The sequence below is a fragment of the Coturnix japonica genome, chromosome 1 (genome assembly GCF_001577835.2).
Source record: "Coturnix japonica isolate 7356 chromosome 1, Coturnix japonica 2.1, whole genome shotgun sequence".
In the NCBI taxonomy this organism is placed as follows: Eukaryota; Metazoa; Chordata; class Aves; order Galliformes; family Phasianidae; genus Coturnix; species Coturnix japonica.
In genome coordinates this window covers 34,105,572-34,232,334 of record NC_029516.1, presented here as the reverse complement: position 1 = coordinate 34,232,334, position 126,763 = coordinate 34,105,572, and the positions used below count along the sequence as shown (strand labels likewise).

At 40.1% G+C, this 126,763-nt stretch overlaps 1 protein-coding gene across 15 annotated transcripts; it reads left to right on the top strand.

Annotated features, from left to right (window-relative positions):
* The first annotated feature begins 10,093 nt into the window (after positions 1-10,093).
* On the top strand, positions 10,094-99,448 carry KCNC2 (potassium voltage-gated channel subfamily C member 2). Of its 15 annotated transcripts, none has more exons than XR_004306615.1 (6): positions 10,094-10,781; positions 88,913-89,843; positions 90,168-90,302; positions 92,249-92,416; positions 96,305-97,249; positions 98,308-98,342. XR_004306615.1 is itself a non-coding variant. In XM_032443592.1 (6 exons), exons 1-5 carry the CDS (start codon positions 10,146-10,148, stop codon positions 97,214-97,216), a joined length of 1,932 nt encoding a protein of 643 aa, XP_032299483.1. In that variant the 5' UTR covers positions 10,094-10,145; the 3' UTR covers positions 97,217-97,249; positions 98,308-99,448. The 15 variants fall into 15 exon arrangements, 14 of the variants coding, with proteins under 14 accessions (XP_032299483.1, XP_032299485.1, XP_032299492.1 ...); XM_032443592.1 differs by having other exon boundaries at positions 97,155-97,249; positions 98,308-99,448; XM_032443594.1 differs by having other exon boundaries at positions 97,155-97,249; positions 97,665-99,448.
* The last annotated feature ends 27,315 nt before the right edge of the window (positions 99,449-126,763 follow it).

The window sequence follows — 126,763 nt, the reverse complement described above, 5'->3', positions numbered from 1 at the left end:
TGTAGCCTGACCTCTCTTGGAATTGCAGTTTCTGCTCTAAACCCTCAAATGAATAATTTTTTTTCCAGTTCTTTTGAGGCTGCAGATGTCTGCACTGGTTTACAAAGCAAGGCAAAATTGTGTCAATACTTATTCTAAGAAGAACTCTGATGCAGCTCATTACAATCTTTTTATTCCTCCATTTCTGCTGAAATTTCTCTTGCTGGTAAGGTTTTGTCAGTTGGAATCCATTGTCATGGAACTGGTGATTCTGAGATGGACATGTTCAGCAGAAGCTGTGTAGGTCATACATGCTGCAAAGTAAGCGCTTTTAAAATGTTGTTCTTAGCACAAAAATTAGATGGATGATGTACACGAATGGTATTTCTATCATTTTAGTAGCAATGCACTTTCTTCTTCATCTGAAGACAGAACCTTAATCGGTTAATCTACAACAAACTCTAAAGGTCAAAAATTGCCTAAAAATTGTGTATACTTTGGTAAGTCTGAAAATCCTGCTAGGTATATCACTTCTATTAACGTCAAGGTCAGTTACACTTCAGTGGCTGCCTCTAAACATCAGCCACGATGTCTCTGGTGAATTTTTACTGGAGTTCACAAAAGTTGCCTTTGAAAAAAGTCATTTTCTATCTGCCTGCTGTTATTTGTTCTATCAGATTAAGGAGGTGGCAAAGAATTGACACAACCTTCAATTCAAATCTGGCACACCATGCTCACAGTTACTGGCAAAACCAGAAGGACAGAAACTATATTCAAATCAAGATCTGTGGCATCTGATTCTTTTTTTTTTTTTTCCTATTAGAAGCAAACATCTATTGATGCCACAGTGGGAGGAAGGGATGCCATTCAGAGGGACCTCAACAGACTTGAAACATGGACCCCCCTAATGAGGTTCAACACGGCAAAGTGCAAGGTTTTGCACTTGGGCCGGAAGAACCCCAGGCACCTGTACAGGCTGGGAGGAGCAGTCCTTGAGTACAGCTCAGCAGAGAAGGACATGGGGGTCCTGATGGATGAGAAACTTAACATGAGCCAGCAGTGTGCTCTGGCAGCTTGGAAAGCAAATAGTATCCTAGGCTCCGTTCCTGGAGGTCTTCAAGGCCAGGTTGGATGGGGCCCTGGGCAGCCTGGTCTAGTAAATGTGGAGGTTGGTGGCCCTGCCTGGCAGGGCAGCTTCATGATCCTTGAGGTCCCTTCTAACCCAGGTCATTCTGTGATTCCGTGTGATTCTGTGAATGCTGGAGAACTTAGTTTGTACTGTTTCTCTTTGGAAATCAAATAGTACAGAAGGGCAGGGCAACAATGCCATTCTGTAAACCCCAACAGGTTGTCTTTTTCTCTGAGTATATAAGTTTGTTTATTTGTTTGAATGTGCTTGAAATCTGCTTCTGTTAATGAAATATTCAGAAATGAGAATAACCAACTGTTGTGACCTATATTCCGGTATTCAGAAAAGCTGTCAAAAGATGTTCTTCTCAGTAACAGTGGTCTCAGTGCTCTATTTAATTACATTCTGATTAGTTCTTATTTATTGTGAATCATGTGATGAACCCGAAGCCTTTTCTTCTGTCAATGCTTTGTAACTTTAATGCTGTCTGGATATATCTGCTACGGCTTAATGCCTTGAAATGTGTTTTAACAAAACTCTTTTCTGTACTTCATGCCTCAGTATCTCAGAGTTGTTTATTTTCTGAATTAGAATGTGTTTTTAGATGTGGTGTTCTCAGTCACAGAAGATGTCTGGCTTCTTCCCTTAAAATTAATAAAAACTAGTAGTCTTAATGACAGCCTAATTTAAATTTATGCTAAGAAGTCTTAGCAGCCTGATGTAATTGAGAATAGGAGAAGTCCATTATGCTGCAAGCATGTTTTGTCATAAGAAATGCATGCACTTCCAGAAGACAAGTGAAAATTAATGAAGTGGTGTAACTCCTCATTCTTAAGGTCTGAGGCCACTTCATCAAATAAATGCACCCTGTTAATACTGGCTGGAATGTGTAAGGACATTTTTTTCTTCATGGAGGAATTCAATGACATACTTTGCATCATACGCACTTCCACGTCAGACGCCGTTGTGTCAGACTGTCCCTCTGCTGCCATCTGTCACACAGCAACAACATGTATTGGGACACTGGTGGCAAGTTTCAGCCTCCATGGCCATGCCACCATCTGCCTCTGATGTCGTGGGTCAACACAATAAAATAAGAGGCACTGCTTTTCAAACAGCCCTTGTAATGCCCAGCATTACCTTGCCGCTGGCTCCTGGGAGGCTTTGGGGATTGAGATGACTTACACACATCTAAATGTTGGTCTTTGCTACACTAGATCAAGAAAACTGGCCTTATTCTTCTGGCAAGGCTACTGTTGTTCAGGTTTTTTTACTTTACCTTTTCAAAACATCAAGCAGTTGTATGGTCTGGCTGCAAGCAAGTATAGAGGAGAGAGTAGAGAGTGAACGGTGATGAACTAAAGCAAATACATGAAAAGAAAAAAAGCAAAAGACATCAAATGGTAGCACTTTTAGGGGCGGTAGGGGAGATGAAACAGTCAGAAGGCAGCAGGGATTTGCCTTGTTGGAAGTTGGGAGCTAAACTCGGTAGGAACTGATTAATTCAGATTCCAAATGTCTCTGTTACAAGGATACCTCTCAGTGTCAAGGGTACTTCTGGTGTCTGTTTTTGTTGGTGGCTTTTTAATCAATCCTGCCTCTGGGGCTACTGGTAATTCTGTGTCTGTTCTTTTGAGGTTTGGCCAAGACCCTCACAATACTTGTTCTGGTAGAAGAATGCTGTGGGGGAAGCCTGCTTTACCTTGCTTTACACTTTATGTGGGGAAACCCTTGGCGATTATAGGAGTGTGCATGTTAAAATCGGTGCAAACTAAAATAGCAGCCTCAGTGATCTATCTTAAGCACTACTCCCTTTCCTTACAACCTATGTTAAATAAGTGCACATTTAATGACTCCTATGACTAATTCTTAGATCCCGTGATTTGTCTTGGCATGAATTAGATCCTGTACTCATGCTGGTAAAATTACTCCCCTGAAGTCACTTCCTCTGACAATAGTATTCGCCTTGCAGATGTTAGTCATTAAGCACAAGCTTCATCTGCGAGGATTGCACTTGTTTTCATGCAGTAGATGTTCTTGAATTCTCCTTTTTTTTTTTTTTCTTTCAGCATTTCAAGACCAAATAAGCATCAACAGAGGTCAAACTGGTGCTGGAACTTGTCTCTGTTTGATTTATTTTTTGAAGCCAGCATTTTGGAAGTGTCTGATATGGCAACTAAGGGTAGTTTCAAGTAATCACAGGGAACTTACGTTAGGACTGTTAAAACTGCCGATTCACAGAATCACAGAATGACCTTGGAAGGGACCTCAAGGATCATGTAGTTCCAACCCCCCTGCCTGGCAGGGCTACCAAACTTCCACAATTACTAGGTCAGGTTGCCCAGGGCCCCATCCAACCTGGTCTTGAACACCTCCAAGGACGGGGCATCCACAACCTCCCTGGGCAGCCTGTTCCAGGACTGTTCCAGGATTCCTAATATCTGTCCTGATAGGAGATGATGAGAAGTGTCAAGCAAAAATTGCAATGGTAGATGTCAATTAGTAACAGGACATAATAAGGGGAGGGTGGTGACCTTCCTCTGTGCTCTTAGAAGTGCATGATGCCATTTCTGTTCTGTGAAGCTGAATGTGCTTGTGTTAAATAGGGTGCAGTGATGCTCCTCCCTGAGGAAAGCCCAGGGACCATCAGTCAGTGTATCACTAGTGTGCTTTCTAGCTTTGAAGCCTAGAGCTACAGAGGTGGGCAAGCAGTTCCCTCAGGATGTGGTCCTTTGCCTCAGAAAGTGTAACATCTGTATTGAAAAAGACGAGAGGGAGAAAGGGGTAGGAGTAGGGAATATTATGTTAATGATGCGAGCAGCTGCAGTGTAATGTAAGCACAGGCGTCTCAGCTTGCTGCTTGCTTAACAAATATCAATGATGATAATTTGTAGAAAGAAAAGATAATTTAAAAGTCAGAGTAAATCTTCTCTGCATAGATTAGCAGGAACACCAGATGAGAGTAACCCTAAAAAGGCAGGGTTTCAAAACAGGATGGTTTTTGTTTTTTAAGGAACTCTCAAAGAGAAAATCATTAGAATTCACTCATGTTTTCAGAAAGACACTTTGAATATCCTGTGTGATGTTTCTGACTGATATGGGAGTACTCTGTTTTTGATAGTAATCATTTACTCGTAAATATAATAGGAAAGATGTCAATTTTGTGTGTTTTTGGTTAGCCTCCGTTTTGGGGAACACAAAGCAGATGAGAAGCCAAGTGGCACAAAGTGGCAGTGAGGGACTGCCTCATGAACAACACCATGAGCTGCCTTGTGCAGTGGAGCAGCTCTTCCCAGCACAGCGATGGCAGACTGATTGCTGTCTCTCTGCCTGTCCTGATGACTGTCAGGCTGCACACCAAGCCACACAGAGAAGGCCATAAACCTCAGGGTCCAGTTGCTGCCTGACAGTGAGTGAGGGCCATGATTTGGCCTGCCAGTGAGTGAAGGCCATGCTGCAGCCTGAGCTGGCTTTCGGAAGTGCAATGTCCATTTTTGTAGGAAAAGCAGTGTCCAGGCCTTTCTGTCGCGGCACAAACCATTCTCCTGTTGAACATGTAAGAAGATTAAGGAAATTACCATAGCAAAAAGGTACAGCTAAAGCTAGGAAGATGTTCACCTTCCTTATGGGACATAGATCCCTGCTGTAGTCTGGCAGGTCAGATCAGTTCAGGGCTCAGCAATCATCTCTGTTCTGGGCATTTACTGCAAGAGGATCTTAGTCAAAACAAATCTGGAAAAGCTCTCAAGGCTATCAGATGTTGTTATAACACTTGCAAGATCAGCATGGACATACCATCTTCTTTGGCAATTGAGTATAACACTCAGTGTGACCAGCTTGCTCTGCACTCAAGGTGATTTATTCAAAGGTGCACAAAGACTCAAGAAAACTTGAAGCTCCACAACTTCCTTTGATCTTCCTTATACAGAGGCAGCTAACAGCCATTGAGGCTTCTTCTGCCAAGACCTCTCTGCTTGAGCACAACCTTGCATGGCTCCTTAGGCTCGCTGGCCCCTTGCCTCAGAGGAGGATGTGCTGATGGTGTAACCAGTGGTGGATGTAGGATTCCCCATCTGGCTCTCCCTTTCCAGGCAAAGTAATAGCCAAGTTTACAGGCTGAAAAAAGAAACCTGTGCCAGCACCTCTAACTTTTGTGAGCGGCTGAAGCACTAGCAGAGGAGATGCAGTGTTTATCTCTTGAGAATACTGTTCTGTTTCCATGGCAGTAGACAGCTCAGTCCAGATTTGGGCAATCTTGTCTGCAGAGTGGTATGAAAAAAAGTCAGAGAGAAAAACTTGACTGCAACTGAATGGAAGCAGTCAAAATTAATCAAGCTTGCATACAATGAGACTGGATCTGCCGTATGAGTCTGCAGATGCTGAAGAAACCTCTGCATCCTGCATAGCTAAGGCATCGGATTTAAAATCTGCCTGCCTCAGTCACTGAGACTCAGTGTGAGACTTCTGCCACTTGCATTCCAGGGATTTTCTTCTGACAGGCAAGTTGTAACTGCTCATGGTGAGGAAACAAAACCATTGCAAAACATTATTATTACTCCTTGGATCAATAGTGGAGAATGAATCATTATTAAGAAATCACTGATCAATGAAATGGCTGTTCCTCCAGGGATGATCACCACCAGTGCATGTGTCCTTAGAAGATAACTTGTTAAAGCAGATCCTTTGTCTTGTTGGAGTAGATAAAGTGTGGTCTCTTATTAAACATTAATGAAATTAACATAATTGGTTAGTCACAGAAAGGAGGAAAAGGACAGATGATGTGGGTTTCTAGTTGAGCTGTGATGGAACAAAAAGACTGGGTGGAGCAATTCAGAAGCTGTCTGAAAACAGCCGTGGTTCTTTTGTGTGTTTCCATTGATTTTGATGTCATCTGAAGGAGAGTTTGTTGACTTCCTCAGATAAATCACCATCTTATGCTGGTTCTATATCAGATTTGAATTGATTTCAGGAGAAGATTCCCTTAAAATTACCATTAAATGAAACATAAAACCACTCCTAAATTACTTTAGTAAGTGGTTCTGTTCTTTTGAAAACATGGGCTAGCTGTTCAATGACAGCTGGAATATTGATTGATGGTAAGTGGAGTGTGCTTTCCAATGAGAGCTGGGTGCGATGAAGATCTGAAGCCGCGCAACCTACAATGTGCCAGTCCCAGCTCAGTGGGCACGTCGCTTCCCAACCACCCCTCTTTTGGAAAGAGAAACCAAAAGCCTATTTTAACATACGGAAATCTATGGACTTTCCCAGTCACTCCCCACCCTACTTGTCCTGTAAATTACTAATATGGCAATGCAATTAGCACACACCTGTTTCCAACATGTGCTGTGGCTTCTCAATAGACCCCAGTCTTGAGTCCTCTACTTTTTCTTTCTTTAATATATATAATATAAGAGGAATTTTTCCAGATTCTTTTTTTTTTTCCATTAAGTGACAGCCCATTCCCCAGAATGGCATAAAGAGCTGAAGATCTGGTATGGCATAAGGTGGGTGGAGCACATCTGTGCCCGTGGACTAGCTTATATGGGGGACTTCTGCCTGCTCCTTTGGGACTGCTAGAGAGCACGAACTCTCATCTCATCTGATCTTAGGTTTCTTGATCATTTTTGTACAGGGAGACCTATTTTCACCCATTCTGTGGTATTGATCAAACCACATTTATATTTCTACTGCATTGACTAAAAATGCAGTTGTGCTCTGGAAATGAAAAATGATGACACCTTCCTGCTGGCTCTGCTTCTATCCTTGTGCAGTTTAATTACCCCATAGCTTCTAGCAGTTGTATTTTACAGCCATTTACTTAATCCAAGACTTCTTTATTTTTGTCCCCAGATTCTGAATAGTGATTCAGATTTATCACCAGTGCACTTCACTATGATGTGGCTGTCACGTTGCACGTGTTCTGGAATGGGTACATGTAAACAGTGAGAAAGATTACAAATAATAGGGTGAATGGAAAAATAAGCAAAAGAAATAAGTAGAACCTTAATAACATGCTAATGATGGCAAATATTTAAAATAATTACTTGTTTATTTAATCATCATCTCGACTGATATAAATTGATCACATTTTGGCTGTGTCGTACTTATCTTCATTGTAATTCTCAATTATAAAATTGATTCCCCTGTTCCCCAATTACAGCATCGTATATGAAATAAGAGATGCCTGCATCAAAGAAACTTGGAGGCTTCTGCCTTGTGTTTCACCCCAGAAGGCAGGTGGGCAGGTTAGCCCCCTCCAGTCAATGGAGTTCCTATGGGGGTGTGGGATCCAGAGTGTATCTTTCTCCATCAGATCTGCTTTTCTTTTCTGCCTTGTCCTTTCTCCCATTTATTCCATTTAGACAGCTGCTCATTCAATGACTTTGCACTGCAGTACTCGAGCCTGCAAGAAGAATGATAGCTTCTAGTAGCTAAAATGCTCATTTGGCTTATGTTTCTAATAGCATCTGATGTCACTGCTTTCTCAGTTAAAGCAATCCCATAGGAACCCTCTTACCCAGTGGGGAAAATTGGTTGTGTGCTGCTCACAGTCAGTCAGTTCTTCAAGGAAAGTCCTGAGCTCCAGAAATGTTCCCACTCAACTTTTACCTGTCAATGGTTGACGGTTTGTGAATAGGTTTGTTTTGTTTGTTTGCAGACATGTTTCATGCTAAGTCCAACCTGGCAGCCGCATTTCTCTTGTGGGTCTAATTTGTTTCTGCTTCTGTTGGAAATGGTGGAGCCAAAATTCCCTGTCCTGTGTGTGGGGGTGAAATTAATTCATAACTGCTACTTCTCCCACCTATGTCGAATACTGACTGCATGTTCTGTGATATCACTTAATAAAACGCCGGCTCTGGGAAGTCAGTGTCTGACATAATTTCATCCTTCAGTGAGAAATGTGCCACATGCTGGAAACACAGGGGAGAATGACACAGAGAAATGAATAGCTTTATATTTAGAAACAGACATTGCAGGATACGGACACTTCGACTTGACTGACGGAATGTTACGCTATAGAAGAGACCAATCTTGTCTAACCACTTAGAAAAATTAGGTTTGTGGCTTACTCTTCCCCACACTGTCTATAGGAAGTCTGAAGCACAAGCTAATTTCTCAATAACACAGGCCTTTCTCATGGCATCTGCATTATGGGGTATGACAGTAAGACTCTGCTTGTGAGATGCCATCCCCATTAGTTCCTGTAGCGGTGGCTGGTCCTTGTGAAGGACACCTCGTGCTGTACCCTGACATGGACACGGGCTCTGGGTGGCAGTGGCAGCCCAGGGGCCATCCCAGCTCTTGCACAGATACAGCCTGCCTGGTGCTCTGGCAGCTGCTGCCACCCCATGGCTTTCCATAAGGGAACAGCTCCAATGTGTTGCATTTCTCCAGTAACCACTCCTAGAGGGTCAGAGGGAAGATGACGGATATTCATGTTGCTCTGCTCTCTCCTACATCCCCTTTTCTAACAAATCCCCTCTGCAAAGAGAAGCAAGCTCTGTGGGAGCAGTGCTGCTCTGCTTTAGGATGGCTGAGCGCTTTCCACTGGATTTCCAACTCTGTAATTGAATATTAATTTTGGCTCCCAAGAGTTTTCACTGACTGACTTTATCTGCCTTGGCAGGAAATACTCCAGCTTTTACATTTATTTTATTTTTAAGAGCTTCAAAACGTACATCCGCAACATGCTTTTGAAACTCGGTTCTGAAAGTTGCTGCTGCTCTGGGGGGGCCGTATTTACATCACGGATGCCACACACAGACAGATCTGGGTTAGAGCAATCTGGTCACAGCACGGTGCTGCCAGCAGAGCTCTGCCCTCCTAAAGCAGCAGGGTCCAGCCACAGGCTCCGATATGGACGGGGACACTTCAGACGGCGTTATCCCGTTTGTCACCCCGCCTCGTTCCAGGAGAGCCCTGCTTGTGGAGGAAGAACTTTTTCCTGAGGAAGCACTATGAGGAATGGCCTCTCGCTTTGCCTATCTTTTCTCTGGGGCTGAAACCCTCCTTCCCTTCGACTAACTTAAGTGGAGAGCAAAAAGGAATAAAATATGCCGTAGAAAACAATTCAGCCTTCTTGGGGGCAGCGAGCTTGGCACAGGCACGGACAGGGGTCCAACGTGCAACCTATAACGCAATGAGAGCTCTCGCCTTCAGTCTGTCCCCTCTCCCCCCGGCCTCAGCACACGGAGGATGAGCTGTACCCCACACCCCCTGCCCACCTCCCGCTGCGTTCCGAAGCAAACCCGCTCACACAGCGGCTGCGGGGCCGGAGGGCTGCGGGGGGCGGCGCTGCCCCCGCCGCGGGCGGAGCTTCGGCCCCGGCCGGGCTTCGGCTTTCGCTCGGCTCTCGGCTCCCTGCGATCCGTGTTGGAGCGGCGCGGCCTCAGGTGTCAGCCCGCGGTGCGCGATGGCCGCGGGGTTCCCAGGCGGGCGGCCGGAGCCGTCTGTCCGCCCGTCGGGGTTGAGTTCGGGGGGAGGCGGCGCGGCCACCTGAACGCGGAGCAATACAACAAGTAGCTCTCGCCCAGCCGCCGACGCCCGAGACGAGGAGCCGCCGCCGGGCCGCTCGCCCAGGTACCGAGGGGCGGGGGCCGGGAGCAGCCCTAACCCGGCTTTCCCCGCAGCGGGCGCGTCTGAGCGGCAGCGACCCCCGCCCCGAGGCTGCTCCGCTGCTGCTGCCGGGGGTCGCGTCCCCTCGCACACGGCCGCCGCCCTTTCAGGTTTAGAGGTGGGGGTAGGGGGGGAAGAGACGCGGATTTCCCACCCCTCTTTGTGTGCTGGGCTGTAGGCGCCGTTCGGTACCGGCGGCTCGAGGAGGAGCGGAGCCATTGGGGGCGGCGGGAGGCAGAGCCCGGCGCGGGGACATCGCTCCGGGAAACGGGGTGGGACGGAGGCGGCCGGGATAGGCGGGGAATGGCGCGGGGATGCCGGGGGGGTTTCTCCTTCATTCCTTCTCTCTGTCCGCGCTGAAGGCAGAAGCTCGTCCCGCTCCTCCGCCCCGTGCCGCCCCAGTCATGTCCCACCCGGAGCGATGGGGAAGCTCGAGGACAACGAGAGGGTGATCCTCAACGTGGGGGGCACGCGGCACGAGACCTACCGCAGCACCCTGAAGACCCTGCCGGGCACCCGCCTGGCCCTGCTCGCCGCCGAGTCGCAGGGCGAGTCCCCGGGCAACGAGGAGCCGCCGCCGCCTCCTCTTCCCAACGCGGCCCCGCCGGCGGGCGGCTGCCCCGAACCCGGCAGCGGCTGCAGCCCGCGAGGCGGCGGCGGGGCCAGCGAGTTCTTCTTCGACCGCCACCCGGGGGTCTTCGCTTATGTGCTCAACTACTACCGCACCGGCAAGCTGCACTGCCCCGCCGACGTGTGCGGGCCGCTCTTCGAGGAGGAGCTGGCCTTCTGGGGCATCGACGAGACCGACGTGGAGCCCTGCTGCTGGATGACCTACCGGCAGCACCGCGACGCCGAGGAAGCGCTCGACATCTTCGAGGCGCCCGACCTGCTGACGGGCGAGCCGCCCCCCGACGGCGACGACGACGATATGGCAGCCAAGCGACTGGGCATCGAGGACGTGGCGGCGGCCGCCGAGGGCAAGGGTGGGCGATGGAGGCGGCTGCAGCCCCGAGTCTGGGCGCTCTTCGAGGACCCCTACTCCTCCCGGGCCGCCAGGGTAAGCGCCCACCGACGGCGCTCCCGGGAGATGCATCGTCACCCCCGGGTGATGGCGGTGGTGGTGCCCCGGGAGCCTCGGGGTGTTGGGAGTGTGTGGGTTGTGTAGGTGGAGCTGGGGTGGGCTGCGGAGCGGTGCTGTGGTGGGACGCTGTGAGGTGTGACATCAGCCCCTCTGGATTGAGCTGTGCCTGCTATCCTAGTCTCAGTGGGGACATAAGAGTGGTACTGGGGAACCACACTGTGTGTCAGTGGGCTGCATAGTGTCCTTTCTGGAGGCCTGCAGAGCTGTATGTGCACCGTGTGTTCTGGCTTTCAGGGAGGTGTTGAGCTGTGTGAGGTGGTGACCGCCCACAGCCCTTCCAGGAGGGCTCTGCTGGCAGCTCCTGCTTGGCACTCCTGCTTCTGCCCTGATGAGCATGGTGGCACCTAGTGACAGGGCACCCACCTGCCCTTTGCCTGTCAGGGTGGCCCTCATGGCTGAGGTCTGTGAGAGAACACCGGTCCTCAGTGAGTTCTCGACAGGTGGGATTTTAGATTTTGGCTCTTTCTTCTGTGCTGGAGGATGGTGTGAGTTTCAGCCCTGACTTGTAGTTACTGCTGTTGGTGGTGATGGGTTTTGCTTTCTAACCCACGGAAGAAGCAAATGGTTGTAACACCTTTGGGGGAGGTACACAGTGATGCCTTGAACTCAGCTGTGGGAACAGCACCCAGCAGCGAGTCCTCATGGTTGGAACAGGCTTAGGATTTTAAGGCAGCAGGAGGCGTTTCATGGTGCTTTCACTGGGTGTCCCTGTGAAGAACCCAGACCTCGTCCTGCATCACTGATCAGTACTGTCCCCAATGGTGCCATTGGGGTCATCACAGCCTGATGGAGAGTGGGGTGTCAGGAGGTGCAGAGCTCCAGCTGTTGCCCCAAGTGTCTCTATAGCAGGCTGTGTTCTGAATACACATTGGTAGTGTTTTTTATTGTTGCTCATTAAGGACATGTGCAGTTCACGCGTTGGCCACCCGAATTCAGCAGGGTTCAGCTGTCCGTACCTGACCTAACAGCAGTGTGTTGGTCCCACCGCAGCTGGAGAAGCTGCTCACAAATCTGCAGCTTTTACTATGCAGAGCCTTTCACTGAACTTTGTGGGGCACTGGCAGTCATCATTCATCTATTAGAGAAGATACTTACCTTCTTAAAGTTAGGAAGGGGTTTAAAGTATTATGTTCTGATTTCAGCCACAGGCAGCCAGAGTGAGGCAGTGCCAGAGCTGCAGCTCTGAGTTCTGGTTCTGTTCAGTGCTGCCGCTCTTTGCAGTGATCACCCCCACATGCAGGCTGCTCAGATTGCTGCTCAGAGCTTGGCAGCATGGGGCACCCCTGTGCTTTAGGACACCCCTCAATGTGCGGCAGTTTGGGTGGTGGTACCCCCAGCTGGGAGCTGAGGTGCCGTTGTCAGTTCAGTATTCCCCCACACCTGAGACAGACACTTTGTTTTCTGAGTATTCTGGCAAACGCGGCGTTGTTGTGTGTCAGCTGAAATGATGACTAACTCTAAAAATATTTGGGTGAGATCCTTACTGAGCGCAAGAAAACCTCTGTGAGCATCAATTGTGCCTCGCAACGCGAGCTCCTGACTCATGCACTGCTGGGATGGTGGTGAAACAGCTCGCTGCTAAACTTTCCTAGTAACGGTGGTAATCCATCGCAGTGCTGCTCGGTTGAACTTCCGCACTGTCTGTTTGGAGGAACGTGATGCTGAGATAAACTGGATGTTGGTTATTCATGGGGTGGCACTTAATATATCTGTTTGTCTTTATCCTAAACCGTGATCTCTAAAAATAGAAATTTGATAGAAATTCAAATATAAGTTGCCATGGTAACCTATTGGGGGATAGTGCACACACAGATTATTCTAGCAAGACCATCCAGCGATGTTATATAAACAGTGGAACTCATCTGTTGACAAGGAGGTGTATTGCGTTAGGGACTTAACAAAATCAACTTTAATACATGCAGTTTGATAGTTAGTGACATCTACTAGCCGTGCTTGTTGTAAATACGAAACATAATGCGTATGCATGCAATTGCTTTGAAACCCGCGACGCTTTTCTTTGTATCTCAAGTTGAGGAATTGCATCTGAATATCATTTGTTTTCATTCCTCCACTTGGGATTTCTCCATCTGTGAATTGTAAGGAAGGGTGCAGTGGAATTGCTTTTGCTCCAGGCTCTCCGGAGCTGTCACTCACAGACTGCTCTCTGACAGAACACTGCTGTGTGGATGGAGGGGTCCCAGCAATAAGGGCTGCCCCAGCGGGAGATACATTGGGCAGCCAAATCCTCCTGTGTGGTGCAGGTCTGTACTCAGTTCTTATTGCACTGTGTGTGCTGTGTTTGTGTCTGGTTAACAACGGTGGGGTATTTTGGACTCCTCTCATGGCCCTTGGCTCATGTATAAGAGACTCTGCTTTAGTAACATACAGAGAGATGTCCAAATAGTTTGTAAGGAAGTACGAGAGGCGTAATTAGCACTGAGTTTGACAGAGTGTCTGCAGATGCCCGGCGGGACCTGGAATGTCAGCTCTAGTCTCAGATACCATATTTCAAATTAATTAAGCTTTTAAGATCTTTTATTTTGGAATAATAGTTGAAATATGATGCTGTTTAAAGAAATAATTAGCGTTCGTCATTGATTTTTGTTAAGGATTGTGGATTATTCCTGCACTTAGCACACGAACCTAGAAACTGCCTGGGGACTCACAGTGTTCATGTCTGTCTGTCCCCCAGAGCAGCCTTTCTGTCCATGCACAGAGCAGGGGTGGGATGGGGATACCAGGCTGTGTGATGCTGGAAAAGAGAAACTCCTGTGTGTGGTTGTACCTGTGATGATACTGTAGGATGCTGCTTGTGGTGACACTCCTGTTGGCTTCCAGCAGTCAGAGAGGTTGGCTGTGGGAAGGGTTGTCGAAATGAAGGAGGCAAGCAGGGGAGAGAACCAGGTTAATGGGTCCCCTAGAGGCGTAGAGCCCCAGAAATGGTATAGGAGAGCATTGTTAGTGAAGTTAACTCACATCTTTCTTTGGTGGCTTGTGCACAATCTTCCAGGTAGGTGGATGCATGCTGGGTACCAGGGTAGCTTATGTGGGCTGCTAGGGGTGCAAACAGCTTTTATTTTTGGTGGAAGCAGCGCTGCTGGGACATTCTGACAGACACATCATGAGTGGAGTGGGGAGAATACAGCTGGCTCAGAGTGCACATTAATAGTAAAGCGCAAGACTTATTTGCTCTCTTGAAAATAGAACAGGCATTTTAATTACTAAGTGCAGGTCTTAGAAATTTTTGAGTTACGAAGTTTTTTCTTCTATCTGAAAGTGGTTATAGGAATGTACAAAGAAAAGAGCAGAGATTATAAAGAAATGCAAAGAGTGGGCTTTCCTCTTGCCATCTTGCTAATCAAAGTGGGAAAAGAATCTGTTCACTTACATTGATTGCTTTTAAAGCAACAGCACCTTGTTCCTGGGACTAACACTGTGACACATCATTGCTGTGGGTATTCTCACGTTCCGTGGCTTTATGAGTGCACGGGCTGACTAAATCATATAAGTACTTTTCATGAATTCATTACTTGAATGCTGGATGTTGAGAGTCTTAATTGCAAATAGTTGCTTAATAAGTTAACCGCTCAAGGTAAGGCACTTTGATCTGTGTTAAATTTAGATGGTATCTGGTGGCACTGACATAGCAGTGAGGTAAAACCAGACTGCTTTCTGCCTTCCTAACTTCTGCCTTTTTCTCTACAGCTGTTCTGCCTGCTGCTGCTACTGTTTCCATGGAAACAAGCCAGCTCTTGGCTTCCTTTTTCCATTGAAAACAGCCTTCTCTCTGTCACTTATTAATCTCAGAAAAGCATTCTGTCATGGCTCTGACATGAGCGCCACAGAGCTGATCTGCTTGAGCATCTCAGCAATGGATGCTGGTCTGTATGCACCCCTGCACGTAGCCAGATTCATCCTCTGACTTTAAAAGAATTCGATTGATGGACTTGCTCTGAATTTGCTTTGGTATAACTGGAAGTGGAAATTAGCTTACCACACACAGCCCAAGATAATAACAGTATCGAGAATTGTTCTTGGCCGAGAAATCTGGCAGACAGCATCCCGTTCCTGTGTGCAATTCAGACATAATGCCCTGCTGCTCTTTGTCACGTTTTGTTTTCAGCAGTGAAGTGCTGAAATGATACACTTTGGGGTTAGGACATGTCTTCAAACCCATTCATAACCATCCACGTGGTGGTGGAGGAGCAGCTCACAGCTCCGGGAAATACTGCGTAGGTTTCAGCGTTTCCATTTGGTCAGGTGTCATCACAGCACCGTGATTCTGTCAGGATAAGCAAGAAGTGAATTAAGAAAAATGGTATCTTCATGGTCCTTCTTATTCAGAAGGTGTCTGGTACCTTCTGAAGAATATGACATTTTGCTTGGTTTTTATTTTTTTTAAAGACACATTGAATTGTAATGAAAACAAAAATCAAAACTCAGACTAATGTTGTATCCTTGGTCAGTGTCCCTCATTATCAGGACATTAAGATTTTTAAAGGAACTTTGTCTAGAACTTACTTGGCCTTTTCTCCCTCAACAGTCATTGCTAGAAAGTGTCTGTTCTCTCCTTGTGAAGTTGCCTTTCAATTAGGGTAGAAGCAGCAGAGCACAGGCGAGGCATCTCTGTATGTCTTCTTAATGTTTTGTATAATCTCTGGTGGATGAGCTGCTTTTTTGCAGAGGCTGCTGCTCTTCCTTCACTTTGGACTTGGCTCATCATGGGGAAGCATGTTTCCTTCAACCAGCACAGGACAGAAAGGGTTTGTGCTCTTTGTATTTGGCACCTGATGGGATGTTCCCTTTTCGTTCTCCTTACTGAAGTCTTCTTCAGACCTTTCTGCTGGCAGCATGACTTACATAAGCTAACTGATCCCACGTAGGAGCTTGTGGGGGTTTCTGCAGTGTGCTTTTTACCATGAGTAAAGTAGGTAGGCCAATAAAAATACAGGGAGGATAAAATATGGAATATCAAGCTGTTGCTTATAATTCTACAAAGGATATTTCTATAGCAATACATTTTTATGTCTGCTGTTACTTCCCAAGAGCCTTTCTCCTGGTGCGAGGGCTGGAGCAAGAGGATATTTCTTGCATCAAAACCCATTTGAGCTGGTGAACTCAATATGCAGCTGCAGAAATGTGTCCTGACATACTGATGTAAACTTAGCGTTGTCGACGTGATAAAAGAGACTGTAAGTTGGAGTGCTGGTCTGGTATGTTTGCTGCCCTGTCATGACATACTCGTACATATTGTTGTAACTGGGTGATAAGCCTGTCAAAAAAACACCTAGATGTGGCTGTAGAGGGGGGAAAAAAGTGATTTCACATTCATTCTAATCCTACAAATGTGTTTAATTAATATCATTGTTAGTGCTATATAATGACTACAGCATTTTTTTTTGTTAAAGGAAAAACTCCCATCTGTTAATCAGAAGCGTTAAAAATAGAATGCCATGTAATCATACAATTTCTTCTGATTTGCTTTACAGATTTTTTTGACTGAAGTGGTGACATGAGGCTTAAAAACCAAATTATCCAATTATTATAACTGTATTTTTCCCCTCCCTTTGAGTTGCCTGAGAATTTTGAGATGCTGCTGTGTTTTTGATCTTGATACTAGTAGGTTAATTATTGCAAGGGCTTAATAATTCAGTCTTTTCTTATTACAGACATGTAAATCCTTAGTATTTCTAGGTGAATCTGGGGTATCAGGTCTTTGATATGCTCCAGAAAAGAAGGTTGTAAATAGAGGAGAACAGTCTGTTATCTTGGATTTAAAACACAGTATAGTTTATTTCTGAGATAAATATAGTTTCTTAACTTTTACATTGCAGCATACAAACCTGTATTTTAGGTGTGCCTACTCTCTAAAGAAGGCAGAACATCTCTTGGAGCTTGTTGCTGGTTTTGATATTGGGTTGAGTATCAGCTGCATAGCAGTAATCTTCTTCTTAAATGTTTAATCCTTATCCTAGGAGAAGGAATTCTTTAGGAATGACTACCACCATACTAAAATGCTTTGTTTGGTAAAAGCGGAGGGGCTGCTGTAACACTGGGGGAATTTAAAGCAATAGGAATCATATGTGGAGGTGCAGTTTTAATGGCTGAGAAAATTCTCTTTCAGTGACTCATTTTGGAGAACACGAAGTTCTGTATGATGATACAGAGGGCTACAGGATGGTGCTGTGAAACACTGTGTTCCTGTGGTTGCAAAAATAAGGGCTGTGAGCTGCAATCCTGATGAGTTTGGAGGTGCCCATCACAGTGCAGGGTTGGAGTGGTTGGCTGTCACATCTGGCATCCTGCTGCTGGTGGTGCTCATAAGTGGGAGCAAGAGTAACGTCTCCAGTTGTATTTTGGTTGGCTTGCTTAATTTCTCAGTACATAAATCACAGTATCACAGTATCACAGTCTTGTGCGAGTTGGAAGGGACCTTAGAGATCATCGAGTCCAACCCCCGGGATTCGAGCCTCATGTGTAGCAGAGCGGCACTTCTACCACTTGCGCCACAGGGGGGATTCGAACCTGGGCCTCCAGTGTTGCAACGCGGCATTCCTACCACTGCGCCACCGGGGCACACATGAATATTAACAACAGTGTGAAATGATAATACTTACAGACAATTTTATCACGTTCTGCATTTCCTGGAGAAAGGAAAAAAAAGAAAAAAAAGGCAGTCAGGAATGTTTTGTTGGAGCAGGAGCTGAGTTTGGACCATGTACAGAGTTAAGTTCTCATGTTTCAAACTTCCCTTACAATAGAAAATGAAGTCCTTTTACTAGTAATATTTCTGAGTTTCATGTTTTCATAGTTTAAGTAAAGTGTATACAGTAAGTGACATCAGGGGCTTTTGATTGGGTAGAATTCAAACAGGGTTGCATTTCAGCCCAAGTACCGAACATCAGCTCCGCTATATAACTCATTACCTGTTCATTAGCTCTTAATAATTGATGTTAAACAGATTTATTTAAAAACATTGGATATTTCCATCCCTTGGCCAGTAAATATCATTAGAGGCTCTATTCTATGCTAGGTTGAAACTCCTGCTCCCCTAGGTAGTATTGTACCTGTAAGGTTGAAGAAATAAATGGTAATGTTTGTCATCTGTTGCCAAAAAAGGCAGATGAAGCTGATGCTTCACTGACCCATAAATGGTCAACAAAATTGGTTTGATGCATTGCAGCTACAGGGTCTCCTTGGTTAGTCATTGTGTGTTTCAAACTGATGCCACGGTAGCAGGACAAACGAACTGGGGAATCTGTAAAGCAGAGATTATTTGATATGAAGGAGAAATTACGTCTTGGAGGAAAGTGAATCAATACAGATTGAAACAAGGAACGTAATTTCATTATTTTAGTTTTTCACAATATAGTCTGTGAAATGTTAAAACTGGAGAAGATGGTGTTTTGTGTTACGTGTCTATTTCTCTAATGAATTATTTTCATTAAGTTAAGGATAGAACTTGTCAGTTGTCTTTAAACTGCAGGTATATCTAACAGATTGATGCTTTTCATTGCAGTTGTCTCTTCCTTAAAGTGCAAAGGGAGCTTTCAGAGTTGCTGCTTTAATGACACGATTTATTCCATTTTGGAAACGGCTATTTCAGCAAATACAATCATGATGCAGCTTGCCACCTTAATCCAGCTTCTGGTACAAGTATCCCCCAAATGTCGTTGAAGGCTCTCAGTGCTGGTTCTTAGTTATCCGTGTCCTCTTTCTTTGTCCCCACCTTGCTACACTCAACACCTTGTGCTACCACTGTGCCAGTAACTGGCTGTGCTAAGATTTTCCAAACAAGGACTTTTCCAGTGCATTTGTAATAAAATTACACAGAATCACAGAATTGTAGGGGTTGGAAGGGACCTCTAGAGTCCAACCCCCCTGCCAAAGCAGGTTCCCTACACCACGTCACACAGGTAGGCGTCCAGGCGGGTCTTGAATATCTCCAGAGAAGGAGACTCCACCACCTCCCTGGGCAGCCTGTTCCAGTGCTTCGTGACCCTCACCGTAAAGAAGTTCTTGCGCTCATTTGTGCGGAACTTCCTGTGCTGAAGTTTCATCCTATTACCTATAGTCCTGTCCCCACGCACTACTGAAAAGAGACCAAATTAACAATTCTGCTTCAGCTTGAAGTACAATGATAGTTATACATGCCTTTCTACTTTTACTGCTATCTTCAGTAGTATCTGTGCTGGCAGCTTTTCTTTGAAAGACTGATGGTGTGCATCACATACTGAAATTTTCCAGAGTTTTCGTTTCAATGATTTTGTATTCTCAAGAATTTGAAGTATTCTGTAGTAGAAATGTACCCATTAGGCTTTGGAGAAGTACAGATTGAGTTCACATTGGGTTTGTGTTTCATCAGAGGAGCCTGTCTTGCCCTTGAGTTCTGACAGATTCATGAGTTGGGCGCAGTTTTCTTTGGAAAAGAAGTCTGCTTTAGTTAAAACGTATCAATAGCTAAATTTCTAAAATTATAGAAGTATAGAATCACCAAGGTTAGAAAAGACCTAAAAGCTCATCCAGTCCAACCGTTCACCTATTACTAATAGCTCCCACTAAATCGTGTCCCTCAACACAGCATCCAGTCTTTCCTTGAACACCCCCAGGGTCGGTGATTTTACCACCTCCCTGGGCAGTCAATTCCACTGCCTGACCACCCCTTCTGTGTATAATATCTCCTAATGTCCAGCCTGAATCTCTCCTGCCGTAGCTTGAAATGGAGCATGGAAAACTATTCAACTCCCATCTTTTGCTGCTGTTCTTTGTGTACTCCTTGAAGACACAGTTCAGGAGATGTGTATTAGTAATTAAAACCAACAAACATTGCAGCAAAGTCTTATTTTGTTTGTTTACTGGCAAAGCTTTTTAAAAATAATGAGGTAATTGTCACAGTTTGTAATCTTAATGTGAGCAAAATCCTTTCTGCAGAAACCCAGGCTTTGTGATATTGTGGGAAGGTCTTGGCAATAGTGGGGACTAAAGGCAAATGCTGTGTGTTATAAAAGCTCACGCTATAAATTTTTCATTGCAGTTCTACTGCTCAGACAAGTACCGTGTCAGTGCAACAGCAGTGTACCTTGCAAGTCCAGCTGTGAGGTGTGAATCTGACACAGGGGAGAATGTTTGTGGCCCTCATGCTTTCAGAGTTCAGATGGTGTTTTTATCCATGTATTTATGTATATCTATGTGTCTCTCTATTAATATGAATGCAAGTTGTAGAATCGAGGAATCACAGAATGGTTTGGGTTGGAAGGGACCTTAAGGGCCACCTAGTTCCAGTTTCCCTGCTGCAGGCAGAGTTGCCACCCATTGGATCAGGTTCCCCAGAGCCCCATCCAATCTGATCCTGAATGCCTCCAGGAATGGGGCACCCACAGATTTTCTGGGCAACTTCCAGTGTTTTCTTCCTGATATCTAGTCTAAACCCACTCTTTGTTAGTTTAAAACCATTTTCCCTTGTCTCTCTATGCTGTAAATTTATGTATATTCTTTATATAGGATATTTTGAGAAAATCAGGTCTCCCAGCTGTTGATAAAGGGGAAATATTAAGAAAACCTCACATTATGCAATTGTTTTCTTCAGATAATACTGATAAACACATACTTTTGCTTAAGTAATCTAGCCTGTTTTATTATTCATTTACTAGGTTTGTTTTTAAAGGTTTGTAGTTGCATTTTGTAGGAGGGAGACAGGTTCAGTTCAAGTTCACATCTCTGTTTCTCGTGAGGCAGAATGGGAGTGCTTCATAAAGAGAAACACAAAAACATGAACGTAATGTTTGTGTGGAAGATGCAGAAAGTCAGTCACTGTTGTAGGGATTGTGTTACAGCAAACTCATTTGGTCAGGTTCAGAAGGAGATGGAGTTTGACAAGGGCTCAGGGACTAAATGTGCTGGCAGTGAATTCTGGAGGTTTGGTTGATGTCTCTGCTAGGCTGTACCATCCCCAGTGGTCCACCTCAGTGGTAAACCCTGTCTGCAAATTGAAGAGACATAACTGTTCTCTTACTTTAGAAAATCACAAAATAACTTTTATTTTATTTTAAATAACAGCAGTGCTAAAATAAGGCAATTACATAAAAAGGGGCATAGTGTTTTAGTTGGTGTCAATCAAATGAAGCAAAGAGGAGGACTTAGGTACTTCTTAAAGAAGACTGAGGATTGTTGTTTTCTGTGCCCAAAGGTTTAAGCATCAACAAACAAAATCAATAATTTTGTTTGCAGAACAGTTGGAAGAGCACATTCAAATAGGGTGTATGTCCCACGCCTGAACAATCTGGAAAAAAGGAAACTGAATTGAGTAAGTAAGCACTGTTCACTTTGTGAGCTGACTGAGGCAGGGTCTGCACGGGAAGAAACTTTTCAGTCACATTTATGAAGGTTGCTTTGTAGTGTGTGAAAGCAGATCAAATTAAAGCAGGGATTGGCTCAGTTAGGCAGACTGACAGTTTCTCCCTCTGAAATTTCCTGTTAGAATTTCTGAAATAAAGATTTCCAGATTTTAGTACACCTGAAAACAATGTTATTTGCATTGGAGTAGAGAGTCTTAAAATGAGAAATATTGGCCAGTCTATACAGTTGGCTCTGCTACCAGTTTGATCTGCAGAATATTAGAAAAACTGTTCAATATTTTCATTATTTTTATGTTGTTGTGTTCCTTCAGGTTCCTTAAATGGTCTCAAATCTAATCTTGTCCTGCAGTGAGAAGTTCTTCATACTCCTAGTTCTTGCTTTTGCCTTCTGTGACTCAGGCAATGTGACAAACTGTGACAAAAATGTTGTGTAGCCTACATGCATGTCTTCAACTCCTCTTATTTATTACTCATGTTAAGTGTGCATAGCAGCACGTAAGTTGGGCTCCCAGTGAAGCTGCCTTACTGTCTGGACAGGCTGGAATTCCTTCATGCTCCTCTGGGTGTTTTCCCCCTGACCTGTGATCTTTCTCTGGGCATCTATTGCTGGCACTGGCATCAAAGTAGTGGGAAGTGGATAGCCTGAGGTTCCCTTCCCCAAGCAGCTGTAGTTTAAAGCCCTCTTCATCAGCTTCTCAAGTTTGTTCTAGCTTGATAAATCAATTGTTATGTGAGTAGTGGAAGCCAAAGACAGCAAGCAAGTTACCACAAGAATTGCTGAAGGGTTCTGAAGAGAAGTGATGTTGGTTTGATATTTTCTTCGCACCTCAGCAAAGACATTTACATTACTTTTACATGTCTTGGAAGCCATACTGAATTATTACAGGACATTTGTTAATAATTTAGCTGCTGTGCTTCTGTGTTGGAAGTGACTTTTAACTCTATTCGGCTAAGACTTGGGGATGTGTTTGAAACACATGACATTGTTGGCTAAACTCAGCCCAGAATATGGCAGCTGACAAGTGTCTGCTTTGACTATGGAGTGGCAAGCAATTTCTTCATTCAGTTAATTGCAGGACAAATGAGTGAGCTTGGCTTCTTTTTCCATCTGAAATGATTGCTGCCTGTAGCCCTGACAGCAAAGAGCTACGTTTCTTCTGAGGCTTTTGAAGTTTGAAAAGTTCTCCTCTGGAGTGCTGCTAATAGCCACATAAAATAGGGCTGCATTTCAGCATGGTTCCTCATGCAGAATAATAATTGATATTGAAACAATGTCCAGGTTTTTATGGAGAATTGAACGTACGCTTCTAAGCAATGAATCAACTGTTAAATAATTAGCAACAGAAAATATGTAGAGTTATAGCTCTATAAGTCTGCCTCTTACACAGAGGAGGATGCATGTGTACTGTGCTGATTTTATGCAAGGTTCTGAATGTGCCAGTGTGAACCAGGAGTATAGCACTGATCTTTTACATTCACTGTGTAACTTCTAAACGAAACACAAATCCTCCATTATGGGAATTCAGCATGAAAAAATAGTTGTGTGTGTTCCTAGTGGTAGTGGCTAATTGTTGGCATGGATCACTAGTTTGGCCCTGAAAATGCTATGAGCTGGAGGCCATGCTAATGAACTGAATTTGGCGCTAGAGGTTGAAAAGATCCTCCCTCCCTGTGTGTTATATAGTTACCACAGAACGAAACAAAGAGAAAGCATCCTAATGTTATACAATATTTTCAAGTGCTATCCAGCTAAATGCTGCTTTTTGTGGTTTTAACATAAAGATTGGATTTCACTGCAGTGGTTTTTTTCCATTTGAGGATATTTGTGTTTAAAATTATGACTTTAGATTTTTCTCGTTAGCCTGGCAGTCTCTGAATCAGGAAAGGATTTCCTAGAACACGCAAGGAACTGTCAGATTGGTAAGTGTGCCTGAGGGTTTGAGTGTTCCCATAAATACCTATAAGTAGGAAATCAATCTGGAAAAAATTACACTAAGTCTTTGAGGAGACAGAACCATAAAGGTAAATAACATCTAATCAGGAGCTGCTGAAGAAGAACGAGACATTTGAAATGTCAATTAATTAAAAAGGCCAGATGAGAGGGAAAAAAGAAAAAAAAGACCCGATAAAGGGAGCGGAGAGATTTATTTATATTATTTAAGACCACAAAGTCATCTAGGCTTAGAAAACTAGAGATCGGTGTTGCCTTGAAGTATAGGTTGTGTTGGTTATAGCTGCTTCCAGATTCACTTTATTCTGCAGCCTAGGGAAGGAAAAAAACATGCTAATAGTTTTGTAGGGTGAAAATATTTGCATTTATCACGGTTCTTGGGAATTCTTTAGCTGATTAGAATTAAGTGCTGGTAGGGTGGCAGCCAGGGAGAAGCCTCAGTGCCCGTTTGTACAGAGCTGTGCAATCATCTTAGGCATAATTATACATTTGGCTCTTGAACTTCTGGAAGAAATATTTAAAATCTTTCAGTTTGTCATGTGTCTGTCTGAGGCTTTATCTGAGTGACAAAATTCAGCGTACCTCTGTGTTTTGGAGTGTGGTCCTGAATGTGGATTTGCTCTTGATGCTACTCGTGTACACACTCTGTGTCAAAACTAGTGCTTATTCTGTAGTATTTGTAGCTTCTTAGATAGGAGATATTAAATACAAATAAAATAGGTAGCATATGGCATTGAGACACAAGTGCATTAAACAAAGCATCTTTGAGTCAGTAAGGATATTTTTATTTACTAATGTTATGGACATTCTAACATGGTGATTTTGCAAGAAAACCGAGTGCTGCATTGTTCCAGTTCATAGGAAAGTGAAAAATAGGTCACGCTAAAGAGACAGAAGAGGCTAATAAGATAAATTTTTAATATCTGAAATTCAGTAAGTAGTATGAAGATTTTTTTTCCCCCTTCATAGAAGATAATAGGCTAGAAATAAAATAGCCTTGAATGAAATTTTCCTATGACAGACTATATCATAACATTATGAACTGACCTACTCGAATCAAAGCTTTTTTTCTACATCTCAAATCCCTGTTTCTGTTTTGGCTGTTGGATACCAGTCCTGCAGCAGGAAGAAAAAATACTAACAAGAGTTTGGAGAATCTCAAATCTCAGGTAATTTTTCTAATTCTTTAAACATAGAATCATAGAATTTCTCAGGTTGGAAAAGACCTCAAAGATCGTCAAGTCCAAAGAGCATTTCTGAAACTTTTGAACACTTGGGAAGATATATGTCCTGTAGATCATCATGGAGTACTCTTCTGAAAACATTGCATTTAAGTGGTATAAGCTGGCAGTGGCTTTTATTCTTCTGGGAGAAAACCCCCAAATACAATGCCAAGAATGGCTAAAAATGTGCTTTGTAGAGAAAAGGTGAAGACAGCCATAAATGATGGGGCAGAACTTTTAAAAGAGGATATAAATTTCTTTCTGTGTTTTTCAGCACAGCAGTCCCTTTTCATTTAATAAGGAAAATTAGGAATGAATTAGAAGCTTAACAAACATCATTTCCAAAGCCCTTACTCCCCCCTGATCTCATCTCATGCTTTTCTTTGGCCAAAGATAAAGCTGATGTAATGTGCCTCTCTGTATCTGATACTAGTTAAACAAGTCATACATACATGGAACCTTTGCATGGCTGTAATAATCTTTCAAGGAGAGTTTCACAACATAATTTTCCTGCTAGTTATTAACACCGTAAAAGAAGTGGCATAATTGTCCTTGACTGTCATCAGTTTTCTGTCTTCAAATGTAACATTATTAATGCCATTAGCTAATGTTAGTTTGATATTAAGAAAGAGAGACAGCAATGAGCAGAAGACTGAATGACTTGCAACAACATGAAATGCTGTGTTGTTTGATCTATAGGATACATTTTCATTACTGGGTCTACGAGACTCATTCTGTATCCATTCAATTAAGATGAAGGCTTGGAAAAGAAAAGGAAGAGCAATACAAGTTGAAAATGAAGCCTGAAGGTTTGCAGTATCTCTCTTCATGAATTATAGATGATGTAAATTAAAGTGTCAGACAGTGTTGAAAAACTGCTTTGTCTGTGACTGTAATAAGACCATATAATGAAAATTGGAAATATTTTGGAGCAAACAGGAAGAAACAGACCTGCCCAACGTATGAAAATCAGTATCTGTGAATGATGATTTTGTGACACCTTGCATAAAAGATTTGCTTGGAATGCCTTACTGATAACTGTGTGGAAAGGATAACCCTTCCTAGATATGGCATAATTAGAGACAGTTACAGCTCTGCATTAAGCTTAGATTTTCTTCACCTTCTTTTATTCAGCTGTGTGTGTGTTACATCATCCTTATTTCGTAAATTTGGCTGGAACAAATTATTTTTGTTTTGGCTGTTTCCCATTATTTTCCAAATTAATCTGTCTTCCTTTCTTTGCCCTCTCTGTTCATTTTTCTTATTACTTGAGGACTTACTAAATTGAAGTAGCCTGTTGTTTCTCTGTAGAAAGATTCATCAGCAAGACTCCATTCTTTAAGTGCAGGTCTTTCTATCTGTAGAGCCGGTGGTGTATCTTGGGGCCTTAGATATCTGATCCTGCAAACAAAATTTAGTGTTGGAGTCTGAATTTTTCTTTCCCCCTAAACTAGCAGGAAATATAAAAATAAATAAATCTTGATAGACTTAGAACTCCGTGCTGTTAAATATAACAAACAATTCTCCATTTTCAAACACGGCTATACTTGCAAACTTAAATCAGCGGGAAGGATTGCCTCTATTAAAAAAAATAATACTCTTATATACTGATCCATTTTGTTTCAATTACAGAATGCTTTACAGAGTTTCTGCTTGAAAAGTTTCCATGTGTTGTGGTACGTAATGCTGCAGCTGGGTGCAATTCAGAACACCCAAAATTAGTAAGAGTCTTAAGTTCTTTGTCTTCTGTGGAGTTAGAGATACAGGCAAAAATAATTAGAAATAGGCAAGATAAATACATATAGTCAGACATCATAAATTCCCTTTTGAGTGTTATCAATGCAATTCTGCTGTGTGTGACCAAAACAGGCATCTTTGCTCACTGCATTTGAATGGAATCTCCTTGATGTCATGTAAGTTGTCCTGTTGAGAAATAGGCACAGGAAAAGTGGAAAAAGTAAATTGTTGTCTTTGTGCATCACATACAGAACTGACACTGTTATAACTGAATTGTTTGCTAGAGCTGATTTACCTAAATTAGTATAGCAAGCTTTTATGACCATGGTTCAATCAGTTTAAGAGTGTGTCATGTACTCATTTAGCTTAGTTTGGCTTCCAAGCCAGTTCTCCCACACTTTACTGAATACGCCAGAAGGTTGCTCCAATGTAAATAAGTCAGTTTCCAAAACAGTTTAACCAAGTTGGTGCAGTTTCTGTGTAGACTACTTGTAGTGTTAGGATGTTTAGACCTATATTAGATATTCTAGGGAATCTCTATTTTATACCTTGTGTTTTGCATCTGAAAGCTTGGTATATCTCAAGTTGCTTTCAGTATGTGGTACTTCTCTAGAAATTGAAGTATTTTGATTAAAATCAGATTGAAGTGACTCACCTACTCAGAGGCTTGCTTTGGAGCCACTCACTGCCTGTGCTTGTTTAGTACTTCATTGTTCTTGCTCTTTGCTTTGATCTCTTTCTGTGTACATTTTGGATTCTGCAGCTGGAGTCCTGATATCAGCTCTAGGCTTCCTTGGTTGTTAATGCAGTAGATAGGTTCCCAGTGCAACCCACAGTTGAGTCTGTAGTTTAATCTAAGTGTGGTTTTAGAGAGCTTGAATGTGTACATATTCATATTTATTTTTTAGGAAATTAGTAAAATCATCTTGATTTCATTCTTGTCTGTTTTATTAGTGGTAATGGGAACAACTGTGACAACTGCTAGCATAACACTGTTACAATTTATGACACCATGTAACCACCAAGTGATAATTTTTATCATTCTCTACCTATGTGCTGCATTCACTCTTTGTCATCAAGGTGCCAATGGAGCTATTGCATGCTCTTTGAATGGGCTTTGGCCTCATGAGACCTGCAGGAATAGACCTCTAAAGCTGTTATTTCTACATTAGTGATTTCTGTTCTCCCCCACCCCAAATTCTGCCATTCTAAGCGAGCGAGCAGAGGTTCAGCTGGCTGCACTGCACAGGAGGGCTGGCGCTTGGCTGGACTGGGACTAGTCATGGAATCATAAAACCATAGAAGATTCTGAGTTGGAAGGGACTCACTAGGATCACTGAGTCTAACTCCAGGCTCCGCACAGCACTACACAAAGTCAAACCTTATGTCAGAGCCTTGTCCAGATGCACCTTGAACTCCAGCAGCGTGGGACCATGACCAGTACCCTGGGCAGCCTGTTCCATGCCCACTGTCCTCTGATGAAGAACCTGTCTCAAACCCCAGCTGCCCTCCCCTGTCACAGCTCCATGCCATTCCCTTGGGCTCTGATGCTGACACACATAGCAAAGCTCAGCGCTGCCCCTCTGCTCCCTGTGATGAGCTGCAGCTGCCATCAGGCCTCCTCTCAGCTCCTCTGCTCTGCGCTGAACCAACCAGGGCACCCCAGCTGCCCCTCGTGTGCCTTTCTCTCTAGACTCAGAAATTCTCACTGGAAACAGTGGCCTTGTGTTTTTTTAGTGGGGATCATGTGCAGGAGTGCCAGAGGGTGAGCTCTGTGTGTCCTCTGCAGTGTAAGGCAAGGAGAACAACACTGAAGCAGAGAGCTGCCTAGGTGAAGCTGTGCAGGCCCATGCAGGTGCAGCCTTGTTTTTCTTCTCTGTCTTTTTTGACATGGTGAGATAAGTGATGCTTCAGAGCATCATTAACTTCAGAAGCTGCTTGTCAACAGACAGCAACAGTCAATCAGAACAGAGGCCAGCTGTAACCCAGGCACACTTTCATTTTAAAAGGTATGCAAATAGTCTCTGCTCACAGGGGAGGTAAAACAAAGGCTTCAGCAGGACACCTCGCAGTGGGCTGCAGTAAGCAGGCACCTGCTCAGCACTGTTCAAATGGGAAGCACTGTTTGTCTGTGCAGCACTGTGGTAGCTCTGTTTAGGTTGATCGATGGGCTTTTTAACTTTATTTTTTGTCAACCTTATGAAGCTGTGCGAATTCACTAATTGAAATTTTAGTGTTGCTCTTCTAATTTTTGATAGTAGTATAAACTATTGAGATTGAATTCTTTGTAACTTTAAATGTTGAGCAGGATGTCTTTTCGTAGCGTGTGTGTTAGAGGAAGAGATTCAGAAGTTAGACAAAAGGTAACATGGTGATGATGTAATGATCTTCTTGGTTTCATCATTGCACGTGGAGCTACCCTCTCAGCACTGCTGTGAGCATCACCAGGATTTGCATACATCTAGGCTGAATTTTGGTTCAGAATGACTGACAAATGCACTGGTGTGAATGGAGAGTTCACTACCATTTTGTGTTCAGTGCTGGTTAAGAGTCTAGAGATCAAATACAGACTTTGTCAAACACCACAAACTCTCTGCTACTATTGCCATAAATAACGTTCTGTTCTGAATGGTGCCTGGCTACTTCTATTTTGTTTTTCTAGTAGATTTTGTTTGCTCCTGGAATCTGACTTCTTTTGCTTGACTGAAATGAATGGCTTCACTCATTTCAGAAGAAACTGTCTTGTAGTGCATCTGAGAGAGATTGACTGACTAAACGTCACTGCGGATGTCATAAACATGAAAACAACTTGCTCTAAATTTCAAGGCAACAGGTCTTGACAGAGGGAATCCAACCCAGCCATGCAGTATGTGGCTGTTGGGCATCATTTGATTCATAGTTGAATTGTAGTTTACATAGAAATGTTGCAAGAAATAAAGTAGCTTTTAGTATTTAGTTCATCGAACTCTAAACTTAGTACTCTATTAGTACTGCTGCTGGATAGGGGACTAAATGGCAAATAGTGGCAAAGCATGTGGACATCAGATACCCAAAGCGAAGCTTACTGCTTCAGTCTGAGCTGTGTGCCCAGTTGTCAAGGCTACATGTGCCTTGATGAGTGAACTAAATCTCAGGCTCAAGTACACATAAATAATAATAATAAAAAAAAAATGTAGCAGATGAGATATAATATGTAAATTTGAATATCTTTCAATAAAAGCCTGTATAAGTGGAGATAGTGAGTCTTTACTTACGAACATTTATTGGCTTTTTAACAAAGTTCATTACACAGAAATATGTCTCTTCTGCTGATTTTAAAGTTTGAGCGTTAGACTTAATTGATTCATAAGAAGGCGGCATGGCTAATAGGCTGTTATTAATGTGCATAACTTACCAAGATGAGCTTTGTTCTGTGCAGTTAATAAGTGGATTGTAACAGAGATGGCCCAATTATCAGCAGAACTAGAATGGTGGATTTTTTTTTTTGTAGATGAAGTATAAATATTATCAATGTAAATGAATTTTTTTGTGTTATTAAAACAAACAGAAGAAGTGGAAAAGAGTAGTTGAAGTCAAACTCAAAACCGCCAGTAAGATGTGTGTGCAGATGTCCAGGTGCTGCTGAGCTGTTGTATGACTCCTTGTCACTGAGTATCTAGTGACAGTAGACTTGGACCCCTCTGTCTAGTCTCAGCTGCCTGGTGCCATATCAGCTTGTGAACTTGAGGAATATTTCTCCTCTTGTATAGGATATGGCAAGACCTACCAAGTGGTGGGGGAGCTCTGCTTTTCCAGTGCTGAGAGAGTTGGGCACTATGTTCCACGTGCTCTCTCTCTGTACATAATACAAGAACTTTGGCACAGCACCCAGTGTTGACTTAGTTCAGCTGAACCTAATAAGTCCCACTCCTATTTTTAAGACTTAAATGGCTTTTAAAACTCAAAGCAGGAGAAATGCCGTTATCTATTAAATGGTGATTGCTCACCAAGTTCAAAAGTTAGAAACTAGTCAGAAATTGTGAACAAAACTTCTTTCTAAGATTAGCCACCAATTACTAGTTGGAAAAAAGAATATATATACATATAAAAATAATTCTTCTGAGAGTAAAAAGGATTTGTAGAACTTGCTGGCTTCCTTATGCCTGAGGTAAATTTCCGCTGCTGTTTGAGTTCCCTGCAGCTGTATGGGACTTGTGTAATTATGGCACGAAGGATGTGTTGTGTGAAAGAATACCCACCAATCAATCCTTAATTATCTTAAAACGTTGTCCTGGTATTAACAGAAAATACTTTGCAGGCCATGTAAGCACAGCACTCCGTGCTGTTTCCCAGCCACCACTGCATAAATTGAAATACGAGTTAACTCAGTTCAGCAATCTGTTTAATGTTGTAATAAAGATGGAAACGGTCTAAGGTGAAGGCCCTTTAGACAGGAATGCCAGCAGACACATGCCCACAGCTCAGGCTGATTTTGTTATTAATAGTTCTGCTTGCAGGACTGTCAAGGTTAACTGTCTTCAGCAGATGTTTTACCAGGAGTGCTGGGTTCCTGATGCTGCTGGAGGGTTTGCAGCTGAGAGATTCAGCACTGGCTTTCTGGCACTCAGAATGTGAGAATGATTTCCTTTCAGAGCGGTATTGCTGGAGGGAGAAAAAGATGCTGAATTAATGAAAATACATATCTTAAATATTCAAGGTTAAAAAAAATTACTTTGGATGACTGAAGCAGCAACTAATTCAATCAATAAAGAGGGGAAAAAAGATCTCCCCATCTGGCAACCCCAGACCCACCCCAGTGACTGCATGACTAGATGATCTGAGTTCCCAGCTCAGTCCAGAGCTTGAGCAGGGCCTGCATTGCACAGGGGCTCACTGCTTTGAAACCAGCTTTCCAGAATGTGCGATGCAAAGGGCTTTGCAGTGCAACCTCATGGTTGTGCTGTATGTTGAGGGGACTTTCTGACAGCAAAATGTGATGAGGAAAGAGGCATGAAAATGCATGTGTGTGGAGCATCTCTCCTGTCTCTTCTGTCCCTCCCAGGAGAAACAAGTGGTTGTGAACTGGTTTGCTGGAACTGATAGACAACTCTGATGCCTCTGGCTCATCTGTGATAGAAAACAGAGCTTTAAGATTCAATTTTATGTCCATCTCTCTTACATACAAAATTTGAATGTTATACAACGATGGGAAGCAGAAGAAACTTTTCATTTTTCTTATTTTACTATCATAATTGGGACAGATAGGGAAAGAAAACCAAAATGTATTAAGAAAGATATTCTCTGAATTCTCAGTGTGCGCGTATCTGTTTGGCTTGAAATCAATAAAATGCGTCTATCAATAACAGTTTTCTTACCCAGATTTTCAGCAACTTCAAAACATACTGTCTACTAATAATGGGAGTAGAGTTTGGCAAATGACAGCCCCAGCTAGGCAGTAACATTTGTTAAATCTGTTGGTTTTTTCCTTTCTTTTTTGCTATAATATAATAGAGCTTGTAATCTGAATACATTTGCTATTCAACGGAGAGTGATAACTACTATAATTATTCATACAATGCCAGTCATTTAAACATGCAGTATTTGGTATGAATCATAGTCTTTCTTTTAAAACAATTTTCACTCCTATGGTAATAAAATCATTACTTGCTTCGTGTCGTGTTATTATTAAATGGAGTATACCTAAATGTACTTCAGAGAAGATATTGCTGATGCTTTCAATTTAGTTTTAGGTCTAATTAAATTTCTACCATAACAGAGTGGGCATTTAGGGTTTTCCAGTTTGTTTATTTTACATAGCAGGTGAAATGCCGCTGGAAAAGAAAGAAAGAAAAAAAGCAAGTTGTTGTGAGACAATGTATTTGATCAGTAACAACGATCCTTCCCTCCTTGTGGACGTGCTAAATTCAGAGTTCCAAATCTCTCAGGGGGCACAATGGAATTGAACATAAAGACAATGATACTGCAATGTGTCATTGGTCAGATGGGATGCTGCGGTTCTTCATCGGGCAAAGTAAGGGCATCTGGTGTGTTGAAGCCTATGAGAGTATTGGAGTATTCTGTAACAGAGAAGGAAAAACTGGTTTGTAACTTTTATCGCTGTCTTCAAGCCTGTTGTTTCCGAAGTGGAGTTTAGATCCAACCACAGCAGCACTGAATGTGTCCTGCTGAGGTAGAGACAAGTGATTTGATCCTGCTGATGAGCATTTTAAAGTTAGTCTCAGGGTTATGAAACATGCTAAAGGGGATACCATCCCCAATGAATTTTCAGGAAGGGTCACTTTGATTTGCATGTTTAATTTTCTTATGTTCTGATTACAGTGTTACTTTCTGATTTGTGGTCCTTGCATTTTTTAGCTCTGTATCAGAAGTATATACTGAGAACTCTGGCTTCTTTAACACTAAAATGTGGAGAACAGCAGAGGAGTGAAGTTATGCATCTGGCTGCATCACAGCTTTGGAGTTAATAAGTATCACTGAATTGTCTTTATCCTACAAGCAATGAATGAAATTGGTATCAAGTGAGTCTTCCTTTATTCCAAAAGAAGAACTAAGCGACACTTTGGCTTCTTGTTGCTGAAATTCTCCATGGCTCACAGCTCCCATTTTCAAAGGAGAAGAGCTGCCTGCCAAATAGCACAGCATATCAATATTTCAATGCCTAACTCGTTAAAACTGCTTTGCAAATCTTGGCTGACAATAGTCAAATATATCAACCAACTTGTAAACTCTGTGTATGCCATGCTGCTGTGGTTCAGCAGATCAACCTTGGTTTATACCACAGTAGGAGCTCACTTTTTATCTTGAACGGATACGCGGGAAAACTGTTGTTGATATTTCTTCATTTATTTCAGGATTTTTTCTCTCAATATTACTATATTTCCATTAAGTAGGAAAAAAGCCTGCATTTTTTCCTTGGGAGAAAAGCTTAGTTCTGTGAGAGAAAACAACATTTTTATTTCATATTATACTAAAATAAGTTGCATGAGAGGCAATTGCTTGAGTTTGGCATAAAGTATTGATGGGCATATCTGTAAAGTTTTGAAAATTAACATGTTCTGGGGCATGTGGACAGTTCCAGGTTTACGTGTCAACTTACTGCTTTATGCCATTGTCACAGCTGAAGGGAGTATTTCCCAGACATGACTAGGATATTGATTTCATGTTCACTCTTCTTATTGTGATAGTTCCTTGTATAATTTGATGACACATCTTTTGCCATACTATTTATTTACATTTTCTCCTAACATTTGGTTAGAAACTGAAGCCGCGTTTCATTTCCCTCATTTAACACAGTGCTATTTAGCATCCTGGCCCAGGTGAAAACATGAAGGTATTTCCAAGTCAGACTCAAACTAAAAGGCTTGTTCACTAGCTTTGTTTTTTAGGCTGGAATGAGATCTGTACTGATGACATGTATACAGAATAATGTGGTAAATTAGATCACCTGTGCTCCCAGGAAGTTCTGGCAGATGCAGAGAATGTCTGAGGTAGGAAAGGGCCCCTGGAGACCTTCCAAACCAACACCCAGCTCGGAGCTGGCTGCCTGGAGCAGGGTTGAGTATCTCTGAGGATGGAGAGGCCTCAGCCTTTCAGGGCAACCTGTGCCAGGGCATGGCCACCCGCACAGTAAAGTGCCCTGTCTCTGAGATCACCTCAGATGGGTCTTGCTCAGCCTTCTTTGGGAAGAGCCGTGTTAGCATCTTCTTTTATCTTCACTGACGCACAGCTCAGCAGGATCAGGCCTACACTTGAACCATCACAACGCACCTGCACCAAACTGTTTGCATGGAGAACCTCAAAGCATTGACACACAGATCTTCTAGATTATTCAAAGTCCACATGACAAAACAATTTTTCATACTTGATGCTAGTCATTATTGTTGCATTTTGATGTGGTTTTGGGATTAAAAGTAAACTTGATTAAAAGAAGAAGCTTTAATTTTACTGGAAGAAGAATAAATCTGCTTAAACTTTTTTTGTTGTTGTTGTTTCTGAGAAAACAAAATTCTTCTGACACAGATGCCCTTCAGCTATTAGAAATAGTCTTTAGCTCAGTGAATAGAACAAATACTAATTTTTAAAACAATGTACTTCCACGCTGTCACTTTTACTGGCAGAAAAATTGATAGTGCAGAATGGCTCCTTTATAATGAGGGTCTAAACAATTGCACTCTCATTCACATGAAAATCTACTGTAAGTTTAGATTTTACAATACGAGCAGCTGGTTTTAATTTTAAGCCAGCGAATGCAGGGTAGTTTTTGTGTTGGAGAGCGGGTATCTTTCTTTTCAGAAAGGCAGAAATACAGCACAGAAAACATCCAGATGTCTTCTCCACAACATGAGGATTCCTATTAATATTAGCCTAGCTTGCCATGCCAAAGGGCAAGATAGTTTTTCTCAGCTAAAAGTTGTGCCGCCTTGCTAGGTTTGTAATTACATATTCTGGGAAATGCATGTGAAGTCTTTTGTTTTGCAGCAGCAAACATTTCAGTAAATCTCCTTGAACTACGAGGACTGTGTGCTAGCAATACAAACCCAGCTTGAATTAATGAGAGTTGCCTCTGTTTCCTTCAGTGTGGAGACATTTCTCCAATGTATGGAAGGTTTAAGCCAGGTTCTGGGGGGCATTGGACTCATGCTGCATGTGGTGTTGCCATAGATAATGGCTCCTGGTATCTTTCATCTAGTAGGGTCATTTACCTTCAGAGATAATACTGTCTGGCCACCCCTTTCTGTATGGTGGTACTACACGTAGCTACCACTCTTGAAAATTGTCCCTAAACTACTGAAATAATGCTTGTGAGGACGCTCTTTAACCATCACAGCGCTATTTGTGGCCTCAGTTTAGGATGTGCGTGCATGTCTGTTCTAAGCCATGTTTTTCAGAATTCAACTACACTAAGCAAATTTTTTCTGCTCTGAACCGTGCTAGACAAGGTGTGTTAGCAACAAGATTTGATTTTAATTAATTCGTTTTAGTGGAAAGCTCTTGAGAGTGAGAGAAATTGCCTTTGGCTCTAGTAGAAAACCCATGTGCTTCCCTTGGGCTACTGTGTCGCTTTGCTCCAGCCTTCCTGTATGGGCTCTGCTTTATGAGGGAAGGATAAAAATTGGCTAGGAGCACTTTTCTCCTCTGGATGCTAAGGTTCAGAGCCACAGCCTTAGTTTCATCCTTACTAAATGTCAAACTTGAATCCAGTTTTGTGGAAATTAAACAGCTCTGTCATTAAGACATTTAAATACAAGGTTTGCTAGTTTGATCAGTTCATATTCTCAGTAAAAAGGAAGATATTTACTTGTGAAATGACTCTTCTGTAGCCATTTAGTAATTTGCATGTAAGTATATATATACATAATAATAAAATTATTATTGGAAAAAAATTCTGATATATATTGATTATATTGATTGATATATATTTAATAAATAGAATGTTTGGCTTGTGTGTTTTATAAAGAGAAAGAAGGAAGGCTAAATAGAAGATCAGTTTTCAGTATCCTGTTTTACTCAATTTTAGGCCTGCAGGTTTGTGTAGGGGCATCAGGCTTTGGACAAATAAGTTTTTGCTGCCTTAATGAGACATGCGTGCCTTTAGATGATTACTAATTGAGAAGAGCACATACAGTCAGACTGTCTGAAAATTAAAGCAAAGAGAAATTCACTTCTGCAGTTGCTGGCCTGCAAAAAGTCTGCAGATTTTGCCTGTGGAGGATAATTACAGATCTTTTGGGAAGTCAAAATCCCCTCTCTTCAGCAGCCGCTGAATATGTGATTAGACATCATGGAGCTGAGCCTGATTGCTGAGCCTGAAAATGTGCCTGCCATTTGATTATGTCTCTCTGTCAGTACATCAGATTAAAGGAAAAGGTTCCTAAGGGCAGAAGAACCAGAATAGCGCCCTGAGGCTTCAAGATATACTACCTAGGAGCTGGTCATGACTGTTTTTGCATGTGGGTATGTGTATGAGGGGAGAATGAAAATCTGCTCTTTACAAAGAAATTTAAATGAGTGGACTTTCCTGGAACTAGTAAAACTCTTGCCATCTAAAAACATAGATGTAAAACTCTAATGCAGAGCTTGCTTAGTTTATGGATAGAACTGGGTGAATAGGCTGTTAGAAACTGATGACTAGCAATGAGCCCTTGGGTGTCCAGCTTGTTTCTTGGTATCCCCAAGATGTTACTGGTGCTGACATTGTCCATTTGGACCATTTTTATATTAATCCCAGCCCTCAAGTCTTTTGGTGTTCGCTTATTGATGATCCCTGACCTTCCACTATATATCATGTCTTAGGTGTTTTTCATTTATATTTGTAGTATACAAGAATGGCTGCGAGTACATAGACTGGAGGCACTGCTGGCATCTGCTGATACTGTAAGCAGTACCTGGGTATCATCAGTCCCCCTGTGGTTTGTCATGCTTACATGCTCAGGGCTGCCACCAGGTCTCTCTGGCTGGGGCAGGGTTTCTCACCCAGGTCTGAATGTTGGAGGTTGGTTGGTTGGCTGGTAATCACTGTAATTGCATTGTAGAAAGGGGTCTGGGCTACTTCCTCTGAGCTTTAGGTCTCTTGGATGACAGAATTAAAGATTTTTTTTTTAATGGGTATTTTAAAGCCCTCACTGGGGTTACTACTTATATATATACACCCCCCCCACACACATATAAACGTATACATATATTTCTATATATATATATTTGCATACATATATATATACATATATATATGTACATACATACATATATATACATACATATATACATACATACATACATATATATATATATACACACGTGTGTATGTATATATATATCACCAAGTTGCCTGCAGTTGTTAAGGATTAGGGTTGATGACACTGTCAGCATGCTCTGAGGGCAGAACAAGTGAGTCAGGCATTTCCAGCTTATGAGTGTTTTGTTTTTAACACCTAATTAACATTTTTATGTACTTCCTTATGAGTGGAGTCTGTAATATAGAATATAGTAATACAAAGTTTCTTTAGAGAAACACTGAAGAGGAAATGAAAATATCTTATTCTTTTTTTAGAACAACAAAAAATTCCCAACTTTCTCATGCAGGAAATAATTATAAATATGGCACAAAAAAGAACTTTATAAAAAGATTTCCATTTTTCCTCTTGCAACGTTACCCTTTTATAGCAGTATATTCATCAGACAGTAATAATACTGAAAGACAAAGCATTCACAAACCAGAAAAGCAACAGGCATCTGCTTTAGCAGCAGCTTCATTGGATGTATTCCAGGCAGTCAGGAAATTTAGCCCCCTAAAAATATTTTCTAGGACTAGAAGAATCTCATAAAAGGTAAATCTCTCTAACTTAACTGATTCAATGTTCAGTCCTTTTTAAACATTTGCAGATTTACTTTGTGCCAAGATAGTGCACAAATATTTTACCTTCTCACTCGGAAGATCTTTTGTTCAAACATATTAACAGATTTCTGTGTTTAATAAGGAATTTGGGACCGCTGTTTTCACCGCAGAGCCTGCAGCTGTTACGAAGCATTGACTAAGGATTGCTCTTCTGTGCAAGGATTGATCTTCTGTGATCAGTGAAGGAATTTTTTACCTGAATGGTATTATCAATTATCTGTGAGCTGTGGAGTGTTAATCATTAAAAACTACTTCAAAATATTCTGAATGGAGCATTGGTGTGGGCTGAGAAATAAAGCCGCTGCTTTTGCTTTGAATATTATCTAACTCTTTGGAGTATTATCTAATCACCTAGCTTGCTGTCTAATTTCTACCTGTAGGGCTGCTGAGAATGGGCATCTTTGAAGTTGTCTGAAGTATGAGAAGCAGCATCGCATAGCTCCAGGGCTGAGGAAGAAGCGCACTGTGACCTGACCTGAATTCGTGCAGGCTGCAGATAGGAAGGTCTTGGGAGGGGGTCCTGAGGATGAGATGGGTCAGAGATGGATCTGGCCAGTGCTAGGATGAGCAGTTTAATAAAAATAGGCACCGAGGGCTTTTATGTATGGGTAGATACAGATGGTAAAGTGAGACTTACTTTACTCCTATGTTGCTTATACCATTGAAATGCTCATTAGAGATAAGAGGAAGATAATTCTATGATTTTTGCTGTCTAAAGGGTTTCTAAGCTTCTCAGCCTAAATTTTTTAATGCTTTTTTTTTTTTTTTTTTAAACTTTAAAATATTTATTCTTTTTTAAAGAGATGATTTCCTTAGTTGCATTTTGCCCTTCTGTCTGACATAAATTCTGCCTTTCTAGCAGCGTTCCTGGCTGAAAAGAGAAAATTCTCCAGTCTTCTTTGCCTGTTTTCCATGTGATATAATGCCTTTTGTGAGAGGCACTGGCAAGGAACTTTGGTGCATAAAACTGTGAAATACACGAAAAACCTAAAAGCATCATATAAAAAATTGAATGTCTAAATGTATAAAGCTCACACAGCATATCATCCTTCTACATATTTAACAGTTTCTCCTGAGTGGTAGGCAGCTAGTGTAGGGAAGTTCATGAATATTTTATTTTGTGAGATGAACAGTAACCATGTAGCAAACATGCCAGACCTGCATTTTTTATTTTGTTTATTCCTTTTTTTTGGGGGGGGGATTTGTTTTCCTGTGGATGAATCAGCCTTTTGTCTCCCACAAACCTGAAGTTACTCCCACTGACTTAGCAGTCCTTGCTGCTGCTGAGAGTACACCTCATTGGCTGGAAGTTGCCCTAATGCAGAACTGAGCTAAGCAGCAGACTTTGGTGCTTTAGTCCTTAGTGTCTTTAGTCTTGAGGCTGTTTATGGAGGGGGGAAAAAAACCACACACTCTGGAAACAGGAATTCTGAAGTTGTAATGTTGAATGTCAGAAGCAAGATGCAGTCTGAGCCCTTTTTGCTGCTGTGCACTGCAATCTTCTGTAACATCCTAAATTGAGGATAGAAGCACAAATACGGATTGTTGGCAAATGGTTGTTGTTGTGGTTGGCCATTGTCTATGAGATGTTCATCCTTGTTCTGGCAGTCAGGCTGTGGTAGTTAAAGAAGGAAAGGAAATACAACTCATATGCAGAAATAACAGCTTCTCTTAGATGAAAATAGATGGAAGAAATAAACAAGGCTTTAGCTGTGTAAGCCCTTGTTCAGATGAGAAACAGGAAAAACAGAGATAGACTTTGAAGGCAGTCACGGTGAATTTAATTATACAGACCAGCTAGGCGAAATGAAGAAAGGGTTCTTCCTACCTGTGGTGCAGTGAGAGCAGTTGTGATAGATAATAGTTTTGATCTGGAGGAGGCAAGCCTTAAATTGGTGAGATGTGCTGACGTGCAAGTTTTCCTTCAAGGCTGCAGGTATGTTATAGGGAATGTGTGATCATTTCAGTCTAAGCAATTATTTTGTCACCACACAGGTGACTTGTTGGCAGGCAGCTGTTCAAATTATTCTAATGCAGTTTTAAAATACTGTTTTACAGGTTTTCTTCATGGACCCTTGAGAGTTTCTTTTGCCCTCTGCCCTTGTTCTTTTTTCCCCCTCCTTTATTAGAGGATCTTTTCTTTCCTCCCTATTACAAATCTGCTTAGCTTACATCTCACTATTATTTTTATATGTTAATCAGAAAGTTCTCTTTCCTGTGGGAAGATATCAGGAGAGTTAACTGAACATGCCAGTACAAGTTCCCTAGATGTCATATCACATGCATGGTGCCTAGAACAGAATTAAAGGAACGATCTGCATGTATTGCAGTTGGAGGCAGTGGAGAGGAAAGCCTTTAGCAGCTGCCAACCTTTATTTATTACAGATCCTAAAAACTAGGCAATCATTCCGCAGCTGTAGTTCAGAGGTGGTCAGGAGATCTTCTGTAGAAGCGCCAAGAGCTGAATTTCTGCCTTTAAAAAATAGATATGAATGGAAATATCACCGACTGGTAATCAGCTTCCAAAACTGTCCTTTGAAACAGAACATAGATGCCCTAGGACAGCCAGGAGTACCTGAGCAGCTCGTGGCTGGTGAGAAGGGGATAGAAATTCACAGAAAGGAAACATTTTATTTACAGCAGCGGAAGATTTGCCAGAAGCCCGTGTTATATTTCTGTAAATCCTAAACTGCACAATGGTATCCTGAGTGTGTTTACCCTGTAAATCAGAAGAAGGGATAAGCCAGAATACATTCAAGACACGTACCATATGCACAGCTCCTTTTTTGAAACCGAAGATTTGAAGCACTATTTACTGTATACTTTGAGAAAAAATCAAGCCACCCTATGAATTGTTTAGTGAAATCTGTATGTCTGCACATGTAGCAGCTGGAGGAGGGAAGAGAAGGTTTTACCACCGTCTCGTGAAAGGATAAAGTGTTGTTGAAACTCCAGGGGAGCGCGATAAGCACAGAACCTTCTTCCAGTCCAAGTGGTCTGAAGAGAATCATAGAATCATAGAATTACCCAGGTTGGAAAAGACCTTGAAACATCAAGTCCAACCACAGCCTAACCAGTACCCTAGACTGTATAAATGGGTCTGGGTTCACTTCCCTTTAAGAAAGGGACTTTAGCTTGGCAGATCTATTAAAAAAAAAAAAAAAAAAAAAGAAAAAAAGGAAGATAAAACTTAGAAAGAGTGAAAATACTATATATTTTCATTTGCACTTGTTTTGCTTTGTTTTCTTGGAAGGGTGGACAGATAAATGTGAGAATTAAATGAGATGCTGGAATACACTGAATCCTTCCTCAAGTCCTGATCACTTTTCTTTTTGTATATAAGCTTGAAAGTGTTGCAAGTCTTTGAAGCCTTCAGGCATTTTTCTCAGCATATATTATACCAGCAGAGTACCGCTGAGCATTCATTCCTTCAATGCATTCATGGCCCCTAATCAGCGCTGACTCTGAAGGTAAAACAGATGGAAATTGTTTGCTTATGAATTATGCAAAATTAAAGTTTATTAAATTTCTGCTTTTTAATGGGCAAATGAGCTAATAGCTATGTGGGTGGGCTGGGAACTACACAGGGTGTAGCTGTGTAGAAGGACTCCAATTACTTCATTTCACTGACTGCATTCAAGTACACCTGAGCTCCATTGTGATTCTCAGGTGGAAAATCTGGATTCAAATCAGTATTTCAACAAACAAAGAAAGACTATAAATTTAGGTCAAAACATTATTATTATTATTATTGAGCTGAAAGATTGCATTTTTTCATGGAACTTGATAACAAGCAACTATTTCTTGGGAAATATAAGGATAAATTTAAAGTAAAGATTTTCATATTGCATGCTAATGAATGATGAAAGCTGAAAATGAGGGGAGTATGTGAAATATGTGTATTGGCACCGTTTTCAATTTTGCAGATGGAATTTAATCAGAAACTGATTTGGCTTGAAATTAATGTTGAAATTCCACTTTTTTCTTAATGTTCTGAGGGACAGAGTATAAAGCTCCACTGGCTTTCTTCTGTTGATTTAAAGGGAGTGAACTGGAAAATACAAGCAGCAGCAGAAGTATTCATCCAACTTTATTCACAGGCAGGAGACAGCCTGCTTCTTTTACTTCATTTTATACTTGGACAAAGTCTGATGGAATAACTTCCTCTTATTTTGCTTTTCAAAGAGACTGTAGCAACAGAGTTTCATCATATTAGCCCAAGAGCACAAGAATCTATATTACAGAGTATCCAGTAAAGTGGGAAAAGGAAATAATAAAGGTGGGAAAAATAGTATTTTATATTACTTTGAGTTTTTTTGTAAGCATGAAGACTTTCTGGCTATGTAGCTGACATTAGAAAGAACCAGTATCTAACAGATCATCTTGAGTGTGATGATATGGCATGTGTGGGACAACTGAAGGATCAAGCCCAGCCAGCATGGGTTCATGAAAGGCAGGTCCTGCTTGACCAACCTCTTTCTATGATATAGTGGACCTGCCTGGCAGATGATAGAAAGGCTGTTGATGGACTGGACTTCAGCAAGGCCTTTGACACGGTCTCCCACAGCATTCTTGTGGAGAAGATGGCAGCCGATGGCTTAGACAGGTACACTCTTTACTGGGTAAAGAACTGGCTGGAGGATAGGCCCAGAGAGTGGTGGTGAATGAAGCTAAATCCAGCTGGTGACTGGTCATGAGTGGTGTTCCCCAGGAGTTGGTACTGGAGCCTGTCCTTCTCATATCTTTATTGACCACCTGGATGAGAGCACTGAGTGCACGCTCAGTGAGTTTGTAGATGACACCAAGTTGGGGGGAAGTGTTGATCTGCCTGGGAGTAGGGAAGCCATATAGAGGTGATCTGGTCAGTCTGGATTGATGAGCTGTGAAGGATCTGGAGCATAAGTCTTAAGAGGAGCAGCTGAGGAAGAGGAGGCTCAGTGGAGACCTTACTTCTGTCTGTAACTGCCTGAAATGAAGTTGTGGCAAGGTGAGAATTGGCCTTTTCTCCCAGGTAACAGTGATAGGACAAGAGGGGATGGTCTCACTTTGCACCAGGAGAGGTTAAGGTTGAGATATTAGGAAAAATTTCTTCTCAGAAGGAGTAGTTAGTCACTGAAAGAAGTTGCCCAGGGAAATGATGGAATCACTATCCCTGGAGGTATTTAAGTAAAGGATAGATGTAATACTTAGGGACATGATTTGGTGGGCAGTGTTGGTGGTAAGTGGACAGTTGTCCTAGATCATCTGAAATGTCTTTTCCAACCTCAATGATTCTATGATTCTAAAATTAAGTAGGAGTTCTACCTATTAGGAAATTAATGGCTAGTTGTTAATTAACTGCATAGATCCACTGTTTTGTTGGCATGAGAGAGTCAAAAACTGAAAAGATGAGCTGAGCATACCTTGGAACCCATGCACTGACTTGAGTGGGATTTCACGGCTGTAACCAGTGTAGAAATGTGGCCATTAAATGGAAACCTGAATGACATACAGTTTCCTCCTGTGTTTGGGGCAAAGACGGGTTGCTTTTTATTGCAAACATCAAAGCCGTATTAATCGCCTGTGGGTTGTCATGGAGATAGAGGTTATGATGACCAAAAGATGTTAGATGCAGGGAATAATTATTTATCTATTTGTCATTTTGGTATTCCACAATGTTTTCGGGAGGTGTTTTAGAGCTAAGATGAAAAGCTTTGAAATAAAGTAAGGGAACTTACCTTTTTTGTGGGGCTGGTAAAGAAAGGACAAATAAGCAGATAGAGTGATAATGCTGAGATACTCCAGGAGCTTCCAGAATAGTCACAGATATCTCTTCCCATCTGTACTTTGTGTGATAACTGCGTCATCACACTATTTTTATGCCAGGGAGAATGATCTTAGGTGTTGATTTCAGTGGTTTGGAGACACTTTTTCCCCTTTATCAGAGGTGTGTTTGTCTGCCAGTACTTCCATGATACATCCTCAACAGGTCCTGCTTGGCCAGTGTACAATCATATGGTAGGGTCTACTCCAGCTGAGACAGCTCCTACAACAAAAGGGACTTTGTTTTGTTCACAGGTGTTATATTGTCATAATACTCAATGAGATTGATTGTAGTGATGTAAAAAAATCCCAAACTAAACCTTGAACGTCTGTTGTTTTTTTAAAAACTCAACACATGAGAGCAGTTCTGCGATGATGTGAGACATAATATATATATATACCTGCATTTGTGTATATTTATTTCTAAATGAAGGCAATACTACAAGCTGCCTGTGCAGGCAGGGCTCTGTTATGCTGTTTGGCCAGGGCAGGAAGCAGCTGGGAACCAGACCCTGTGTACTTGAAGTTTTGCTTCTCCACAGTGACAGCAATACAGTGCGATACTGCCTGTTCTTATCACAAGCCGTTCAAAATGTAATTAGTGTGTTTAGTCAAAGCTTATATATTAAAAGAAAATAACCATATATATGCAAAAATATTTGTTGAGTGTAATTTTTCCCCTGGAGAAGAGAGAAAGTAAGAGATTTCATGTGGTTTTGTGATGTTTATTAGCTACTGTGTCAGACCATACTTTAGAAAATTTAACCGTCTGCAGTTTTATGAAGCTGTAGAAAAACCTTTGAACAGTCTGTGGGCAGGTATCCCAAATGATGTGTCCAGGAAACAATAATTTTAATTTTTAATTTTTGTTTTGTTTTGTTTTGTTTTGTTTTACTTCATCAACTGCTCAACTAAGCAGAATGAGCACTGTTTTTTATTGTAGCTTCCCCTTGGTCTCAGTTATCTGAGACTACAGATTTTGCTACAAAGACTCGGGAAATAAGAGGGCAGGAGTGTAGAGTTGGCCCTCTGAAGTGGAACTAAGTCGGGTCATTTACAGTGTTAACACACAGAACTCCCAATTTGTTCGCTGTGGTCAGATTCTGTGTTCTACACCAGCAAACATTAGTGGATTCTGCCCCAAATGTGGACTCCTGTTTGTCCTTCTACCTGCTATTTAAAGCAAGCTCAAAGAGGGTAAATTTAGGTTAGAGATATGGAAAAAATCTTTACAGTGAGGGTGGTGTGGCACTGGAACATGTTGCATGGAGATGTGGTTGATGCCCTGTCCCTAATTCCAAGGTGAGACTGGATGAGGCCCTGGGCAACCTGATCTAGCTGTGGTGTCCCAGTTCTTTACAGGGGAGTTGGACTAGATGGCCCTCAGAGGTCCCTTCCATCTCTATGGATTCTATGATTCTACTACTAAATAGATATAAAGCCTTATCACTGTATTGCTGTATATTTACAGATATATTTACATTTTGCTGCCAAACCTTTCTTTGGGTTCTTCATACCTGCCTTGCTGACCTGTTTATTCCATCCTTTGCCTTTGCTGGGGAGTAGAAGGCTGGAGGGCAGCTGTGTGTTCCAGCTGGGCTTTCTGCTAACCTCTTATACTCCTCCTTTCCAAACTCAGGAAATTGGCCTCAGGCATCAACAGACAAAAGCACAGGTAGCCTTGGTGCTGACTGACACTGATCTACAACATCACATTGGGCGTGATGCCCCCTTAAAGAGGTCTGTGGATACTGTGCCCACACTGTAATTCCTGTGCTTTGCGGTCTCTCTTGTGAAGCGTGGGGGCTTAGGTTCACACACAGGCTCATATTCTGTGTTGCCTTTGCTGATTCATTCTGTTTCAGTGAACATAGTTCTCTTATCTTGGCAGGAGAAAGGACAAAAAAAAGTCAGCAACACAGCAAGTGAACAACTCCTGTTTGTTTTTTTTCCTGGCTGGCACTCTGGCACTGTCTGCTTCATGGAAAACCTTCAGCCAAACTATGAGCATGGTGATTCAGACTTTAAAGGATCTGTAAAGTATCCAGAACATTTTTAGCCCATTCAATGCCTTTTTCACTTGCTGTTTGCAAAGGATTTTGGATAAAAACGTGGAAGAAACAGCTGAAATAGATGTGTGAACAATTTGTGAATGTGCTCACGTAGTTAGATGTACTTGTGTGCCAAATATGCAGGTACCTTCACTCCAAGTGATTTTGTCACATTCATAACATTCATAGTTAGAAATAAATATTTCATGTACTTTTCCAGTATTAAATAGAGCAAGATTGGCCTTTTTTTTTTTTTTTTTTTTTGGTTTTTTTTTTTTTTTTTTTTTAACAACACTCACAGCAGAGCAGCCTCTTTTGTGATGATTTTTGGTGTTCTGTATTTATTCCTTTCCCTCTTAATTTTCACCTGTGAACTGATTCATAGGATTTGTTAAGTCTTCCTGTAACATGTCACTTCTGGTTCAGCTTTAAGAACTGTTTAATCTTGCACTCGCTGCTGAGATAAAATAAGCATGGGGAAAAAGGAAAACTGCTTTGCAAAAGTGTACGTTATTACAGCTTTGAGGAAATGACTCCATGATTAATGCTGAGGCAGACGTTTTATTCCAATCCCTCCTCTTCAGCTGTTCATAGCATATTGAAAATAATATTGTGATAATGTATCATGTTTTATTTAATTGGCAGTTGTGGAGACAATCTTTACTTAATTCTGGGAGAGAAATGGAACTATTTCTGCTTGCTGTATACAGACAGCTCTGAACCGTTACAGAGAAGAACTTAGAAACTGGCTTTAAACTTCTGTTGTGTGCACACTCTACATGTACTATTCTGGTGGATATTCTTACACAGGAGAATTCTTTTCCCCTCTAGACTCAGTAAACAGGAATTTGGTTTTTGACATTAATGCATACGATGCTTTGTAATGATTAAGAATTTCTTTTTGCTTGACTAGAAGTAAAAGCAAGGAAACAAACACACACACAAAAAATACCACTAGAAAAGATGATGTTCTTAGTTCTTTCATTGCACCAATGACTCTGTTATATCTGGAGACTTTCCAGATTTTGGAATAAAGATAATATATTGTAAATCTAACTTGTAACTTCATATTATATATGTGTGTGCATGTGTGTATATATGCTCACATTTATGTACATCAATCACATCTATATATTTATACAGATACATATATACAAATAAATATTCTTTCCCCTTCTTTCCCCTGCTCAGCCACGATAGACACTTTTAGGCTGGAAAAGATACGAGATCAGGCATTTGGAGTGATTTTGCCAGTATGGGAATACTTGAAGAGTTGCTGTCTTCATTCTGCCATTTGCAAGTCAGTTCCAGTTAAGCAAATTACACGTTGATGCTTTTGCACCCCTCTCTTAGAAACAGCAACATGTTTTCCAGCCTGAAAAAAATGTGGAACATACAAGGAAGGTTTGAAGAGTCACCCATACATGTTCTGAACCTTTCCCCTTGTTCTGGTCAGAAGTGGCTCAGATTTTCTCACTGCAGCCTTTCCTATGTTTCCTTTTCATTTATCAGCACAGCAAAACCAATAATTTTTCTGAAGACAGAATCAGTTCAGTTTTTCTGAACACGGTGAGAATCAAAGCAATCCATAGTTGTAACCTGCAGTTATATTGCCTGTTATTCTTCATTACAAATCTCTTTTCTCAGCTGCTTTTAGTTTTGCAAAATTAACTGCACAGTAGAATAGAACTACTTTACAGTGCACAGAAGGGAAAGTTTAACAGTCATATCCTTTTCCCTAGCAGAGAGGAATTGTATTTTTAAAATCTTTATGTTTGAACGTAAAGCAGCTTTTATGTATGAAATATATTTCATGTGTAGACACAGAAATTTACAGTAGCTGCAGACGTGCATATCTTCTTGCAAGAATACTGTCATGGATACTTTTCAAGGAGAACTTCCACAGGCTGGGTGCTGTGCTGGAAGAGATGTGTGATGCCATATCTGATTGGCAGCTCTTGGTATTAATTATTATCACTCAGATTAGCAAAAGGGTGAACTCTTATCATCATCCTTATTGTTGAATCACAGAATGGTTTGGGTTGGAAGGGACCCCAAGGATCACAAATCTGCAACCCCCCTGCTGCATGCAAGGCCACCAACCTCCATATCGAATACTAGACCAGGCTTCCCATGGCTCCATCCAAACTGGCCTTGAACACCTCCAGGGGTGAGGCATCCACAACCTCTCTGGGCAGCCTGCACCTCACCACTTTCTTGGTAAAGAGCTGATCTGTTGAAGCATCTGTATGATGAATTCATTGGAGCTCAACAAGTTGTTCTAACAAGGCCTATGCGTAGCAGTACGTATAGCTTATATTTAATTCTCTGTGTTGGAGAAGTGCTAAGATAGCTATTAACAGCACCGTGCAGAAAGGTCTGTAGTGCTTCAAAGGGATGTGTGAAGCCCAGGGGGATGTTCAGGCTTGCTGTGGTGTTTCAGTGCAGAAGAAGGATGGGAGATGATGGAAAAGTTCAAGCAGAGCACATAGCTTCACCTCCCCACTTCTGTTTGTGGATTATACTGTGCATAACTGTTCAATCAGTTTCATTTCTTCAGACTGTTTTCTTCCAGCAGTTATGAGATTTGATTATGTAAGCATGAATGAAGTTCTTAAATATTGTTAAATGGTACTGAGCTTTTCAGCTAAAAAAAAAATGCTATTGCCGCTTCTTTGCTTTCACAACCCATTTTTTGTTTTATCATGACTTTATCTGTGAAAGATCTCTCTTCCCTCTTAAAGCAAGCCTCTGACTGAAATGCCTATATGGTCCATAACTTACTGGTGTTAATGGCCTGTGGGTAACATTTTTACATGTTGCTTTAGTTGAAAGGAAAATCAGGCATGAACAGTACCCTGTCTACCAATATTTAAATATAATCCATTAAAAATATCTGATTTCCCTATAGAAAAAAAAAAATCCTTTACAGATGCAAGGCTATGCTGTGGGTATGGAATCTTAGCTACATGTGTTATGGAGCTCCAGTCCAACCAAATGACTATGGTACAGTGCAGATACATGGATTTAAAGCCTCCTAGGAAAACAGCAGATAGGATAACAGTATCATAATCAGGGCTGTTACAGGTCTCAGTTCATGAGTATCCAATTAGAGTTTAGAGGCTATGACACGCACAGGGGCAAAAGCAGCTGTTTTTGCAGTGGCTCATGTAGCATACACTTTGCCTTGTGCATGTTAGGCTCAAGCAAGGCTGCAATTAAGCCTTTGTATTATTATGAAATAAGTTAAGCTCGTATTATTGAATAAGATTTGAAGACTGAGCGCCTCTTTTCTTTGAATAAAATAAAGTTTCAACTTACTAAATGTGACCTCAAAAAGAAGGAATGTAGTACGCTGCCTTTGTCCATGGAGAGTCAGTTAGCTTTGATTTAATGGCTGCAAACAGGTGCTTTTTGTTGCTGGTTTTGTGCATATGTTGCAAGTACTTTTTGTAACATGACTGGCAAAATTTTAGTTAGTAAAAAAAAAAAGTATTAATGCAGAAGATCTTTACAATAAGTTGAAATAGTCTGAATAAATTAATAGCGTCTGAATATGTTTTAGGCATAAGGGGCATGTAAAATTTCATAGATTTCACATGTGTACTACTCACTGCTTCAGCATTAGCCTTCCACAGATAGATAGATAGATAGATAGATAGATAGATAGATAGATAGATAGATAGATACTGACCGGACATTACAGACATACCATAATGTCAAATCCGTGAGTAGAAGCTATACTAAAATACTTGAATTTATATTCGTGAGCTGTTCTTTTCCCCACTGTACTGAGCCAGTTTGCTTCCAATGCCTTTAGTTGCCATGTTTTGGTGAGCACTTTCAGGCTAAATTTCTTTAATAGCGCAAGTTTTCTTTTTTTTCCTTTCTGCCTCCCAAGACAGGAATTCTAAACCTAGTGGCAAACTGGGATGTTAACAGGGAATGAGAGATAAGGCAGGAAATTCTGAAAGTGATTATGTAGAAGAATTGTAGAGGATAAAATGACTCATAATTACAGCAAAGAAATAAAGAGTCAGGCATGCTCTATATTTCCAGTGCTGGCAGAAGCTTTAAGAAACCAGACTGTTTAATCTTTTTACATGTCTTTGTTTCTTTGTCTCTAAAATGGCACGGTAAAGGTGTATGGGGAGGCTGCGTGAATGTAAGGCTGCAAAGTATGTGGAATCCTGCAGATGTATTAGAGGGGAATAGCTGCAACTTATTTCAGTATGAAATTTACCTTATTTAAATCAAATTAATTACCATGCTGGTTATTTTTTATGTAGAGCATAAAGCATACTACTGAATAACGTGTGTATCAGAGTAGTAACTTCTAGAAAATTACGGAAGAACTGGAAATGACTTTCATTTTTACGGTGGACAAGAAAGACTAGATAGATGGTCTTTGTTTAGTTTATTCAAACTCTGAGATAATTTAGAATTTCTCCCAGGAATACGCAACAGCAAGAACACTCAGATGTTATCCAAAGGAAGTAAATGATCATAGAATTTCTAATAAAGCAAAATCCTGGTTATTTGAACTCAAAAATTTTAATGGAAGACCCCTGAATTCAGCTGACTTGCACAGGATTTTCATGGATGGTTGTCTCTGTCCCTTCAGGGCCATCATGGCTGTTGGATTTTGGAATTGCTGGTAGAGTTCCCCAGTGGTCCTGTCATCTGGAGGAGCAGAGAGTGGAGATTATTTGGAGACACTTTGGTTGAGGCAGTTGAAGCAAAGAGTTTGGGTTTGAAATCTGAGTCACTTTTAATTTCACATCAGTGCATGAAATGGAAAGTAAATGTTCTTTAATAGAACTGTCTTCAAGTAGGTAATTTTTCTACGGTCAAACAGCTTCATGTTTTAAAATATTCTTCCCATTAAGACTGAGCATACTGTTGTTTTTGATTTACTTTGAATTAGAACATTTATTGTCCCATGGAAATACTGAAGAATCAGTCCGTGCAATTGAAACAAACAGCTAAAATAAGTGAATAGTAAATTAATGTAATGCAGATTACTTGTTAAAGTGTCTCTGAGGGTTTATTGCCTCGGTGAAAAGAGAGTGAAATGCTCTGTATATTTTCCTGGCAATTATGTGGAAAATCAGCCAGTGGGAAGATACCTTATTAGCCATGACTTACCTCACAGGGAACAAATACTGAAGGAGAAAAATTGAAACCAGATCTATTAATCCAGGAAAAATACTGAAAATGGTGGAATTAAATTTCTTCTAAATAAATAATAAAGTTTTATTGAGTTAGGCAGGTGCTGCATATTTGAAAATCTTAACATACAGTTTATCACAGCAGGAGTAATGAAGGAAGCAGGTAAAACGGGTGAAAAGAGAAAGGAATTCAGGATCCAGAAGGAAAAACTTGTAATATTTTGTTCCATTCTGCAAGCATCTGAGGCACTTGATGGCAAGGTAGAAAATAAAATGAAGAAGCACAATCATTCGAAAATGGAGGCCTTCTGAATGAAAAATCCAGGTGTTGATTTCAGGAGCAGTTAGTAACCCGTATAAGTGGTGGCACCTTTTGATAATCTGCCTTTGTACGAAAATGGAAGTCTCTCCCATCCCTGGCATTAGCTTTGAATGAGTCTTAGGTTATATGATCCTATTCTATACATTGTGAGGGATGCAGAATGAGTCTGTACAGTGTATTGGCCCAGCCCGTACCCTGGAAATACCCAGGATGGACTGTACCAATACTTTTTCTTTTGGATTAGAAGATGTGACTTTGAATGTTGTATCCAAGATTTTGCAGGAGATTCCTACATGTTTGGCTTACTGTGTTGTCAGCATCATCTGCTTCCAAAGGAAAAATGATCAAGTGTATTTGAATTTTTTTCCGAGCCACATATTTAATTAACATCTTACATGCTTCTTTTGTTGGTTCTTGTTATAGTTTTTACATTCCAACTTCAAAACGTGTTTTGGTGTATTGGACAGATAGAGGAATTGTTTAATAGATGGAAGACCTCTGTTTTATCAGAGTGAAGTTACTAGCTGCAACTGATGTAGAGTCAAATAAAGATTTACAGTGTAAATAGTTGAATAAACATGATGGTTTGTGTAGTTCTCTACCTTAATAAATGTTTATTAAGAATAAATAACAGAGATATTTCATCGTTTCTGTTCCTTGAGCACTTAGAATTGTGTTCATTCGTCTCAGTTCTGTAAGGAAGCTAATGCCAACTTGGCTAAATGTTTTCCTTTCTTCTTTTTCTTACATCTTTAAGGGTAACTGCGCAAAGAGAGAAGTGTCTTAAAAACTGCACTTCAGTAATTCTAATTGCATGAACTCTAGCATTAAAATAATTTCCATCTTGTTTAGCACTGACTTGAAAATCACGGGTATTTAATTTGAGGCAGAATAAAAAGAAACTTACTTCAATTTGGCTTTTCAAAATGAATTTGGGAAGCTGTAGTTCTTGAAAGAAAAACAAGTGTTATTTGCACATAGAAGTCTTTATATGACCAGGACAAGTTCTATTAGCGGGTTTCTTGCAATGACCTTCTAAAGCCCTGTCTTTAAAAACAATTGTGAGTTCTCAAGTACAGGCGATACTGCGCCGGTTGTATGTTTTCCTGCATGGAACTGTAGAAGACTCTCCAGACAGGAAGGTCTGAAAAACCACGTGCACCATCTTATTATGAAAACACGCTTAAAATTGACAGGATGTGAAATCATAGGTAGTTGCCTGTAGCTGCATTTTTGTATGCATCTCTAGAGAAATTCAGAATTCCATAAGGGAAGATTATCAGTCTTCTTAAAAAGTGCCACCTTCCATTTAAACAGAGGCTTCTGGGAGGTACTTAGACCCCAGGCAGGCCAGAGGGGTGCCTCTCTTTTTCCACTGCCTATGCAAAAAATGGAGAAAGTTTTCTTTCTAACTAAGTACTTAAATGAAGGTTTTTGGTGGCACTGAGGTGAACCCAAGGATTGTGGAGGAACTGAAATCGCAGTTCCAGAGGAAAAAGAGGTTCGGCATGCTGAGAGTGTGATAATTTCAGCTGTTTAAATCATTCTTTCTGGAGAGCTGGATGGGTGCCTCGGGCTGTGTTGAGGCTGAACAATTTCTGCCTGCAGAGATCTGGGATCTGCCAGTTCCTCCTAGGACTCCCAGCTTTGCGTATCTGGGTTTCCTTCCTGGGGAAAACTTCTGGAGTAGGGAAGAGAAGGAACTATTGCATGCCTGGATCTTGGCCCAGGCAAGTCAGAGCAAATATCTGGACTCAAGAGCTCAGAACACTTCCCAGGTCCAAGCTCAGCAGCAGCTTTGATATGCAGGAGCCTTGTAATCAGATGGAGAATTATTCTTTAACACGCCTTTAAGGTCATCAGACAAGCTGGATTATTCTTTTCTTCCGATTTAAGATTTAATTAGGATTTATATTCATGAAACTTTTCTTAGTGCTGGTATTTAGCTGAACTGGAGGCTGCCAAGAAGGGGAACAACTGAGTGCTGTCTTAAGTCCCTTAAGCAAATGTTAATTGTCTACAGTTGATAAGGACAATGAGTGCTGGAGGAGAGATGCTGCCTGCAGCCCTCATGGTTGCAAACCTAAGATTGACTAGAACACATGGAAGGTAACCCGTGGCTAAAGTTAGACTCAAAGTGAGATGCTGCCTGTGAAAATCTGAGCTTAAAGCTAAAACACATGATGGCTGGGGATTTCTGCTAGCTAGAAAATCTTCCTCCTAAGAAAAACAAGGACTGGCAGTGTAGTGCTACTTTAGCAGGAATTCTGCTCCAAGGCTCAGGCTTGGGCTAACCATGGAAGCTGTGACTTTCACTGTCTTCTGTAGATTTTATGTGATTGAACTGAAAATGTTATGTGTGAATAACCGGTTTAATGTTTCTTTCTGCCATTCCAGATGCTAGTTCACCCTCAGATAATCCTACAGAACATATAAGTTTGAGGACACAGATCTATTGCATCGTGGTATCTAAACACTGAAATGAGAGAGGACGTGTGAAAAAAATGTTAATATAGCTTTATAAATTGCAATTAAGTTATTTTCTTCCCCTAAGAAAATACTTCAAAATTGGAGGTTTAGTTCTAGGAATTATCTCATTGAGAATTTATTAGAATCTGTGCCATTCTCTCTGCAGACACAGAGACTGCAGTTTCAGACCTTTATAAAGTGAAGAGAACTTGGAAAATTTCAGAGTGGAGTGTTAATACAGAATCAAGTACCAGTCAGCATGGAGAAATGTAGGAGTTAGTGCAATAAATGTATGCAGTCAACTTGGAAAAACACTTGAAGGACAGTTTGACTCACGGCTCATGCACGTGACTGCTTAGGTTGTGTTTATGTTCCTCGTTATGATGTTCACAACATCATGTTTCAACAGATCAAGCTATTCACTGGCCAGGGAGAGAAATCACAAAGAAAATGCATAGCATTTAAGAAATCTTGGTTGAGTTTAGTGAGAGTTTGTCCATCCTTTGGACAAAATCCTGCAGGAATTAGCAAGAAGGTACCTTTCCATGTCCCAGGCTAGAACATACTCTGAGGAAAAACAGAAGGCTTTGAGCACTTCCATGTGCTAAGAAGTATTTTCTGTTTCTTCTGAAGCTGCCATAAAGTGCACTTATCCAGCAAGAAACTAACTGAGGCTTTGAGCTCCCAAGTGTATTTCCTCTTCTCTGTATGGCATGAGAAAAGAATACATGGTTTTAGGTCATCTCTTTGTAGATTAAAGAATAAATGAAAGTAGAAACTGTACCATGCTTACCTCTTGATTTTGAGTTTTTCACTCTGAAACTTAATGCACAGTGTCTCCAGATATTCCTGTCTACACTGCTCATGTAAAATGAGCAAAGAAGTTTCAGTATATTAATTCTTAAGACTACTGTTTAGTTGAAATGTCCATGTTACATGGAGCAGAGAAGCATCTAGGCAGAAGTTGGTTACCTCATGGGCTCTGGAGAAGTTCAGGGTCAGCACTGAACTTTGTGATTTGGGCCTTGAGATAAGTGAGAACTTGAAGCAAATTCATATGATGGAAGACAAGTAGCATAACAGTTGCACGTGGGCATCTGTTAGCAACACACTCCATAAAAGTTAGGAAGCTGATGTTAATGCCGGTACCTTAAATGCCTATCACTCATGTGTCATGGCTGAGTACTCCCAAGGATGAATTAAAAGGCAAAATGTTCTTATTGCTTGGTCACAGGAGACTTGTGGAATTACCCTCCTTGTGCTCGTCAGATCTTGTGTGGAATGGAGAGAGCCTCAGAGGGTCCATATACTAGAAAATGAAAGGGAGTGCTAATGTTTTTGTCATCATCTTCTTATATTCCTTGGTTCCTTCTAGCAGCCACATTGGCTGGTGGTTATGGGTACTTGCATTGGATTTTCTTTTGAGGAGGTGGAGAGCAGTTTCTACAGCTGAAGTCAAGCCACCTGCAATCTACTTTCATTCTAGAGTGAGTTATAAATACGATGTACCTTTTAAGCATACAGCTACAGGGCTTAACAGATTAACAGCTGCAATGTAAAATGACTCTACAGTCCCTGAAGATTATGGTCTGTCAAAACTGCAGCTAATTAAGGTGCAGTGAGTATCCAAGTTGATATAAGTAGAAGTAGTAACTGTACACCATGCCATATTTTGTAATGAAGTAATCAATTAGTACTTTCAATTATCTTAGAAATTTCATTTGTGCTTTCATCAAATAGATATTTATATTCTTCCACAAAAATTCTGAAGCAGTTTAACTATTACTGATTGCATGAATTCAAGTGTTGTTTCTCTGGGGCAGGGAACTGTCAATTTGGTGTTTGCAAAATTCTGCTGTAATTGCAATTGAAGGTTCTGGTATCAAAATTGAATTAATAGCAGAAGATAGATAAGAATATTTTAATTTCATCTAATACAGATGAGCATTAAATCATTCATTTAGGGCTCTGCTTTGCTTCTGAATCTGACAAATGTTATCAGTGCTTTCTTAAAAAAGAGTGTTTTTCTTTTTTATTTCAACATGTGCTTCATTAACTTGCAATGTTAATGTGCATTTCCCCGTGTAATAGAAAGGACTGCAGAACTGTGACATTCATAAATTGGCTGATTTATGAATGCATCAGTTTTGTATATGCGTATTTTTCTTCCATATATAAAATACGAAATGTTTTTTACAGAAATAAAAAGCCCTTTTAGATACAAGGACAATAAAAATAAAACCTAGAAGACATTTGGGTCACAATCTAGCTTTACACGTCTTTGTATTTGAAAGAATCCTGGTAGTGATAGAGCAAAGGAACTTGATCTTTAGATGGTTGAATGGTTGGTTCTGAAGTTTTTTATATGTAGTTGATGGACATTCATAACTGTATTTAAAGAAACTGTCAAGTGCAGTACTACAAACAATTATCTAATTGTTATTATTATTAATAACAGAGTATCTACAAACTCTTATTGTCTGCTTAGCAGCAGCCAAATAACAAAATGAAGAGATGTCTCACAAGACTCTTAACAGGTGCCGAGGAAGAGGGGGAAATGACTTCTTAAGCATAACTAATGCTGCAGAAGCTACTTCTCTCTTCAACACAGACTCACATTTGCACAGTGTGGTGATGTTTCTGTTACGAATAAAGCAAACCTGTTCTTGATTACATCCTGACTGTGGCACATTTATAGCTCTAGCTCTTGCTCTAATCTCCGTGGTGTAGGCATGTTTGAGAGCTGCTCACATTTCTTTCATTTTCAGACTTCCAGGTAACAGTTCAAGTTATTTGGAGTTATATGAAGGGGAGGCAAAGCCAACTCCAGACCAATTGCTGTGAGGCTGCAGAGCATTGGGAATCTTGCAGAAATGAATTGCTGCTGACATCAGCAAGTAGCCCATTTTTAAGGAACTCAGGCTCAGGGAAGGTTTGCCCACTCTCAGCTTCTGCAATCTAAGTGGCAAGGTGACATTTGGGAACCAAGCCTCCTGACACGTACCCCATTTCCATCAGCAGGGTGACTTTTCTAGTTGCTGATGCAGGTCTGTGATTAAAAGGCATTAGCTCGGAACGTATCGTTTGTTCTAGAGGTTTGCCTAATGCAATTTGTGTAATGCATAATCATCTCTGCTTCAGTTATCTAATATGGGTGGAAAATAACTCAGGTTATGAAACTTGCAAGAGAGACTTGTGGTCACAACATTTTGAAAATAAAAAATCCTGATGATTGTTTATGTTTTTGTTCTCCTTTATGCAAACTGGCTGATGATAAGTGAATGCAGTGACTTTTTTTTTGTAAGCAAACTGAAAATGTATAAGACGCAAAGTCCTTTACCTTGCATAACTTTAGCTTATCAGTAAACCTGACTGAATGTTTATGTCTTTGGATTCTTTTCTGCAGAGTAGCAAGGAGAATGACAGTAATTGTTACTGCTGACATAAATTTGTCATTACTTAATCATACTGTGTCAAATATACTGCTAAAATGATGTTAGAAGTTCTTTGGATGTGGGTGCTTATGTGGAAATTCCCACCTCTACTTTTCACATCCATAGAGCTCTGTCTCTGCAGTCCCTCTCCGAATAGTGCCATTACAGCGTCTTCCTCTTTTTGCTCTTCTTTCTTTTTTTCCTGCCTTTGTTTTTTTCTGTCATATCATACCCTCCGACTGAGCTGAACAAACCTTTAACTTTTGTGCTGGGAATCAGAAGTTTCTGTAGCTTACACCTTGACCATGTTTTGATGTGTGTTGTGACCTGTACCTTTGGCACTCACTGTGTCACACATGGACTGCAGCTTCTTGTGTCTATCTATATCACTTCATAAAGAGCTCTACTGCTGCTTCCCTGTGATTCAGAAACAGGCTTAGTTCATGCAGCTTCTTTTGCCAGATTTACTGTCATCTGCTCATCGGGGTCTCTTTTTATGACAACTTTTGATGCCATCAAGCAAACAATAACAACACTTTACTTATCTATCTAGCACAAGGTAGGCAGATCATCAATAGGAATTCCAAATGCATCCCATTTAAAAATGCTGTGTAGTATCAGGTATCAAACATTTCCATTCACCTAGAATAACGATTAGGTCAAATGTGGTCAAAACCATATCGTCTTCTGAATTCGCATATAATCTCTGTCTTCATTTCCATTGACAGTGATAAGAATGATGAAAACAAAGATCTTAAATATATTTATCATCTATACCATTCCATATTATTGATAGGCATGTTTTATACAAACCCACCTTGACTGAATATGGAAAGATCTTCTTGTGAATGGCTCCCAGCATCTGGTTGCCATAATGGTATCCCTTTTCAGCTCATCTTTCTCAGTTTGGTATTCTTGCTTCATAATGTTTATGTTAATTTTTCTGAAAGCTTGCCAGGCCATAGTTGTAGCTCACAGATCTTCCAGAGTCACCTGAGAATCTTGGGACAATTTTTCAAATTACTGGTAAGTCCAGAAGTGAAGCATTTCATTTATAAGGAAAAGCTGAGTAACCCAGGTCTGTTCATCCCGGAAGAAAGAAGACGATCTGGGAATCTGATGAATGTTTATAAATATTTAAAGGGAGATGGGAGGTAAGTGGCTGAAGCCAAGCTCTTCTCAGTGTTGTATAGCAATAAGACAAAGAGTAATGGCCCAAAACTTGAATGTAGGAAGTTCTGCGCTAACATGCAGAAGAACTTCTTTACGGTAAGGGTAGGTGGAGGAGCACTGGAACAGGCTGCTCAGAGAGGTTGTGGAGTCTCCTCCTATGGAGACTCCTATATTCAAGACCCATCTGGATGCCTACATGTGTGACCTATTGTAGGGTACCTGCTTTAGCAGGGAGTTGAACTTGATGATCTCTTGAGGTCCCTTCCAAGCCCTACGATTCTGTGATTCTGTGAAGATGATGTTTCTCAGGGCTTTGGCGTCATGTAAAACACATGAAAATGAAGATTCAGCAGTAATGGTTACAGATAAATTCCTTTCCAAGAGCACTGTCTTTGTCCTTGGACCAATTTCTAAAGTGTTATTGCTACCGAAGATTTGAGAATGGAAAGTCCATTCTCCTGTCAACCACTGTGTGACGTAGTGTTGGTTCATACTGTCTTTCTCCTGCATACTGGTTAAAACTCATATTGCAAATAGTGTTGATGTAGATCCACAAGCTCTTCTACAAGCAGTTCTTGCAGTGGAAGTTAGGTGATACTGCTAGTCATTTATTTTGTCTATTTTTCAGTTCCTTATTGAATATATACTGATTCCTTTAAGTTTGCCAGGGGGATTTTTTGCCACTGGAGGATTTGGGAAGTGGGGAGATGAGAGAGTAAGTAGTAAGAAGAGTGCAAACTTGTAAGGAGAAGAGGACAGCAGTTTTTTGATTTCAATACATTACTTACGCATCTGACTGGTTTGAAATAGTATCTTGGATATACGGAAGCAAAACAATCACAAGGAAAATTTAAATGCTATGAAGACAGAAGGTTATATGAAGAAAACATTTACAGAAAGCACCAAGAAAAGATATCAATCAGCTTTATTGTTTTGGAATCCAATTGCCAATACTTCCATTAAAATCCAAATATTTTATCTGATTACATGTGGTAATGTAAGCTAGAAGCAAAGTATTTTTAAAGAGCTTCCTCCAGCTTTTCAACCACTGAGAAAAAAAACCCATATTTCTTTCAAAAGAGCTGCTTAACTTATTTTCAAATGACATAAGGAGAGTGGAAGAAGGTATAGATGTTTTTTTCCACCAAGGTTTCGATGATTCTATTGAAGAAATCAGGCAGTGACACATGGAAAGAGAGCACTGTATACAAATAAATCATTCTTGACATATCCCTTGGGCAGTTGGCTTTCTCATGCTATGCAGTACACTGGGATGTACTATTATTATTTCCCATGTGATTATATGTGTGCATATGCTGTCACTTTCCATTGCTGGAATAAGCTGCTTGAGCTGGATTGTTTCTTTGTTTAAGTATTTGCTCTTTATTTATCAATGAAAAGTTGTTTTGGTGCTAATTAAGGGCTTGCTGGATTTGATTCAGTATATAGGTTGTATACAGTCCTTTTTTTGTCCGGCTAATGGACAACAACAGTGGTCGATACCTTAGATTCTTGAGGAGGTGCAAAGTGAGCAAGGTCTACCTTTAGTTGTCCATTTCCAATTTGAAAGACTCCAATTTGAACTTGTTGAGTATTGGCAGCGAGCACTGAAGCTCAAAGCAGCTGTGTAAGTGTTCATTCTCTCCATATATCTAGACCTGAAGAAAGATATCTTGTATGAAGCAGTGGGAAGGATAATTGTCTTTTGAAAATTACCATTTCTAGCCGTGTGTGGGTTTCAAAGCAATTTCATTGTGACTTTCTGTCCCTTCCATCTCTCCTGCTCAGAGCCTGACAAGATGATTATGCTTTCTCTATATTAAATCAAGACTAAGACCCCCGTGACTCCTGATCACAATCACATTTGGTTTGTCCTGGAGGGAGGAAGAGTCTTGTTGCGTTTGTTTATTCATATACCCTCCTCTCTCATATCACTTTTGACAATTACTATTTCTCATTGGCTGCATGTTGGAGGGGCAAGTATGGTGTTTAGTATCTTGACCAGCATAGAATAATACTCTCAGTATTTTGCACAAGAAGTACTAATCATTTTGTGGTAGATTGATTATTCCAGTAAATAGCACTGAAATATGACTGTTAGTGTTCTGCTGTTTACTGAGTGTAGAAAGTCACGAGGATTGTATGGAGAAGCTTCCTAATGCAAGATTTCCTTTTAGCCATTAGGCTTGCTTTGTTATTTTCCACCCTTAAACAGTAGGGTGTGAGCTGAGAGAAGACAGGAGATTTCATGACCTAAATTCCTTATATAACTGCAGCCAAGATGCTGTAAGACAATGACAATATTGTATAGATGATATTGGCCTGTGGTATTCCTACTCTATCTCCAGAGTAATTTCCCCTCCTACTACTCCATACATTGCTCCCTTTGCTGTTTCACCACATAGTTTTGTGCAGCTGTGCAGCAAACTGGGTTTGGAAATGGATGGCATAAAAAATATACGAGCTGGGAAAAACTGAAATCAGAGCGGTGGTGCTTCTTGTGAAACCACAGCTAGATTCCGGGGACAGTCTTCTGAGGAACCTTATATAGTAAATGGAGAGAAAGTGTGATTCCTGGGCACTGCTCTCTTCACTATGTGGAAGGATCTGGAATTAGCATAGTGTGGAATGGCCTTGTAGAGTGATGTTTTCAGAGGAGTCCTGAGATGATTCTATGAAGTGCCCTTCTTTGCAGATATAAGTATGTGTATGTTTTTTTCAAAAGCCTTCCTATGCTCACAGGATACATAGGGTCATGTATTTGGTGGAAACCAGTGCTTGGTGTCAGACTTCAGTCACGCTCCCTTCAAAGCCTCTCTGACTGGTATTTGAGCTGTATAGACAGTGTGAACGCTCGGGCTGTCAGATGTGCACACTGGATCCATCCCACGCAAACGTCAGAAGGTTATTTCAGCCTTCTATTATTAAAATGTTTAAAAATAAACTGTGGCTTTGAGCTGCTCTCCAAGGTTAGGGGATTGTGAATGTGCCCTTCCTGGCTGGAAGCGCAGCGGAGAGCCCTTCGATTCAGCCCTTCTAAGGCTGTTAGAGGGAGCTGAAGGAAGCTGCTGTTTCTTATCTCTTTTATTTCTCATAATCAGTTGTCAGACTCCTTTGATATATTTTGACATCAGTTGCTAGGAAGGAAAACTGCTTTTGACTTTATGTGTTGTAGAGGTTGTGTGGGATCTACCCAGTAGGTGGAATTACAGGTCTGCCCCAGTCTTTGAGTCAGCTAGCAGCATTCCTTCTGCTTTGCTTTGCTTTCTCTTCTTTCTGATATGGGATCAGTCCTAATACAACAGAAGTAGAGAGAGAAAATTGTTTCTTGTAGAAAAGGACAATGTTCTGGAATTTCAAACGCTATTAGAATGTACAGCAAGTTGTTGTGGAAAAAAATACACTTATATACATGCAGTAATTTGAAATTATTTGGCATACGTTGGTATGCATGCTGTCACTTCAAATACATGTTACAGAATTTTCTGCAAAGAGGACATCGGGAATGAACAGAAACGTACCACGACTTCCAAGTGGTCACAGTGGTATGCTGTGTTCCTATTCTAACCCTTCTGGTTTTGTATCTGTCTGTCAGTGCAGTAACAAGGAATGCATTCACATTTTTTAGAAGATTTTAAAATAGGATTTTACCAAAGTCTTCTAAGCAGAAAGGTGCTTTATTTGTTTTAGCTCCAAGCATGTGCCCTAAAGAATGGTTGCAGAAGTATGTGTTCTGTGTAAATCTTCATAGTTTTATAATTTCCTTATTTTATATTTCATGAGTTTCTCAATGAGTCATCCAGAGTATCGAATTATGAAAAGCAACCATTTCACCACCAAACAGAAAATGCACGATCAAAATGAGTGTCTAAACTTCTTCCTTTAGCTTTTGTTTATATGGCAAATGGAACAATAGTTAAACAATATATCCATAAAAGAGTCAAGTAGGATTGAAATCATGTAAACACCATCTGTTGTCATTTGAAGTTCTCTCTAAGGGGCATCATATATGTAACCTTCAAATCAATGGCAGAAATGTTTCCCTGTCTCCTCTTAAAACATAGGTTTGGGTAATCTACTCATGGCCGTCTCTGGCAGTGATCAGCTCAAAGGGATTTCCCTTGAATGATGTGTTCAAGCATTTGAACAAACAGCATTGACTGCAGAGCTTTCTGCAAATGTGAGACACCCAATGGGAACACATTTGATCATGACTTGAATCATGAGACGATATGTTTTTCAGCCATGCCACTTAGACGATAAAATGGATATTAATGATTTCAGATAATCAAAAACAAAGTACACACAACTTTAAAATGAGACCAGTGCCATAGAGCAGCCACAAATTTCTCTTTCATTCACATTGTTCATCCGAACTGTGCAGTTTCAGCTCCTCACTGCAGTTTCTTCTTCAAGAATGGAGACCTGCCTGCCAGTATGGTCCCCTATGCAGGGGTTACAGTTGGTGCCATAATATCATGCCTGTGTTGTGTCTGTGCTGTGAAGCATCTGTGTGTAGTATAAACTTTCCTTCTGAAGGTTTATTCCACCTGTAGTAATGTACTTTCAGGGCTCTGGTAGCATATTACTGGGCATTCATGCAGGCATTTCACAGGCTGAAGCATGCCCCGCATCCTGTATGCTTACTCCATGGAACGTGCTTTTCACTGCCCATTCCTCCAGACTGCATGCCAGCCACTTGTTCTTTCTGTGTAAGATGGCTTATGCTGTCATTCAGACTCTGCTGCTCCCTGGCAGTGCTCTCTTTGTTGCATTTTTCTTTGTCCCTGGCTTCTCTGGCCTTTGCAGCCCCACAAACCACCAGCCATCACTGATTCATTGAGAAGATCTGCGAGGAGCATGTGGTTGTGGAGAGAACTGTATAAAAAATGGACATTTGCTGAATGCTGGGGGAAGTTACTTTTTCCTTCTTTCTTCCTTCCATCTTCCAGAAGGTGTCTGAAGTTGAGGAGAAATAACTGCTCTGACAGCAGATGAATTTGCTCTCTGCCTCACAGAGAACTCAGAAGGTTCATCTAGGGCTTTCTCTTGATCATCTTCATAGCTTTGAATGGTGAAGTACAGAGACTCTTCAGCTTTTTACTGAATGGTGCCAGGTGAAACAAGGGGAGGGCTGCTCTTTTAGCACTACAAGATGAGTGTAAGAGGCTTAATGGAATCTTCTTTCTATTGGCTCGCTGCTGGTTTCAGTGGCAAGTGAATAATGCCAACTTCAACCCCACAAACCCTGAGAAAGATGAGAGTGCCATAATAAGGGGCGTTGCAAATGTAATAGTTCTTAATGGGAATTTTTACAGCTGAATATGTCTGATTTTCTTAGATCACTGAGCATGATCAAAAAGCCTTCTTGGCCTATAGCGTCTCAAAGGGCAACATGTTTTGCATATTTTCTGTTCTGCAGGTAGGAAGGCAGTTCGTATTCTGTTCTCTGTTGATTACTGTTACAGATTTGTAAGCAGGTGGAGACAAGGGAGGCAGGGGAGGTAAAAAAAAATTTCCCCTGATGGAGAAAAATCTCGGAATTATGATGTGAGTATGAGAGTATTACTTCACAGGCAACATGAAAATTAGTGCCACTGAACGTAAGCTCCTATCAAAGCAAGTTTAAAAATCAAACTAAACAATGCTGCACTACTGCAAAAATCAGCCTCAAAAATAAAGTCCCTTCTGGGTCACTACAGCAAGTGCTTTTGTGTGCAAAACTGAAAAGCACTGAGCAGCAGCATTCCAGCTGTTATTTTATGCCTGATTTTTCAGATATTTCTAAGTACAACTTAGCAGTATTAAAGATGTAGAGAAGTAAGCCTCTTTTGTGATGTGAAAAGCAAGAACTGAATGCCATAGCAGTTTAACTCACACATGAACCTTCCTGTTAAGACTAAGGTTGTTTTTTAACCTTATTATGTGAAGCTGAAAGATGAAGGACAAGAAGAGTAAAGCAACTAAATACTTCAGGAATTCCAGGAACTCCTGAGGCACTGGTTTGCAGGTCAGGCATCATTTCCCCTTGAGAGGCTTTTCAGATGAATTAATTGAGAAATCAAAGTGCTTTCTAACGTGACGTGCTCTTACTTTTACAACAGTAGGGAATGGAATACATCAGGTACTGAATTTTTCTTTAGTTTTCCTCCTTCAGTGAAGGAAACATCTATTGTGTTTTGTTTTCTTTGCTTTGCTTTGTCTTGTATTGACTGTGGGAAGATGCAGTCTTTGCATGTGTAGAGTGAGGATGTAATAATATCTTTCATGAGGGTGTCAATAATCATTTTAATTGTATGAAAAGTCAATTTAAGTCTTACAGAAGGAAATGGTGTAATGTCTTTAAAGACTGGCATAAAAGACAAGATTTCTGCATGCATTTTGTTATTTAAACATATCATGCTGATTCTTAATTGCTAATACTTTATTAGCCTTGAACATTTAAGAGCCATCTAGAATGCTGTGTTGGCTTTGTCTAAATGTTTGTTATTATTATTTTCTTAAATTTATTCTAGAAAAAAAAAGAAACCAAGAACAGAGGTACATTTGCCACATAGAAAGTTCAAGTATTTCTTCATATGATGCAAACTAAGAGGTATAAATACAGGTAGATACTGGCAAAACTGTGGGTCAGCCATTTGAAAAATTGCTTTTTTTTTTTTACTCTGTAGGGGGATTATTTCACATTAGTGGTTATAAATCTGCTCGTTTACCAAGTGACACAACAATCATCCATCTCTTCTGCTTGTATTAAAAAGGTGGTAAACTCCCAACTAAGTATTTTTTGTGCTATTAGGAGATTCATATAAAGACCAGCTTCACTGAAACAAGACATACAGACTATTTCACAGTGAAATATATGTGTCTTAAGAAAATGCAGCATTGGTAACACACCAAGGAAATAGGAATTTGGTTGTGAATATTCCTGACTCATTTACCAAACATTATGAAAGGGAATATTAATGTACTGCTTTAATTGCCCTCTATCACAGTAATGCATATGTAGTTTGTGAAACCAGTTCATAAAAAACATTGCAGAATGTATTTCTATTTGACAAGAGTATTGGGATTTAGGTTTTTTTTCCTGAATGAGTATTTCCATGAAAGACTGATTAACTTGTGTTTAGATACAGGCTCTGTAATAGCATCTGTGTAGTGTTGTATATTTTCAAAGCATTGGTATGATGGAGAAAAAATGAAGGATCTCTTTGAAAAGTAGGTTATTTTTTAACTATTTTTTTTTCTCTCACATAAACAAATTGCATGGGCTGTGGTTCCTTTCCTTATCTTTGAATTCAGTGGTGTTTTATCTGTGAACACATGGGAAGATTATACTTTACTGGGTGCTCAGGTAATCAGCCAAAGTGGAAAGATTAAACTGGTTTTGGGTTAGCCAGAAAATGTGATGGCAATATCAGTAATTCAGTGGCATTCTTCAGAAAAATGATGTAAATGACTGGATAGGGTACTACGTCTATCTGTGGAGCAACAGCATAGGAAGGGAGCAAAGTATTACTCTGTCTTCTTCTAACTAATCCCATTTGACTGTATTAAGCCTCAGTTTCTTAATTTTTAAAACTAGTTTTGTTCATAGTCTGTGGGAAGACCCTCAAAACTCAGTTTCTCTGAGTCGTAATGCCCAGCTTGAGCTGTAGCAAATGAATCCAGCTCTGCTCCCTATACATAAAAATGTGCTAGTGTCAAAGGAAATATCACTTGTTCGAAGGGCTGTAAGCACTCCTTAAATGAAACTACAGGAAAAATGTTTTTCTCTCAAACTTTCCTGTGTGCAGTTTCTTTACAGAGAAATATTTCTTAATATGCATTTAAAATGAGAGGCTTTGTCTATTAACAGTACTTTGTCTCTTACATAGAAGTTCGTTTGTAGATTTGGTGTATTCCTTTGCTGATAGATTTTTGACCCCAGGCTGTATATCTGTGTTTTGGGAGTAAATGGCCAGTCATTCAACCAAATGGAATGTTTCTGAAGGTCACATTAAGAAAGCACATTTGTTTCATGACCTGATAAAATTGCTATGTTATTCTTTTGATAAAAATTTATTCTGATCTGGTTTTAACAATACATTAGAGAAAATTCTTTCAAAGCCCGCCCTTCTATCCCAGCTCCCTTTAGTGCCCCAATTCACAGAAATCTTTCTTTTGACACAGTTTTACAGCTACAAATGGCCTGTGATTCCACAAGCAGAAACTATTCTGTTGTGCTTCAGGGCCTGAAACAAACATTTTGATTTAAAAGTGAAAAAATGTAAAGGGCATTCAAGAATTTAATAGGGCGTAAAGAATTTAATGCTATTTATTTATAATGAAATGCATCAGAGGGAAAAACAATCACATCAGTTTGATATTTTTTGAGTCCAATTTCAGAATTCCATGAACATTCAATAAGTTTGAATTTTCTCTGCAATGTAAAATCTAAAATTTAACATATCAGATGGTCCTCACATTATATGAATTTTATATCCGTGCCTCTCTTTTCCTTGTCCTGAAAGTGTGACTGAAGCCTAGCAGATCTAACTGGACTGCCTGTCATTATCAAACTCCTGTCTCAAGGAATCTACTCTCTGTAGGAAGATTCTACAAGTTGTTCTACAGTATTAGTGTCCTTAGTGTGTTAGATACCTATATGGGAGTCATCTGCTCAAATGTTGGACTCCAACTTTAATGATTCTACGATTCTATAATCTCACGGTGTAGTTCAGTCACATTGAGCTTCTTTGTGATTCACAGAGGCAAGTGCACACTTTCATGTCATCAATTCAGTTCTATGGGAGATCTCTTTATGGTTCAGATGAGCTGTACTTTAAATTTGCTTGACTCTCCATTGACTCTAAAAGGAGACTGGATGGTAGGAATGTGGTGAGAACATACTGTAAGTAAGTGTGAGAGAACAACTATTGTCTGGACCCTCAGTCAGCTTAATGGTGTCCCTGAAATCTATGGTGAAATTCCCCAAAGGGGAATGCTGTGAGTAAGAAAGTTATACAGATCTCACAGTGCTCAGAGAATTATAAGGAAGCTATGAGGAGTCAGCTGTTCATTTGGGGTACCTCCAAATTCTGGTGACGTAGTTAAGGCTTTTTTAAACCTCAGTTTCTATGTTTTCAGCAAATCACAGAATTGCAGGGGTTGGAAGGGACCTGAGGAGTTTATTTAGTCCCAGATTCCTTGCTAAAACATGGTGTCACGTGTGCTAAGACCTCTGGACCTGGCCTTGTGAATCAATAGAAGTTTTGTTTATTAGGTAAAGAGAAAGACAAAACACAGGTTCAGAAAAATGAGAGCAAGTGCTTGATTTTCAACCCAAGTCTAATTCCCACTAACTTTGATGAGATTTATTAGTCCTACAATAACAGGAAATTACAGGATGTTAGAAAACATCCTTTAGTAAGACCTCTTTGAGATAACTTCCAGCCTGGTCAAAGATTCTAATAACGCTTTCCATTCAAAGAAAATGTATGCATGACATTTACATTAAAAAGCACATTTTCATGGTGTTTTATGTGGTTTCAGCTGCCCTATCTCAGCACTTAAGAAACATACATCAAAGAGTTTTAAATCCTACCAATCCCACCGTCTCTCCTTCCCTCTTTCAGTGTAATTAAGTTAATCTTTCAAAGCAAGTTGACACATGTAGTCCATTGGTTACAGGGATTTTTAAAGTCATATTTCAAATTCCTTCAAGAGGCTAGCAACGATGGTGAAATCTAACTCAGAATATTTCCTACCTGTGCTGGCAGTTCCCTATAATTCAGAACAAAACACGTGCATCTTGGTTTTCTTTTCTTCTGAAATGTTCTCGCTGAATTATATAGTTTCTTTTGCAGTCACATATTATGAGGGAATAATTCACTGTTATGTGCAATTATTTGCAATAATAGTGATTTGATCAGTGGTATTTCCAGGATTCTAGACACTGGCAACATAAATGGTAATAAAAAGCTATTATAGTCCAGTTTGTTGCAATTTTCCTCACATTTAGCTGCATTATTAGTTGAACTGTGAAATTTACAGGCAGTCTGAGAAAATAACAGCTAACTAGAAGGGAGCATAAAATCTTCTTGTAGTGACTGCTGTCATTTTGACTTATGTGCTGTTATGCTAAGGGAGGTATATAAACATGATGAGATGAGAGAATCCTTAATTGGGAATTTCACCAAGGCCAACTGGAGATTAAGGAGATGGCCATTGTGTAGAAAATTGGTTCTCAGATAAACAGAATGAGTGTCTGCTAAATTAAATCAGGGACTTCGTGTGAGTAATTGCCAGAAGGGTGAATGCAGCGTGGTCTATGGGATTATGATTTATTCCAGCTCGGTGAGATGGTGGTGTGTTGGGCACTGCTTGATGCATCACTTTGAATCTGGACAAACTTCTGAAATTGCTGAACCAGCCTGAGTTTCTACTCCTTCTGCTTTCTCCTCTCTGTTGCAGAGCTATTTCTGCTCTCTCTGCTGTCTGGAGAGCGTGTAGCTATCTGTGTGTTTAATGCCACTTGTTCCTGCATTGCTGTAGGAGAAGCATCCAACTAAGATGTGCCAGAGGAGGTGGGTGGGACTTTGACTAGGATTATTTATCGACCTTTGGCTCTCAGAACCACCATGAGCAATCCTTTCCAGCTGGCACCAGGCAAACAGCTAGGATGAAGGACAGATGTAGTACTGTTATGTTCAGTGGAATTACTCCAGGGTTGCTGTAATGCAAGTGGCCTGTTGTTGAAAATGGAATGGCTGTCGTTGCTATGAGAAACCAACCACGTACTGGCAAGAGGGAAGCACTGCAGATTAAATATTTATGTCATGTTTGTTTACCCTCTCATTTGGAAAGAAAACAAATTAATTGCTTATGGCATGGTCAGGTTAAAGATGAGATGATGTATTATTTTTGTTTTTGCTAGTGAAAATATGTCTCACTTCAGATGTGCTCTTAAAACATCTTAAGTAGAGGAACTAGTATGCTGTGGAGGTTGCAGAGAAGCAAGTAGCAAGGGCATGTTTTCAGCTGTGTATATTTATCAGTGAGGGTTCCTATCTGCTAACCAGTAGCTCTTTCTCTGCATCCTTTGTTGCTGAGAGTACAAGAGCAATTCACAAATCTGTTGCCCTGACAATTTTTCAGTTATTTTAATGGAAAGCTGTGCTAACTGTGGTAAGGTACTGCCTCATACATTTTTGGTATTGATTTATCAGCACGTGAAATGGAACAAGCCTCTGATCTGATACGTATGTGGTCAGTGGGCTGAGTCCTCCTGGCTTTTCTGTGAGAGACAGTAGAAGTTTATGGAAAACTTCTTTTTGACTGTGGTGCAAGTGACTGGTGGCTGTTCTGTTCAATTAGTACTGAAGATCAAAGCAAAATCTGCCCATACCCCAGTCTCCCCAACCAGGCTGCCTACTTGAGGAATTGAGCTTCTCCTCCTGGGGTAAACATCATAGATAACCTTCCGACTGAAGATCAGTTGAGCTTAGAGCTCAGTTTGACTTGGGGGCTGGAGCTCATGGGCTGCTTGCAACACCATAATACCTGAGCTGCACCATTAAGTGGTGGGCTGTACCTGTATATGAGCCTTCCTCTCCCTCCTTTCTAACCTTCGAATTCCTCTGGTCTGATCAGTGAGCTCCTTAGCACACATTGTGGATAAGCAGCTCTCCAGTCTAGCCTGAGGTTTAAAGCTGAAGACCGAAACAAAGCTTCTGATCAAATGAATGCCATTAATTCAAAGCATTTCTGCTGGCATTTCATCAATGTGGGCTGCAGTTGAGATAAGAATGGTAACCAAGAGGTTGAATGAGGCCATGTTTACTTTTTCTCTTCTGCTCAGCTAATTATTTGGCGTAATAATTACTACTATTTTTAGAAGTTAGGAGTTCCTTTATGGGACTAGTTGGGAAATAGCAGCAGCTGCTTACTGTTTCCTGTAAGTCATTTTGGCTGATAATCTTAAAAATGGCAAGGTCATGATTGTCCGAGAACTGCCACATGGAGAAATGGAAAGCTTTATTTTGGTGGCCCTTAGTGAACTTCTCCATTACCCCAACTTTCTGCATGTGCATAGTTAGCAGTTTGACGGGTTTGACCAAATAACTTCATGTGTTTAAACCACCCAGACTTAGTTTAATCAACACTTCCATCATGCTTGTAGTTACATGGAGAAATTTAGTTGAGATGGAGCTTTGTCTCTTATATTCTCACAGTTTTAATCTTCAGTTCAAGCTTGCTTCTGAGGTAAGCTTGTAAGAGATTTTAATTGATGATTCACCACCAATATCTCACTGCAGTTCTGCATATCTTACAAGCCTGCATTGAATATTTTATTGTGCACTTCTAAATCATGTGAGCTTATCCAGATTTACTTCAAAGAAGAGAAGGATATTAAAGTGCCTGTCATGAACCAAATCTTGGACCATTTAACAATGAATTTCACTGTTTTATTGTTTCTCTATAAATTTACTACACCTTCTAGCTGTAGAGCAGTACAGCAGAAGTCTGTGCACATTGAGTGAACTTACACACACAGGGAGCACAAAGTCAGCATCACATTACCAAAATCAATGTGTTTATTCTTGAGTCAGCAAGATATTTAAATGCTGCCCTACTGAATCCTCTGTGTCATCGTGTTGACTTCAGGAGGGTTGCACTGTCACTGTCTTTGATGATCTGATATTGTCAGGCATTGTTTAGGTTACTTTTTTTGGCTTGCTCTCCCATTTTCCCTGTTCTTTGACACTGGGTTTATTTTTGGTCACAGTTCTAGCAGCATGACGCTCTACCGATCCATGCTAAGCTATTCTGTTATAATACCAGCATGGCTGCATTCATCATCAGGTCTTGTACGGTGATGATCGAGCACTGAGGGAGTTCAAGCCAGAAACAGCTTACATTATTTGAAGATTGGCATTGTTACCAGCTGGCACTGCACCCAGTCTGGATCTGAATGAAGTGAGGAAAAGATGTCCTACCCAATAGCCTACTGCCTCTCCAGTATGTTCAGTATACACACATCCAACTGATTTATGTTCTCCCTTTGCTCTTGAATGTTGCTTTCCTTGTTCTTTCTGTTATCTTTCATGGCTCACGTGTTTAGTTGGGCTGCTTTTGCTCTCCATGTACATCCAGTTATATATGTAAATCTTATATGAACATATCTTGCATGAGTCCCTGCCATTCATTACCATTTCTACATACAAAAACCATTCAAAACACTTCTAATACCAAGCTCCATTTTCACAAAATTTTTGGCTTTTGCTTTCGTGGGGGTAGTTTTACCTATCCTATGATCTTTCCTTGAGAACTGCAAGAACCTCATGCACTAAACCAGTTAAGGCCTTTCAGCCCCTTGCAATGCGTGTATCTCAACCACATGGAACTTCAGAAAACAAATGTAGTAATATTTTCACATATTGCTATTAACAAATAAGTAAAATAAAATATGGGAAACACTTTTGCTTGTCTAGTATAGATAGTGACCTAATATAACTGTAGTCTGTCCTTCTGTGGTGGTCATAGGTCTATCAGCAAATGTATACAGACCTTCCCAGGCCATCTTTATTTCTTATTATACTCATGTTTGACATCTGAGTGTGTGGATCATTAGCCATCACTTGATAGAAAGTGATTTAATAACAACCCTGTTGCTCATCGCTTCCTACTGAAAGCATTATATCAGTTGATAACTTTCTAATGGGCATAATCTTTAATGAAATCCCTACAAGCAACATGGGGAATAAAACTTTTTTTATCTTTTAAACATTGGTCCGTACCCAGTGAGCAAAACTCCATCTCATCTGACCTGACAGATGCTTCAACTGGGAATATACATAACCCACTTTTTTACAGAAGTATTTCCAAAAGCCACAGGATATAAGTAATGCTTTGGAGAAGCAATAATTAACTTCTTGCTACCCATATTTTCTGAAGATAGCTCTTAGGTTGTATTCCCAAATTATAATGTGTATCTGTAGCCCTGGATGCCTGTTGAGATTCAACAGAACTGTTTTGTTTGAAATCTAAAAAGAATAACAATACATAAATAAAATATTGTTTATTTTGCTTCTATCCCAGTGCTATTTATCTGTACCCTAGAGGATTATCTATTTTCTATTCATTTACCTTATGGATAACCTACTGTGAACTTACGAACAAGAAAGGCCCCAGGGTAAGGATTCTTACATAATGGCAGATGTTCAACAAGCCCTCAGCCTTCGTACTGATTTAACCCCATATAACGGAGAGAATTTTATAATCCCCAGGTAATTTTTGAAGACTGGGCTAGGAAAATACATCTGGAACTGGCAGGGTGGTTAACTGTCAGAGCAGTGCTAAGACACTGTATCTTCAAAGAAACTGCAGATGAGACATTAACAAAGTGGAAAAGGAAATCCAGAAAGCTGTGGCAGCAAAACATGGACTCTGAAAGCACTCGGTATAAATCCTACATGGAAACTGAGATAAAATCTCAAGAGAGTCAGATGATACAGTGTGTACAAACTGAGATTTCCACTTTTTTTCCCGGTAAAGCTGAAGAGCTTTGTCAGATTCCCACATCCGTATGTTTCCAACAGGGAGCATCGGCAGACAGCCCTCATCAGACTGTTCCTATGTTGTGCCCATAGCCCACTGCATCGAGCATCTTCAGCTTTCATTGCAGGAGGGGCTCATGATTTCCCAAGACCAAATCCTTAAAGCTCCATATATTTGGCTCCAATTGAGCTCTAGCCACTCATTATATTACTTTTTCCTTTTTTTTTCTCTCTATTTTTTTTTTCTTCTTTTTCTGAGAGCATTGGTGCCAGCTGTACAAAATGGAAATAAATCTTTGCTTTGTCTCATCCTGTGTCTGATTTCTTCTGGGGAGAAGCTGTTGTGCTCAGTGAGTGCATGGCCAGCTCGTCTGTCTGCAGGCCAGGTTTTGTTCTGGGTTGGCAGCATAGTGTTTTTGTAAGCTTCCCCCCCCGCTATCACTGCAGCTGCACCTGGCAAGAGGAAGCAACCCACAATCTAAAAAGCTCATCAGAACAATAATGTCTGCTTCTCTCTTGACAGGTTAATTAATTGCATGCCATTATATTTTGTGTGTGGTTTTGGATGGGTTTAGTACTTTTCTTTCAAGTGTGTTTCCCAGTAGAGCTTGAAAAGGCTGATGCATTGTCTGCCTGTCTGTTAATTCAAATGGTGTTTGATGCAGAAAAAGAGATAGAAAGGAAAAGCAAGAGGCAGAGGATGTTTGGGGCGTTGCAGCTGGAAGATCTTGCCTACTCAAAACTGGGATAAAATCATTAGGGATGACAGGAATTCAAGAACTTTGTTTCATGAAACTTTAGGGTTTTGAAGTTTGCCTTAATACTGCATGGCTTCTAGAAGGCAAGGAAAGGTGGACTACATATCAATCCAAGGCTGTCGTTTGGGGCATCAACTCCCACTTGAGCCTCCTAGCCCCTGGCTACTGGCTGTTTTGTTCAGGGAGGAAGGGGAGAACAGAAACTAAATTGTGACCTGGATAAACTGGAATTCCTAGTGGAACTTTTGTGAGCAATTTTTCTTTGAATAACTGGAGCTTTTCTTGTCTTGGATCTCATTATTTTAGAAATGAAAGTAGCATCGTGCAAATGATGGTGTTAAGACTAAGAGAGTTAACCAGACATTATGATTTTTCAAACTGGAACATTTCCAGAGGTTGAATAGCACCTCTCTATGTCCTCCCACCTAAAAATTTATTGACATTATTGGGTTGAAGGAGCTTGACAGAATGCTTGGATGATCCACTGCCACAGTAAGCTTTAAAAAGTAGAAGTGCTACATTTGTGTATTAAGACAATCTTGATAAAAAGGGTGATAAATCAATGGCCACCTTCAGTGTAAAAGTATTGCTAGAAACGTGTTATTCATATGCAAGTGTGAAGAGCTGCAGACCACTGCTGCAAGCTTTGGCATCCAGGATTCAACTTGACATGAATGAAAAAGATGCCAGCAAGCATATTTGGACCTACAGAAAATAAACCAAAGCAGAATAGAGCCCAAAAGTTCTACTTTATGACTGAATGCCATTCTCAATAGAGAAATTTTTCACTATATTTAGATATGGCAGATAAATAGGAGGATTTTAAGGTTTAGGAGCCAGTCTTCCTGAGGTATGTAGAAGACAGGTTAGTTCTGCCAAAACTTCAATTATTTTTAATCTCTTTTGTATATCACCAAGCTAGAAATAGTGTCTTTATGGAAAAGAGGTATCTGGAGCAGCCCTGTCCTGGGAACTGCCTGCCTTTGCTGTAGTGAGATGGAACTGGCACTGGAGGCACCTGGGACCCAAAATCCCAGCCCACACAGTCCAGTTGGTGTCTCAGACCATTTTACAGGATTTGAACAGGGTTTATGAAAGATGTTCTGAACAGATGGGTTTCTCTAATATCAGTTTCAATTTAGCAAGTAATGTCTCCTTTCATTGATTTCCTCTGGAGAATAGGGAGAATGGATTTACAGTCAGTAGTCGCTACTCCTACTGTGAAATAAGACCATCACAATTTTCTGCAAAGCTCAAAATCCCTTCAGTGGCAAAACTCTTCCACTTGTTGACTGGATGTGCTGCTGCTCATGACTGGCTCCTCCTGCAAGTGCTGCAGCACATCTCTGACACCAGTCACTCCCTGGGTACCAAACTCATAACTGCACTGAGCCATGCAGCCAAAGTGCCTGTAACAAATCTGGAGGTCAAATAGAATGGATTATAAGCAGCCTGTATTTGAACATGAAAATGCAAAACTGAATATGACATAACATGCATTATTAATCTAATACGGTGAACAAAACACACGTAGTAAATCTTGTTCAGGGGTTATACTTTTTGAGCTGTTCATGTGTTGACATCATCTGGTGCAGCACTTATGGTGTTGGGTATCCTTCAGTAAAGAAAGGAACAGTCTTTTATTCCTAAAAGGAAAAGATTTTAGTTGTGTTTAAGTCAGCTTGTTTTCTCTCGCTCTTTCAGGGTTGTAACATGCAGTATCTTAATGAGTCTCTGCTTGGCAAGTTCATCCTGCACACTGCAAGTGATAACTTTGTATCAGACTGCTTTACTGAGCATCACCTCTTCTAATGGCTTCAGTCAAAACAAACAAACAAGCAAAACCAACCAAAAACGAACTGGGGGAAAAAGGAAAAGAAATTCCTAAAAAACTCTTCGCATAAAGGTTGATCTTCTAAAGCTCTTAGTATCATAATGAACACATTAATTTACAGGTAGTGTTAGTATGTAGGAATCCTTTGTGAGCAGCAGTATTTTTGTTAGAATTTAGGCTGTAAAAATGCAGTTGCCGCCAGCATCCTGCTAATGGTTTGTTTTCTGTTTCCTGAAGAGTTACCAGGGCAAATTTCATTAGACACCAGGGAAACAGACTCTCATCCAAATCGTGAAGAAGCAAACCATCCGTAAAATGTGTGATAAGGTGGATTATCTTCCTTTTCTGCATCTTGAACTGCACGATGGTAAAAGAGTGAATAGGTGAACTGATGAGAGAGAGCAGAAGAAACAAGGCTGATCCTACCTTGAGACTTCTCTGCTTGTATGCTGTTAAGTAAAATTGTTTTTCGCGGCATGTATCATTTTGTCAAGATGTTGCGGGGCTGTCAGTTATATGTAAACAAAGAGAATTTATTACCCTTCAAATCAGAATGGCGAAGTCTTAAATAAAAGCACAGCATTCCCCAAAGCACAGTTTGCTCCTCCTTAACCACCACCAGTGACCAGCCTCTGCTGGTGTCGCATGCATATTTCAGCAGTGACAACACTTGTAGATCCATGTAGAATAACCCACTCCTTATTTAAGAATATACAGTCAGCTGTAAGGCTGTCTTGAATGTGCCAGCAGTAAATGTCCCACGTAGACCTCACACTGCAGAGAGCCTCTGAGCAGTGTTGTGTGCCCTCCTTTTGGAGAAACTGCATTTGCATCCAGTCCCTAATGAGCACAGCCTGCTTAGGAGTGACTGTGACACTTTGCTCTGCCAGAGCTCCCGTCCTATATTTCATCATCAGCAAGACCCCAAGTCTGGTCAAGTAATTGGTTCACTGAGTGACTGCCTGGCTCTGGTCTTTGCCACACAAACTCTCTGGAGAATTTTGGTCCCTCAGTGTAGAGCTTATATTACATGCTATAAAAAAAAAAGTCCTTTGTTGCTATGATGGGTATTTTAAAGACATGGGTATACACTACTAACAGTGAAGTTATTTTCCTTCCTGAAATCCTGCTTACATGGAGGAAGAATTGCCCCAGCTGACTCAATGGCCTTTTGACTTTGACATATAAATGATAATACAGGTATTCACGTTGCTGGCTGCTCTGTTGCAGGTGAGTTTTAGCCATCTGAGGGATCCACATTTTTATTCTAGGTTTATATTTCTACCCACACCCCCTTTCTGTAGAGAATTTAATAAAAAAGATCCACTGGGTATTCTACTGTTTTCTATAAGTAAGCAATTAGTGCAAGTAAAAGAAATAAATAAGTGGTGTTTAGAATCACAAGAGAAAGCATAAAGAAAGATATGTATTTTTCTAAATAACTGTAATATGTTTCAAGGAGATGGATTCATTGTGCAAAGCAGAGGCAGTCAGTGCCTTTCAGCAATTTGGGGAGCCTTCTGGTTCTGTAGAAATATGTGCTGTACTGTATTGATGTTCATGGGGATTCCTTCCTTGGTTCTGCTGGGATCATGGGGCAAGATGTGTGTGGTTGACTTTGCTCCTAGCATCTCCCTCTCATCTCTAATGAGCTCCCATGTAAAGAAATCTTTGGCAGCATGGTGGCCTGTGCACAACATATTTGTCTCTGTGTTAATTAGTCCAGCCCTGAGTATAAGGATTAGTGTCAGCCTCTGGGGCAAACTGGTGACAAAGCTCTAAGATAATGTTTAAACTAAATAAAGTTGGCAATGCAGGTGTGTTTTAATAACAGGAATTCCTTTGAAATGGTGCTGTGTACAGCTTTAGTGCTAAAGCTTGCAAGGGCAATGGCTTAGAACATAATCTGTGTATTAAATAAATGTGTAAATTGGATTTGGAAATATTCATGTGGACAGAGGGCTGGAGGAACCTCTTGGTCATTCAGTCCAATTCTCCATTATCACAGTTCTGAAGTCATAAAATCCCTCTCATAGACTTGTGTAATCCTTTTCATTCACTTAAGCATGCTTCTCTCAGGGTCGAGAGAGGAACTTGAGCCATTGTTCATCTCAGTTTAAGCGTCTGCTTTGAACAGGACTTTGGACGTCACAGTTGTCTGAGTCTCCTAATAGATGTCGTGCTGGTGGCTTTTCTTTTTCTTGTTTCCTTTCTCATTTCAATTGAATGATCACAGCTGCATCCTTGGTGGTAGAGGTAAATGGGATTTGATAATTGAAAACTGCAAGTAAACTACATATATTTTTAACCCGTCTGTTTTAAAAACATGTAACTCTTTACAATGTTCTGGCTGGTTTGTTGACCAATGCTTCATTTGTATTTATTTATTGCACAAGAGAGTGAAAAATTAAATCTGAAAAAAAGTGTATATATGTGAACTACTGTTGTCTGGGATGACGGTCTGAGTTCCTGAGAGTCTGCATAAGCCAGGCTGACTACTGTTGCAATGAATAATTCACTGTCTCTAAATTTAGCTTGGGTCTATGGGATTGTGTTGTGAGCCTGGAACATATTCACATACATCATGTACAGGAGCTTTCACAGCCTTGCTCTTCCTCCCATCATAAAAACACCCTTCTGACCTACAGCTGTTCTCCAAGTGCATTACTTGTTTTACTGTGTTAGTGTTAGGGTGTACGGTTCATTAATTTAGGCATCTCAAAGACTGTTTTAAAACCTTGAATGCCTTTTTTGAAGTTTGTATGAGACTGAAGAGGAATTCCAAGGGCACTGCTTCATCTGGCTGAGGAAAAGGCTAAAGCTGACATACTGTTTGCATTTTATAGACTATCTGGTGACCTCACTATAGAAAGGCATAAATCCTCATCTGAAGTACTGTTTTAATTTTATTTGGTTTAATTAGATCAGCATTTCTCCTGTGCTCCCTTCGACTTCCCTGGCATCTAGCTGAGGTGGAGGAGGAAGCCATCAGACTCACAGCAAGGCCAAGTTTGCAGGAAGAAATGATATCTTTCATTAGACCAGTTATTCGGCAGATGAGTTTGCAGGCACGTGTCCTTTTCAGGTTAAAATAGAAAAGTCACGGAACTGACACAGGGAGAGTACGCTGCCACAACCAACCAAGCTGGGGCAAGGAGCCAGGGCAGCAAGTGAAGTAAGTGCTGTGGCTGGAGGATGACCCAGGTGGATGGGAGACATCAGCTCTTTAGTGAGGGCTGGGTGTGGAAATAAATAGAGTTTGGAGATCTGGGAAATGGACAAGCAAAAAAGTTAAGAACCCACTGTTCAGAAGAAGAAAGGAAATAAGTCTGGGATCCAACTGTAAAGCTGGGAGAAGTGAAGGAGAAGGCAGAAAAAGGAGCAAAGCATAGACAAATGTGGAGGGGGGGGAAAAGAAAAGAAAAAAAGAAAACCATCTGTGCTTCCTAGAGGCTTTTCATATTAGAAACAGGGAAAATTCCTGTGTATTGGCATAGTGTTCTACCGTGAGTCAGTTCAGACTACTCCAGTTGTTGGCTGCCCCGCTTGTGCAAATAGAGTGGTTTTGTCTTCTGAATTGTGGTGGTGACAGCTTCCCTAAGAGGCTGTGCAAGGAAGTTTCTGGGCTCATCATTTCCTTTTATCAAACTGAGGTTATACCACAAAATCTGCTGCCCTGGAAGCTTGTCATTAAGACTGCCATACCAAACAAATTAAGATTTAGGCTATGCTATAGTCTAGATAACGTGCTTATGTTTTTGCATAATTAATTTGCAATCATTAAATAAGAATGGTATCCAAACCTAAGCACCCAAGGGAGCAGAGTAAAGGTTGCTCGGCCATCCTTGCTTTTGACATTTTCTTACTTCAAGTGCCTGACTTTGCAATTTCATAATGTTCTTTTAATGAAACCTTTCTGTATGCATTTAATTAAATATAGATAGCATTAATCTGCTTTAGAAGACTGTTTGGTCCCTTGATGTTCTGACGTGGGACTCTTCAGAATCTCAGTTTTCTGATTCTAGACTTGTCTTTGGATAGATTTTAGTCCATGTCCATTCAGTCTTTTGTTGTCTTCTAACTGCCAACATGGATAGCAGTTAATATCAACTGTATAGCATTTTCTTTGGTGACAGTATGAAGAATTATACTAGTGCTGCTTAATTACTATTAGGAAGAGCCTCAAGTCAGATGAGACCTTGTAATCAGCTGTTTGAAGGCTCTGTGTACACTTTTGAACATCTTGGCAATGGTTCAATCCCATTAATTAAAAAAAAGAAACAAAAACTCACAAACAAAAACATGGTAATTTCTATTCCAGTGCTTGAAGTTTTACTATGTTGTACATGAAAGACACAGGCCTGAAAAAGATCTAAATAAGTCCAATATGTTTCAATTGGACTGGGGCTGTCAAAAAGGTTGTACGATATGGCTATATGGCTTCTGTGGTGAAAGCTAAGTTAGTTTCTTGTAAAAAATTTAATGGATATCAAGCCTTAAAATCTTAGTTTTCAAAATTTGCTTGAGTGTAATTTTAAATTAGACTGTCAGATTTGTTTTGAATCAGAGAAAAAAATAAATAAACATAAGTGAGCCTGAGTGCTTAAATAAGAGAGAGAGAGAGAGAGAGATGGTAGTGCTCAGAATGTTTTTGTAATTTTAATGGACATTTGGTTTATGTACGAGGGAAACTCCAGTGTAATAGAATTTTCATCATCTTTTTCTTAAGAATTTCTTTGTTTTCTCCATTTGTCTGCATGGATGTGAGTGTCTGTTAATGACAAACAGTACAACACTGAAGGTTTTTTCTACTTTTGGCCCACTGAAACAAATAAAACTTTTTCGTAAGACGTCACAGTGGGAAAAGAAGATACTGCATGTGCACTATTTCAAGTTACCAGGTCCCAGAGCCTAATCTGCTGTGATGCTGCAAGCAGTGGGAAGTCTGGGGAAGGGGAACCAAGCATTCAGAGAGGCTAATTCAACTCTGCACGTAAATCTGGGATTGGCTGAAATGGGTCCTTCATAATCTGCCTTCTTCATCCATTCAGTGAATTTTAGCTTCCTTTTGGAAGATGCTTTCCTAGTAAGAAGAAGCCACCAAATATCTGATACTATACCCAGAATATGGATTGAAAATTCATTTTCTTACTTTTGCCTTGACTCCAGGAACATCACCCATTGCTTTTTTTGCAGCTGCTGGAAATAGTTTTATAGTGCACAGATGTATAGCAATGTTTAATGAATGAGTGCCTTATCAGTTCATGTAACAATACAGACATTTTCAATAAAGCTAGGTCAAAGTGTGCCTTGCTGGTTCCTGTTTTAAAAGATGATTCCCAGAATGTAAGTGCAAAGTCTAGTTAAAAAAATAAGCACGGCTAGCTGTAAGATCTAGGATAGTGCTAGGATCGTCACAGCTCAGAAAAACAGTAAGTAAAACAAGCTTGATAAATTCAAGTGGATGGGTAAGGGAAGCTTCTGGAGACAGCATAATTACTTTTTGATGAGTTCTACTGAGGCTGCAGGAGCAGAAATCAGCTGGTGGGAGGCAGACTGTGTGTCAGTGTGAAATGTTTGACTTAGCTGCTCAATGGAACAACAAAATCAGATAATTTTTGGTTTGCCTAGCGTAAAATTGCTCAGGTCATTTAGGAAACTGGTGATTCTGAGGAACATAGGCTGACTTGGTCTGTAGTGCAAACAAATGATGTGGGCAGCAGGTCAGCCCTGTCCCAGGACCTCCCACCACATGATACTGTGTGGTCCCAGCACTGAAATGTGCTCTTGTGTCTCCTCTCTGGTTGCTCAGCAGAGGTGAAGAATTCTGTGCTGAGTAGTGGAGTGTATGTATCATGCTAGGTTTATAAATCAGCTTTGAATCCTTTGGAAGATGTATGTCATTTAAATGCAATTAAAATGCAGCGTAATTTGTAACTCTGGTTTTCTTTATGATTTGCTTTGAAATGTAGTTGTGCGTAAGATTTGTTGAGTCAGATATGTATCTGCAGTGTCAAGTGATGATTTACCTGACAGCTGAGAGAGAATTAATTGTGGAACTGGGTTTCTGAATAGGAAGAGAGGCATTCATAACCTTTTTATTTGTGCTCCAGCTGGTAATGAAAGACAGCTGCTTTGTAAGACTTCAATAAATGGGGACAGAATGAGCAAGCAAAGGCACGTTTGTGTTCTCACTACTACCTACAGATGGTAGCCAGTCTTAACTGTAAGTACTCCTGTACTGTAAATCTACTGATAGCATATTGCTCTCTATCTGATAGACTGTTCTTATACAGTGTAACAATAGAAGTACACTGATATATAGAATTTTTCATTGAAATGTGACTCTGCATAGAATTGTAGCAGTAGAATGCTAACTGTTAAATTGAATGCCAAGTAAGGAGGGAGTACAAATTGGGAAGAACTGAGCTAGGGATTTGAAAACAGGAGACAGCATTCACAGAATGAAAACAAAAAGGTTGGCAAGAACTCTACCAGCCACGGTGTGGTGTTGGTTGGGAAATTATTCTCAGTGAGGAGTTTCTCAGGGAGGTTTGTGCTGTTAAACCTTTATGCTTATATATAAAAACGTTTTAATGCTGATACTGTACCTTATTGCCCCAAACAGGATAAGTTATAGATTTTTACAGACATTACATTAGCCATTGCTCAGTGCCAAATGCTTTATGTCAGGCTTTTGTTTTTCCCCTGAAGATTTATTTAAAATGCTTTGTCTGTATACGTTCTTTAATCTTTGGATGGTGACAGTATGAGAGATTATAAGTGGTGATGCAAAATGATAGTTTATTTGCCTTGAGTTTATATTTTAAATGCCAGCGGCTTGGTAAGTAGCTGCTTGATAGTAATTATTTGGTTTCTTGTTCGGTAGACCCGGATGTAATGGACTGAAAATACATCACAGCATAAAAGTGTTTGTGACTTTTCCTTATCTATCTGTCTGTCTGTCTATCTATCTATCTATCTATCTATCTATCTATCTATCTATCTATCTATCTATCTGTCTATCTATCGTGGAATAGTAATGTTCCAAAGGGAATCTTGTGACTACAGAAGAATAAGATGTGAAGACAGCAATGATCTCTTTGCTTAGGTACTGGAATAGCCTCCCTCTGTGATGACGTTTGTGTAGACTAAGCCTCAGTACTTAAATTTTTCTCCTCAGAACATTAAACTATACAAGGAGGTAAGATCGTCACGAGAGCTCATTCTGAAATCACATTATGATTTTAGTGGTCTCCTGATGCCCAGATGAATTTAAACAGAGGATAAAAATTATTTGTGTTAAGAACAGAAATGAGAACAATCTGTCCAATCTAAATCTAGAGACAACTCTCTTTAAAGCTGGAAGTTATATCTAATACTGTGATTTCATTCCAATCTTAATTACTGCTCATTGGAGTGAAGCATATCATGTACCTTATGAATAGTTTCTTTTTCTACTTGTATAATATCCACAGCTGAGTCATAGTTTCCTTGAACATCCAAATTACCCAAATTTACTGGAATTTTTATGTTTTTTTTTTCTTTTTTTTCTTCAAGACTGGTTTTATATGACTAAACTTCTATAAAATATGATTAAAAAGTCAGTGCTGCATATTAGCTGTGACTGATTGGCATCTGTGATACTGAATTTGTTCCCTGTTTGACTGGGACCCCCTCATACAGCACTAGAAGGATTCAGAAAGGAGCTACAGATTTGCGTTCCTGGAAAAGAGGCTGATGGAGAATGTTCCATTTTTTCTGATGGGATTGCTAAATTTTGATATAACTACTTATAACTGCCTCACTCTAGGGTTATTTTTAATTAAGACGTAGCATTGGTCAATTAATCTTAAAAGTACAGATGAAGAAAAATTGTAAAATACAGTTTTGTAGTTAATATATCTGAATAAATCATTGCAGTTAGTGAAATTGGATACATTTAATGAATAGATTAATTCTATGGCCTGAGGATCAGAAGGAGGAATAAACCTAATGAATTATTTTTTCAAATAATCTTTATTATTTTCTGAAATATAAAGTGTGGTGACTTAATCAGTTGTCGTCACTGGAAATAATGATTGTATCTCCCAAGTATGGAAGGATATATTATTTTCCAAAATGAATATGATTTTAAGAAAAAAAACCTACTTCCCTTGTAGGTGTTTTCTTACCTGACAGAAACATTGTTCTGCTTTCAGGGTTTTGTTTAGCATGAAAGTGCTGGTAGGAAAGTGAAGAACTGTCTGTGGAAGATCCCTCATAGTTTTTATGTTCAGAAAAACTTAAGATTTGTTTAATGAACTCTTTATCTTCTGTAGAGAAAGAATTACTTTGATTTCAGTAGAGGGCACGTATTCAAAACTGGTTTCTTCAAGACATAAAATGCAAACTCTTGTGATTGCTTGTCATATTGCTATGCCATGTGGTTGTATTTTTAGTTTAATTGGAATAGGGACTCATTATTATTAATTATTATTATTGCTACTGTTATTTTAAACTTTAGCAACATGCAGGTATCAAGTTTCATAGTATATTTAATATGAAGATGTTTAATGCATTTTTTTTCTTTTTAAGGCATCTCTCTACCTGCACTAGAGAATATTAAATGTTGTATTTCCAAGGGCTTATTAAATATTCAGTAGTTTTCTTTTTCTGTAGCCAAGTGTGTGAAGGACAAGCTTTTTAAATCCTGGAATGCAACTCATACTAACCAAAGCTTAAAAGTTGCTATTGAACACTTAAATGAGAATATACTCATTGCAGGCTGATGGGAGATGATGGAGGAGTTGTTAAGTTCCAGCCCAGAACAAGTTGGATCTAGACAGAAGATAGACACTTGCAAAATACTGATGGGTTATGAGAGATTTTATTCAAAATTTAATTATGAAACAAAAAGTAAGGCAACTGCAACTATCAATCTGCATATTGGCCTCATCACTGGCTGTGACCTACTCCTTGTGCAATAATTACATTATGTAGAAATAGCCTGTTTTAGGGGTGGGAGAGAATGAACAAAGCATATCTTGAATATGGAGTTGTAAAAGTGAGTCTGTTTTAATGAATATAAAAAACATGCCTGAGTATAAGGACCAATTTCCAGCTTTGTTTCTGGTTTATTTAGGGATTGACAAGCCTTAGAATAGCCAATAAACGTTAGAATGTCTAATAGAAGCAGATGTCACTGATAGACTTCAGCATGACTGATGCCAGATGCTGGTTCTGTCATTGGGTAACACTGAAGCATGCAGCAGTTCCATCTCTAGGTCTGTGCTGGAAAGGAAAATTGGGCCAGTGAACTAGATGTTTAGCCTTGAGATGCTCATTTCAGAACAGAAATCATGGTTACCTCCAACACATTGTTCATAAGCATCTGCCACTCATTCTGGATTTAAAATTTTCATCAAAAACCAAGTTGTAGATGGTTAATCCAGTTTCGGTGAACATTAGTAGGACTCAGTAGCAGAACTTAGCTGGTGATCCTACTGACTAAGGAAGCTGGGAGCTAGAATCTGTACCAGTGTTGTCTGAAATGTGATGCTGATGCACATGAACAAAATTGGGTGCACACTGTCTTCAAAATGTGATCGGGGGAATCAGAAACCTACTGAGACATTTAACTACTAAATGAAGAATGTTCTTTCTGCATGCTTTGTATTACATACAGAACATTTTAATTTTGCTTTTAACAGCTCTTTTTTTTGGCCTGAATGCATTGAACAATTATTAATTCAATTAATTTTAAAAAGGGCTAGTTTTAGTGGCTCTGGAATGTCTGTACCACTATTATCTCATCTAGGAAAACTCCTTTCAGTGTATTTCTTAGTGTTATTTAATAATATATTATGAAAATATCTTTATTAAAGTAAATATCCAACATTTCTTCTTTCACTGAGGAAATTTTCCTTTTCACATTGAACATCACTGTCATTTTCTCTGAAGCCTCTGACTATAATATCAGATATAATACACTGTAATAGCTTAAAAGCATCTTCTAATGAATGGGGTTTCATTGCTTTAGGTGCTCTGCAAGATCTGACCAAAATGTCCAAGTATGCAATGTAAAACACAGCAAGAGATATAAAGCGCAGCAAAAGAATGAGTGTGCTTGCTCAAAATGAGGTGTATATGCTCTTATGTGCATGGCCATATGTATACACCTTATTCAAAGAATCTTACATTAACACATGTAATAGTGTTTTCTTGTCTTTCTTCACAATAACTTATGATTTCCTCTAGGTTTAGAGAATGGATTACTCAATTGATTTTGGAAATTGTTGAAAGTCTTTTTCCTTCAGGGCTAACAAAGCATCATTGTACAGAATTTTACAGTTAAAAATTCCTATCTGCTTTGCCAAGTGCCCTGAGTACTGTGGCCTTTCACAGTGTCAGTGTTGAGCAAAACAGAAACAAAGAGCTTGTCAGGTAGTTCTACCTGTAGTTAATTCCTTGCTGTTTGGCAGTATATTTTTAGAAAGAATCTGAACCACGGTGAATTTTTTTTCTGAAATACAGCCCCAAGATAGATGTTAATTATTTACCCGCTTCTAGATGCAGGGTCTTGCTGAATACACATTAAATTCCTATTATAACCGAGTTCTTGATAAATTTGAATTTGGCTGGCCTGAATGCAATTTTCTATTCTTTCCAGACAAACAAACAAACAAACAAACAAACAAAAACAAACAAAAAGAAAACCCAAAACATTCTTAGCTGCCTGCAGTTGCCAAAGTGTTGCCACTGAAAGTGGTTACGCAGTATTTTACCTACTGAAACTCCCCACTCATTTCACACGTTTGTTTGCTTTGTATCCTGCTGCTGTGCAGAAAGATGCTGAAGTAGCATCCCAGGGGTCATTCTTAACTCACCACTGGCTTCGAGTCTGATAAATTTTCTGTCCCTGTTAAGGAGAGGCTTTGCAAAGATCTGCTGAGGTTAATTCATTTGGGCTATATAAATCTGATTGTATTTGCTGACTCTGGCTGTTTCACAGAAACTGTATGTGTGTGTGGGACGTTGTGTTGGTGTGTGTGCTAGTGTGCTGGTGCCTTGGTATAAAATGAAGAAATGAGCTATGAATGTGGAGAAATGTTGTCGTTGAAGCAGAAAAACCTCCTTGGTAAAAAGTGGCCAGACAGTATAAGATTGCTTGCCTAGCTTGTGCCTAGAAGCTCAGACTGGATGATAAGTGTTCATTTCAGTCCCTGAGTGAGTCAGTCCTTTTTGAGAGAGAACAGATTTAGAGTGTTTGTAATTGAGCAGTTTGGTATAATAACTTTGTTTCATTGATTGGGGAAGGTACGTCATGACCAAGCTGCAAATCTCTGCTATAGGTATATTAAGTGTGTGATTTTGGATAGATACATCTTGTCACTCCGAATGTAATACATTTAACCAAGCCTGCCTTGCAATTTTAAACTTGTTTCTTAAAATCAAAGCAGTTCTGTCTACCAGTTGCAGAGACAGCATTCTGTTGTCTAACTAACATTCTGTGTTAGGAAAATGGAGCCGCTCAATATTAGGCCAGCCCCAAGGAATCCCTTTAGGATATAAAATATTGGTTAACTGGAAAATCCAGAATAACACACGTTTGCAATGTGTTATAAATAGTGACTCGGGGAAGAAGCATTTAAACACACTGCTTATTCAAGTAACATACCTACTGTTGGAGCACTAACATGGTGGTGAAGTCTAAAAGATAGCCTTTGTAGCAGTAGAGCAACAACACATTTTTCATTCAGTGCATTTTATTGGGCGTAACTAAGTTTATCTCACCTTCCAGCTGTTTTTCTGTGAGATCCTGTGCTGGAAGTTCTGTTTGCTTCAATGACTGTGATGACTGAGTTGAACATCAGCAATGCATTTTTTAAGTCCTTAACAATCCACGTTATTTAACTGCACTTTATGTTTATGTGCCAGTACCAGATCTGAATGTCTATTTCCTTATTTGTTCAACTTATCCTGGATTTGCAATTTTGATAGTAAGAGGTATGTCGAGCCCTGATAAGGCACTGCCGTGACAGTGGGAGAGACTCTGCCTTTGTCTGGAAGTGTTGTGTGTGCTGCACTCCCTGTTAAATACTTCTAAGTGCCTTTTGAGAGAATGGGACAAGACCCAGTTCAGGGCTGCTGCTTGAGATCTTAGTATGAGAATCCTATGTGTTGACAGAAGCATCAGCCAGCTCTTCAGATCTGCTTGCTTGTCTGTATTACATGGATCATTTTACTGCTGGGTGATCCACAAGTACTTAACTAGGTTATTAGTCATAATAGCTTAGATAAGTTAATAGGTTTCTCTCCTTCTTCCTCTGCCTGCTGAGAAGCAAGATAATAAATGTATGTCAGTAGTAGGGCTGGAAAGATGTCTAACACATTGCATTTTGCATTCTGGATTTTTCAGACTTCCTGTATAGGTATAATAAACTGTAATGATCAAGTCCGTGGCCAAATTCTGAGACTCTGTTTGAACGTTCCTGAATTTGACCAAATGTTTCCCATTAAATAGTTGTGTGTATTCCTGAAAATGGATAAAATATGTATTCTTCTAAACTTGATTTCAGAAATGATAACAAATTAGAGGGCTGAGTAGTCATCAACCTCATGAAATTTAATAAGATTAAGTGCTGCACTGGGATTAGGCAAGTCTGGATCTAAGTACAGACTTGGGGATGAGAGACTGGAGAGCAGCCCTGCAGAAAGGGATCTGGAGATTCTGGTTCATATCAAGTTGAACGTGATCCAGCAGTGTACTCTGCAGCCAGAAGAGCCAACTGTACTGTGGGGTGCACCAGGCCCAGCACTGCCAGTCGAGTGAGGAAAGGGGTTGTCCTGCTTTGCTCTGAGCTGTGTGGTCTCATCCCAAGCAGTTTGTGTGCCACAATAGCAGAAGGACATAAAATTATTAGAGTGTCCAAAGGAGGGCTACAAAGACAGCAAAGCGTCTGTAGAGTAAGATGTATGAGGAGCAGCTGGGGTCTATGGGTGTGCCCAGCATAGAGCAGAGAGTGAGCCTCATGGCAGCTTCAGCTCCTCACAAGGAGTGGAGGGGCAGTGCTGAGCTCTGCTCTGTGTGACAGCAACAGGACCAAGGGAATGGCATGGAGCTGTCAGGGGAGGTGCAGCTGGGGTTTGAGACAGGTTCTTCACCAGAGGGTGGTGGGCATGGAACAGGCTGCCCAGGGTACTGGTCATGGTCCCAAGATGCTGGAGTTCAAGGTGCATCTGGACAACACCCTCTGACACAGGGTTTGATTTTGGGTGGTTCTTTGTGGAGCCAAGAGTTCGACTCAGTGATCCTTGAGGATCCCTTCCAACTTGTGATGTTTTATGGTTCCATGGTTCTACAATTCTGTGACTATCCTGTGGTCATGGATCATTGAAATCCAAAGGAAGCTTACCTTTTAAATGTGTTCCTAGGCTGACAAACATCTCAGAATGTTCTAGGTATGTTCAAAACTGGTAGAGTCAGATCAGTTTTCCCCTCTTCTTCAACAGCCTTAAATATTGCTGCAGCTGGCATGTATGTGGGCTGTTGATAAGAGGCCTTGATAGACTTAGCATGCATTTGAGATTTTTTTTTTATCTCTTTTTGGAAGAGTTGCACCATTTTATTGTAGTGTCCATCACAAAGACTTTTCTTGCTCCCAGATTCCTGGGGTAGGTTTGAGAGCTGTCTGCCCCTCCTCTGTCCTGGATGCAAAGTTCTGTATGTTTGAAGTTGTGAATCACTTGGGCATGAACCAGTAAAAGACTTATAGTGAGCGCTAATCTGTTATTAGTATTGTGAAAAGCTATGTTTTTTTTTTTTTTGATATCTCTTTTTCCTCTTTTTCTTACAGTTCATCGCCTTTGCCTCCTTATTCTTCATCCTAGTTTCAATCACAACCTTTTGCCTGGAAACGCATGAGGCTTTCAATACTATTATAAATAAAACTGAGCAGGTTGTCAATGGAACAGAAACTGTACCACAGTATGAAATAGAGACAGATCCTGCCCTAACCTATGTGGAAGGAGTCTGCGTAGTATGGTTTACATTTGAATTTTTAGTGCGTGTTATTTTTTCCCCCAACAAACTTGAATTCATTAAAAACCTCTTGAATATCATTGACTTTGTGGCCATCCTGCCCTTTTACCTAGAAGTGGGTCTGAGTGGGCTCTCCTCCAAAGCTGCAAAGGATGTACTTGGTTTCCTCAGGGTAGTAAGGTTTGTGAGGATCCTGCGAATCTTCAAGCTCACGCGGCACTTTGTGGGCCTCAGGGTGCTGGGCCACACTCTGAGAGCCAGCACCAATGAATTTTTGCTGCTGATAATATTCTTGGCACTTGGTGTTTTGATATTTGCCACCATGATCTACTACGCAGAGCGTGTGGGAGCTCAGCCCAATGATCCGTCAGCAAGCGAGCACACACAGTTCAAAAATATCCCTATTGGCTTCTGGTGGGCTGTAGTCACCATGACCACCCTGGGATATGGGGACATGTATCCACGGACTTGGTCAGGTATGCTGGTGGGAGCCCTGTGTGCGTTAGCAGGAGTGCTCACCATAGCCATGCCTGTGCCTGTGATTGTTAACAACTTTGGGATGTACTACTCCCTGGCCATGGCAAAGCAGAAACTGCCGAGGAAGAGGAAGAAGCATATCCCTCCTGCTCCTCAAGCTAGCTCTCCCACCTTCTGCAAGACAGACTTGAACATGGCCTGCAATAGCACACAGGGGGACATCTGCCTGGGCAAGGACAACCAGTTGATGGAGCACAACAGATCATCAGGTAGGACCCCACTGGAGATGCATGTCATCTGAGAACGCTTTATAGACCAGTATGTTTGGTAGGGGTCAGAAAGCAGCCAGTCTTTCTGCCAGGAGAAGACGTAGCTCCCACCCTTCTCCCCTCCAGTGTTTGCGTGTGTCAGTCTCATAGAGGACAAAATAGTTATAGTGACATTCTCAAACCTCTATGTAGCTGGTCTATACAGTTTTGCTTGCTCTGTTGAGAATGCTTTCCTGCTGATGATATCAACCTTTTCTTTTGCCTGTTGTTTGTTGTGTTATATGGATGTTTCTTGTTTTTTCTGCATGACTGTGACTTCTTAAGCAGCCACTGTGTCCCACTCTGTTGGACTCCATGGTGTTTTGCCTCAGTGTTTGTCTCTTGTGTCAGCTTTGCCTGTGCCACATCGTGGCCTGTTAAGCAAGATCCTACAAAGAAGCAGTCATTTAAAAGGAGCAGGTGCTTTACATCAAAAGCCCAGCACTCAAAGGAGATAAAGAGAAATTATCTCTCTAGTTTTCTTTCTATTTGGCATTCTGCTTCCCTGGCTAGAAAAATAATAATAATAATCTTTCATCTGTGTTAGATGAGACATTGCACGATATTTACTATTAATTGGATGATGACAGTAAAACTGATGTAGAGTTTTTCAAGACAAATGAAAATGGCAGCCCCTGACAACATCCATGCTATTAGTGTTGCTTTCATAATTTTTACTACCTTGCTTCTCAATTTGGAAGAGGAAACTTTGTGCTAATTGCTGTGAAGACATGTATTAAATGACAGCCTCTGCCCCTCTGAGCCACTGCCCCATGTTCCATATTACTGAAAAATTAAAGAGAAATTTTTCTCTCTCAGTATAATTAAAACATTATTTTTAGTAGCAGGGATTTTTTTTTAAATTTGTTTCTTGAATGCATTCTTTCTTAAGCAAAATGCAATCTGATTACAAAGCTTACATCCCAGCCATTAGGCGCCTGTTGGAAAGCTGATAATTGCTAATACAAGAAAAAAACCCACCAAAATAGTACACGACTGGTGTCACTCAGTAAAGTTCTAAAGAGTCTGGAAAATCAGTTTCTGAACAATATCTTTCTTGGTTCTGTTGTTTTGTTGCTGAACAGCGTTTATCTTCAAAGAAACTCAGTTTCAATCTCTGAGTGAATGTTCACAAAGTTAACACAGCTTTTAGAAAATCCTAAATATATTTAGGAGGATGGAAACCTTTGAAAGGACTCACATTGAGGGTGGAATATTGTTAGTTTTGCAGTGATAGACGCTTTCAGACGACATCTTTAAAGTAATAATGATAACAGCTTTTTCATGCCGTCAGGTCCTGCCAAAGGTATTCCAGAATGGAGGAAGCTCAGTGTGATCAGAACAAAGAGACACTTTTCTGTATCTGCAGCTTTATTTACAAGGTGGTGTAATCCTTGAAGTTAGATAAAAGAAACAGACATGGAAAAAAAAGAAGAAATTTTAAAATGGTAACCAAATGGTAATTTGGCAGTGCCAGCACTCACACTATGTGTTCTGATTTATTTCTGGTAGAAAATGCTATTAAAGTAATTAGGAATTTTGTGCAAAAATTTTAGGCTGAATATAGCCAGAAGTGCAAAAAGTTCACAAAAGCACATGCTCAGATTTAAATGCAAAGGTAAAGCAGAAGCCAAAACCATGCCATTACCTGTTATGTGCTGTACTAGCAGAGATTTATTTCTTGAAATGTGGCCTGAATCTAAATCAGTAGATTTTTTTATTTATTTTTAATAGTCCCTTGGGAGACCCAAATCAAGAGAGGTAAGAGTTTCAGTGTTTGACAAAATAAACCACACAGACAACATTTAATGTTGGGTACTTACAGTGACAAGCTGTGCAAACATGATAGCAAGTACAGAAATGAAAACTAAGTGTGCATATTGAAACAAGCTTTAGTGTTAAATATTGATAATCGGACCCTTCTGGGGGAGGGGTTATCTTTACAAAATGCTAAGTAACATATTCTAAGCAAGAATGACTAGCATGACCTCTTATTTAATAAAAATGATATAAAAATAGTAAATACATCTTTAAATTTCTGAAACTGACTATTTGCAGTCTTTAACAGGCAACTAACTGAGCCTTATTTTGCTTCTTCCTTATTTCATAGTCTAGTGGAAGCTTATGTGAGACTTAAAAGAAAAACAGGAAAGTCAAAAGATAATTTACTCTTGAATTCAAAACAAAACAAAACACTTTTTGCCATTTTGTAATGATTACTGATGAACTGCAATGTTGTTTTCTAATGATTGACCTTATAACTACTTTTTGAGTGATGGGAATATCTGGTGTTCTACATAAGCTCTTTGTGATGTCTCATTTCCTCATTCATTCTTGTCTGTAAATGGGCATGGTGCTTTAACCAGTGTTATCAGGTGAAGACAGTGCAGGAAGTGAGCAGCCACTCTCACCTGGTGAAAGGCTCCCTCCCATCAGACGCTCTAGTACCAGAGACAAAAACAGAAGAGGGGGAACATGTTTCCTACTGACAACAGGGGATTACACGTGTGCTACTGATGGAGGGATCAGGAAAGGTATGAACTTCTTTCATTAGATCATAAAGTTCACTCAGCAATGTGCGTGTGAAAAGCAAACTTAGAGTAAAATGCTGTGCACAATACTCTTAGAGGAAAGACTGTACTACAGTGCATCTTTTTTTCTTTCTTCCTAGTCATTCTTTTCTTGCTTTTCTTTTTAAAACTCATTTCCTTTAGTCTTCACGAAAAGTGCTTGATGTTGGACCTTCATTTCACTTGTGTCTTCATTTGTCTGTTACTTTTTATGGACAAGCCTGCAATTCAGACTTTATTCATTCCACTACTCATCACTTGATAACATTTGTCACTATGAAAGACAAGTTAATTATTTAGTAACTTTGATCCACACTTAATAACTTAGTAAAAACTACAGCTGAATAAATTATATTTAAAAAGGTGAAGCACCAGAAGTAAATAACATTTTTATTTCTGAACAAAACAAAGTGTATCAATGAGATGCTATTTAGGTTTATTTCAGAGAAAAATTTGAACTTTATAGTGCCACAAAACGTTCTCTCTTCGTAATATGATACCTTACGCTAAATGGTGACTGCCTCCCCCAACCAGAATTCAACTACAGTAAACAGCTCTTGATCTTGCAAGGCGCTACTGTCTAACAAGTTGTTCAGCTTCTTCAAGCCTAACTGCTCCCTGTTCCACAGGTTTGGGTTTCCCTGGTGCAGCCTTAAAAAAACAATTTTTGGCATTATGAATCACCTATGATGTGGCCACCCAATCAGGCCACAGTTGGCTGGTGGCTGGAAGGGTAATCCCAAAATCAGCAGGTAGTCTTGCTTTTCCTTAGAAAAGAATTACTTTGTTTGTTTTCTCCTATTAAACGGTAGCAATCTTAACAGTTGACAATTTTTTCTGTTCTTTGTTTTTCCTGGATAGGTTTTTTTGTTTGTTCATTTGCTTGAATTTTTTTACTAGCTGTGTCTACTGCACATGTAACTGTCCTAGCCAGCAGCAGATCCTAAAGCAGTTCTCTTGGTTATTCTGTGAATGCTCTTTGTTTCAAAAGCTCAGTAGGTTTAGCTCGTTAAGGCAGATATGTAACCAGAAATTTATGTGTGTGGTGTTTGTAATGAATATGGTTATCTCAATGCACCTACGTTTTACATATTCCTGTAAATAATGTTTAGATTAAATGGAATTTTTTGTTGTATATGGATTCAGGGCCCTTGTCTACTGAGTGTATGTCTTGCACTGTCATTTGGCAACTAGGATTATTTGCAGTATCTTTAAGAGTAAGGCTCCAGTCTCTTGAGGAGGTCAGAAGCACCTGAATAATTCAGATTAGATTGCCATGGCATCTTGCAACACAAGGTTCTTGACTTATTTTAGAAATAATAGAATAAACATTTGAGTGTTGTTTACTTGCTGGTAACTGTTAATTAGTGCAGATAAAAAATAATGGGAGAAATTACCAATTAACTAGTAATGACATATTTATATGACAATGAAACAGCATATTTTGTATAGGGAATGCATGAACATTTTCATTTCAAAATCTAGATTCAAGAAAAAAGTCATTGTTTTCTAGTTTGCACTGGAAAAACAGGGCTTGAGTTCAGAACTGACATATTCTCAATGAGAAATGTGCTTTTTGACTGACTCTAATGATAACCTTAAACTAGGTTGAAATGTTTTAGCCACTGGCTTTGAAATTTATTGTATGCAGTGTAGGGAAGCTAGCTGATAAGCAGAAAATATTTTCAAGTAGCATACTTGAATTCTTAAAGTCTTGAATTTAACTTACAGACCAAATCTGCTAGTTTTTCATTTTATTTTTATATTTTCCCTTCCTTTCTTTTGGTATATCCTTTCTGTTTGGTTGCTTCCTTGATTGGTTCTTGGTTTTGTTTAGTGAACATTTGTTCTGAGCTTTTCTACCTTGGAACCTTATCTCCATTTCTCCGATTATACTGATTCAGTGCTGATCCAAACCCCGCTGAATTATCTGGACATCACTGATCTTTGGTTTACACCTCTATCGTCATGCATTTCTGGTTTTCATTTTTTAGAAGTCCTTGTTTTCTTTGTCATCTTTGCTATCTTTCTCTGTCATTTCTTTGCTTTTCTCATTAGAAAAGTAGCAGGAAAAATATTATTAATAATAATAATAACAGAAGAACTGGCTTCCCAGTTTCTGTGTGAAAAAGCTACCTAATTCTTTTGATTTGTTTTGTAAGCATTAGTTTTACACAGGAGGTTAAATATATACTTAAGCAGTGTGCATCCCTTCTGTTCCCCTTTCAAACACGATTCTCTCAAATCTGAGTAAATACTGACAGAAAATCAGAAGCACGAAACTGGATTTGAAATGTATCAGCAGTCTGTGAAGCATCACAGTTCAACCTGCCCTTGCAATCTGGAGATAACACTGCACAATGGTTTAGCAGACATGAAGGCTGTACATGTGTTTTAAGTACAGGTTTACAGCTTGCAATTTTCAGTAGATAAGAAATATAATTGTTGTTATTATATATGTTTTTGCCTCTCAGTAGCTCAGGACCTGCACAAACACAAACAGAACTACAGTGCTTCCCAATGAATATCTTGTTTTGGGAGACCCTCAAGTGCAATTTTTTTCCTGAAGAACATAATTGCTTGTGGTCTGTTATCTAGTAACTGTTTCAATTAGAAAACAGTCTGTTGACTTGCCATGATGTTTAGATAGATGTATTGGCACTGACACTGTAAGCTTTCTCTGGGAAGAAGTCTCAGTATTTCGCAGCAGGCAATTTACTTAAGCATTTTCACATGGCAAATGGCATTATACTTTTTGAGGAAGTTAGGCAGTACCAGCTGAAATCAATGAAATTCTCCTGTTTGCAGTGAAGCATGAATCTGTGCCCTTTAGGAACAGCATCCCATCCAGCTTGATCTTCATTTCATTCTCCTTGCTGATATCTCTCTCTAGAGCAGTCTGCTGGTCCTTTCCTTCACAAGTAGATTCATTCAGACACTGTTGAAAATACTCAAGTATGAAGACTGTGAGGCAGAGAGAGCATAGCATTACTTTTCTAGCATTACCTCTAGAAGATGAGAACAATCGATGTGCAGCTTAATGTAGGTAGCTGGAGCTTGTGGTGAGAACAGAAATGTCTGCAAGTGTGGTGTTCTCTCCACATTGTAAAGTGTTATGTGACTGCCTCATTTAATGACTAATTCTTTACTGTTTGCTTGTGTGGATTAATATCATTTATTTCACCTCAGTCAGCTGGAGAAGCAATACTAATTTGGTGATTTAAATTGGCCAGTCAGGAAGCATTTGAAAATATGTCAAACTCTGCTATCATATTATAATTTAATAGTAGACACAAAGCCATAAGTTTAACATTTGTGCAGATGGAGCTTCTTCCCACAGTATCATTCAATACTCTGCAGAAATTTCTTACAGACATTGATGCAATTTTGTCTTTTCTTTTTGTTTGTTTGTTTAATTTCATTTTTGAAAGAAAATCTTTCTTTATTAAGAATTGGTTTTAACAGAGGTTGTATCATTCTAACAGCTTTTATAGTCTATCTTAATGAGATTATGCTTAGTCACATAATTCACCCAAAAACCCTGTTGTGATCTTTAATCTTACACTCTGCACAGCCCTGCTGAAGCCAACTGAGCGGCACAGAGTGGAAGAACAGGCCAGACCTCTGATGCGGTTCTGTGTTTAATTTCCTGAGAAAGAATAGCTGCAGTATTTCATAAATTGTTTTATTCATTAATATCTTTTGACAGTACTGCGTCTAAGTATTGAGTTCTTTTGCAGGCAAATTCCCTGAGTCCAAGATAGCTCCTTGGATTACATGACATTGTATTGTTTGTCTTTGTCTATTTTTTTGGCTGAATTCAACTGATGTCTGTGCATTTTCTCATACAAGGCTACGAAAAATCTCGAAGCTTAAACAACATAGCTGGCTTGACAGGCAATGCTCTGCGACTGTCTCCAGTAACATCACCCTACAGCTCACCTTGTCCACTAAGGCGTTCTCGGTCTCCCATCCCTTCTATCTTGTAAACCAGATGGCATCAACCGGCTACATAATACTAATTCAAATGCTGTTTACCAAATATTGGACATAAATGTAGCTTAAACCATAGGCTCCAGAAATATGGTATAATTTCTGCATGATATAACTGTCAGTAGTTATAGAAGTGCCACCTGGATAGCTGAAGAATTTTATCTTGGCTTTTGAAGATTATCTAAGGTAGTGCTCCTTCTTTGATCTACTATATTGTCCTACTTTCCTGTGGCAATAAAAGGGCAGTTAGTGGATGCCATTGGACAGTATATTCAATAAATAAGCAGTTTTTCAGGGAGATTTACTTAAAATAATGTGCTTCCAACTAATTATCTGTCACTCCATTGAACTTCATTTCTTGTGACTCTAATCCATTTTGAAGATGTCTGGAATTGTGTCTTGGTTGCACACAGTGTGACTTGGGTCTGCTCATTTGCATGGACCATCCTGTCCCCATCACCCGACAAGCTGTGTTGCCAATCGCGGAGACCACAGAGGGCTCTGGATGTGTGTTCTGGCATTGTAACATCCTGCTGAAATGAAAGCACTGATAAAATGGTCTGCATGTGGGATTGTTTTTCTTTGTTTAACCTTTTCCTTTAGTTTTTAATGATCTACTTGTTTATAAATTGTTTTATTTTGTGATTAACTTACTTGGTACTGGATTACTGTATCAGAGTTCTGAATGTCTTCGGTTGTTTGCACACAGATAACTGCAAAGAGGTTGTCATTACTGGTTACACGCAAGCAGAAGCCAGAAATCTTTCTTAATGGCTTGGGGAAGGCACAAAACATGCAAGAAAGGTAAACGCCATCCAGACTTGCAATGTTAAGCTAGCAAGTGCTGCTTGGTACTGTAGTCATTTCTCTACTCCAGGGTTCTTCAACATTTTCAGAGACTGAGTACCAAGTAAAATTGAGAAGATTAATGGGGGCTATTTTGTACCACTGTAAGAGAGTCATAGTTCTCAAGTGGGGTTTTTTGACCAGACTAATACCTCTGGCTCATGCGCTTTGAAAAATTCTTCAGTGTTTTTGAGGTGCTTTGTCCTGTGTGTCGTTTGTCTGTCTGTTTTGCGACCTGTCTGATGTATTCTCCATCTGTCTCCATAAAGCACAGAGATACTCTTAAAATGCCCCCTTCTTTTAAGGCTAACTAAGGACATTTTTCTCCTTTTCTCTCTCCTTTTTTTTTTTTTTTTTTTTCATATGTGTATAGATACTTAAATATATTTTTCAAGTGCAAGTTAATATTATATATAGACTAACTCAGAGTAAGCACTCTGAAGAATTTTAGAGTGAGACTTAGAAACAACTTTGCAATGCTGACCAGTTGCCTATTGCATCAGTCCTCCTCCTAGCAACCAGCATTCCTTACAGTTCTGAAACTGTATCTCCTCTGGTGGCTTTTTCATTCAATACAAATCTGTGTTTATGCAACGGGACAAATGCAAAATGGCACATTTGATGTACTGGGCTGGTGAGGGACTATTACCCTAAAATACAGAATTTTAGAATTACATGGGGAGACTGTAACTACCCAAATAGCAAGAGATCCTTGAGATTGTTGAATAATCCCTGACTGTCATGTTTTATTTATTTATTTTTTTTTGTTAGGACAAGAACTAAAAATTATTGTTAACCATGTAACATGTTCTTCTGTATATAGCCTAGCCCAACAGCATGACCTGCATGACAAAATTCTTGTACAATAATATATTTATCAGAGCATACATTTCTGATATTTAGAGATGTACATTAACTTAGTTTTGGTAAAATATTGTCAATAGAGAGATAATTGATAACAGCTTTTAGCAAAGGAATTAATATAATATTTGGTGCTGCTGTTATATTAACTACAGTGTTGTACAGAATTTATCATGGATTTTTGACTGCTGAAAAAGGGACAATGGAATTTAGCCATACCAAGGACTGTACTGGAAAGAGACTGCTGCTGCTGAATGGGCCCTGATAAACAGCTCACGCCTTGAGGAGGTCGCTGAGGCTTTACATGGGAAGTAGAGCTCGTTAAAGAAGATTAAAGACTGCTCATAATTACTGCTGCCAGAGGAAGGGGTGATTAGTCACTGTTGATGAGTCAGCTGTAAATAAAACGTGTGTGCATGGAATATCAGTTTTTATCTATATCAAGGAAAGCTGAATTAAAGTCATCATTGCTAAGGCTCCATGCAAAGACCCACACCCCTGTGCGTATTATTCCTGGTTCCTGCAGTAAGTTGTGCTGTGGATCATACAAAGACACACACTTAATAATGATAGTGATGTAAACTGCATCCGTCTTGACTTCTGTCATAACAGTGGTATTATTTGCAAAGCTCACAAATATGATCTGAGTAGGTTTGCATAAGTTCTTGCTTTCTCAGTTTGCCATAAGCTGTATTTGTATGAATTCTAGTGTACATGCCAAGTCCTAAGTTTACTTTTCACTTTAATAAGATAAATGTGATTGCAGACAGACATCACTAACTTTGTTCACAGCACACAGTCTTCTTTCATTGTTACCTCAGACTTTAAGTATTATGAGAAATAAAATTCTGGCAGCAAGAGTATTATGTTTTTTTGTTTTTTGTTTTTTCTTTTTAATTAAAAATGTTTCAAACCCAACATCAATAAATATAAAAGATGTATTAAAATTATATCTTAAAAATGTATATTTTACATAAAAAAGATATTCTTTGATCAGCTACTTTCTGTAATTTTTGTGGTAAATGGATCTAGTCTATTCTATGTTTATGAAGCTTTGTAGTGCTACAATGTGGTAATTATGTTCTCTCCACCCTATTCAGTGAGAAATTCTCCAGAATCTGTTTTGTCACCCTGGTGTCCCAATTGTAGGGACCTGTCCCAGTTGTGAAACTCTGTATTGTGGAACTTCTGTGAACATGTCAAGGTGCATGCACAATCCTGGTGGAAACCAGTGGCAATGTAATATCTGAATTGGAGAATAAAAGGCAAAAGACCTGGGGAGGAACTTGGAACATATCATCTGAAGTGGCTCATGCGCTTTCTTTAGCTGTATCTGTCCCTTGCCTGCCACTGGCCATCCCAGTTCTCAGAGAATTCTTTGGGCCACGCGATGCCTAATTCAAAGACGAGCATGAGCTGGCTTCTAAACCAGTTTAAAGTCTTCCTTCCTGATAATGACCCCGCACCTTCTTTGGAAGTTGTAATCAGTCTTGCTGTTATTGATCTCAAAACAGTTTTATTGCATCCCAGTGTGAAGCGAAACTAAAAAAGTGATAAGTGATTACTTAAAGCTTCTAGTCAAATACCGTATTTGGGGTAATGCATGAATACGGAAGCAGAATATCAGTGAAGGATGAAGGTGCTAATACACCCGCACACATGATCTGAGAAGCTGTTACTTCAGTATTTTGAATGAGCTGTCAGAATGTAAGGAAGATTCCAGAAAGCAAGCTCAATAAGCATTTGTGTTTTGGAAAATGTGTTTTAGTGATATGCCACCAAAGCTTCAAAGTGCTGAGTTGGCCCAAAGGTTAAAGGTTAAAGCTACTCTGCTCTATAAGCAGTACCCACATGAAGAAGTGCAGTGGTCAACCAGGGCAAGGCTCGCAGCCAGCTCCAGTCAAGCAAGTTTGATATCTGTCCCAAGCAGCCAGAGAGAGATGATTGTAATTGCCTCTCTTCAGTGCTACATGGGGACAGAGAGAAGCCCCAGATGAGATGCAGACCAGGTTGTGCATTGCTTTGACCAAGACAGTAGAAAACACTAATGGCCAGAGTGTGTCTGATATCTGCTGTCCCTGGAGAGTTGGAACAGTTCTCTACCAGCACAGGACCTTGAGTCCAGAATATTTTGGATTCAGCCACTTATTTTCCCCCATAGAAACAAGCCGGTGTTTAGATGTTTTCCTTTAAAACTGACCAGCAGGACAAGGGGTTGATGAGTCCATTAACAATTCATGTGTCTACAGACTGTAACCTAAATCTGACTTTTCTAAGAGGAAGAGTTTGCTTAATGACCATCACTCAAAGACCAGCCTTCTTCTGGTCTCCATATGCCTCTGGGCACAAAAAGGGCATTTCCATGGGTGGTATATCAGCAAGTCTTAATTTGTTCAGATGGAGGAAGGCTTTGAACCTACACTTCCCTCTTCAGGGTACTGCAGTACTTCCAATCTCAGATACTGCAGTACTTCCAATCTCAGATAAAGGATGGGCAGCACATTCGCATCCGTTTCTTCTCTTGGGCATCCTTTGAAGTAGGTGGGTCAATACCATGATCTCATGTGGAGGGAGGCTCATTCTACCAGCATGGTGTGCCTGTGCAGGGTAGATCTACATGGGTGCCCAGGGACCGTCAGACTTGCAGCAGAACTGCACTTGGAGGAAGGACTCGGATCAAGCAAGAAAGTACTGTGTGAAAGCAAGTATCTGATGGATCATTAACCACTGAGGGGCGGCTGTGGGAGTTTATGGGTGTGAAGAGTCTGAATGTTATTTAAGCGTTTTATAAATAAAACTTGAAGATTAGAAGTCAAAACTGGATACATGTAAACTGGGAGTAAGGTCAGAAGCAATGCATCCATTAAAGCGATTTACTAAGGGCTGTTGTTTGTTTGCCTTTTAAAGCTGTAACCTTGTAATGTCAAAAATGTCCATCTTTTTGAAGGATAAAGTAGTGCAACAACAGGACTGATGCAGAGATCAAAATCTGTGATATACTGCAGAGATGAGCAGTTTATGAGCCCTTATGGACCTTGAACAGAGTTACTGTTCTTATGAAGTCCTATTCAGCATTGAGAAAACTTTGCTGGCCTGTCTAATTTGAGATGCTCTATTAAAAGTCTTATAGATAGGTACTAGAAACTGGCACTGGAATTGCTAAGAAAATTGCAGTTAATTAATTACAATTAAAAGTTGCTGTGTGTTGGCAGCTTTTTCATTGTGAAAAAAGTTATCATTCCTAAATATTTTCTTACAAAATGTCTGGATTAAATTAAAACCTCCAAAGGAGAAAGAGTTGTAAGGAAACCTCTGTTCAGACTGCTTCCTGAAAACCAGAGGGGGACCGATCTGACATGAGGAACTTGCCCACGTATTTAATGTGAAGATATGAAATTAAAAAGTCATGAATGAATTAAACTATATGAAAGAGGAGGGTATTTTATCATCAAAATAAATCATGCAGAAGTCAGATTAAGGAAATTGGAATGGAAAACTGCTACTAGAAAGAGAAAATGAGTGCATTAATATGCTGTATTACAAGTAGTGCCTTGAAAGATTCCATAATAGAGCCTTTGAATAGTAACTGAGTGAGAAGAAATTGCAAAAACCAAAGGTTTCTATCAAGTTAAAATGATCAGAAATATTAATATTTTTATAGGACATTATTTTCCCATTTGAAATGCTTATTATTTATTTAATTAATAAGGAGGCAAAGTTATTTTAAGAAAGATGATTTCTACAGCAGAGAAATGGCTTGTGAACAAATACTGAGATCTTGGTGTATATGCCCTCATGCTGCGAACTTAACCGCTGTGCCAACACCAGTATTTATCTCCCTTTTAACTGGATATCCTGAACACTGAAATTGCGGAGATGTCCAATTCCTGGCCGCAGGTATGGAATGCTGTGGCTCCATGGGAAGGAAATCCGTGCCTATTGGCTACCTGGCACTGGTGCGCATGACAGCTTCCCGTGTAGAAGCACCCCAGTGCAGAAGCACCTCAATCCATGATCTATCTATGGCTTCTCATTGCCTGCTGGCAACAAACGTGTGCTTTCCCCTCTGCCTCATCACCTCCTCCCCAGAAGCTACCTTTCTGTTGCATTTTTTTCTCATGAGCATGTTGATGAACAGCTGACAGATTTCAGATTAGTGCTTTCACAGCTTCACATTCCCAGATGGCAGAATTCTAGCAGATTTGGAAAGAAAAAAAAAAAATAAAGGAGGTGGGCGCTTTTTGAAAATGTGAAACTGAAATGCAATATATTTCATTTAACATCTCTGTTATCTGCAGGTGGAAGTCTGGAGATCAGTTTAAAATGAAGGCCACAGCCAGACTATCCTGAAACTCGGAAGAGGAGTTCATTTTATCCCCCGCACCTGTTTTGAGCATTAACACATCGTGCTACTATGTGAACCTCTGCTTTCTCTCCAAACAGGATTTGGGGATAAGATGCTAGGGCAAGACAGAGAGTACTGTTTTAGGATACCCATTCTTGCTTTCTTGTTACAGAATGTCTGTGACCCCTATAGGACCGTAAACATGAATTGCAATATGAAGAGAGAAATTGTTTAGGAAATAATACTGAGGCTGTAGTAGTTGGTTGTAATTCATTTTTGATTAGCAGAATGGTACACACAACCTTTCTTCAAAGCACAGAAAGCAGACAATTTCCTATCAGGCTCCTCAGAGCAGCATTAGACCTGTATAAAATAATGACCATGGAAATTCTTTCCCTTGATCTTAAGACGACTTATTTGCAAAAGCAGCAAGATTAAACTTATTTAGGAATCTTGGCTTTTGCAGTGAAACACTGCAAGACTCTGTCGATAGAAAGAATAATAAACCACAGCCACATTATCCTATTAGGCTGATTCTAAATATAGAATGGATTTTCAGTTTCTTATGGGGATTTCCTTGTTTTGTGACTAAATTCAGAACCAGGGTCTTATGAAAATAACATTTGCTACACAGTTATAAATATTGTTGGTACAGTGCAGTGTTTGGCATTCTGAAAGCCTTAGAACTATCTTGTTGTTTGCTGCTAGTTTTTCATATTTTACCAGCATGAAATCCAGATTTCTTCTGAAATGCATTGGAGAAGAGGGTAAAGGGGGCACTGATGGACACAGTTTTCTTGATTGGTTGTAGTATCTGCTGTGTGTAATTGCATCTACACAGAAATAAATGTACACGGTATCTCATCAATGACTTTTTCAGTTCTGGAACCTCCCATTCTCAGTCTTGGATGGAGATCACAGCAACAGTATTTAGTTACTGCTGTTTATAACCTCGACTTTGCCCTTGGTAAGCCTGCTTTAACAATACAAAGCCTAACAACATCAAGTTTGAGCTCAGAGAAAAACTTACTTGCAAGCTTGGTGGATTTATCTGTAAATAAGAATTTTTTCAGCACAAGGCATTATCTGAGCAAGTTCCCATAGTGAAACAGCCTCACTGAAATCAATGGCAAAACTGTCCTTAGCTTACTCAAGAGAAACTAGTTTTGGTAAGCAATTTGTCTATGTCATGGATATTTTCAGGACATTTATAATCAATATCTTAGCGTTGAAACATATTTCAACTGACGTGATAATGATGAATATTGCCTGTGATTTATTGAAGTGGTCACAGTTTCTTCTTTGAGTACAGCAGCCATAAATACATTCAGTCTCAGCTTTCACCTGTGTCCTGCTCCCCTTTCTCCATCCTCCACTGCCTACTGTGGCTGCAGCAGAGTGGCTCAGGCCAGTGCTCGGAGCTCTGCACTGCATTTGAGAGGTCTGAACATTGTCATGGTGCAGGGCAGAGGAAATTGGGATTATCACCTCCTCACCCAGCTCAACTGCATGCAGCAGCACACATCTTAAGTATCTGGTTCAGGATGGGACAACCTGATCTCCGTGAATGTCTACTGACTTCACCCCAACACAAGAAATAAAAATAAACTAATAAGTAGAATCATGGAACCATAGAATATCCTGAGTTGGAAGGGACCCAAAGAGTCATCCAGACCAACTCCTGGCTCCACACAGGACCAACATCACCATCTCTGTAGCCTCACTTTGCACAATGCACTCCAACAGCTTCATGACCTTCTGATACTGATGCACCCAGACTGCACGCAGTGCTCAAGGTGAGGCCACACAGCTCAGAGCACAGAGGGACAACCCCTTTCCTCAACTGGTTGGCAGTGCCAGCACCTTAGGGGTCTGCAGGGCTGCATCCCAGGTGCAGAATCTGACGTTTGCTGTTAAATTTCTTGTGGTTGGTGATTGCCCAAATATTCAGTGTGTCAGGGTTTCTCTGCAAGGCCTTGCTTCTCTGGAAGGCCCTTCAAGTTCTGTATCCAAGTTGTTTAGGAAAATATTAAAGAGATAGCCCTAAGAGGGTGTTCTGTGGAACCCCACATTATCTGGCCAGCAGGCTGATGTAACTCTAGTAGCTGATGCTGGGCAATTAACCAGAAGACATCAAATCTCAGCGTGGTGAGTTGCAGCCCCAGAATTTGTCGAGATGAGGGTATCGAGGGAATTGAAGTCACATCAATTAAAGTTCTGCATTCAATGTGCCTGAATTAAATATCTTTTAATGCCCCAAAGGAGGCTTTCAGTCATGTAAGAGCATCTGAGAAATTAGAGCATTCCTAAATAATAACATTGTTCTCTCATGTCTTTGCATCAGTTGCTATAAAACAACTCAATGGATGTGACTAAAACTGTTTCTTAAGTATTTTAGTGTTAAATTCTTTACAGAATTGATCACTGTTGATGCTATAAGCCTGCTGTTACCTTTGCTGTCACATTTGCATCTTTATCACTTACCTTACCACTGTTGCTGGAGAAAGTCCTGCACAGATACAAAATAAACTGGCTGTGTGGGTGACCTGGCTCTGGAAGGGGGAGGTTGGGGAAGAGTTAAATTTGTTTTAGTAAATTTCTTTCTTACTTTTCTCTCTGAATTCTGAAAAAGTGTCCTTGCTTCCTCTGTTTCATATTATGTAAGTACCTTTTAAGTTCTAGCACTGAATCAAGGATGAGATTCCCTGGATCCTGCAGAAAGTGCATCAACTCCTACCTGCTTCCATAACTGCAGAGGTGTTGTGCCACTGCTCCACCACCTGCCCTTCTCTGTATTTTACCCATGAGACATCAAGGCTGCTTCATAATAATTTCCACCTTCCCTAGACAGAGCTCCTCTTTCCTACTCTTAGTAGAGGAAGGCTATGCACAGAGCCTGCTCTGGAGGCATGGGGTTGACATGTCCCCTCCGACTGCCAAGCTTTCTTCTTTTTTCCCTGATGTAAGAAATAAATCCCTGACTGAAACCAGCTTCCTATGTGAGCTTCAGATGGACTTCTGATCTGTGTGAGCTTTGAGTTCCAGTTTGTTTCTTGCTTTTTATCCTTATCCTTGCTTTTTATCCAACCCCTACAATTCTGTGATTATCCACTCCCATTCCTATTATGTAGATTATTCCACCTGGGTTTTATTTCACATGTATCATTGCTTCTCTCTACTTTCTGCAGCTTCCCTAGCTTCAGCTCAGTCCATCCTGTATTCAGGATTCATTCAGGTGCCTCCTTTGCCTCCCTCCTCATTACAGTGCAGCTGTGCTATGGATGAAAACTGCTGGGAGGGCTCTGTGGGGGAAAAGATAAATGAATTTGGATCCTAACCGCAAGCGTAGAGGAGTGCTTGATTGAGTTTCCTCATAAAGATGACTAAAACTTGCTGGAGTTGCCACCTTTGCATCAAGCAGTTGGATCCAACCCAGCTTGGAATGAATTTGCAGCCTTCTGCAGCTCCTTTTCTGTGGTTACCACAGTAGGGAACATCACATTTTGGAACAACAAAGTATTGTCTAAAAGCACCCCGACTGTGAATGAGGAACAATTTGCAACTGGAATACAGCCAGTACCAGGGACACTGTGGAGGCCTGTGACAAAAAAATGATGGAAAAGATTACTTAGAAATCAAATTTATAAATTAGATTTTCCAACCACGTATTCACTGGACTATTGATTTGCCAATCAGTATAACAGTACTGAGCACACTGATTGGAGTGCTGAATATATCGTAATTTATCAAAAAGAATGGCGAATACTGACATGATTTTCTCTATCTTTGTTTAAGGCTTTACTGTAATACTGAATTTCCTTCAGACCTGAAAATAAATACAATGAAAAGAAGTGCCTTTTCTAAATAAATGTCAGAGAATAAACATCTCCCAAGAGTAACTACAAGAATTTACTTTAGGTAACATTTTTATATGCTAGTCTTAGATGAAAGTCATTCTTTAAGTCTTTTTCATATTCCTCACTACCTTTCAAGTATCTCTTAATTTTAGATTTCAACTGCCCAAGTTAGTCGAGAGCCTGCTTCACTTATCTGTATTTTCATCTTTAGGCAATAAATGGTCAGATTTTAATTCAATCATTTCTGTGCTGCCTGTGTCCATTGGAAAGCACTAAGCAAAGTTCAGGGAGATGCACAATCTCTGCCTGTTTATCCTTAGGCAACTGGACAGGCTTCCCACCCTTGTGTTATGTCCTTTCTGCAAGTTTTCAGAGGAGCCTGAGAGTGCTTCTGGGGATGGGTTGTATGTGACTGGCAAGTAAACAGAGCAGAGACATATGGGGTAGCACCAGGTTAATGGTCTGTAGTTTGCTTCTGGTCCTTGTTGTGATTTGTGGGGCTGGCTTTGCCTCAGTGGGGCTGCTGCCAGGGGAAAGGAAGGGGCTAGGACTGCATCCATCTGCCTCCCCACAAAGATTTCAGCATGTAGAGCGAAGAAGTGCCAGCATCTGTCCAAAGCCAGCACTAGGATTTAAATCCCTTTCTCCCTAAAAAGACCATCCAAGCCCACTATACAGTGCAGACAACCTCCAGGACACAGCTTTGGAGTTACAACTGCATAACCAGCACCCTTTTTGGGGGCCTGGATCCGATACTGTGGGATAGAGTAAATTTTCTTCATAGTTGCTGCTATGATGCTGTGTTTTGAATTTAAGAGAACAACAATGTTGATAACTCATATCTGCAATCAAACACCTGGTTTGGGACCAGGTGGTGGTGTGCAGGGTAAGTACAACAGCATCTGTGCAATCCCTAACAGAAGTTTAGCAAGTCATCCAGTATGTGCTGCTTGCCTGAGAAGCAGACACTAAAGCAGGGGTTCTGTCTCCTCATATCTGGAGAAATTATTTAGCATGTTTTCTTTTGCTCACAAGCTCCTCACAATGCAACAGAGCTGTGTGGTGGGCTCTGAATGTGTCAGAGCCCTCTTGCTATAAAGTTACATCATAAAAATATTTGAATAATTCCACATCTCACTGTTTTATCAATTCACTTATGCTGCTTGTTTTAGACCATAGATGGAATAGTGTGGCACATGAAGTCTGGGTTCTGCCATGAATCTCTTGGCAAGAGTTTGCCTCTGGGAGCTCAGCATGGTGAGTAATGTGGTAATGACATGGAATATTTTTTTTTGGTGATTGAAGGGAGTTCAGGTCACCATGAAGGCTGGCACCATGTGCATTTTGTCAGTGCAACCAGCCCAAAACTATGTGGTCAAATAAAAGGGTCATTAATTGGCTCTGTGGGCTGGATGCAGGCTCCCTGCCTCTAAAAAAGTGACTATTAGCATGCATTTTCAATACAGAATGTACATGCTCTCCAGAACCTGCCTTTCCTTCTCTCTGTGGATCTCAGGTAATGGATTTTATGAACACTGTACTTAGTATAAAACATTCAAGGGAGGATCTCAGGAAATCTACCTCTTAGCAGTATTTGACTTCACCTTTCTCCTGCTCCAGAAGTCCCAGAGAAGGCAGAACATGACTCAGCAAGAGGTTTCCAACATGAGCGACTAGTTTCTGCCCTGCTCTTCTTCCACACTAGCTCACATGGGTGTAACTACCAGGCTACTCTGCTCACTAGTCAGGGAAAAAGATACAGTGGGGACCAATGGATGAAGTTGACAGCCTGCCATTTGGGACCCAAGCATTCATTGAAATCTATGGGATTTAAGTTTGTAAATGCTTCTGGATATGGCAGATGGAGTAGATCTGCTCCAGATGTTGCAGCTAGAGCCCTGATATTCCAACCTTGATCTTTAAATTGTGTTGTTGTGCCTTAAATGCCAGGTGTCTGGGCATCTTTTTCCTTCTTTAAAGATGAACAAAATAAAAAATAATAATAAAACTTGAAGACCAAAACAAAAGGTAATTCTAGGCATAAACTCTTGAAAGATTCTCTGTTTGTAATGCACTCTGCAGGAGGAGGCTAGAACCAAGGTAGATGGTACCTTCGGCCTAGCACTGCCCCTGAGGCAAATGAGGTAGCAGTGCAGTTGGAAGAAGCATCTCCATGTCTGCATGTCAGACACAAGCTGTAAGGGTGCTGGTGGTGAATTGGTTATAGGTGACTTGGGAAGCACTGGGATTCCAGCAGCACTGGGACCTCAGAAGAATGCTAATTTCTCAGTCACACTGCACTAGCATATGATACAAGAATACTCTGTCTGATACCCCTGATAGGGAATTTCAGACACTGTAAGTAAGTTCTGCTTGTGAATGTGAATACAGTAAGTGAATGAACTGCACATTTCAGACCTAGGCACTGCATTTTTTGGGCAACATGGACTGTCATGACTTGCCAGGGTTTTCCATCACACTGCACACAGCTGTCCAACAAACACAGGGACAATGCAGCCCTGCCTGGCAGCTGGCTCCACCACATCAGGCTGCATCAAGCCCCAAAGGAAAAGAGTTTTCAGCATCCCATGGGACACCTCTGAGGAATTCCTTGGCCCACGGGCACTTCACAACTTGCCACCAGCTTTAATTCAGACATCATTCTTCCTTTGGAAGTGCTCCTCTGAATTGACAGTGAACCAAAACTAGCACTTTATTTTTTTCTTTTTCTATTTATTTTTTTTTTTCCCAGAGAAAAAGAAACAAGGACAAAAGGAAGCTCTATTTGCAAAGCAGCGCTCTTAAGTTTTGCACACTGTTTGAAATAATGGCTAAGTATTATGTTGGTAAAAAGTCCCCCCAAAATAATGGAAGGAAGCAAAACTCATATAATCTAATGGATGTCCATTAGTATACTTCCTCAGTTTTCATCTCCTGGGAGTCCTATTGCCTGTTTATAAACAATCAAACTGCAATAATAACAAAAGCAACCCTTTTCTATAATCATCTCAAATGTATCTTGTATGTTTTATCATCTTGATCAAACTGAGTTACTTGTTCCACCTGTGTATGAAGAGAATTCAGCTTTACTTACTCGTAATATTTGACAGTATTGAGAGAGATTTCTTTGACTTGCAATGTAGATTTCACCCACACTAATTTTATCCTGTATCACTGGCAGAAACAATAATATAATGTAATATCAAGCAATACTAGAACAGGCTATAGCAGCAACCTTGATGTATGGACAGCGTCTAGCATTAATGTTCTCAACTTGTTTGCTTTCAACCCTTGTGTAATAAGCAGCAAAAGCCATTATAGACTGATATGACTATGAACTATTTTAAAAACCAATGATTGGCAAACTGAAAGTAGGGAAGTTGTGCATTGTGTATAGAAGTCTTAATGAAACTTCCATTTCGACTGAGTTATTTTCAGATGTCATATAATAGCCCATTCAGTTGAGGTAATGTTCATTTTTCATCAATATTGCTAAACATCTGCTGCATCTGATTTAGCTTCTGAGTTCCTGTTGTGGTAGCTTTGATTCATCAGTAAGGAGACGTGCATCCTCATGGAGAAGGGCAGCACAGGGCCCTGTGCTGCAGTCATGGTGTAACTGTGCAGGGCGGTCATGCTCTCAGTTGTCGCACTGACTGCACAGCCTGAGCACACAGTGAGCACTGCAGAAATGAGCTCTTCTGTGACAAGTGTGAGATGCACACCAGCTTTCTTTCAAACAAAACAAAACAAACACCCTTTGGCCCCATGCCCATAGTCATTAATATTCAAACAGCTGTAATTGGTGTAAAGTGCTATTCCAGCACTCCTACTTGACACAAATACTGAATGTCTCATGTTCCCCCATTCACTGCACAGCCAGCCTTCTGTCAAGAAAGACATTTCTTCCTGCCATGTAGGGTTAGGAGCACAGTTTCAAAATGAGGACTTGAAATTATTGATGAAATCAGTATGAGTGCTAAGAGAGCACACGGTGTTTTCCTGCTGCACATAGGCAGGAGGGGCATTCACAATAGCAGGACAAAAAGCCCACATCAGCCATAGCTGGGCTTGCTCCACAGTCAAACAAACAAAAGCCCTTTGCTTCTGAAAAGCATGAGAAGGATTTGCTTTTTCTATCAACCTTGTCCAAGCCTCAATGCATCTCATTCTCGGAACTTTATAAATATTATCCCATGCATATTAGCTACATGAAAAATTCATTTACAGTGTGATGAAAGCAAAACCTAGTGGTTCGTGATCAGCATAGAGAGCTTACACTGGCCAACCAAGTGTAAAGACAGGGGATCACAATAACTTATCTCATATTAGGATCTGCCTGGACAGTGTTCTTGTCTTTATCATTGGATGTCCATAGTTTGTTTCCCTCCTTGACGTCTAAATGTGAGTGTAAGAGAGCCCAGATTGTTGCCACCATACCCAAAGCCAGAGGAAACATGAACTGTGGAACACCTAAGAATTACAGTGGGGAAGTACAAGGACAACAGCCCCTCTTCAGTTCACGTGTTCTCATTTCTCACTCTGTCTCTCACCATGGAGACCTCAGACGTGTAATTCCATTGGCCACCTGAAGAAAAGCATGAGTGGCACTGAGAGAAACAGTCAGAGTAGGGGGCTGTGAATGCTGCTGCTGCTTTATACAGACTCTTTGATTTTCTTCCCACATTTCACACATTCCTCGTCAGTAGCAAGGTAAATATAAAATGTGACCTTTCCTGAAAACTCACCTTAAAGTCCATACCGTCTTGCAGATTTGTCTTGAGCACAATTTTTGTCCTTTTCTTTAGAACAGCATCAAAATGGCAGCTGCACTAACATTTCCAAACCAAAGTGGCATGGCATGCTGAAATTTTCTTTTCAAATTGCAAAGTCGTGAAGAACACTAATGCGTGAGTGATAAAGGGAATAGCTATTCCTTACAAAAGAAGTCTGAAACTGAAGATTAAAAAGTATATAGAATTGTAGGAAAAAAACCACATCATTGAACGCTGTCATGGTCAGACATCAGAAGCCAGCATTTAAAATGTAGAGTGTCAAGGCATCTTTGAACTATAAATGTGTCTTTGCGCACAGTGGGGAAAAAAACCAAACACAACAGAAAAGATGCAACAGAGAAATAACATGCTGAGTCACAAAGTTTAACAGTAACTCACTCTGCCTGGAAAAGATTAATGTTGAAGAAACGTATCTGTGAAAGGAAATCTAGATTACCTGTCCAGCTCTGAAAGTGAAAAAGTAATGGAGTAAGCAAGAAGCTCATAGTTCAGCACTAAAAATTCAGCTTGAAAGTTTGGCCTTTCTTACTGCTTTTAAGTAAAATATGATTTCCTGGAATGGATCTGGGGGAAAAATTGTATACATACATGTAAATATAAAGTGTATGGGGTGGAATCTTAGACACACATTCAGGCACATTTTTTTATTTTCCTATTCTTATAAGGTTTCTTTTGTTCCAAGATGTTCATATTTATATCATTTGGGGACACTATCTAACAGGAGAAAATGGATTTGAATATCAGTTATTGTGAGTGAGGAGTACCCAGGGTCTGAGAGTGATCCTTGTTTCAACTTGTCTGGGTCTATCTCTGGTACTATAACAGTTGTATTGCTAGAGGATATATCCTTTCACTGGACCAGGTTTTTAGTGAATCAACATTTCTGTTATAATCACTATTATCTGTCAATTGAAAGATCAAATTTTCTACAGTTGTGTGTGCTCACAGCTTGGCATCTTCTTCAAAAGCCAGCACAGCAAGTATTCACTGTCCTACAACTTGCTGGTTCTTATTATGATGATTAAAATAATGCACTCAATTAATTTGGTCTGCACGCAAATGGATTTAACCAAACTGAACTGAGGTACAACTAAGATTAAAACACAGAACTACCTTTTTAAAGCAATACCAAAAAACTTCTGTGAGACCAGTTCAAATAAGTGCATTAAAATACAAGTGATGACTCATGTGAGATGCTTGACACACTACATCCAGATCTGGAAAGGAGATTCTGCTGTTTTTAAAAATAGATCTGAACAAGAAACATTTTTTGTCACCAGGTTAAACAACTGAATGCCTGCTTTGCTCCAGGCAGCCAGTTTTTCTTCTTTCCTTGGCACCAAAATGGGCTGTTTCATTTGACTTGTTACATATTTTGCCATATGTGACAAACCTTCAGACTTCCCATAATGCCACAGTTCATCTGAGGTCAATCTAAAATGTCTCTGGTTCCCCCTGAAATTTTTCAGTCCCTAAATAACCCTCACATAGCCTGTAAATGTATTTTCTGTAAGCATGTGGGAATAATGCACCTTCCTCTTTCTAGAAAAATATCAATTACTGAGAGGTCTCCCTCTCACTGACACAAGGGGCTGAGAAAATGCTTATGGTAGCATTTCATGCAGTTGCTAATTACTTTGATTGCCTCCTGCCTGTTGTCATCCTTAGCTGCAACACGGCAGATCCAGGCAGGGTTGTCATCAGACAGTGCAGACCAAGTCCCGTTCTAGTCCTTCCTATGGATTCTACCCTTAGGGAGAGGAAATGCTTTTGTCTTTGCTCGGTAATATTTGTCTCCTGGAAAGTACCTTGATAGTCAGCAGAGGCCATTATTTTCTGTATAAGGACCCAGGGTGATGCTGATCTCTGTTTTCACTTAGAGTATTATGAAAGTTGCCCAGTTCTCCATGAAGAGCTCAGAGTGCAGCTGCAAAGCACATATTACTGTTAAAGGATCCAGCTCATACCACCAAGACCTACCAAACCCAGCCAGTTTGAGGTGACTGGCCTGAACAGGGGACAGGCATAACACACTGCATCCCAGTACCTGAGATAGCTCTAACAATCTCTGTACTATCTCTTCTTTGCCACATAGTTATCATCTCTGTCTTCTGCTTCATAAAAATGCCAACCGTTTTAGCTTCCAGTGCTCTTGATGGATTTTCACCCCAATTCCACCAAATTGCTCTTGTACTTTCAATCTAGGCAAGATCTGTCATGAACATCTTACCCAATTCCCTTCTTCACCTGGGAAGCAACTGAGGATTTTGTGTTTGTCCACAGCACTCTTGCTTTGGAGTTTATCTGCTACTCACAGCTAAGGTATTTGCCAGTGGCTGCTTCATCTTCTGTCCAAAATTTCCCCATGGCCTTTCTTTACGAGCTCTGACTTGAGGCAAACTGTTTCTGAGGATGAATGTGTAAGCCCTTCACACACAGCATGTTTCTGCCAAAAGCACTTGGCCATGACAGCAGACCACTCAGATGAATGTCAGGGCTAATAGATAAAATCTTCGTTCTAAGAAACGGTCCCTTTCCATCAGAGCATTTAGGTACAGCTGAATGCATGGACTTATGCAAGACGCATTGACTATAAAAGTACAAAAAACACATCTTCAAGTGAATCACCCTAATGTTCAAAATCTAGCCTGCAAAATAATGCTTTCTGAACAGATGAAGAATTAGTAAGTCATTGCTGTGCAATATTGTTTAATGATTACTTCCTTTTCTACTTTTTCTGTCAGGTGACTCAGACCCGATCTTCAAAAATATCCAGTGGAAATGCTTAACAAGGTCAAGAAAATTCTGGCAGCATCACACAGAATCTCTCTTTCAAGGGCGATTATAGCTTGTGCTTACTAATAATCAGACAGCAGGAAAAAAATGCCTAGCATAAATTAACCTGGAAATAGCAGCATTAAATGTTTAATGTCTCTGGAGACTGCACATCTTTGGGTTATTCATTAATGTAATTATATGTACTGCTCCATCCAAGAAGACTTTTCTTTGTGAAATCTCTTACAGCTCTTCATGACAAAATCAGTAAAGCTGATATACAAAGGCTTGGGGGTTTTCCCATGACTGACACCCAGAGCCTCCAAGACTCAGTGGTATCTAATCCCCAAAGGTTCTGGTGTTCCACACCAGCAGTAAATTGTCACAGCTGCCTATATGACTGCCTGTCTTTTCCTGTTTTGGATGGACCAGCAGCCAGGAGGCATCAGACCTCCCTCAATTTGGGATGTTCCATTCATGTGTTCAGCACTGGGGTTGGGGGTACAGCTATCAAACTGTGAAGACAAGATGTCTCTTGTGTACTTGGAAGTGAGTACTTGGAAGACAAGTTACCACGTCCTTGATCCCATGTCACTTCAGCCTTCTCTGAGCTTCTTCACCCCCAAATTATCATTTCCAAAATGGCACCTTGCAACTTCTGTACACTTTGTTCTTCAACTCTTTATGTGGATAAAACATAGAGAAGAGCTGATAAGGTATTATTTTTGCAACTGCATTAATCAAATATTTATAAACTACAATATAATTCCTTAGAATATCATACAGCTATTTCACACAAATGGAGCACTGGTAAATTTTTAAAACACCCAGATCACTCTGAACTACAAATTTAATAGGAGCAACTGAGTAACAGCTGGCTTTCCTGAACAGGAACTCCATTCAGAGGAATGAAGTAATCAGCAGGTTGGCCTCTATTGGGGAACAGCTGTCCATCCAGCACAGGGGAATTGCAGGCATGGAGAGCATGAAGCTCACAGGTAGGCATAAGAAAAACTCATAAGCTCTTAGTATTCCTGCCATGGTCACAGATCCACCCTATAAACCTCTTTTTTTACAGCAGCTAAGAGCTGCTGCTGGGCTTTTTCCATGTTGCCTTCTGAATTAAACTCTGATAATAAGAATATAGCTCCTTAAAAATTTTTATTTTTCCAGAGTTTATTGAAAATGTCCCTTCTCAGTTTGTTGTAGTAAACAGTATGTCACTGTCTTACTGATATCAGTAAGTACTGATGTTTGGGCCACTCACTGCAAGAAAGACATTGAGGCCCTGGAGTGTGTTCAAAGAAGGGCCACAAAACTGGTGAGGGGTCTGGAGCACAGGCCTTATGAAGAGCAACTGAAGGAGCTGGGATTGTTCAGTCTGGAGAAGGGGAGGCTCGGAGGAGACCTTATTGCTCTCTATAACTACTTGAAGGGAGGTTGTTGCGACCTGGGGGTCAGCCTCTTCTCTCGTGTAACTGGTGATAGGACTAGAAGGACTGGATGATCTTGTAGGTATTTTCCAACCTTGGTGATTCTGTGATTCTGTGATGATGAGGTTAAGCTCTGTGCCTCAGTGCTTATAAATGCATTAATATTGCACTGTGCACTGAGGTCATTGCCAAAGCAAGTTTTATAAATGTCAAAATGCTGATTGTTTGGCTGAGCTGCATTCTTCTGATATACTTACATGTGTGAAGGATTTGTTTGTTTGTTTTCTCAGATGTTTGAAAGATAATTTGGCTGGATTGTTGCTTTGAAGAAAAGCAATCTCCTTGGCATCACTGGTTACAGAGTTGAACACTAGTATCGCTGCATTACCAGCTTGCATATGTATTCTCAAAGAACATCAGAGGGACACTTTAACGCACGTACAGTCTTCATCCAGCTGGTGTACAGCACATGGTGCTTGTGTTTTTGTAGCACAGCGTGACTTGTAGGATTTTTAGTATTTCACTGACTGCCAGAGGAAGTATACTGAGGGGTGCCTTTTGAACAACATCCAGGAGCCAGACAACAAGATGACAGTCATAAATGCAGTATTTACATTGACAGCAAAATACTCTGTGCTCCTGGAGTGAGTCAACCCCATATAAAGTCTGTACTTCCATGTAGCTCCTCTTTAGATTTCTATGAGAGAAAATGACAGTGTGTGGCATCTGAGTGGCTTCTGGATTCAGACTCCCTTGAGTTTCCTCAAGCTTCTTGAACAGGTTTAATGAAATCCCACTTATCAGCATTTGGATCTGAGCTTAATAGTCCTGCTGGCTCTGCATGCCTGGTGGCACAGTTATTCCCATCAGGCGGTAACAGAGTTATTAAAACTCCTCTCCACAGGAGATAAGCAGGTAGTGCTGGGAAGAGGCCCAACAAGCTTTAGAAACAGTTGTGCCTGGTGAGAGGGCTTAACTCCTCAGCCAAAGTGCAAGCAGCATGCAGCTGATCCGCTGCTCTGTCAGTCTGGCACTGCAGACAGGTTGACACCGCCATGGCACAGTGTGCAGATGGGATTAGGTCATAGAATTTGTAGCTAATTGCTAGACTTTGGTCTTTATTTTGAACGTGAGCCCAGAATTTCTTCAGAATGTCCTAACATGCTGGGATCAAGATCAAAGCTGACAACTGCCAAGTGACAACTGGCATTCTCTCTATCACATAGGTGAGTCTCTCATGGATCTTTTCTGATGGCTGAGCTGAAACTATGTGTTCAATTGGGCCAGAACTGGGGACTATAACCTGGCCATCATGTTATCTGATGATGAGAGCCATTGCTTTGACTGGCACAGCTATGAAGATGTTAAACAAACTGCATCAGACCAAAACAAATATGAGGGCTGCTCTGCTCCTATGTTATTATGTCAGCCCACGATTTCAGAGGAAGATGTTGGTGATATGGCAGCACAGGTTGAACCTTCTCACAGGTTGAACCTTCTCACCAGTATCCCATTACATGTTGTTGCTGTGTGACAGATGGCAGCAGAGGGGCAGCCTGACAGAGTGGTGTCTGACATGGGAGTGTGTATGAAGCAATGATGTGGAACTCAATTCCTCTGTGCTGAAAAAAAATGGCGCCCACTGACATTCATAGACAGTTGATGAATGTTGATGGAGACCATGTGGTGGATATGAGCACAACGAGGCGATGGGTGGTGTGTTTCAGCAGTGGTGACAGTGACAGTGGGGCACCTCTGCTGGTGCAAATTTTTATGAGTGCAACATGAAGATTCTGGCCCTCATGCAGCTAACGGTGGTGACTGTGTTGAAAAATAGTGCTTCGTAGCTGAGAATTTTCTCTATCAAACAGTGTTGTGCTCTTTGTATCTGTGGCAGTATCCATGGAAATAAATAGGAGGCATTACTTTTGGGGTTACATACATAAAAACCCTATCAAAACTGCATTTTCCACACTGACCAGGTTTTCACCTCTGGGGCAAAGCTGAGAAGCTAAGCAGTGTGTGGCTGATTTTTAAATCCATCGCCTAATGCACTATGGGTCTGTTGCTCAGATGCTATGGCAATGAACATGTTATAAGAGCTGACACAGAACAGAACGAGTATGAAAAAATGCAGACATCATGTCGAATTTGCGATTCAGATTGAAGTGCATTAATAATAAATTGAAAACATGTATTATATATGGAGGTTCCTATCGAAACATTTCTTGAGGGCAGCTGAATTTTAGTGCCATAGCAGAATGATAATAGATTTAAAGGAAATGTAGATTACTGTCATTTCTCTTGTAAATTGTGCTGAGCAATAATTATGAACAATGGCAGTGCTCAGGCAGTATATATCACAAGAATCTAAACCTCCTGCTAAATTCTACATTACCACCTCCTACCACAAAGACAAATCTACCAATCTCTTTGGTCAGAGGAAGAATAAAATATGTGCTGCTGATTATGAGTCCAAAAATCACAACAAGTTTATCTGGTGATTTTCAAGGAAAATTTATTGATGCTGCTCTTAAAAACCGCTAACTGAAGTCACATTGTTCCCAGAAGCCCAACCCACTCATGTTATAAAAAATATATGAAGTAGAGGAAGCTTTCTGAATACTTATTTATGAGCCTAAGGATAACAGGTTGCATGTTGCATCCAGAGGGGCTTCTCAAATGCCTGACACCATGAGAGAGATTCCTTACCTGGGAAGAAAACATGGAGACTTTGCAAGTGAAGTCCAAGTTGCGCATCTGTATGACTTTTAATAGCTTGCTCCTCCTATTAACCTTTGGATAGAATATCTGCAATGAGCTGGAAACTTCTTTTACAATATGGCACCCATTTCTGAAGTAAATGAAATAATGGAAGTGTTTACATCATTGCTAGCAGAACAGAAGAATAGTTTAAACAAATTCCAAATACACAGCTCAGTAAAGATAACAGGGCAATGAGAGTTAGACAAGGCAGAAGAAAGCTGGGTTACACATGGTGTTTGCATTGAGACAGCAGTTTTAATCGAGGTGATTCCTCCTCAGCTGGAAGTTAGTACTTTCTCAGCCCTGGTTGTCCTCAGTGCCACGTTAACTGGTTTTATTGGGCATGGCAGTGTTCTGTGAGTACAGCATGGACAGATACAAACACCTCAGGCAAGTTGCTAATTCCATTTTTCTTGGGTTTGTCTAACCATACCATTAATGCTCAGGAGGCCTGGGTCAACATTGAGCTGCTCAGTTATGTGGCCTGGGCAACTTGTGCCTTAATTTTCCAAATCTGGAAAAACAAAGTTATTGATCCTGGTTTCCTTTTTAAATTGTTTTAAGATGTCATGATGAAAACTCCAACGTAAAGTTCAGGAAAAGAACCAAACCAAACCAACCAACCAAAAAAAAAAACCACCCCAAAACAAACAAACAAAACAACAACAAAGAAACAACCAAGGCCTAATACCAGCTCATACCAGTTCATAGCAAATAAAATATGAATTAAGAATAAAAAACTGAAAAAATACAGTGAACAGACAGTTGTCACCTTGTCAGAGCATTGCCACAGGTTCTGAGCTTCTCTTCCAGATGGGAACATGAAGGTGCCTGAGATAACGGCATGGCTTCTGTATCCAATTGATTTAGGAAGCTATAAAGTAAATGTTATTTGGATTTTTTTTTACAAGTACAATAAGTTGAGCTTCTTACTAGATCTATGGTTTCTAATTCCACAGCAAGACTGTTGGGACCACTTAAAGAAGCTAAGTCACAAGAAAAAATATTCTTTTCTGTCTAGATGGGGAGTCCTCACTCATCTGGGTGTCATTAGGCAGAAGAGAGGCTGCAATGATAAACAGTCTGTGTTAAAATTTTACATTATGAAGAAGAGTATCACACATCATTTCATTGGGAAGTCGCAAGAAGCCTGCAGGTTGAAAAAGAAAAATTATGGTATCTGGTTGAAAACAAATTAGCTGAACTTTTCTGAGCTTGTTTCTTTCAAGATGGAATCATAACCATAAAACAAAAAAAAAGGTAAAGCTAAAATAATAAAAGGACTCACTTTTAACTTATGAAAAACTTAAAAAAAAATAATAAAAATACATAGCTGACAGCAACTACTGGTTTCCAAAGACTTATCATAGAAATCATTACTGGAGGGGCTGGACACTATATAAAGAGTCATATACATTTTTTACATTATTTAGGGGCCATGCAGATATAACAGATATATTAATATTTCAGGTTGTCATTTTTCTGTTTCCAACTTCCATCAAGCGTAGTTGTCCAGTGAATTGCTAATTGGAGAATTTGTTCCCTTGCACCAAACTCTGAGATTCCCATGATGGTATTAATGGCAGCTTGTAAATGTCAGGTTGCACTGAAAGAACAGTAAAGCACTGGATTTCCAAAATTCAATAAATAACTGCTCTTTGAACTGGAGACACTTGTTCTAATGTTCTTCAGTCAAGTTTTAAATGATGTGGTGCTGTATTTTACCACTCAGTAGTTCCCCTATTCTGATCAATGCTTTCAAAGGTAGAAGACATTAGTAAGTGACCATTAGTGGTGACAGCACTTTCCCCTATAAAAGTACTGGCATGCTTTAAAGAATTCAAGTACACCTTGAAGAGGTCTCTGGATGCCAGAGGTAACGTCCCTATCATGTAAGAATAACTTAACGCGTTGGGTTTATGGGGCAAGATTTTGTTAGTGCAGGGCTGTGGAGATTACCTCTATGGCCACCAAGAAGCTACCTGCAGCCCAGGCAAGGCCCATGGAGGAGCAGGCTGTCCCCTTGCAGCTTATGGGCACCACATGCAGCAGATCTCCATTAGTAGCCATGGAAGAGTCACTGTATTTTAAGCCTATGGCAGACTTGGAGGCATTGCTGGTGTCATGAAACTTAATGGCTACACAGAACTGTTCATTATGATGGAATATGAGGCAGTCTGCAATTCTTATTTTGAACTTCCCAACTCTATTTTTTTTTGCGTTACATTTTAGCTCCTCCTGTAAGCTGCCTGTTTTAGTCTAGCAGTCCTTTCACCTGTTTCCTCATTTTCCTGATGAGAGTTATTTAGCCTAAATGTGAGATCGAAATAACAATACATGTTAGTGTTCACACAACAATGAAGTTGTGCAGCTATTTACAGTCATTTTTCAGTCGCCATATTTTCTGCAGTCATTTAAGTTACATTTTGTTGCTCTCTGTTAGAGAAAGTGTTTTCCATTCTCGAAGGGCATCATTATATTCAATTCCAGCAACATTTAACTGTGAGTTTCTGAAGTAAAAATGACTGTGTATATGCCTCGCAAAGTGAAACAAAGGATGTGACCAAGCTTGAACACTTGAAAACAAAAAAATAATCCATTCCACCTTCATGAATTAAGTAATACTAGGAGAATGAGAATGTGAATATAATTTCTAAGCCATTTCCTCCGATGCAATGGAAAGAGGAAATTCCTGTGGGCAGTTCATGCCACTTCCAAGATAAGGGTCTAAGGTAAATGGGATGACTTGCTTTCAGAGATAATTTTATTGAATGTAGAAAGCAGTGATGCCCACATTAGACCAGATGTCTGACTTCAGATAGTGACAGTTAGGTGTACAACCTTATCAGCCCTCATTACAGTTCCTAACATTCATACTTTAAATCAGAATTAGTCACTGAAAGCTTATGGCAGTGACACCGAGGACATGCACATATCAGCAATAAGTTTCCTATGCTGCCTGAAGTTGCTTGTTCTTGTCATGGATGTCAATCTACCCATATATTGAAGACCCCTTTATACTTCCCAGTTTCTTATTTTCAACTCCTGCAGAGAACTTCTTGAAGAAGTCGTTTTTCTGTTCTGCTGCAGTGGGAAATAACCCTTACCAAGCTTTCTGAAAATGACATTATAAAACACTAAGGAAGAATTAAACACTTTCTAATGAACTTTTCCAAATCACTCAGTCAGTATTGCTTGGAACAGTAAGAGAAAGATGTCTTTGTTGGAGCAGAACCAGCATTGTTGTCCAGCCAGCTGGGGTCAGTGAAACTGCACAGTGTAGATTCAGATGCTAAAATTTCCACTGGTTCTATGAACAGCATTCAAAGATGCAGACCTTTTTACCATCACACAGTTACGGTGGAACGGTAACACAGTGTTAAACAGGAATCTCATTTGTTGGAGAAGCATCTATAATCTCATTATTCTTAGACCTGGGCTACCTTCTGAATATTGCCTTCTATACCTTTAGGTAGCTAATGATGAGCAGGTCAGCACCAGGATAAACAAACCTCATGCAAATTCTGGTAGCATGTTTTGAATTCTGTACGTTTTCATGCTTCTCCCTCAGATTGCAAGCACATCAACACTGCAAGGGAAGAGGTGGTTTCTGGCATTTGCATCTTGCAGCTGCTTGTTCCTGCGCCTCTGACAGTGCTTATTGCAGCAGCAGTAGTCCATGACTATCATAGAGTCACCAAGCTTGGAAAAGACCTACAAGATCATCCAGTCCAACCATCCACCAACCACCAATAGCTCCCACTAAACCACATCCCTCAACACAACATCCAAATGTTCCTTGAACACCCCCAGGACTGGTGACTCCACCATCTCCCTGGGCAGCCCATTCCAGTGTGTGACCACTCTTTCAGAGAAGTAGTATTTCCTTAAGTCGAGCCTAAATCTCCTGTGGCACAGCTTGAAGCCATTCCCTCTAGCCCTATCACCAGTTACACAAGAAAAGAGGCCAACGCCCAACTCACAACAGTCTCCCTTCAGGTAGTTATAGAGAGCAATAAGGTATCCCCTGAGCCTCCTCTTCTCCAAACTATGTGATCATTCGTCAACCATTCCTTTACAAAATCTTGTGACCTGAGCTCTGAGGTGTTTGACTTTGCTAAACAGTGGTCATATATCTTTTTTACTGCCTACTGACCTGTTGGAACAAACTACAGGAGCAATAGCATCATAATTTATTTCTGTCTAACCTTATGTGAAGGTACGTTTAAGCCTTGGATGTAACTCAGCAAGATATTCAGAAACCCTTCACCAGAATCCTGATAATATTAAGAATACCTTTAAAATGATGACTTAAATAATAAATGCATTTATTTCTAGTTCTTTTCTTGCTACCTAAGCACTTGTGTATTTTCTAGGTTTTCTTTGCAATTAGCAATGAGGAACTCTGGAAGACAACATGGAGATTGTGCTTACACACAGGATGTCAGGTGGTACCAGAAAACACCCAGGATATTAAAAATGAGTATGGTACTGTAATAATGAAAGAAGCTCTTTATATTTACCTGTATCTTCAGGTAAATAAATAGTTACTGATTATATCAGAATTTTTACATTGTGAACTGATCTATGTTTCCTTACAAGGTGGTTTAAGCTTGGATTCCTGAGACACATCTTTTCACATCTTTCATTGTCATTCAGGAAAACTCAGCAAGGATATATGTATTTTTTTCTAAAGCCTATTGAGTTCCAGTGTGATCTGCAAATATTTATCTGATATTTGCACATTCTTCCATTGCAGATGATTCCAAAATGCTCTGTTGAAATTTCACCTTTCTTCTTCAAGGAGACCTTATAGTCTTGGTAATGTGGAAGAACATTTCAAAGTAAATCTCTCTAAAAGTGATTTTAACAGTTTTTCTCACTCTCTGTAGCTGCTCAAAATGCATGAGTTTCATTGCCTTAGGATTCAGATTCCATTCTTTTTCTCTCTTCTGAAGGCAGTGCCCAACTAGAGTGCCCTGAGTTAGTCATCTTTACGGAGATCATCAAAACAATTTCTAACAGCAAAGGAGCTTTCCGTTGTGCATTATCTGTCAGAAATCAGATGAACAACAATAGCAGTAGTCTCTGGAGAACCAGCTCCAAAAGCCATCACTGACACAGTTTTATTTTGATTCCAGCATACATATTCATTGTTTACCCATGATATTTATGTTACTATCTTTCCTGTGTTAGTAACCAAACTGTCTTTTTCATAAAAGCAAATTCCTTTCTTACTCTTTTTTCAACTAAAAACACTCCCATGCTGGTAGCATCACCTTATAAGTGAAGCTTGTCATCAGATTTACAAAGGAAGGCATCTTGATTGGTTAGATCCTGGGTGGGCAGTACCATACTGGGCACACAGTTTTCATGTGCAGGTCTAACCCAAAGGATTTACATTTGATTATTTTTTCATGGGTGACATGTAAATGGTGAAACAGAACAAAATAGAATATTTTTTCTCATTCAGAAACATCTGTAATTCCTGTAATGCTCCAAGTTTGTCAGTATTCAAGCATTAAATAGGCTAATGCAGAAGTTATTTCAATTATTATTCAATTAATATTAATATCATAAAAGAAAATCTGAAGGGTTCATCTGCACAATTTATCTATCTGATAAAATCAATAGACTAAAATGCCCTTCCTGATGGTGGCTAAAAACCAGCGATCATAATGTAAGACAAACATGATGTCTGGTGTTACACGAGGCAATTAAGTTCAGCTAATTGCACCCACTTTGAAAGAATTTTTCAATTTTAATCAACATATTTTGAACTCTTCAGGTCATGAATCATCATTTTCTGCTAAGAAAATCTGCTTTTTACATTTTCAGCTATTTTCAATCTTGGCTCATGTGTATTAAAAGCTGCAAATGTGCATTCCCCATTGAATGACAGAACTTGTGTTAACCAGTGAATGGAAATTTACTGCAAACTACCCCTCCAGTGTGGCTTGGATTAATTCTTTTCCCTGCAGTTTTTTGTGGGTTGAAAGACTTTTCAGCATGGAAACAAATGGCAGGAGCAGCCCTTATTTAATTCAAGTAGAGCTTGAGGCTATAGATACAGGTTTCTAAATGTAGGCTTCTAAATGCAAATGCTTATTTTGGGTCCGGGAACATCAGAATAACTGAAGAATGAGTAACTTAATCAGATCATCCACTTTTTATCCTCCTAGGAACACTGTATTTTTGGGCCCCTTTATGACATGAGAACCCCAGGCTGTACATGGGAGGCATTGCTTTCATCTCAGGAACTGGACTATACAGAGCTCACCTTATGAATTCACAATTATCTACAATTGCAATGGAGAAATAAATCTAGAGTCTTGGTAATGTTAAAACTGAAGTGCACCAACATAGCATTTACTAAGCAATGACTAGGTGTTGGGAAGACTTAATGACAAATTATAGGAAAGACTGGCAGCCTTGCATGTGTCAGGGGGGGTGGATCTTGATGATCCTCGATGTTCCCATCAACCAAGCCATTCTATGATTCCATGATATGATTCTATGAGACAAGGGGAGAGAAAAGAAAATAATACAAGACAAAAAATGCAGAATAAATAAAAAGAAAAACGTAAAATGACATGGAAGTATGGCAAAATTCCTGTTGATTTTGATGTAAGTAGATGGATTTTCCCAGACTCGCATGCAGAGAATAACAGTCTTGAAGATAAAAGGGCAATTCCTTCAAAACAAATAAAATCAAAAAAAGACTGAGATAATTAAGAGAAACAAAGTCTGTGCAAGCAGGAAAGCAAGACAGTGTAAGGGAAAGATTGGCTTTCTACTAAAATCTGATACTGATATGTAAAAGCCCATGTTTTAAAAACTGAGAGTTTCTTTTGAAGCAAAAACTAAACAAATGCCATCCTTTTGCTTGATGGTTCGCGAGCTCTCAGATTCAAATTTTACTTTTATTGGGAAAATATCCTTTTATTTTATTGCTTTTCGCAGCTGTCAGGTCTTATGAAAGTTCTGTTCCTTCACAGAAGATAATAAAAATGCCCTGAAAAGTATGTAGAGTTCTTTATTGATATAATATCAGCAATAAAAACATATTATTAATAACATTGATACCAGAGTGACTGACTTTTCTATCTCTGCTGGTCATCATTTCGAGAAACTGAAGGGTAACAAAGACGTTCTGTCAAAAATGCAACATTTCTGTAAATTAACTAATAAATCATTAGCAGCTGTGCTGTGTAAGGCCCACACTGCTATCTGTGTGAGCTGTGTCAGACCTTTGATATTTTGTCATTGTGCTCTGTTCCTGTACTGAATTGATTGTTCAGTGGAACTCAGTGTTGCTCATCGGCCAGTATGGTGTAATGATTATATAGCTTCCTTAATGGGTATCAAATGAGTTGCTATAATTAAAATGTGACCTATAAAGAAGAGTTTATGAAGATAGGATTTTAATGTCAAGTAGAATGGCAAAAACTGTGTCGGAGTTTTTAAAGAAGATATGTAGATGTATTTTATTCCTTGGCCAATCTCTGCTCCCAAATCTACAGAGTCTGATATTCTGCAGTGATTTTTCTTCATTTGCTTAATGAACCAGACAGTTAGAAAACCCACTTGGGCCAGGTGGCTTCCTTCCAGGAGGGATTCCTACTACCTGCAAATAAGGTTTAACTTACCAGAAGAAAATGTTCCATTAGCCCAGAATTGGCTGATTATTTGGCAAAATAGTTGTGATAGGAGAAGGCAGCAAGCAGGCTTGAGATGTCTGTCATCTTACTCCTTGAGTACCCGCATCTGTCAACAGCTTTTGAATTCTGAACCCTGTAAGGTCCCCAACCTTTATGTTGGACAATATTGACAGAATCTTGTCCTTAATCTGTATTCTGGAGTTGTCTACAGAAATTCTTGGAACTCCCCAAACTATATGCAGAGCAGGAAGATACGTCCACAGGATTAATGGGAAATTTTAGATGTTTTTTTTCTTTTTTCTTATCTGTGTTTGTTTTGTTCTATTAAAAGCAAGAATACTCTGCCTATATAATAGGATATATTTGTAAGCAACCACCCCACAAACAGACATTTGATTTGATAGTGGGAGAATTTTCATATTGTTGGCTGGAGAATCGCCATAAAGGTCTACATGATTCCTTTGGCCAGAAGGTTGTAACAAAAGAACACCTGCCAAATTCCATGGTGTTGATTCAGATGAGACAGACCTTTTAAACTTTGGAAGTTTATATTTTAACTATTAGTGCGATCAGATTCTAGCTATGCTGAGGATAAATGCTTCCAAAAATAAAACCTTTCTTATGGCAAAAGGTAATGCAACCAGAACATCAGCAGCGTTGATATTCAACAAGCTGGCTGGTGGCAAGAAGGAATTGTATCATTGAATTAAATTCAGTATGTACCTTTTGATATTTTGAATGTTGTGGGAAATATCTTTCCTGCAAAGGGAATCTTGCACAAAATCACATTGTCCCTTTACGGGCACTCCATACTGAGCATTACATCGCTTCAGGTAGTAACTTAGCAAGATGTGAACTCACTTTGTTTTTTTTCACTCTGCCAGATGAAAGCAGCCTGGAGTTAAAAGGGAAAAATCTTTCCTTTTGATGGAGAATCGAATAGAATTATTTTGATTTAATGAAGAAATTATATTTAAT

Excerpts from the sequence above, each read along its gene's own strand:
- KCNC2 (XM_032443577.1), top strand. The coding sequence starts at position 10,146 with ATGGGGAAGCTCGAGGACAACGAGAGGGTGATCCTCAACGTGGGGGGC. Across the intron at positions 89,844-90,167 it reads GGAGCACAACAGATCATCAG|CAGCCACTGTGTCCCACTCT; the intron begins GTAGGACCCCAC and ends TGACTTCTTAAG. Across the intron at positions 92,417-96,304 it reads TGATGGAGGGATCAGGAAAG|GCTACGAAAAATCTCGAAGC; the intron begins GTATGAACTTCT and ends TTCTCATACAAG.